At 33.8% G+C, this 117,828-nt stretch overlaps 3 protein-coding genes across 3 annotated transcripts in view; 2 read left to right on the forward strand and 1 right to left on the reverse strand.

Moving 5' to 3' along the window:
* Positions 1-162, reverse strand: part of LOC118272835 (uncharacterized) — a 5,605-nt gene extending 5,443 nt beyond the window's left edge. The window contains exon 1 of the transcript XR_007705278.1: positions 1-162. This exon is cut by the window's left edge and continues 171 nt beyond it. The gene's annotated coding sequence lies outside the window, so the exon portion shown is untranslated.
* Positions 163-19,287: 19,125 nt separating this feature from the next.
* LOC118272465 (ATP-binding cassette sub-family G member 1) lies at positions 19,288-104,580 on the forward strand. The gene is made up of 10 exons (XM_035588998.2): positions 19,288-19,587; positions 50,845-50,909; positions 87,533-87,653; positions 89,754-90,011; positions 91,972-92,158; positions 97,906-98,020; positions 99,507-99,893; positions 100,363-100,527; positions 100,880-101,136; positions 101,478-104,580. The coding sequence occupies exons 2-10, from the start codon at positions 50,855-50,857 to the stop codon at positions 101,817-101,819; spliced, it is 1,887 nt and encodes a 628-aa protein (XP_035444891.1). The 5' UTR covers positions 19,288-19,587; positions 50,845-50,854; the 3' UTR covers positions 101,820-104,580.
* A 665-nt stretch (positions 104,581-105,245) lies between these two features.
* LOC118272686 (serine/threonine-protein kinase RIO1) lies at positions 105,246-109,507 on the forward strand. Its single transcript, XM_035589324.2, has 4 exons — positions 105,246-105,433; positions 105,515-106,669; positions 107,179-107,386; positions 108,097-109,507. The coding sequence occupies exons 1-4, from the start codon at positions 105,371-105,373 to the stop codon at positions 108,258-108,260; spliced, it is 1,590 nt and encodes a 529-aa protein (XP_035445217.2). The 5' UTR covers positions 105,246-105,370; the 3' UTR covers positions 108,261-109,507.
* Positions 109,508-117,828: the final 8,321 nt, after the last annotated feature.

The raw sequence follows: 117,828 nt of genomic DNA on the forward strand, positions 1-117,828 counted from the left end.
AACTTTTATAACTAATTATATATTTTACACATAAAACAAACTCATTAAACTCCGAGCACAAGTCGTGTTTTTGTCACAGGGTGATCGCGCACAAAACTTGAATGAACACCAACACCAACTAACCAGCACCAAAATTGAACCGTAAACATGTTGTTATAAATAACCCGAACATAGTTTATCGCTAACTATAAATTTATCTTATTAAATGAATGACCTATGTACTTATGTCTCTTTAATCTGTATATAAAACTCGTGTTACTTAAGGTTGTTTATTACAGTCACGGGCGCCTGCAAATTGCCAAACTCTACCCTTCTTGGAGTAAAGAAAACTAATAATAAGTTCATAAATAAATTACGAAAGATTTGCTTTAATAGCTTTCTTCCAGTTCCTATGTAGTTCGATTCTCATTACCATCTCATTTCTGGTGTGATCTTGATTCTTTTCACGCATGCGATTTACTTTACTTTTATATATAGACGTGTCTGCTACTGATTACGTTTTTAACGAGTTACGTGAGTTGTTGACGAATTATAATAATCGTAACCTCATTATTGTAACTGTGGTATAAAAAACAAATAATTTGGAACATTCCATTATTTTGCTGGAAGAAACTTAAATATATTTGAGAAAAAAATGGGGAAACAATTATATTTCGGTCCCAAACCAGTCAGCAGACATACATAAGCCATTGATTAAGTTCCTATTTCCGTAACAAACAATATAATATGTTTGACTTGTTTTGTTCAAGAGACAATGAATTTATCTTGCTAACTGCGGAACTTTAGATACAAAACTTAATAGGTCATTTCAAACAGTATAACAATATATTTTTAGCTTTAAAATGTGGGCTAGTAATGTTTGCGGATGTACAGTCTTAGTGCAAGTCGTTGTCCTAGTTTGGAGAGTCAAAAACATTACTTTTGGTATGTTTTGCTGACCACGATAGTGTTTTTATTCCCATTTTACTACATATAGGAATTTCTCCCGTGGGTTGTGGGCGTGTTTGTAAACGTAACAGATTAGATTCGTGAAATATATAAACATTTGGTACCCTAGTATATCATAGACACATTTACTTCGTTCTGAAATAACTGTGACTCACGACAATGTGGACGGTAATGTAGTCAGTTTTATATGCTACGAGTATTTAAGGTCTACATTAACTAATTTTATTTTGTTACTTGTAATGTTTTCTATTTTTTGGTGGAGTTAATGATAACCCTCAGTAATAAATTGATAAACTTAAAAAGAAAAAGAAACTTAAGAGGTTTTCCTTGAAAGATAAATTTAATTTATTTTTTCTGTCAAATGTTAAGCACCAATGCGAGCATTAGGACTGTTTGTAGGTTCGTGATACTATTTTGTTGGTTTTTCCCTACGTCAAATTATTATTTGGAGAATCTTCTAGAAGCCAAGGATCTTTGTCTGTCTGGTGACGATAAAAATATGATTGTTTGTGAATAGCGGGCACAACAAAGTCGCTGTGAGTCTGAGATAAAGTTAGCACGCGCCTAAACTGTGTCCAAACTCAATTGGGGAACGTCAATCATTGGCTATGTGACGAAACAAGATTCATATTCACCTTATTTATTGTTTTGCAATGTATTTAATTATTTTTGTCTCCTCTGACAAAGATTAACAACCGAGGATACCCTCGGTTGATAAAGTCGGTGAAAGTAGAGCATTTAGAAAAAAAAACGCGGATGGTAGGTCCATTTATACCCAATGCTGTTTTCATGGCGCGCCAGCAGAGGTACCTAGCAGGGGACGGCTTCTTCAAACGTAACGTGGGACACCCAGCTACGCGGTGGTAGATGGTACCAACTCTTCCGATGCTACCTGAAGGTTGGTAGTTGGCAGAAGTACAGAATACTGTAGAGGGTTGAAAGGTAGGGGAGCGTGGGTTGTAGCGCCATGGAAACAGATGAATAGCCCACGCAAATTTTGACTAGGGACCTTCAGTCTATATTTGGCTATGAGATGGATATGAGATACATATCCAATGTGCCATAGCAACAACTATTGAAAAACATCAATGTTATGTATAATTAAACTGAAATCTTAATTAGGATAATAATATTTGCGATACACAGTGTCTTGTTGTCATGGACGTTTCTTGATAAAACAAACGTCTACGTATACATTTTAAGTGTTATTATGTTATTTATTGATTAGGGACACTGTTTTGCTGATTTAGGTATATAAGTTTTAAGTGATATAAGATTTATGGAGTGAAAGTGCATAGACTTTAAGTTTGGGAGAGCCATGCTTCGGCACGAAAGGGCCGGCTCGACCGAAGTGATACCACGGCCTCACAGAAAACCGACGTGAAACAACAATCAAGCAGACAGTTGCGTTGTGTTTCGTTGTGTGAGTGAGGTCCGTACCGAAGTCCCAATTACCCCTTTCCTAATCTTCTCAATCCACGATTCCCCAACAACCCTTAAATTATTCCTAACCCCCAAAAGGCCGGCAGCACACTTGTAACGTCTCTGATGTTTCGGGTGTCTATGAGCGGCGGTGATTGCTAACCATCAGGTGATCCGTCTGCTCGTTTACCGGCTTATACCATAAAAAAAAGAATTACTAAGCGATCTGATAACGATATACCGACACATATTTTCTATAACTTTCGATGCAAGCTGCATATTTGTCAATAACATGTAACTTTTATCTTTTGGACCAAAATAGCTCGGAGCATCGGTCTCCTGTCAACGATAAGGTAAATAATATTGTATATAGGTATCCCGATAGTACCTATACATTACATCGATAAGTCACCTTTAATATAAATATAAATAAGGTGTTTTCATGAGTTTGTTGCTCATTACCGTACCTGTGATGTCTATAACAATTTACAACCCATCTCATCAGCTCTTCTATATAAGCATTTAAATGTTAATCTAATGACTGACTAGAATATTGTCAATGAGAAATGCCGATTAGACAAAATAATGATATCAAAAGTAAAGCAAAACTAATTACGGCAGTTTCAGAAGCAGATCACGGGATAAACTTGAAACTTATGCAAGGATTGACTGCAAAAAGCTTTGCGCAGAGAGGAGGGGAATAGGTATGTAGGGAGGAAGGAAGGCAATTTTAATTTATTAATTGTCCTGCAAAATGCAGTGGAACGAACACGGCTAAAAGTGAAAATAAAAAATATCAAGCATTCTATGCTAGTACCTACAACGCCATCTAGCGTTCAGTACAACAACTTTTCTAATCGCTGTAACTTATGTAAATACATAATTACTTAACTGTTGTAGTTATGATGCAGATTTTATTATGACTACTCAATTAGTATACATAATTATATAGCAACTGTCTGCCACGTAGTCCTGTGGTTTATAACAGGGTCTATTTTAAATCCGGCCTGGCGTCAAGTTCATGGAACATTTAATTCTTTATCGTAACTCTTACTTGTTCTAATAGTAGGCTCGACTCTTTCTTCTTTTAGGGCTCCGGCGCGCAAAAAATAGGAGAAGGAACGGGGTGGTTTTAGTCAGTGCGAGTCTGACACTTCTTTCACTCAAGACGAGAAGACACAGGATGAATTTCGCCCCTCAAAATAAAAGTAGGCGCGACCCTTAATTAGACTATTCGACTTCCTATTAAGGCAAAATAATATGACATTGAAATAGAATTAATTTATCAGCACCACACACACGCATGGGTGCTCAATATCTGTCATATCTTGGCCTACCTGAAAGATAATCCGGACCTACGCTAATAAGGCGTGTATGACTGGAAGGTAGGCACGTCCAATAAATATAAATGCTTAAACACAAACTTTTTTTATGATATAGACCGGTAAATGAGCAGACTGGATCAGGATCACATTTTTTTTTTGAGGTGGGAAAGTCATCCAAAGACTTACTCGCCTTGGGCGAGAGAGGAGTGTCAGACTCTTACTGACTAAAAACCACCCCGTTCCTACTCCTGCTCTTCGAGCCGGGGCCCCGGTAACCCGCTAGGCAGTCCGCAGCTCCGGGTCACGGATGGTAAGCAATCGCTGCCGCCCACGGACACCCGAAGAACCAGAGGCGTTACAAGTGCGTTATGGGCCGTTAAAAAAAAAGCCGCCACAATGTATAAAATATTTCAATAATTTTTCCACCTATGGACTTTGGAGATATCCAAAGGTTTTTTGTTGCTAACGATTTTATCTATTGGTGTAGTGATATTAGAGTGTTGTTTTCCGTGCATACAAGATCGAATGTTTTCAAATAACAAGTGATATGATTATGATAATCTATTATCACAATGAAATCAAGGTAACAAACAAAGTCTAAGGACGATAATACCTACGGTATGTCCAGATAGTTTTTAAATCCAATAGTTTTACTTTTGATAAACGTATTATATGTAGATGTTGTTTAATTAGTCGGCGCTGGAAGGATTTCCTTGCTGTCATTGAACCAGGGTACTTATCGATACATTCACATCAAATATTAAAAAAGTACTAGGTATATGAACATCTTTTGCGTAGGATTAAGGAAATGCGGTAAAATCGTGCAGTTTACCTTGTTCAAGGTTAAATTTAAGTACTTTTTATTCCCAAAAAACATTATTGACAGAGAACTTCATTGGCATGCCCTTTTTTGATGAAATGTGACTTGAGGGCTCTTGAAGATCCCTATCTGGAGGTGAACAGTTTGTATTTTTTTTGCTAGACCTTACAATTTACATTTTTTGAGGATTGTCACAAAGGGTTTACCTACAGTCCTCTTGGGACCTTTAAATTTTGAAGGAACGTTCTTAAAGGTGTTCAAACTTGCTCAACGCTTACCTATACGTTCTTTTCGTACAATAAGTTTAAGTACTGTAACCTTAGTACGAGTGTGCTTTACGTGGAACGAAAACGAAACGAGAGCGCGTTCGGTGCTCCTATTCGCCGGTGCGAAAGAACCAACCAATCAGAGCGTCGAATGCGCTCTTGTTTCGATCTCGTTAAACCTAAAACAAACTCGTACTAAGCCCTCTGTTCTAAAAGCTAAGAGGCAATAGAAACTCATTTAACTTAAAGTGACACTTCTTCATATTATTATTATGAAAGTAATCTACTCGTATGTGGAGTAGAGCGATTGTTGACAGTGGTATGTTAAAAGTCATTAAGTCCAACCATCTTCCGGGTCGATGCACTGTCTTTTTGCTGCAAGCGACTTGGTGAGAGAAGACAATTTTGCAATTCTTACCTGATCGTGGTGAAGCAAAAAGGAAGGTTTTGTGTGTACTCCAAAGTTCGAATAGAAAAAAAAAAAATAATATCAAGCGTAGTATTTCTCGAACGGATAATAAGTGTAAGTTACTTTAACATACAGGCATTACTAGGTACTTATCTTCTTCGATTTTTCGAAGGTTTTCGGCATAGTCGAGCAGTGTTTACTAAGAGGTCAGTAAGATCTTTAATTTGGTGAAAGTATCGTGTTTCAGGAAAATGACCGTTATTATCCCGGAGAAGGAAGGTGTTTCATCCTCCGCGTGTCTCGGAAAGCATGTAACGCCTCGCCGTTGGTCTACCTCCGGTTGTGTCGGTCTGCCGTCCCCTCGGGAGAGGGAACAGAGAGTGAACCTGTGTTTGCACACTCACTTGTGCACTATAATATCTCCTGAGTGGGGTAGTCGAGTTAGACAGACTGGCCATGATCGAAATCGATCAGGAGATTTATTTATTATTTGTTTATAGTTTCAGACTAAGAGCATAGAAAATTGTTAGGAAACCGACGATTAGTCAACCTGTTCTCATTCTTACACGCGTGAGCAATAATTGTGCATTTTAAATATAGTCTGTAAAACCAACAATTAATAAGATTACAGCGTTTTGACCTGACAAATTACACAACAAACAATTATAAAACTTGTTAGTATGGCAATTGATCTTAAACTTGTAGTTTTAATCTTAGTTTTTCTGTAAGTATCTTTGTGTTGTATAATATTAATGAATTTGATCCTGACCTGTAATTATTTATAGCACTTGCTTAGGTAATACCTGATAATGTCTTAAGATGTGCTACTGCGCAGTATTTTCGGGTCAATCTCGTCACGTATCACCAGCCTGCACGCACTACAATGGTTGGCGTGGTGACTGGGCAACTTGCTGCCGTGCAACGTGTAGAGGTCTCGATTCCTGTACGGGGCAACTCTTTGTGTAATCCATAAATTGTAGTTTCTAGTCTGGGTGTCTTGTGCATGTGAAATTGTATGTTTGTTAACGATACAGGAGAAAATCCTTGCGTGACGTAACGCGTTTTTTTTTTAAAAAGAAGCCGCTGGTATGTGTCCTTAGGTAAGACCTCCTTTTCTAGGGGTTGGCCATAATACCCAGATTTGTTAGTCAACAATAGGATTTTTTCCTGCAAGGATATGTTTACAAACCCTTACTTACACGTCATCACATTCAGTTCTGAAACAAGAAGAAAGAGTTGTTAGAAGTTGCTCAGCCAACGCGTCAACCATGCAGTCTAGTCGTGCTATATTTATGTAAGTCACAGAGTGAGTACTAGTACTAGGAATGTCTTTATCTATAGGTACCTAAAGAAGAACTTAAAGTACATAAACAATGCGTGATAGAGGTCATACCAATATAAGATAAGGGCAACAGCCGGAGAATGCATAGTCCTGCGTAATTTCTATGGAAAATTCCCTTTTCTATCTCAAATAATCGTCTATATATTGAGATTGATGAAAGAAATAAATTGATGCATTGGTAGATTTCTGCAAGGGCAATATTTTCTTTTTTATTAACTTTCTCCACATACAATTTTCTCCAGTGTCGTGGGTGTGTTTACAGACATACAATTCCTTCCAAATACCTGGAACTCGTCTGGGCGTCATGTGTATGACAAATTAAAAATAACGCAAATAATTTAAAAGTTTCATCTCTGAAGAGGCTTTGTAAAGTGATGTAAAGATTTCAGCATTACGACTAACTGACCCTTGTACCTAAAATGTTGTAGCGATTAGATTAAAATGATGACTGACAAAATTAATACAGCTCATACGATTGCACATTGCAGTAAATATCTTTTTTGATAGAGGGGCTCTTCCACTAAAGATGTGCTATGTAGCTATGCTACAAAAATGTAATAGCTAAGCTGCGAAACTATTTGATCGTTTCCACTAGTACTAAGCTAAGTGTACCAATACATACCAAGGCAAATAGCACGTGTCTGGTGGAAAATCAGCCTAAGACTACCTTCAAAAGAGACCTAAGACTAAGTAGCTTTTGGGCAAAGGTTTCGATTACGATACATCCTAAATAACTTTCACATTTATAATATTAGTTGGAACGATTCTTCACTGGGTTCTATGAACTAATCGCTGAGAACTTGATAGGTTCCCAGTAAACCTGTTCACGCACACTTAGGTCTAAACTTGATATTCCTGTGCATCTAGACGCGGTCAAAAGCTAGATTTTCTAGAGAGTCTAGTCTTAGTAATTTCTATAACCGGTTATTGACACTGTGAGACTAACCACCTGTATTTGTTTAGCAATTTAGGTACTAACAATTGCGTTGAATTAATTATACAATGTTCAACGCTGACGTTATTCTAGTGTTATTAATTTTTATTCACATTTACATTGCTTGCTTTTCAAGGATCAAAGCTATTATTTTTAAACCTCAGGTATTTGTCGGAAGTAAATCTACATAATATATTATATTCATCGCATCGAAAACGTTTGCCGAAAACAGTATCAATAGGTTAGGGTTAGTAAACTAATAGTTTACTAGTTTCTGCCATCGCCCATCTTCCCGTGTCATAAAAAGTATCCTATCACCCGAATCAGCTCATACCCTTTCTATATACTAACTTTCATCAAAATCCGTTCAATTTAATTTCAGCGTTATTAACGTGGGTACAAAAAAAAAACCAAACGCACATTTCAAAAATGATCAAAATATAAAAAAAAATTATCGTAAATCTTCTTAATATAATTATGACTACAGAAGCAGGAAAGGAACAAATTCAAAACTAAAAAAGCGTATAATCACACTACACGCGTCGCTTCGCAACAAGCTATTAAAATTATATAAGTCTGTCTAATATTTTGTTGAAAAAATGTGATGATAGGTATACTAAAGTTAATAGCAGGCTTAATAACAGGTTACATAATATTTATTGGCTGGCAGTTAAATCAGAAAAAACCGTTTTAATAGTTTTATCCTAATTCCTTTTGAAGAATGGATACGTTAATTTATGGATATTACATAATAGATATATAATAAAAATAGAAAATAGGTCCCAGAAGTTACTGACCTTCAGTTATTATGAGATATCAATCTTTTTTTTTTTAAATCCGCAATGGTTATCGCAAAAATGAGTAGGTATGCAAAGAATTCCAATTTCGAAATTGAATTTTTCATTTAATAATAGTACTATATAGTCAAGTTAAATTTAACTTAGATTTTTAAACATGAAATAAGGATGAAATAAGGTGCTTTAAGTAAAAAACGTCTAAGTAATAAATCTCTAGTAATAAACATCTAGGTAATAAACTTCTGTGCTTGTCAGGGAAATTCCAAATCGTTTCTCTTATAGTCCGCTCTCAGAATTGAATTAATTTTAAATGATATTTATTTTTGTAAATATCAAGTTATTTAGTTTTGCGTGTTCACTAAGAGCACCTTCCAACTGGCGTTTGTGCAGCATGCGTTTGGTAACCGTATTTGTAGCGCAGATGCCACAACTACGCTGCGTAGGTGTCGCGTTGTTGCGGCATTTCCTCTGATGTCAATTTATCGCTGAGCTAATGCGACGTAGACGCCACGACAGGGTAGTTGCGTGCAAGCATTTTTCTAGAAGTTTTGATAAGCAATTACTCTGTTTCTTATGTTTGGAGAGTCCATCTCATAGTCCAGCAGTGGACTATTAATGACTATTATAAAACTCAGACTGCACCGGTGGCTGGGCAACTGGCTGCCGCGCAACGGGTAGCGGGTTCGATTCCCGCACGGAGCAACTCTCTGTGTGATCCACAAATTGTTGTTTCGGGTCTGGGTGTCATGTGTATGTGAACTTGTATGTTTGTAAACGCACCCACGACACAGGAGAAAATCCTAGTGTGGGGCAACGTTTTTATAAAAATAAAAAAATAAAACAAAACATAAGCACTAATTTGATAAATTATTAAATGTGCAATAAGACATCTAAATAAGACATTCATAGAAATATAGGCGTGATGTCACGTTGTCTAAGAATTGAGAGGAATATTTCGTGGGTTAAGAACTAGAGTAGCGTAAGGGCAAAAACTCAAAAATTTTTTTTTTCACCATTCGCTTTTTCAATCCCCATATTTGTATTGCCGAAAAACTGGAACGATGTAGTGTGTAGATTGCTTAGTACAATTAACATAAGAAAAAAAGAAGTTTGTTTATTGCCAAAAGGAAGTATTTCTACTTACAATCATCTTGACATTATTTTGTCAATAAAATTATGAGCACAACGATCGTAACTCGACTTACGAGCGGATAGGACACCGAATTATGATTTTGTAGCCTTAATTTTTTCGTGCCGAATAAACGTAAGGAGCCGTTACTGCTTATGGGTCCTTGTTTTGTACGCGTTTGTAATTTTTCTCCGTGCCAAAAAAACGTAAGGGTGGGTTACGCTACTATGGCACTAAATAATTAAAGTAATGCAGTCCGTTATTATGACGTATGTCAACCAGTTTTAGAAAAATATATATATATTTTTTAAATTTAACAATTTTTTTACCATAAATTTAAATGTGCCAATAAATAAGATTTTAAGTCCAATACCAGACATTCGTAGAAAATAATATAGGCGTGATGTCACGTTGTCTAAGAATTGAGAGGAATATTTACTTTTATAACAGTGTGTATTTAACTGATTATTGTGTTGCATTTAATAAAATTATTACCTAAATTGATGGTTCTAAGCAACTCCAATACAACGTAGCAACACGTGAGTTGGTCTTTTATTTACTTTTCAGACACAAAAGGATTTAGTAGCTAGACGTGTCAAATACCCCAAAGTTCAAGAAGAAGATGTGTTTCTATAAGATGTCTATTTAGATAAATAATTGTATTAATGTTGCCACAGAATTTCTATAATACAATTTTGGCAGCATATATACTAGCTAGATAGGTACGAGATGGTAGTAAGGAAATCCTCAAAGTGGTTGGTAGATAGTGAGTATATGAAGACTTGAAAATCGAACTCAGTTGTGTGAAATTCTCGCATATCATTCTTTAAAAAAAAATGTTGTTTCACACTAGAATGTCTTGGGTGCGTTTACAAACATACAAGTTCACAATTTCACATACACATGCCACCCATACCCGAAACAATAATTTCTGGATCACGCAGAGAGTTAATCCGTGCGATAATCCAATCCGCTGTGCAGTAGCCGGTTGGCCAGTCACCGCACCAACTGAAAAGAGTGAGGATTGGATGGGAGAGTCCTATTTTATACTAATTAAAATTAGTCACTACTGAAAATGGTATGGTAACCCATACCATACAATACGTAAGTACTTACAAAACTACCGGAGGTGACATTTGCATGCATTTTTTGTAGAGTAAGTATAAGTAGTATTCGACATTGACCCTCCAAAAAGCAATTACATCGGTGACCAACAATTAAAATGATTAAGTACCGTGACTTCTCAGGGCTTTACTCTTTACACAGGTAGGTACATACAACTGCGAATCACTGAGAACAATTGACATTTCCACTTTGAATCGAGCCCATAATCATCGCCTTGGCATTTTCTCATGATCATTGTTGTCAATTCTTTTAAAGATAGTTTCTTGAATTGTATGTAAAGTTCCACGTTCCGTCCGGATACCTTCTCACATTTACGGTGAGAGTAAAGAGTACTTCCTCAATTTTAAGTAGTACCTAGGTACTTATTATGTGGTGTATTTACCTTAAAGAGTATGGTAATAAAATGGTATAAAAATGTATTTGTGCGTGGTATTTAAAGTCAAAATTTTTTACTAACTTCTGCCAGCGGCTTCAACTGCGTTCTAGTGGGATAAAACCAGGACAAAGATTTGTTTTTAATATTTCTGTGCTGCGAACCAATATTCAGACGAACCATTTACCTCTTGTATACCTATAAGACACAATAAAAAAAACATTGTGTCTCCCGTGGATTCACGTTTCGGCACACTACGGGATAAAAAAGCAAAGGTTTTTTTATTTCATTGTCTTTCTTACACGTCGATTAATTTAATGGTATGATGGTTGTACCTACAATTGGAAGACTAAAAAGTGATGATAGGATACGTTTTTTTCTTTAACCATGGCGGGTAAAGCCGCTGGTAACACCTAGTTTCTTGTAAAGAGCAGACTTTACAAACTCACTACACAATACACATAATATTGTGTTGATTATCTTAACAATTGCCACATATACATCCATCCATCACACTCGATCTTACAACATGCCATTGTAAATGCAATCTGAGAACTATTTGTTCACATTTCTCTGTAGAAATAATGACTCGTGGCTAATGCTTACAAAGTGTTTAAAAGCAACCGCATTAAACCAGCAACCCATTTCGACTTTGCACTGGTTTGTTTTCTTGAAATCCTAAGTTTTTATTTGACTGACAAAATGGGAGATATTTTAGGGTTTATGTATGTAGTATGTGCGGTGTAGGAAGAGATGCAGGTTGCTTCCAACCGCCCGATCTAAAACTCATTGGGGGAGTCCTAAGTTCAGCAGAGGACATCTTTTGGCTGATATGATGATGACGATGTATGACCAATATGACCATGTATGAGAATTTATTTATTCACAAATATATTGTTTTCTGAATGACTATGTAGAGATTTGGATTGGATTCGGGACAGAAAAAAGATATTGAATAATTTCTGCACACTAGGTACGAGGATATTTAATCGACAGAGGAGGAATCTTCTGTCACTACCTCATATTTTATTTTTCATAACATTGGTTGTAGCCAACTTCATAGCAAATTCATAGCGACAAATGGTTAACATAGTAATTTACATAGGTTTATGTGAACAAATATGAAAGGATAAAAGCTTACTATTACAGTACCTATTTACGGTTGACAAGAGAGTTCGTTAGTGTAAATTATAGACTCCTGTTTTGCTCCAATTCTATTATTATTGGTGTCTCTTATTCATAAATAAAGAATACTGTATCTGATTTCCCATTTCTAATGAGCAGACAGCATTTCATAGTGTTACGTCCATTCTCATTTAGTAGAGTTACCACAGTCTATATCACATAGAACTAAACAGTAAATGGTCCATAGAGTTTTTAGTAGTCTATGGTGCATAGAGTTTAAAAAAATATAACTATGGTTTTGTCTATGATGCATTCGAATTCATTGGCGCGAAACAGAGAATTGTATTACATTTCATACATGTATTATACTTAAATAAACATTTTTATTCCACCGAAAATCTGTTATTTTCATTGAAAGATTTACCAAAGTCGTCATAATAGTTAGTGATTAACCCTACGCTCCATTTACTATGGGTACCTGTAACACCAAAGGAGTAACAACTGTGTCTCCGGTTTTCGGTCCTTTTTGTTTCGTATGTTATTGGTTCGGATACATGAGTATAGATTTGTTATAGGATATGAGACACTATCCGCAACAAAATTGTATCAATATTATTAAGAAATTGCTTATCAAAGTTGATTACCAACACGTGGTAATTGATTGGAAGATTGTGATTTAATCTATCTAGTCTAATTACTTAGGTATATTCGTTTGTTTTCATTCCTGGCCTTGTGAGTGTTTTTTTTTAAATATAAGCAAGGTTTTTTTTAATAATTTAAAGAAAGAATAAAAAAGTCGTAGTACATTGTAACGATTAATGGACACGTTCTTATTTCAAAAATTACATTGTCTCATTTGGCGTGGTAACGTCTGGAATTTTAAAAATAAAATTAGGTCGAATGCGGTTCTATTTTTAAAAAAATAATTGCCTCATTTGGCTTGGTAATGTTCGGAATTTTAAAAATAAAATTAGTCTGGTAGTATCTAAAGCAAACATTAATATTGCTGATAGTGACATCTTGGCAAGTTTTAAATAAACAGAAGACAACAAACAACACAACATCATTGGGAATTCTCGTATACATAATATAATGATTTGGGAAAGATTGTGATTGGTCAACAAGTAAATTAGATAGTATTTTTAGATTTCCTCTATCACTTAATAGTTCTAAATGTCTAAATAATTTTAATAGTTTTGTTCTTCAGAACTAAAAATATAACACAAAATATAGACGAGAAGATCCTAACAAAATTCTAAGTCGTCGTTGTTTTGTTTCCACGTTGCCATGGTAACGGGAACAAAATGGCGTCGTAGTCTGTTGTCAAAAGTCTACTCTATGTTTAGAGTTCAGAATGTTGTCAAAGGGGAACGCAGTACGCATGCGCCCTTTATGCATCGTCCCCACGCATGAGTCAACACCCTTGCCAAGTGCGAACTCTTTGATGTTCGTGGTTCCGTTGTATTGTTGGAAATATTATTTACTAGCTTTTGCCCGCGACTTCGTTCGCGTGGAATAGTGACTTCCGGCAAATTTTTGGTTTTAACCACATAGTTCCCGATCTCGCGGGATCTCTTCAAAAATGAGATGTGGAAGATATTCCAGGAAACTCTTCAAAAATCAACATAATGAGCTCTGCGTTTGAATTTAATAGATGTATACTCACTTAAGGCATTGAAAAAATAGTTTAAAAACGGACTTAAACTAACTTAAAACTAAAGAAAGCTACGAATTACGAATTTATAACAATTAAAAAAGAAACTATATTACAACCTATCCTCTATGCTATAATAACCAAGCTTAAACTAAATAATTTAAAAGAAACGACTTAAATCTAATCTAATTAAAAAAAAAATTAGACTTACAATTTTATTAAAAAAACTAACTACAGTAACTACTAATAATCGATATCAAACTAAACCTACGTTAAATAGTTTAACCAAAAAACCAGGAAAACCCAACAAATAAACTTATTAATTGACAAATACAACGAAACCAATTTAGAATATACGAAACAGCAGGACCACTACAGACAAATAATCATACGACTGATAATACACTTTTTCTACGATAGTACCGAAGCGCTCGGCCGATACCATCTATCGAGGATAAAGACAACTTGGATTATTTATTTATACTCCGTTCGGGCATTTTCTTTGTACTAAAAGTTTAATTATATTGATATTATTTTTTTCATACCTTTTTACTATTTATTTACTTTTTTTCGATGAATTAAAACAATAACATGAACCGAAGTCGTGTAACGATCGACATAATCTATACTCCGTTAGAGCATTTTCTTTGTACTAAATGTTTTATTATATTGATATTATTTTTTTCATACCTTTTTACTATTTATTTACTTTTTTTCGATAAATTAAAACAATAACATGAACCGAAGTCGTGTAACGATCGACATAGAATTATTTATAAATAATTTATTTCTTATTTTTATTTTTTGATTTTTGAAATAAAAATATATCTATGTCCTTTCTAAGGTTCTAAACTATATCTGTACCAAATTTCAACCAAATCCGTCAAATAGTTGCGGAGATTAATGGTATAAGCATAGAATGTTCGACGTGATTCTTTAATTTGACATAACTTTTTTATTTATGAACCGATTGACATGAAACAAACACTAAATGTAAATTTAAGCATCCCACAATATATTCGTGAAAACCGCATCCAACTCGGATCAGCCGTTTCTGAGATTAGCGCGCACAGACGAACAGACAAACAGACAAACAGACAAAAAAAAAGTTAATTACATTTTTGGGTTCGACATCGACATAACAATAACCCCTGCTATTTTTTTTATTTTTATTTTCAATAGCTTTTGCCCGCGACTTCGTTCGCGTGGAATAGTGACTTCCGGCAAATTTTTGGTTTTAACCACATAGTTCCCGATCTCGCGGGATCTCTTCAAAAATGAGATGTGGAAGATATTCCAGGAAACTCTTCAAAAATCAACATAATGAGCTCTGCGTTTGAATTTAATAGATGTATACTCACTTAAGGCATTGAAAAAATAGTTTAAAAACGGACTTAAACTAACTTAAAACTAAAGAAAGCTACGAATTACGAATTTATAACAATTAAAAAAGAAACTATATTACAACCTATCCTCTATGCTATAATAACCAAGCTTAAACTAAATAATTTAAAAGAAACGACTTAAATCTAATCTAATTAAAAAAAAATTAGACTTACAATTTTATTAAAAAAACTAACTACAGTAACTACTAATAATCGATATCAAACTAAACCTACGTTAAATAGTTTAACCAAAAAACCAGGAAAACCCAACAAATAAACTTATTAATTGACAAATACAACGAAACCAATTTAGAATATACGAAACAGCAGGACCACTACAGACAAATAATCATACGACTGATAATACACTTTTTCTACGATAGTACCGAAGCGCTCGGCCGATACCATCTATCGAGGATAAAGACAACTTGGATTATTTATTTATACTCCGTTCGGGCATTTTCTTTGTACTAAAAGTTTAATTATATTGATATTATTTTTTTCATACCTTTTTACTATTTATTTACTTTTTTCGATGAATTAAAACAATAACATGAACCGAAGTCGTGTAACGATCGACATAATCTATACTCCGTTAGAGCATTTTCTTTGTACTAAATGTTTTATTATATTGATATTATTTTTTTCATACCTTTTTACTATTTATTTACTTTTTTTCGATAAATTAAAACAATAACATGAACCGAAGTCGTGTAACGATCGACATAGAATTATTTATAAATAATTTATTTCTTATTTTTATTTTTTGATTTTTGAAATAAAAATATATCTATGTCCTTTCTAAGGTTCTAAACTATATCTGTACCAAATTTCAACCAAATCCGTCAAATAGTTGCGGAGATTAATGGTATAAGCATAGAATGTTCGACGTGATTCTTTAATTTGACATAACTTTTTTATTTATGAACCGATTGACATGAAACAAACACTAAATGTAAATTTAAGCATCCCACAATATATTCGTGAAAACCGCATCCAACTCGGATCAGCCGTTTCTGAGATTAGCGCGCACAGACGAACAGACAAACAGACAAACAGACAAAAAAAAAGTTAATTACATTTTTGGGTTCGACATCGACATAACAATAACCCCTGCTATTTTTTTTATTTTTATTTTCAATAGCTTTTGCCCGCGACTTCGTTCGCGTGGAATAGTGACTTCCGGCAAATTTTTGGTTTTAACCACATAGTTCCCGATCTCGCGGGATCTCTTCAAAAATGAGATGTGGAAGATATTCCAGGAAACTCTTCAAAAATCAACATAATGAGCTCTGCGTTTGAATTTAATAGATGTATACTCACTTAAGGCATTGAAAAAATAGTTTAAAAACGGACTTAAACTAACTTAAAACTAAAGAAAGCTACGAATTACGAATTTATAACAATTAAAAAAGAAACTATATTACAACCTATCCTCTATGCTATAATAACCAAGCTTAAACTAAATAATTTAAAAGAAACGACTTAAATCTAATCTAATTAAAAAAAAATTAGACTTACAATTTTATTAAAAAAACTAACTACAGTAACTACTAATAATCGATATCAAACTAAACCTACGTTAAATAGTTTAACCAAAAAACCAGGAAAACCCAACAAATAAACTTATTAATTGACAAATACAACGAAACCAATTTAGAATATACGAAACAGCAGGACCACTACAGACAAATAATCATACGACTGATAATACACTTTTTCTACGATAGTACCGAAGCGCTCGGCCGATACCATCTATCGAGGATAAAGACAACTTGGATTATTTATTTATACTCCGTTCGGGCATTTTCTTTGTACTAAAAGTTTAATTATATTGATATTATTATTTTTTTCATACCTTTTTACTATTTATTTACTTTTTTTCGATGAATTAAAACAATAACATGAACCGAAGTCGTGTAACGATCGACATAATCTATACTCCGTTAGAGCATTTTCTTTGTACTAAATGTTTTATTATATTGATATTATTTTTTTCATACCTTTTTACTATTTATTTACTTTTTTCGATAAATTAAAACAATAACATGAACCGAAGTCGTGTAACGATCGACATAGAATTATTTATAAATAATTTATTTCTTATTTTTATTTTTTGATTTTTGAAATAAAAATATATCTATGTCCTTTCTAAGGTTCTAAACTATATCTGTACCAAATTTCAACCAAATCCGTCAAATAGTTGCGGAGATTAATGGTATAAGCATAGAATGTTCGACGTGATTCTTTAATTTGACATAACTTTTTTATTTATGAACCGATTGACATGAAACAAACACTAAATGTAAATTTAAGCATCCCACAATATATTCGTGAAAACCGCATCCAACTCGGATCAGCCGTTTCTGAGATTAGCGCGCACAGACGAACAGACAAACAGACAAACAGACAAACAGACAAACAGACAAAAAAAAAGTTAATTACATTTTTGGGTTCGACATCGACATAACAATAACCCCTGCTATTTTTTTTATTTTTATTTTCAATGTACAGACAGCACTTTTCTACGATTTTATTATATGTATAGATAAAAAATGTTCCTTGATTGCGACATAAATCGAGTGCATAGTTTTTTTTTTATACAAAACCTAAGATAGTTATTGCTTGCTAAATAACTTTTGTAGGCGCATTTGTGCGAGCGTATCAAAAGATACGAAGAGAAAGGTCATAGCTCCGATAACAAAACATTCTACGTGAGGAGCACTAAATTACAACTATCACTTTCTGTGTTATTATAAAGTATATTATATATGTTACGGTAAATCTGATTAATTGAAAATTATTAATAATTTTTCAAAATTATTAATAATAACCACACGTTTTGGTAAAAGTGAATAATCGATCGAAATTTATTACTTTTAGTAGTGATTATTAATAATTCACGACACATATTGGTGAAAGTAATAAAATAAATATAAACCCTATGTTTTTTGACCAGCAGGTATTTATTTATAATACTAAACACCGTCTTACGATTATATTAATTAGAGATCACACAAACAAGGTTACTTGTACTTGCTTTAAACCGAATGGACAACAAATTCACATATTCTGAAGTAGACTATTAAATAGTGCCCTTCTAGGGCACATTTTTTTGGACTCGCTGTCATTACAGCGGTAAGTCCCCTGTTTGAGTAGTGGTTAGAGAGACGCCACGGCGTCCTCACCGCCTGACGCAGTTGCTTACCGGACATGGGAGTTTGGGTAGGTTCCTGTTACTGATTGGGCGGGAGGTACGCACGGGTGTCATCACTGCGAGGACCGCCCGGAGGACACGGTGGAGCATACGGTGGCGGTGTGCCGTGCATGGGCTGAAAATCGCCGTGTCCTCAGGGATGTCGGTGACGGCGACTCTCGCGCCCGGCATTGGTTCAGGCCATGGTATGAAGCGTCTCCTCCTTTTGCGAAGCAGTCATGCTAGCTAAGTAGGAGGCGGGGCGCGTGAGAGAACGAACCTCCTCACGCCCCAGCCGTCGCGAGAGACACTCCGGGCGTCGGGGATCGCGGGACGATCTCCGGCCACCGTAAGTGCGGGTCTGCGGACGGCGAGTAGGGGTAGCTCGCCGCCCGACCAGAACCAGACCCGTGCGTGCGGCGCATCGAGTTCTGCTCGCGTAAAATTCTTGTAAAAATCTAATCTACCATCAAACTTATGCAAAAAAGTCTCTCGTGGTACATGAAATTGTAACAACAATAAAATTAAACAATTATTGTATCATTAACAAAATCAACACGAATCCTAAAAGCAATCATCAATAATCATATTTGGTTTCCCTGTATATCTTCTGTAGCACCTATAAAAGCATCAAAGTTAAATTTTAAAAGTATTATCATAGAATTCAATAAATATTTTTTGTGCAAGTACAATATATTGTCTTTTAAATTGAAATAATAATAACATCTTGGCTACTTATTACATTTATCACTACTAGGGTAAAATTATTAATAATAAGCGACAAATGTGATTAATTTATCACTTTTACCTCGAGTTTCGGTAATTATTAATAATAGTAGATAATTATTAATAATTTTCAATTATTCACTCTTACCGTAACATATATACGGATTAAAATAAGAAATGATATTTTTCTCAGTGTATTGTTGACAATTGTCACCATTGGCCCTGTTTGCGAGCGGGTCCCTAAAAATGTTTCAGTGCTGACAGCTGACGGCAGGCGCTCCCGAGTTCGTTGTTATATGCGGTGTTTGTGTTGCGTTTGGCCAGTCACAGTACATCGCTGCGCGCCAACAAGCGCCGGCTGTGCGCGATACTGGCCGTCAACACAATCGAACGCGAAAGTCAATGAAAATTCAAATTTAAAAATCGAATTGCCGAACATTTATGAATGTCATTGCTCTGAGCGTTTAAATAAAATAATATTCCAAATACGTAATATTTTTATCGTAGTGGTATTTTGTGTGAGAAAATTGTTATTTGAAAAAGTGTTGATAATATTTTTGTTTATGCAACATTATTGAAGTGTTTGTTTTACTAAGATTGCATTGAGAAAGGTAAGAGTGCATTTTATTTTATTTATCGTTTAATATTGTTGTAAGTGTTTTAAAATAGTCGCTCGAAAATTTTAGCGACGCGGACGTATTACGTTTGTGCTTTGTCATGTCATTAATAATGTATTGTTTATAATAAATTAAACTAGTTCAGTTACGATGTCTTACTAAATATTTAAATTATTCATGCAAAAATCATTTCTATTATAATTTTATTTTTTAACCTTTTAACGGAGAGTATTTTTCACATAATATTGTACTCTAGGGAGCAGTTTATTAATTCACGCAAACTCATTTGTGAAATAAATGTGTTATTTATTTATTTTAATTGTAATAAACTCCAATGTATGTAACTTACGTACATTTTAATTACAATATTAAGTAGTAACATAATTAATTTATTCCATTAAGAGTCGTAAAATTGTAATAAGTTTGAGAAGGACTTACTAATACTTAAATGTATGATAATTATTAGCTAACAAGTTATTTTATCTAAAAATAAAACTTCTATTTCTCACGCAAGTATAATCTGCGAACTTCTATCTAAAAGACCAAAGTACGAATTTTACCTTAAAAGTCTTCGAACAAAACGTTTTTAAATCTTCGAAACAAAAAAAAAAAACGAAAAAAGCCGTGCTCTACTTTTCTGTAAGTAGAACTACTTACCTAAACGTTTACCTTTGAAAAAAAAAAGTAGTTCGATGGTAAACGGCGCGAACGTGAATTTGCGGTCAAGCGGAAACTGACACATTTGCGTGATTTTTGTTACTTTTTGTTTTTTTTTTGTGACGATGGTGTTAAATCGTACTGCCAGTTGAATTTCTATACTTTCATGGTAATTAGGGGTATGGCTGTCATGCTTTCTATTTTTCTAATGTACGTATACAGTTGTAAAAGTAGATTGCGAACATTGCGGAACTTAATTGTTTTGTTAGTTGTTGCCGTGTAGCGGGTTCGATTCCCGCACGGAGTGACACTTTGTGTGATCCATCAATTTTATTGTTGTTTCGGGTCTGAGTGTCATGTGTATGTGAAATTGTATGTTTGTAAACGCACCTACGACATAGGAGAAAATCCTAGTATGAGGCAACGTTTTAAAAAGAAAGAATGAAAGTTGTCATTGGTAATAATTTGTTTGTGGTCTATTTGATGTCATCTCAGATTTAAAAAGAAATTTAAATAAGTAGGGCAAGAGTTTAAATATATTTATTTAAAACATTCTTAGCTGAGTCAGCTGTTACTACAAGTTTCTATATGTGTCCTATTCACGTTTATGATACCAAGTGCATAATGCACGCTACACACCTTACGGTTTAACTGTGCAGTTTTAACTGTACAGTCGGACTGACTGACGGACATTATACGTGGGTATTATAATCGTGAATAGTTCACAAACTGAAACTTTGAGTTACAGCTGATTCAGTTAAGAATGTTTTGAATAGATACGTATCTAACTCTTCCTCTACTTATTTAAATACTTTTTTAAATCTGAGATGATATCAAATACACCACCAATAAATTATTAGTACTAACAACTTTCTGTATTTCTAAGTTCATATATCACACCTGACAATTTAACTGTATGTACAGTCCAACTTTACAGTTAAAACTCCGCAGTTAAACCGTAAGATTTGTAGCCTGCATTAAACTTATGCAAAAACTTAACTGTATTTATGACACACATTTTATTAGTTACCAATGCAGTTTTCTGTCAAAGAATTCGAAAAAATAACAAGACCGTAAAGTAAAAAATAAAACAATACCATAAATCATACGCAACGTCATGCCTTTTATCCCCGAAAGGGTAGGCAGAGGTGCACACTACTTATAATACAAATGGTGAAAATTGGGTGTACATTTTATAGCGGCATTACGTGTCGTAATGAGCACTTCTGCCTACCCCTTCGGGGATAAAAGGCGTGACGTTGCTTTTTTTTGACATATTTGCTTCGACTTTCCAAAGTGCCTTTGCGGTCTATTTAGAATAAATAATTTTGACTTTGACTTTGACTTTGTAATAAATAGATAGGTGGTGAGCCTATTGCCATATACCGGGTACAATACCCATAAATCAGTTTAGTGACAAAAGCTTGAATAAATTATAATGCAATTATCTCGGTACTTAACCTGGTTACAGATCGTGTAAGGTCAGGGACTTTGCATAAATAAATTCATAGATATCTATTGTAATTATTTATTTTATTTATGACGTCTTTGTTGCAATTGGCTGTTGATAATATCATTATATATAGGTACTTTTATAATGAGCATACTTATTGTTGTTATTGGGAAGACCCTTTCTGTATGTATAGTTTTTATTTGTTTTTTTATTATTGATGGTTAATTACGTATTTATAATGAACCGCAATGTAAAATCACTGAATCGATGTAGAATATTTAAACAATTTTAACAAAATGCCAAAAATGTACATCAGTCTAAGGAATTTAAATTGAAATTGATTTTATTATAATATTAGAACTTGAAACACACCGGAAACTCATAGACACAAATAAACATGGTAAATATCCTGTTTCAAGTTCTAATATTAGTGTTAGTGACCATGTCAGTTTAAAAACTGTTTTTATTATTGATTTCGGTCGCAAATAAGTCGAGTTGACAGTTAGATCGAAGAAAATATAATCTGTATTGCTTTTTTTTTAATCTGTGAAGGTTGTATATAATTTCAGTCAATAATATTAATGAATCTGTGTCTTATAAACTTGTCAAGGTTAGTTTCCATAATCTGCGTTAATGCCTAATGTTATAGATAAGAGCCTACTGTGTGAGCGATAAAGTGAAATTTCTGTTATCTGTCAGTTATTTATCAATTACAGATATTTTATTACCTTGGATAAAGAAAAATAATCTTCATAGAATAGTTCTTAAGTTTCATTTTACATTAAGACATTCTTATAAAAATGACAAACAAATTGTGGAGTAGAACTCAATTTTACGTCATAAATATTAATGTAATGTAATGTATAAATAACTAACCTTCCTCAAGATCGTAAAAAAAAACGTTCCAAATTCAAATCTGACAATTAAAAAAAACTTAACGTCCACATTTTTTCTCTTTCAACGATTTGAAAGATAATTTATACATACTTATACTTACTAGCAGAAGCGGCAAACGTTGTTTTGCTTTATAAATTATTTCTAGAAAAAAGATAGTAGCTCTTTCTCAGACTCACTGAATATGCATATAAAATTTGGTAAAGATCGGTAAAGCCGTTTCGGAGTAGGTAACTAACATTGACATTGAAATTTTATAGGTGTATTAGATAAAAATCAGTCCATTATTTTCAAGTTCTATTGAATGCAAACAAACAGTCAAACCTTTGATCGTTATAATACCAATCCCATAATCCCATGTATAATAATTATAATAACCTATGTCAGTTGCACATCTCAAGTAAAAGTAGAGGCTCAGCGTGCACTCTGTATATTAGGGTCATGGTTATACGATCATCATAAAGATAAAAACACGAGTACAAGTGAAATGCATAGTTTTACTACCACGAGAAATCATTAAGTCATTTTCATCATCATGCTAGCTTTAGAGTTGCAGAAAATAATACTTAGATAATTTTAATTGCAGTTTTTGTTTTAGTTGCGGTAATAGAAGTCTTGTCTTGACATTTGATTCAGTAAAAACTTACTTACCTAATTAAATTTTTAAATTAATATTCTATGTTGGTTGTATTCTATTTGGGTTGTTGTTTAATTTTCTCGGATAATACCTACCTAGGTATCGAATTAAGTGGTGATTTTGTTTTGGTTGAACTAAACACTGACCATGTAGGTCAGGTTTAGCTGCTTTTTAAAATAATTATCAAATTAATAAGCACGAAATTGTCTTAATGGATTTTATATAGAATTATATAAATGTTAAACCAGTCCCTGTTTAACTTTATAACTGATAGAGGAAACTATTTTGTATGGCTGGAGGCTACTATTTATTTCAGGGTCACTCGTAATTATTTTACTATTATCTATTACAATGTATGCTTTATTCGAACCAAATGGGAATCATCGATGGAATACTTTGATAACGTGTAATCGTATTCACGATTAAAAGATAGCTATTACATACGTAGGCAGTTAATCTGTAGAACATAATATTCAAACAGTATTATGCTACCAATATTATTTAAATACGATAAGTAGCTTGTATGTTTGGATATAAATGTATGTTTATTATTCTTTCACGCAAGAACTCCTGAACTGATTTGTATAAAATTCGGCATAGAGATATGTTAGTCTGGGATTATAGTCGGTAAGCTTATTTTTTATCCGTGAATGAAGTTGTTGGCAGAAGTTTTTAGGTGTGGCCACACATGATAAGTGACAGATGACAGAAGTTGCACTATGATTGAAGAATTGATCAACGGATGACTTCATAAATCCTAAATCGCACATATGAAGTTTACATGCGAATAAACATGTATAGAAAATTTCAACGAATAACAATTGGGTAGAAAGTCCGCCAGACACGATAGCTTAACCTGGTCGGAGAATTATCTATGTCTTTACTCATTGTTTCCTAAATAGGTATATTTTGTACGAAATGCCTACACTAAGTTAATTAAAATGTTGCTTTGAATAAACATGAAAAGTGACGTCTTTTGCGGTAATTGTCAATGTGTAATGCTTCATGTTATTTTAATTGTACAGTCAAAATTTCAATGTTATGTAGAGGTGATTGAAAATAAACATTTGGTGGAATTAGACCAGTTAATCCATTTTCGTCGATGACATCAGTTAGTCAGTCAATCATGGATATAAAGCTACAATATAAATGAATAATAAATATTAATGCATTGAAAAAATTAGGCAGACTTAGTAATATTCCTAATGGTATTGAATTATGCTGTAACCAGTAGTTTTAGTCCATGATAGTCAGTAATAAAACTATAAATATTCGTCTAAGGATGAGACGTATCTGATTCAAATTTATTATCCTTTTAATATCACAAATGCGAAACTGTGTATGTTCGTTCGTTTGTTACTCTTTCACGTCAAAACATTTAACCGTCTCTTCAACTGTCAATTAAATGTTTCATTCGTAACACATAAACATATTAAAAACACTTAATTACATACACAAAAGTATTATTAGAATAATTGTTCCGGTATACACGGAGTATGAAATTAATATTTTATTTTATTTAGTAAATAATTATTTTATTCATATGCAATTAGGATTTAAAATAGCAATTAGTAAAGTCTATGAAAGACACAAATAAAATAATTACATATTAATAGAAAAACTTAGGTATTCGGTTAGCTATAAATATGTAGATTAGGATGACTATACATACAAATATGTATAATAATATAATTATATGACATGTATACTTGCGGAAATTGGACACTAAAATACATAAAAAATATTATTCTAAGAATAATGACATGACGTTTTAGGAGTAGTTTAAAATGAGCACCACGTGAGAACCAGATGATTGTTTAATAAAAACAATAAGATAAAGCTAGTGATTGGTTGAAATCTACAGTTTTTCGGGGCTGATTAATTTTGATTGGTGTATTGCGTGACTAAACTAATTCCTTTTCCGAATTATAATTATAATAGTTAGGTATATGCTGTATAATGATACTGTTCTCTGATTCGTTGGAATTCCATACAAATATTTTTCCAGGTAGCAACAAATTGCCTGTGAAGGACAAAATTAAATATAGATATATACAAACCCAAAAAGTTTAATGTTTTATGCCCATTCATTAGCTCAACAATTTGTTTCTTTTTATTTATAATACACATTTGGTATAGTAAACAAATGAAACGGGAAATGTCAATGTGTTTTAATATTAGGATATTATTATATGTATAGATTAGGTAAAATATAAAACATAATTATGAATATATAAAGCTAATAAATACATACTATGTATATTCATAATTATTTAATAGTTACCTAATATCATGTCGAGACATTTTTGTTACTTATTTACCTAAATATGTACATATTATTATAAGTAAATAATGTAAAAGTATATATAGATGTTATACGTATATGATGAGCAAATTATATCATACGATTAAACGAGTTATATTATACTATATTATTTTACAAGTTATTATTTATTATTAAGTATCTAAAATAAAATTTTGTTAGTGCCAAAAACCCATAAATATAAATAAAACAGACGATTAAAAAATATTTAGATCACGAAGAAATAAAACAACAAAAAGAGACAAAGAAACATAATATTTCGATCCAATTAACTGTCTTTTATGCCATGGGTAAAAAAATAATGGGATACCATGAACAACAATAACAACAACACATATGGTCGTCATAAGGTGACTTTGAAACCCTTATGGGGCTGATCTATGCATTCTTTGTGGCCAAATAACATTTGAAACGAATTTATAATTCAAAATACATAAATCACTTAGTTCTAGAAAGATTATTGGGTTAAGAAATCGATATCAATTCGAAGATTTTGTATTGAAATCTGTTACTAATTTAGCCCGTTAGTGAAGTTCCTATAGTTATAGTTACTAGTCTACTTTTGAAGTAAAAAATCGAAAATATAGTAGATGACTAATTTTTATTTTAATGCCCGTCTTAAAGATTATTTTAAAACATTAGACACGTATTGTTTATTTTCTTAGGGAAACAAATACTTTAAAAAAAATATTGATTTAAAATATAGCGTGACGTCACTTCTAGGTACGTATTATACGTAGATATGATGTATGTATTTGCTCCTAAACTTTGACTTGTTTTATCTAAGTATTGTTATCTTATATGACAAAATAAAAATAAAACATGTGTCTAATATTTACTCATTACCTGACTAACTAAATGAATAGATTTTTAATTTTCATATCCCGTCATCATCCCTATTAAAATAAAATTAAACATAAGAACTCTTTTTTATTTTTGATCTGCTGTACTATGATCTGCCAGGTATGACACACATAGCGACATGCCTATATTTCATGTTTCGATTCATACTTCTGTATTTAGGAAACATCGTTGGACGTATACAGTGCAGTAGTAAATAAACTAAATTGCCTTAATGAATACGAGTAGGTCGCGATGCAAACCAGATGTTGCACCAATTATAGTCAATAGATTGTAAACTTGTGCTGTGGGTCCATTGTCCTTTCACATAGATAGGTTATTGTTCTAATATTTTTAGAGTTAAAAAAAGGAAATGAGTACTGTAGTGTGTGTTAATAGTTAGGTACTCGTACGTAAATAAAGTGTTATGCATTTCTTCTTCTTACATTTTTTTTTGATAATTAATCATTACTGGTTCTTAAATAGAAATGTGTCTTCATTCCTTTACAATACAATTATAATTTTTTGTATGGTTTTTAATATTTTATCAATCACTGATAAAATAAACACGATCTTTTTTATGTAGCTTTTTACATTCAGCTTTGAAATGAGGTAAGAACCAGGAAAATTATTAAACATTCGTAAAATTTTGCACATTTGTCATTTATTTGTACAATGCTTTTTTGTAAAATATGTGTATATTAAAAGTATACGAAATACTTATTCACTGGTTAAAGGACATTGACCTCTCACATATGTATTTATATTCAAATATCTATTAAAAGCATGCGCTGACATTGCATAACTACCAAACTCTACGAATATGATGACATGCATGCCATACTAAGAATTTGATATTGATAACTTAAATCTATATTTGGTTTGTTTGTCGTATTCTGAGAATTTGGCAACCGTGCACCCAATAACATTTTGCTTTACCTGTGTATAGAAATAAAGGTCTCGTCTTCAGCCCCTTTAGACAAAATGGTGGTTAAACGCTATTTGAGCGAGTGATCCTTAGATAAATGGCCTTACCCGCTAGTCGATTGAGTCAATAGAAAAGGCATAGCAAAAGGTTTGACATAAGTTGACATAGTTTGTCGAATGTCAGTGTCTAATCTTTTACATTGATTTTTCTAAGATCGACTGGTATTTAAGTGTCATTTGTCTAATTCTAGCGTGACAGTTTAATACACCAATAAAGATTAGGTATCATTTTTAATCGTACTAATATTATAAATGCGAAAGTTAGTATGTTTGTTTATTTGTTACTCCTTCACGTCAAAATGGTTGAAGGAATTGAGATGAAATTTGGAACAGAGGTAGATTATGGTCTGGAATAACACATAGGAATACTTATAGGGTAAAAGCTTTTTGGTTGGGATGTTTATCCGTCAATCACTTTGAAGTTCAGTAGTGAACGGATTTTGATGAAATAGGTTATACAGGCAGGGTATGAGCTGAATTGGGTGATAGGATACTTTAGGAACGCGGGCGAAGCCACTGACAGAAACTATTTACAAATAAGGAAGAAAATAATACCTAAAAAGACATCGTAAAACGATATCTATCACGTCGAAACCATGTGAATTGAACTTTGTTCGCAAATATATAATTATTTTGTATTATTTAATTAATGCGACATATATGGGCCAAGGCTTCCTGATAACGTTATCTAGTTAAAGGAAGCGAATATTGTCGTGGACATTAAGTTGTTGGAACTAGTTAGTAATCAGTGTAATCTAGGTGTCTAGGTTGATTTGATAAAGACTCGAATTTAAAGGTTACTGGATTACGACTAGTACTCGTCTATTCAGTTAGAAGTCTAATGATGTTACTTATTAAGTACTTATGAGCTTTCCGCTTGTGAATAGTGTACCGTGCCGTTTTTTTTTGAGGGTAGAAAATCATCCAATGTCTTCTCCCACCTTGGGTGAGGCGAGAGGGAGTTAGACTCTTACTGACTAAAAACCACCCCGTTCCGACGGCGGCTTTTCGAGCTAGAGCCCCGGTAAACCCGCTAAGTAATCCGCAGCTCCGGAGTGTACCCTGCCTGTGTAACAAATTTCATCAAAATCCATTCAGTAGTTTCAGCGTGATTGACGGACAAACATCCAAACAAACAAACTTTTACATTTATAATTTTAGTATGATCAAGTCAACGTCCGTAAAAGAATTAGGTACCTATATGTACAGCAATTACATGTTTTTATAATTAGAAAAAAAAATTGAATTCATAATTTATAATTCATTGAACTTTAAGCGTGAAGTGTGAATACACTGAGTTGATTTGAGAATAATTTAATATTAGTGAATAAGTATGAAATAATTGCAATTAGTAGTATTTAATTATTTATAAGTAATTCTACGTATCAGATTCAATAAAAAATATTGTAGTGTAAATGAGCATTCAATTGAGACTCTACAGAACGGACTAAAACCTCTTTGTTTAATAAGTATTTTAAATATTTAATGGGTAAGCAAACATCTGATGTCATAATTGACTCAGATTTTTGATCATCTTTCTGAAGGGTTTGATACAAAAACTATTAAATGTTTATTTCATTAGTGCTCATTAAATTCGGACTTAATTCCAATTAAGTATTACCTGGATCCTAAACTCTGTGGGTAGAGTTTAATCTGTTTAATTTACATTGTAAAATAAACCCAAAAAATGATTAATTTATAGCCTATAATTAAGTCTTAATTAGTGTTTTCGTGTTTGTTAGTAACTTTAAAATTATTAAGCTGTTTTTAATTTACAATAACACAGGTGCATGTTAACCATTGTAACACCGACTTTTCTCTATGAGTCCTAAGTAGACTGAACAGTGAGCTTAGTAATCTATACTAATATCATAAGGCTGAAGAGTTTATTTGTTTGAACGTGCTAATCTTTGGAACTACTGATCCGTATTTAATAATTCTTTTTGTGTTGGATATTGCATTTATCGAGTAAGGCTATATAGGCTATAAAACATCACGCTATGCCCAATAGGAGCCGAGCAGAGCGGGTGAAACCGCGCGGAAGTAGCTAGTTTTATTATAACTTTCGTTAGACATACTACATTTTGTGATCATTATAATTTTGTGAGCTTGGCACCGCACACTGGCCACAATCGAAGACTTATTAAGTATTAATTATAGATTTATTCTAAACTTAAAAAAAAAAATGTTATTTTAGCTTAATGCGTAGATTCACACTTGCTCTACAGGTCTATAAAAATATTAAAGGTCTCTATAATAGTCACAGTGACTCAAGAAGAATATAATATTATTTTTTAATAAATTATTTAATCTACGTAATACATAGTCTATTTAAAAAAGTAACAATTCAAGTTTGGAACGTCATCTAACGCTCAGCTGAGTCGCGTACCACGTCATAGAAAGTTCGTTGACCCGCTCCCGCGTGTGTCGGTCAAGGCAAAGATAATATACTATACAGTCTAGTTTAGCAAAACTATAAAAACACAACCTTGTTGCTAATGTTATAAGCCTATTTTTAGCTTGGTAACGGGCACCCGATTTGAATAAATCATAACAAAGCCATTATTTTTCCTTTTTCTACGGATATTTTGAACTTGGAACGTTTTCGAGGTTGATTTTAGTACCTGAAAGCTATTTTTATTCAATTGTTTATAATCAACGGTTTTAGTAGGAAACAAAATCGCTCAGGTCAATAAAAAACATTTCGAAAAATAATACTGAATGCAGAATTAGCTACAACAAAAGCTAATTATTTTGAAGGTACCTAATGTATTTTGTTTGCATCAGACTGTAAATGCATATATTTACAAATTTAAAATGCATTTTTTATTTCACTTAATGAGGTACTTTTTGAAACTATATTATTATGTAACATTCTAGAACACTAAAACTTTATCCCGCGTCGTGTGTCTTGCTCTTTTTGCTAGCAATAAAAATTAAAGGCACGTTTTAGGCTGGTACTAGTGTTAACGACGGAGAGGTTCGTTTATTGGAGAACGAATGAAACGAAGTACATATATATAAAATAATAAAAAAATAATTAATATGTTATCGGCTACAATCGCCTCGTCGTTTGTCGCGGAATACTACTCATGAATATGAGCCTCTAGCATGGCTTGAAACTAGTCGAGTTCCTCGTCAAATAGTTACGTCAGTAAGCAGTAAAACATGATAATAAATTTAGTATGTCTTACGAAAGTTATAATATGTATAACATCGACAGGTGATATCGGGAATCCCTACAAAGTATGATTTAAAATTATAGTGACGCATGATAACCAAGTTTTTGTTACATGTCACTATTAATAACAATTATAGTTTTTGTTCTGTACCTACGCTTGGAATTACCGCGTCCAACGTCATGCGCTTTAACTTAAAAATGTTCTAGAACTGTACACGGTGCACACCTATAAAATATTGTAAGTAATACATTCTAAAATAAATATTATGTATACATTATTTTTTAATTAATTTCAAAATTCAACTCGTACTTTGATGGATAATGACTACTGGTAAGCGTTCACAGGCCTGCATCGTACGCACCGCACACATCGTACGCATTTCGTATGATTTCATCGGTACGCATTGCCGATAATACGATCCGTACGATGCGGATCAGTGGACGCAGTTGTATGAGTTTTTATACAAGACAAATTAAAATCACAAGTGGACGCATACCTTAATAATTAATTTCATATCTACAGTCAACTATTGTATTCACATATTGACAATTATTTTTATCCTTGTTATTGTATGAAGGTAGTTTTTATATTTTAATTAAAATGAACTCAAAAAACACGTGATAATTCTTATCACGTGTTTTTTTCTATTTAAGATTTTCAAAAAGAAACCGGTTTTCTCACGCCTAAATATGAATTAAAGACGTAATTGTTATTATATTACCTATTTGAATTACTGGGGTGAATACCTTGTTTATGAAGAGGATACCTAATACCTACATAACTGTAATAAAATTGATTTATATGGCTTTTATACGAGGCATATTTAGAACATTGCCTTTTACAAAGTAACTAAAATTATGTCAAACTACTTTTTTCGATTATTTCCATAATTTTAATGCTTTGTACGTTAATGAGTCTATTGTAAATCATTTTAAATCATTTACGGCGCGTTCCAATAAACTACCGATCGGTAAATTTGCTTACGAGCCGTAGAATTTTGACATAAGCTCCATACAAAATGTGTCAAAATTTTACGGCTCGTAAGCAAATTTACCGATCGGTAGTTTATTGGAACGCGCCGTTAGTCCTAGTAAATCATTTTCGCAGTTAAACAAAATGTATTAGCATGATTTTATTAAGGATGCGTTGCAACAGAACTTGTTTTTTCATTAGGTATTCACTTGCTGCAGACCCCTAAAATAGAATATGTTTTTACATAACGTTATCATTATTGTTGTATTATCATAATTTACTTTCCAAAATATCTAATTAAAATTATAGTCTCTTACTTCGGATATTCTAAAAATTGGACACAAAGTCAATAATGGAAATCGGGACGAGCAGGATATTAAATGATCGACTGCCCCTCTTGCCATTTTGCATCGCATTATACTACGCATGAGTTTCTGACCGTACAACTACGCATTTCTCACGCACGATGACTCATAGTCATAACTTGTAACACTTTCTTGTTTGTCTTGAGTATAATGCTTAGAGAAATTGTATTTTTCAAATGTAATATTGTACTTAAGATCTAATATAACATTTATATTCTATTGTAGCATCTTTAAAACATTCGTTTATATCGTAAGGCTTAACTTAGAATGTATTTTCGTACATAAATCTAGAAACGCGTGTCGAAATGTCTGTTTCTCTAAAATATTTTTATGCGTTCCACTCTCCTCCCTATTTAGAATCCAGTTAAGGACATATGTCCCACTTTTTATAGTTCCGATTCAAGAATATTGCTTCACAGATTTTGCAATTTTATTCGATTTAACACGAGATTCAGATAGGCAGGTGACTCCATTCGATATTGAGCAAGAATTACCGTAGAATTACATCTACTTAGAAGAAAAATATAAAATGGTTCATATCGATATAAAACGCGTTACCTTTTTGGATGACGTCAATATTCAGCAACAGTTTGAATACTGACGAGGTTTACCCAGTAGGCTACAATATAGGGTTCTTCAAAAAGTAGGGAGTAAATAGGTGTCTTAGCACATTGAATGCCGTGGTGGTCACCGGTGAGTGACGTTAGCGGAGGATTTGCCTTCAACAGTTTTCTATTGGCAGTCAAAGACTTAAGGGTCGTCAAAGCGCATGTCACCAAGTTCATAGGCCACGGTAACCACTTACCATCAGTTGGGCCGTGTGCTTTCTTGCTACCGTCGTGGTATTTAAAAAAAGAATAGTGATGGACTAATGTTACAGCTTTTCGAAATATATTGTATTGAATAATCGACCTTATTCCTAATTATTGAGGCTTAAATTCCGGTATTTACGTTTTCAATGCTTTTCTGGTGCATTATACAGTAATTGTATTCTAATTGACAAGGGCATCTTACGGCCTAGTACCTAATGAATACTTACTTTGCCTTTTTTGTCAAAATAATGTCAGACCTTAAACTGTTGGTACTGTCAGTTTCCATTGTACAAGTATTTCAGTATTTAAATTTATCAGTGTCTATTCCAGAGGTCAGAAGGCCCACTTCCGCAGTACGTTCTAACAATTTCAATGTATTCTGTACACGTATAAATGGAAAGATACAAGCATTACGTGTTTTTGACTCCTCTTCCTTAATTTAATACAGACATTAGATAAAAAAATAACCAGTTGGAAATTACAGCTATAGCCATTATGATTTTGAAAAACTTTTAAGGATAACCGGTTTTATTTTTAAAAAACCGTTTCGCTTTTTTGTAACAGATTATGTAAGTCTACAGCTTGATCGTGTTGCATTTTGGTATGCAAAGTCGTCGTCAATATTACACGGAAACTAATTGACACACTCAGAATCATTTAAAATAATCATTACTTAAATTATGCTTTAGTGATAATTTTCTTCCTAAAACAATTGCTAAGGACTATGTTAAGTTGCCAATAAATTACTCTTAGTAGCCGTACAGACCTATTATACAGATTTTTGGTATCATTAACTGAAGAAAGATGGGCCAGTAATTTAACTGATGATTTAAGTTTATGAACAATTATAATAAAGACTATGAATAAAATAAAAAATTACGAGTGTCCATGTCCAATTGTCCACATCATGCTCGTTTGCCTACTATTCCATAAAAAAAATTAAACTCTGCTCTATTAAGTCACCGATCAAAGTCCTGTGAACCATGACCAGTACAGTAATATATAAATAAAGAAATTATTCTCTTATCAGTAATAAGTTAATAACAAAAGGAATACAGGGTCATTGTTATAATACAAGTAATGATTCAGATTTAACTGGCAGCTGCGTTAATCACGCCAGTAATTGGCTATAAGTCAATAAAATCATATTTACTTTATAAAAGAGATATGCTGAGACGCACTTATTTAATGACGTCATATTTCTTTCTTCTATAAGAAGTTATTTATCAATAAATGTTTGTGTATACGAGGAGTTTAAAGTTCTTTCTTTATATGCACTACTACGGTTGCACTACGCGTTGGAATATTGATCGAACAGGGTTCATTCACTTCTGTGGCTTTTCCATGGATGTATGTGAGTATTTATGGACAATAGACATTGGACATGCACTAGTGATTTAAAAACTACGCGCGATTTATTCATATTGTGTGTCGCGTGGTGAGATTTTCGCGCGGTAGGTTGAGCTACCGGCTAGGCCCAAGCGGGTTATTCTGTGCCCAAGCGCTCAAGTTAATCTTGTCATCTTATGGAAGCGGTCTTTTGGTACCCGTTCTAACTTCTAGAACATTCGTCGTCTTTCGTCGTCGAAGGCGGTTTTGTAAACAAAATTTCTTGCAAAACACATGTTTTACAAGTTTAGCAATATGTCTGGCTCGGTGTTACAACTGTTCGACGAATACTCGTCATTGATGTGACATAATTTCGATAACAAATGTAACGGTCAGTTTGTACGAGTAATTTATATGTATAGTTTTTAGAAACAGTTTTAGTAACATGCTAGGTAAAACTGTACTAGAGGTTTTAAGGCATTCTTGTATGTATTTATGTATTAAGTATAGTGTGTTGTGTAGGGATAGTATTTGGAATTATTTTTCGTACTTTAAACCTTGAGATTATCATTTCAAGGTTTATATTTACGTGATACAAGCCGACTTTCACATGGATGAATTTGATTCTAGAAAAATCAGTCCGGAATATACAGACAATCTTTAAATGAAAGTATCTATGCTATGTTAAGTATATATGCTATGTTTCTTGAAGTCTCAATTTCTCTATTAGATAACACAGCAAATATTTATGAAGGTAAGCTATTTTACGAATGAAAGTAAGAGTCTATATAGAACGTTCTGTAACAAATCGCAGATAATTTCACATTCTATAACAACTGTTATGTTATGTAATACTGAGTTAAATAAGTTTTCTTGCTGACCGTGCTAATGAAGTAATATCAGATATTAGTTCAAGGCGAAGTTTTTGCGTATCTCCATTCAAATGTTTCATAGTTCAATATTGTAATATGTATTGTGAAACTGATAATGTGTAATGACAAAATGTTTAATACGTGATTTATCAGAACGAACATTTGTTTTGTTTTAGTTTCGTAGGTATATTATGGGCAGTGGCGTAGCGTGCTTTAGCGGGGCCCCGTATAAAAATTTGTTTGGGGCCTCTCTTTCTTCCCTTTTTTCTTTGGTCCCCCCAAAGAAAATTGGCGTTGGATGACATTTCCCGCCCTGTCCCTCAAGCCTCAAAGAGGGGACTTACTGATGCTATAACAATGAGCTGTTATGTTTTGAACGCCTTCTTTACGCGAAATTAAAAGGAAATGATAATTTGGACTTGAGTTAATTCTGCAATAAAATAACAAAATGAAAGAAAGTAAAAAGAAAGAAAGAAAAACCGTTTAATTGCACCGATTACAAAAATAATAAACATATTAATAACTGGGAAGTTCTTATTTTTTGCTTATGCACGTTGGGCCCTATAACCCGGGGGCCCCGTATAATTGATACGGGGCCGGGGATATACTAGCTACGCCCCTGATTATGGTATATAGTATCTACTTATGTTTACTGCCTTTGTTTAGTTCCAAACTGAATGATGTCATTCGTAGCGAATTCATTGTAAGCCCTTTTATTTATTATTTTATTTATTTAATATGTATGGCACGTGTTGTTTATCTTTTGTATTTCAGAAACAAATATCCGTACTTAATTTTACGTACCTATTATTCATTTAGAACAATATTTTTATAGACTTGTTAGTGTCGTATGCAAACAATAATTATTTTATTGTTGATAAGACAAATCAGCAATCTGTTTTATTTATTTCTGATAATAAGTCACTCACGTGAAAGTAAAATTATTGATAAACTCGTAAATTATCTCATAACATGATATTCTAGTTAGTGATAAGTTTAAACAATGTACTATGTATACATATGTGATTATTTTTATTACATTTACCTTTCATTTACAAACATAATAAGTTTCGGGTACAATTATTGGGTCGGTTAAATGTGTATGTGAACTTGTATGTTTGTAAACGCTTCCACGACACAGGAGAAAATCCTAGTGCGGGGCAACGTTTTTCAAAACTAAAAAAAATATACTTCCTACATACGCCTACAGATGGACTCTAATAGTTTTTATTGGACTTCTTACATAGCATAGTGTATCTACTTATACCTATGTATATGTAAATGACATAATAAGGGCCAAAAGAGCTCATGGTTAAAGTATAGCGGAATTTTTCGACGTATATTATGAATTTTTGGCGCGCACAATAAAGCAATTGTTGAGGATAATACATTGTTATTGTGAATTGTAATAAAACACGTTTCCTGTTCCCTTTATTTTTATTTAAATAAGGCGTATTTATTTAATTGTCGTATTTTATATACAAAACTTTATGTTTTATTGATACACCTTAGTACCTGATATATTTATTTATTGCATGTTGGTATAATTTTTCGTACACTGCGAATTTTATCAAATTGCATAGAATCTTATACAAATACTTACTATTATATAAAATTTGTTTATATTAGTTTGTTTGAACGGGCAAATTTCTGTAACTCCGGGCCTGATTTTAATTCTTTTAGTGTTCGTTAGTCCATTTATCTAGGAACGTTATAGGCTAAAAAACATCACACTATGCTCAATAGGAACCGAGTAGAGTGTGTGAAACCGCGCCGGAGTCGCTAGTGTGTACATATTATGTAGGTACGTAATAGGCATGGTTATGAGAATTGAACTTTGACCAAGCAGTGAGTGGGAAGAAATTTCACCTATTACTTATTTAATATATCCAATTAAAAAATTGCGATCGTCTGACATAACGAATGAATGAACATTGCATAATTAAAAAATCAATGACCATTTGACTAAAAGACCATTCATTTTTTAAAAGTGAACCGTTTAAAAAACATTTTTAAAACTGAACCTTCAAATTAATAGCAATTTTTAACTGCAGGAATTACTTATACAGGAAAACTATAAACCTTTTTATTACACTTACTTACTTAAATAACTAAAATAATAAAACGCAGGACTGAAAACACAAAAGGTACTTAGGTAGATATTAAACGGTTCAACCTGTAAAAAAGAATATGCAAATTAATTTGATCACTTAAAACCTTTGACTATGTTGACAAACAACATTTTAAGGAAACAAATTAAGCATACCTACAATAAAAAGTCTTCAAATATGGTTTAAATTTGCAAATCCACATCGACATAAATAATTATTGATATGCGGGATCAAAATAAAGGCAAGTCTATCAACCAAGATTATGCTAATACCCAATAAACACTAATATTATAAATGTGAACGTATCTTTGGATGTTTGATCGTCAATCACGCTGAAACTACTGAACGGATTTTGATGTTTGGTGTACAGACTGGGAATGAATTTACTTGGGTAATAGGATACTTTTTATTCAACGAAAACGCGGGTGAAGCCAGTGGCTGATGCTAGTTACACAAAGTTACATTTTTTATCTTATCAAAATTGATTTTAAAAGTTTATTACTCACGGTTTTATTTGAAATTAAAATACGGACTTTTGATTCTTTTATAGCTAAGTTTAATAGCTTGAAATTATAAGCCATTAATAATTATTTGAATGTGCTAATGATTTGTTTTAGTTTACATAGCGCCGAACGCGCTCTCGTTTCGATCTCGTTAAACGTAAAGTAAACTCGTACTAACTTATTATCCGAAGGGAAAGAGTAAAAGTTGAGCAAGTTTGGACTTTATTATGTTACCTTTAAGAATTGTAACTGTTTACAGAATAGTCCAGCAGGTATCTTCTTTAAATGGTTAAAGATTACTATTTTACGGGAAAAATAATAATCGAATTTAATGGCAATGAATAGGTACCTGTGTAAATTGTAGTTTTCGTAATATTGAGTTGTAGATTGCGACGGGCGACCGTAGTCTTATTGTGCTCTCTTGGGCAATATTTGTATGGCATTACTCAAATACTTCTTACTACGCTCCGTTGCAGCTTAATGCTATTAAATCTACCTTATAAAGTAGTCGATTTAATGATAGACAATGCTCAGCTTTGATTGCTTGTGAACATCGATTATACAATATCTTTTAACTAAAATGTTTTATCTATAATATGAATGCTTACCATCATCCTCAGTAAAGTATTAGGGAACACTATATACGTAGATAGGGAACGCGATCCTCCTCTTCCTTGAGTGTCTCAGGGCGGGAGGATTGTGAAATACCGACTCTCACGAGTCGAGATGTAAGGCATTACATCAATTTGATGCTTACAGCCCAAAATAGGACCAAATGGAAAGTAATGAAGGAGGCTTACGCAAAATTGGTTGAAAAAGGATTAAAATGATAATGTTTTACCTTGAAAATCTCTATGCAATACGAAAATGTTTAAATATAGACCGTATTAGAATATAATTAAGTATTATTTAGGAATACTTATGGTAATCTAAACAAGTTCATAGCCATAATGTAATAACCAAAAGATTTATAGGTAAAACGAAACACTCGATTCAAGACCGAAATAAAAACAAAAATTACATATTATGTAATGACTACGATCAATATAATTAAATTCTATTCATTATATATTAAAATAGAATAAACACACTTTTTATACATTTAGATTTATTAAGTTTTTGTAAAGACGATGAACTTTTTATAGAAAAGTTGGTACGACATTATTTATAATTTTAATAATCATCTACTCAATGTTTTTTTTTTAACCAAAGCTCTTCAAGTTAAGGTGCAAGTCATCGATTTTTATTATGTACTAGCTTCTGCCCGCGGTTTCGCACGCGTTCTCATAGGATAAGAAATGAAAAGCCTATGTGTTAATATTCTAGACCATAATATACCCCTGTTCCAAATTTCATCCCGATCCCTTCCGCCGTTTTGACGTGATTGAGTAACAAACACATAAACTCAAAACAAAACAAAATCGTAAGACTTATTTCTTTGCCCGCGTCCCGTGTGATAAAAGGTGTCCTGTGTATAAAAAGTATTCCAGACAATAATCTAACCCTGTTTCAAATTTCATCCCGATCTCTTCAACCATTTTGACGTGATTGAGTAACAAAACAAACATACATACAAACACACAAACTCACAAACATTCGCTTTTATAATATTAGCAACATTGTATTCTTAGTATTCTGTGGTATTATGTCCGTTTTGTATAAACCACTACATTCTTATTATTATAAACCACATACATTTATTATGTTTTTAAAAATAAATTAATATTATTAACCACGCAACCTTTACTGTTCTGAGACAATAAAATAATTAACTTGATGAATAATTGAAAATATAAATAAAGTATGCGTCAATATTTACTGTGAAATTGGGTCACATCCCTCTAGTGGGAACTTATAATAATGTAGAGGAATATAAATAACTGATCAAGTACATAGGTATATACTATATTTTTATATTAACTATAGTGTGACATATTAAATATGTATACGCGACGTCGACGCGTCTGCACACGCTGCTCATGATGAAGAGACCTTCTGTATATCGAAACTAGTAGAGATTTTCTCCATTATTGTACGCGAGTAGGTAAACCGTGATTTTTTAGTAATTTACATATATACTATAAAACGATTTTACAGTAAAATAAATAAAGGTGGAATCGATACTTCGGCTCAAAAAGCCAAAGTACGAACAGGGTGGCTTTTTGTAAGAGTTCGACACTCCTCTCACCTCGTTCAAGGCGGGAGAAGAAATTGGATGATTTTTCCCTCTTAAAAAAAGACCTGTATTCGGTCTCACACATGACACCGCATATCTGCATTAAGTATATATCTTAGTTTTTATCTAAGAATTATTGAAGCATCTGCGTCACTTTATCTACGTCTGTGACCATCAATTATCTATTTTTAATACAATAATCTTCAAATTAATTAAAATTTATAACCCATAATTTATATTTTTTAGAAAATATAATTTAATTATGGCTAAATACCTGATCATGCTAATCTCGGCTTAATACTTATATCATTTATAAAAACATTAATGATTTTTCGATGGTTCTAGATGGATGTTCTATTTCACTTTCACTTCCTTGACATGAATAGGTTAGACAAGGACGCACATAATTGTATATTTCAGAATTCATATGAGACGGTTTTATAATAATATGTAAGTCGGAATTGCTAGCTAAGATAGACAAATATTTAAAATTGATTATTATCTCCATTAATCCGACAAATGAACATAAATAGCTGTATCCTAGATGCCTACCTATTATAAAGCTTAACTACGTGATCAATAAAAAATTATTCCGAAATATAATATAGTCTAGAAGCAAATCATGTACTAAGACAAAGTAAATAGTAGCCAAAATTATTACAAAAAATGGCAAAAAGCAAACAATAGAATTAGCTTCTGCCCGTGGCTTCGCCCGCGTTTCCGTAGGAGAAAAAGTCACCTATGTGTTATTTCACACTATAATCTACGCCTTTTTTAAATTTCGTCAAGACCCCTTCATTCGCTTTACCACAATTGAGTGTTTACTCAATTGTGGTAAAGCGAATGAATGTGTTTACACAAGCACACAAACATACAAACATTCGCATTTATAATATTAGTAAGATTTAGTGCACACAAAATTATTGCTTCTTTTATAATATAATATATTTTGCATATAACATTCATATTGAATACCTACTTAAATCCTGTCTATGTCGTCTGTCAGCTTTCAGCCTTCAACTTAGGCTTTCTAACACAAAAACACCTCATAAACAGTTACTCACACATTAAAGAAATCGTCGCACACAAACATGAAATTAAAACTGCGATTTTTTGCAACGATATCAGTGTTTTCGAAAAAAAGATACCGTAACCATTTCGTAATTTGACCATACTCGTATGTACCTGTTACATATTACTAAAGAAGTTTAATTCACTTGTTAGCAACACATATTTCATGTTACAAGGTGTAATTAGAATTGCTATGCCCTTGTAGATGTGGCTCCCCAATTTATGGCCACCGTTGCCATGGTTACCACACAATGTTTAGGTATGTGTAAGCCAGTTTACTAGCTTGTGAAAGCGTGTAATGTTCGAGAGAGATCTACCGAGAAGCGGTATTGGAACGGCTTTTACTTAGGTAAGATACTGGTCTAACTTACAAAGAATATAAGCTTGTAAAAAACTATTAAATTGCAAGTCATATAAATTTGCTACGCTACAACTAAAATAGATACATATTCATACGTAGGAGGTACATACATGTCTATCAGTTCTTTATATCTAGTTTTGAACTAGGTTTATTCATATTTCAACTTAAAAAAACAAAAAAAAGGAAGAGTTTCTCGGTAACTTATGAGTACTACATAACTACAACTACTAAAAAATTGGTAATATTATTAATAGCAGATCAAATTAACAAAAAAGTTTTTTCGTAAGGAAATACATAGGTACAGTGTAACTAGTGTTAATAAAAAAATAATAAAACAACAGTAATATAAGGTTATTGTTCCAATTCTTTATAATAATATACTGACGATGATGTACTGACTTCTTCAAGCATCTAAGTCAAGGCTATGTGTAGGAACAGTTAGAATTTCAGCGTAATTAAGCCTACGGTAGATCAGTAATGAGATTTTTTACAGCTTCGTCGGCGCCTTTACGGTACTTTCACAGAGTATTCTACTAAAAAAATTGTAAAAGCCTAAACCTATGTTCACAATGTAAGCGTTAAGCGCGCGTTTACAACTATCTATAATATTTTATTTATGTAGTTGTAGTTATGTCCTTCACGCTTTGTTATTTTTAGAATGGGGGAAAATCATCCAATGATTTCTCTCACCTTGGGCGAGGCGAGAGGGAGTGCCAGACTCTTACTGACTAAAAACCACCCCGTTCCTAGTCCTGCTTTTCGAGCCGGAGCCCCGGTAAACCCGCTAGGTAGTCCGCAGCTCCGCGCGCTTCACGCTTGCCATGTGAACCTAGGCTAACACATACCTTTTGACTAGAAACGGTTACTATATGTAGATATTTATTTAACTTGTTATTGACTACAAATAATTGTTAAGTTTTCGAACAATTCGGTCAAAGTTATCCTTGGGTATTTTTTACATAGAAATTCCCAGTAAAAGCAAATAGATTCTCTATTTACACTGTATTTAGAATCGTACTTGGTTTATCCCTTTGTAGAGGGACTAGTAACAAAATTAGCAGTGTGTATAAAAGTACATAGAAACTCGACTAGAACCAACCTCTTCGGTGAACAGATGTACTTAAGTAAATACTAATTGATTAATGCAATCAACGGACGTTTATGTAAATGTCTAGCTAAAAAAACTAATTACTTGTATAACAATAAAATGATATGTTGATATCTACCGGCGATTAATACCATGATGATTGTCAATTCTATTCGATGACTATAATGGTTTAAAAAAATAAGTAGACAGACGTGCATTTGTTTTTTGTATTATGCAAATTAATTTGTTTGTTTCCATTACTGTCCGCATAGTGATTCATAGAATTAATGTACAGAGAAATAATATACAACGCGACGCCTTTTATCCCCGAAGAAATGTACACTCACTTTTCACCATTATTTTGTGTCGATATGGTAATAGGGGTGACCTTATTGCCATATACTGGGCACAATTCCAGACTACTGATTTTTTTTCGAAAAACCGAATAAAGTTTAGTAATACTTTGCCCGACTTGGGAATCGAACCCGAGAACCCTTGTCGGGCAGTCGCACTTACGATCACTCGTCCAACGAGGCAGAGAAATAATATCACGTGGATAAAAAACCCTATCAGTTTAAGTAAATAGGTATTGGTACGCGGGCAAGTGGGTAAGTAGTAACTACCAAATTAGCATGTAGTTCACAAAAGTATTGTCGAACATACACGAAAATAGAATAAGCAAATACATGATTAAATATTCTCCAATTCATAACCAATGAATGAAGTTATTTGACACTAGTACTTACATATTTTTTCTAAGTATGTGCGAATGTTACGAAACATTTGCACAAGCGTAACTTTCTTTTCTATCCTACTAAAGGTTATGCTTTGTCTTGCTTACAGAATGCTTAAATATATATCCTCTAAGTAGTTTCATCATGATAAAATTGTTTGCTCAAAGAATATCCACTTAAGGTAAACGAAAGTTGAAGTACTTAGAACCTACTGTAAAACTATAAGGCTACTTACACACTGCGCTTAAGGCGATTAAGAACATGCGGATCCAGTTTTTCGTTATATAATTTTGAATAGGCCTTTAACCTACTTACAATAGTAATTTTGCAGGTGGATCTTTAAATATCGATCGACTGCACGGTTGGCGCGGTGGCTAGGCAACTGGCTGCCGTGCAACGTGTAGCGAGTTCGATTCCCGCACGAAACGATTCTTTTTGGGATCCACAAATTGGTGTTTCGGGTCTGAGTGTCATGTATAATTATGTGGATTTGTATGTTTGTAAATGCACTTACTACACAGGAGATAGTCCTAGAGCAGGGCAACGTTTAAAAAAATGTGTGTTTATGTAAGATAATATGTCAAATATACTTAAATTCTAATCAGAGGTTTGTCAAAGTCATAAGTCTAGTGTCCCAATCGGTATTTCGTTAGTATTAGTATGCGTAGGCGTAGTTAGTTTAGGCTAGGTGACCCTTGGCACAGAATTTTGGTTGAATGCGTTAAGCTGAAGGTCTAGCTCAGTGGCGCGCCATTGGCCTTATAGCAAAGGCCTATGTCCAGCACTGGAAGGAAACGCTGCTGATGAGGATAATAATTTTAAAAGTAAAACATCTGATTGATAATGAGTAACGTATAACAACTGACTGACAACAGCCAATGACGAGCGATAATGCGATTGAGCTCATAAACGAAAATTAGAATTGAAATTTACAGAATAGCTTTTTTTTGAGGCGAAAAGTCATCCAATGACTTCTTCTGCCTTGGGTGAGATGGGAGGAGAGTCAGACTCTTAAAACGGGCAACTTAGCAACGGGGTGGTTTTTAGTAAGAGTCTGACACTCCCTCTCGCCCCGCTCTGGCGAGAGAAGTCATTGGATGATTTTTCCCCCTTAAAAAGAAGCAGATACAATGCGCTCTTACCCTTAATCTGTAGTAGTACTTGTTGTACCAGTTTGTTGTCACGGTATGCGCGACCACAAACAACAATTGTGGTCCGTTGATGACTTAGCGTTACGTAGTTATTTGACCTCGGCAAATAAAACGCGAAACCAATGCAGTCACCCGCTCGTTTCTTGTACTATTAGGAAATACTGTTAAAGATATTATAGTTTTAGTGTTATGGAAACCGTTTCAATTCCAATGTTTAATAATAATGTGGTCGTGTTATACTATGTGATATCAGTACCTATGCTTGAAGTTATATGTATTTGAATATTTGAAAAAAAAAATGTTTTTCGGCTTACTCACATAACTATTTGACGAGGAACTCGACTAGTTTCAAGCCATGCTGGAGGCTCATATTCAGCAGCAGTGCGACAGTCGTGTGACCCGGAATGCTGCTCATGCGTGTAAATGGGCTGAAAAACATATACAATGAAGTAATTTTGTCTTGATTAGGTACCATAATTATGTTTTTAAGAAAAATCTTAAAGGGTATTTGACATTACAATACGAAATTCATGAACGGAACTCATGGAGTGTTGATTGAAGAATAAACTGTACTTAATTTTTTATTACTTAAGTTATAATCATTATGGCAAACACTTTAAAGTTTAATCATCTGAGTGTTCTTCAATTTCTTAAGGACTTCAACTCTTCAGAGTTAATATCATTAATACCAAGTTAGCTTCTTTATCTTACTTATATTATAAATGTCAATGTTTGTGAAGTTGTGTGTATTTTTGTTACTGTTTAATCACGTAAAAAACTGCTCGGCTTCACGGCTGAAGGGATCGGAATGAAATTTGGAATAGGGGTAGATTATGCACATAATACATAACATACGAGTATAGGCATTTTTAACCCCACTTTTAATCATAAAAACAAGACGAAGTTCGCCTTCTCAATTGTAATATTTATCTTTATTCTCGGTAAATCAGTCAATTTTTATCTTAGTACAGAGTATTTAACATATCATTAATTAGCAATTTAATGTTTACAATATGTAATTATATTCTTAATAATGTATTTGTACGGTTCATTAGTTATTGATAAGCTGCGTGAAGTCTTTGAAACAATAAAATTGTGAAGCTACTTTCTTAGAAAGTGTTGAAAACAATACCTATTGTGACTTAGTATATAGGAATATCGCAAGATTAAGTTTAAAGAAAAATAATATATAAGAAGAAGTTAAATTCCCTTTTTTATAATATCTGTATCTGTAAGAGCTTTATTATTATTTCACTTCACACATTAATTATATTACTCGTTACAGCTTAAAAGACCTAGTCCTACTGCTGTATACAAGTCCTACTTCAAAAAGAAAAGCTATTATTATTAAAAAATATATATTATCCAAACACAACAAACACACACACACACACACGACAATATTGTCTACTCTACTTAATTACTTAAATAAAGGAACCATAAGACCAGTTGCATTTAGCGATGACAAAATCAATAAAACCATCGTAAAATCATCACAGTTGCAATGTAGGCCTCATGTCGCCTTGAACCGGTCACAGCATCAAGTGAAAGTAGCACTCCACTGTCAATGGCTTGCACTTCAAGATCACTATCATAAGAAAGTACTCTTGTACTTACAAGATAGGCAAAAATAACTCTTATGTCTTCGTAATAAAAGTGATGATTGTATCTGTTATTGTTTGCAATAAGTCGCAAAAAGGATGTTGATTGAAATCTATGTAACTGTTTAAATATGAATGAGTGTTTATTCAAATTTTCTCTTAGCTGTTTCTTAGATTTACATATTATGTGATATCATTTTGAGAATATAATTTTGAAAATTATAGCAAGCACCAAGCGACAAAGCAAAAAGAGCTTTCTTTCTATCTGAATAATAAGTATCTACTTTAGAAATTTGTAGATATCATGAGCATTATTAAAGATTAAATAGTGCGATCATACTTAACCAATAAATAAATAATTGCATAAATATCCGCTAAACGTCCTTAAACTTTATAACAAAGTATACTTAACTATTCCTAAGTTTAACATGAAGTTAAGCAATGCACTTAATCCTAAAAGTAATAAATGTCACGCTGTAATGGAAGCCATTAAATTAAAATGTCGAAATATGCACAGGAATTGGGAAGTAAAAGTTTTTGGTGTGAGAGTTAAAACTAAATGTCAGTTCAACGGTCGTTCTTGACCCGACACAGCCTTACACTTGGTTTATTCAAGTTTCAAGACAATTAGCAGCTGTATACTTATTTATGGCTAGTTTCTGCCAGTGACTTTGTCCGTGTTCTGGGGATAAAAAATACTACATTTGTTATCCCAGACTATACTCTTTATCAGACCACCACAGATGGGGCCCAGTAGGGCTGATGTCTGATCCGGAGCTGCGGACTACCTAGCCGGTTTACCGGGGCTCCGGCTCGAAAAGCAGGAGAAGGAACGGGGTGGTTTTTAGTCAGTAAGAGTCTGACATTCCCTCTCGCCTCGCTCAAGGCGGGAGAAGTCACTGGATGACTTTCCCCCTCAAAAAAAAGACTATACTCTCTATCTGTTATCTTTCTCTATACCACATTTCATCCAAATCTGTCCAAAGAAAGAGAAATAAACATACGTCTATACATCCTCTCAAACTTTCGCGTTTATAATATGAGTAATATTTTATTACTAAGTTTATAATGCTGTTATAAATGTCGCTACTTCTATAAATAAAAAGATTTATATATGAAAGTGTATATAGAAAGATTTTTTGGTAACAATTTTTTATTGAAAGTTATTAGTTCTTCCAATTTTGGCCATCCGAACAGATAAATTGGTGGAAATGTATTGTCGTATAGGTGTCAAAATGATACGTCAAATCCATTCATCTGTTTCGAGGTCATAACTATACAATATGTACCTAAAATGTAATATTACTTTCACTTGTTTCGTTGACTGTTTGCTTCTTTTTGTTTTCGTAATAGTATACATGTAGATTTTAGCAAATGTTTTGCCTTCAGTAATATCCCGATATCCCTGGGTATAATCATAACAGGGATGATGACGGGGTATGACAATTATATTAAGTCCATCAGTTAGGCAATGAAAAAATACTTAGAAAAAACTAATCAAAGTTTAGAAGTGTGAGCAAATACGTATAAAACGTACCTAGAGGTGACGTTACACGGTATTTCAAATCAATATAATTACCTTTGAAAGTATTTGTTTCCGTAAGAAAATAAAAATAAATGTTTAAAGTTTTGAAATAATCTACAATACGGACATTTAAAATTAAATAAAAATTAGTCATCTATCCTATTTAAGTCGTATACATAGTACCTACCGAATGGTGCAACATTGTCAACTAAGTACTACCTTGATCCATTATGTAGGAGCAATTATATTGCTTTTAGCTTGTATATTGAATTAGTATCTAATTGAAACGTCTTAAAACTATTAAAGATGATGTGTACTGCTAGTAAAGTCAATTTAATTTCCTGTTCATACATATATATTTACCATATTATTATTCACCGTAATTTATGGTCTGCTATTACTATTTATTATAAGACAATTTTGTTGCAGCAACGCAGTAATCAATCAATTGTGTTTCACAGATTATTATGAGCTTCAGTCCGAGATCAGTCCTTCTAGGTTTAAACTATAAAATAAGAAAGACCAGAATTTAGAAAATAATTTCATTGCTAATTTTAACAATGTGAGTGAGATCGTATGATTAATTTTCGTATTCCAGGATTTGTGTAGTTTTTAAATATAGTTATCATGTTCATCATTAGCTTCGCGCATAACGCGTATAGTATGTGTTATTCCAGACAGACTATAATCTACCCCAGTTCCAAATTTCATTCCGACTCCTTCAGCTGTTTTGACGTGATTGAGTAACAAACATACACAAACACAAACTTTCGCATTTATTGTATTAGTAAGATTGATTGATTATTATCATATTAGAGTTAAATAATTTTCAATGGATGGTCAGGGAGTTCCACCTTTATATTAAATAAATAAATTGGTGTCTATAGTGGGTGTTATGATTTCTGAGAACAGCAGACATAACTTTATATTATGGTATTTTCCTGTAAAACCAAACCAAAGGGTTTTATTACTGTAAAGTACAATCAATGTGTCAATTAATTTGGGAATAATCCTAACAGTGACTTATGGGACCCAACACCCAACCGTTATAAAACGGTTACTCAAAATGTATCTTTTCCGTATCTAAAGTTTTTATAACTCAAGTCTTTGTCAAGTAACACTCGACACATTCGTCGTATTATATATGTTTTTATGTCCGTGTGGGCTATAAAAACATACTGGAGAGTGCCAAGTGGGCCAACCTTAAGTACTTATTGCACTATATTGGTCCATTCTGCGGTTTATTTTATTTACTTGCAACATTTTCATGAGTACCATTCCGTTATTTTAATACATAGTACGAACACTTATAGGCCGGACATTAGCATTTAAGTACCGTGTCTATTTATTTTTTAATTCAGTTTCGAAATTCAATGTACTATGTAGTGTCACATCTTACTGACACTATGGAAATGTTGATTTACTGTTAAGCTCTTAACGGTTAGTCTATTGTTTTCAAATTTCGAAATGCATGTCAATTTCCAACGGTATTCGATTTTTCTATTTTCAAAATTAAAATGGAAAATTACATTTCGGTTTAAAAAAATTTTTTAGTAGGTTAGGTACTTATGAATATGTATTGTATTGCATGAATGATGTTTTTTTTTCATCTGAATGTGTGAAGATCAAATGACAATAGATGGTATTATGTTGTATGTTTTAATTCATTGAGGTCATTACAAGAAGTCAAGGTTAATTTATTCACAAAGTTACATGACTTAATAATTGGTTGAAAAAGTGTTAGTCTACAAAAAGTTAAAGTACCTATGAACAAACATGTTCTATTTTGGTACAGTGATATTATGGTGTTTGAATTAATGATTAGGAATCGTGTCATACTTTTGTACTTGATACTTGAATCAAGTGTTAAATATTGGCATTTCTAAAGAAAGATTGATAAAGGACCGTAAAATATTCGAGAAAGTGTTAAAAGCATTTTATAGCAAATACTGCGAACTTTCAATTTTTTTATTCTTTTGTTTATAGAAAAGAAGAGACATGCAATGTTTTACCTAGATACCTATTTTACTTATAACACAACTTTCACTGATATCTAGAAATATCTTCGTCAATCATATTTAACTTTTTAACTGACTTCAAAAAATGAGGTTCTCTGTTTGACCTGTATGTATGTTTGTGCGCGATTATATCGCGTTTGACTGAACCGATTTTGATGCGGTTTTCAGCATAGTGTTTTTTAGACTTACGAAAAGGTTTTTGGGATATTAGCTGACTTAAAAATGGAGGCAGCAAAGTGAAAATATTTATTTCAACTAGACCACAAGATAAAACTACTTTTGAAATGTCAAAAATAGTTACTTAGTGCTTTCGTATAGATGTAATATTATATTCTAGTATCTATTGTTGCTAAGTTAGTTTTATTACTTAGCTGCATTGGATTTTTTCGGCTCCTAACGTCAGACTAGAGTGTCATTATAAATATTATTATAATATTATCTATAAAATAGACGGTTCTTTCTCACAAGCAACTATTCAAGTCTAATTTAATCTATTTGTAGCTTTTATCAATAACTGATCTTGGGAAAGGCCAACATGTAAATACGTCATACGAAATGAGTAATGGTTGTGGTCTCTACATAATAATTTGTTGCGTATACATAAGTTTTTTTTTTATATGAAATGTTGCCCCACACTATGATTTTCTCCTAAGTGTGGGCGTTTATAAACATACAGTTTCATATACACATGACACTCATACCCGAAACAACAATTTGTGGATTACACAAAGTGTGCGGGAATCGAAACCGCTACACGTTGCACGGCAGCCAGTTGCCTAGCCACGGCGCCAACCGCGCAGCACAGTCATCTGTACATTGAAAACATTTAATTTATTATTTACCTTTAAGATTTTAAATATAATCCTGCAACAAAGGCTTCCCAATTAAGTCATACTTGTAGATTCAGGAAAGATCTTTCTTTCATGCCATTTTCGAATGTAAATTAATGTTTTTTAAAAACCCTTTTCCTTTAATTGCATATTGATATGCAATGACGATAATGGATTCGTGACGCGGATGTTAAACTGATGTTTATAAATAAATAATGATTTATTATTTACTAAATGGAATTTATTTTTAAAAACTAGTATTTAAAGTTAAAATTGGATTTATATTTATAAACAGAGTTGCTCTTTAAAATATCTTATTAAAAAACCTAGGAAAATAAAAACCTGGGTAAACTTGTTCCTTTTGGACCGGGCACATTTTTACCTTTTGTGCCGCGCGGTTTGGTTGATCGTAGCGTGATGTTTTATAGCCCATTTAGGCCCAGCCTTGCTCGATAAAATTCAACACAAACATATTTATCCAAATCACAAATACACTAATCTACGGAACTACTTTAAAGATGCGTAGTTTTAAAGATTTAAGCATACGGACAAACAGACAAAAATAGCGACTTTGTTTTATACTATGTAGTGATTAAACTATTGTACTACTAAGTATAGATTTTTACCCTTATTTAAACAGATAAAATAAAAAATATATGGTTCGTCACTACAAGTTGTACTTTGTTTAATAAAGTCAATACTTAAAACTTTGGGAGATTTTAGAGAATTAAATATAATAACACAAATTTCTTTGTTTCAGCTAATCCAAAATGGATTTGGAGTTTCGAAATTTGACATATACGGTGCAAAGTCGCCTACCAAAAGGTAAGTCATACTTTTAAACCATAAACATAAAATTATAGAACACCATTGTGCTACATTTAAAACAATTCGAATTTGTAACTAGAAAAACATAAATTACTGACGAAATGTTTTGAGTAAAGTCCGAAAAAATTAAATTCTTATCTATTACTAGTACTTTTTGTAAACTTTTAGTCGTCAAAGTTGCTGGTTATGCATAAGTAGATTAGTTTATTTTTGTTGGCATAATTATGTGCAAATAGGCAAATGGTTTGTCTGGTCACACACACCACTGTGCTTTGTTTACATTTACTCGAAACACCAGTGGTTAGAGCACGTGCGTTACCATCTTACATTATAAAGTTGAATTAAGTACAAGTTGCTGGTCAAATATTTGTTTTATTTTTTTGTCAAAACTACTCAAACACGTTTAAGTTTTCATTCTTTATTAATATTGTCAATAGAAGTAATAATTTAGTAGGTAGCCTTAGTACGAGTTTGCTTTACGTTTATCGAAATCGAAACGAGACCGCGTTCGGCGCTCTGACTGGCCAGCGTGAATGAACCGACCAATCAGAGCACCGAACGCGGTTTCGTAAGCGTAAAGAAAACTCGTACTAAGGCTCCAGTAAGTGGGATTCTCTGAACCATTCTTAAGTATAAAATAAAAGTTAATAAAACCCAGACGGGCTGGCATTTAGCAGAGTGATACTAACTCATAATAAATTTATCAATCATACAAATAAATGTATAAGAACAAAGAAATATTGCATTTATATCTTTTTAAATGTATAGGTAACCTACTCGTACATGTTAAAATGAAAGACTTAATCTATGTCACCTTTTCTTAACAGCTATTGTTATTTAACAATAGATAAAATGTAGGCAAGAGTTCACAATAAGTAACGGTAAATCTTAGGGACTAAACAGATATATTTTCTTGTCAAAGTAATTTGGGGTCAACATCAATTACTTACGGTATGTTATTCAATGAAACTTTAAATATTCAATTTGTTTAAGTATGTAGGATGTAGGTACATGGTAAAAAAATAAAAACAACTTCAACTTAACTGTGTTATGTAGGTACAGTGTAGAGAACATATATTTTTTGCATGTAACCCATTAATCGTCTGTGATATATTATATGCCAGACATATTTCCGTGTCCCTGCAACTCATGTTGTATTGCTGTGACAGAGAGAATGCATGATTTTTTCGTTGTATTCACACGAGTGCTCCTCTTTATTTAGTGTAGATATAATTTTTCGATTTGAAGCCCTGTGTTAGGTAATTGATATTTACCTGGACGCTTTTTTTAAGGGGGAAAATCATCCAATGATTTCTCCCGCCTTGGGCGAGGCGAGAGGGAATGTTAGACTCTTACTGACTAAAAACCACCCCGTTCCTACTCCTGCTTTTCGAGCTGGAACCCCAGTAAACCCGCTAGGTAGTCCGCAGCTCCGGATTTACCTGGACGCTTCGAAGGTCAATAAATACCTTCAGTATCTTAAACTAATGGTGGGTATCTATATGGCATTCAGACTGCCTTCATCTTTATGTGATTGAGATCGCCTCTTAACATGATACAAAACCTGAATTAAAGCTTCCGAAAATCCAAAAACAAATAAATCACTGGCCGCTGACACTTAAAGAATTTTGGATGCCGTTTTAATATAAAAAAATAGGTTAGGTTTTTAAATAGACATACAAAAGTCATTGACATCGTTTTTTATCGACGTTGTTTATTTCCATGTAAACGGTTTACTGAAAAAAGTCTAACTGCGGTTATTTTAAGTAGCTATTAAGTTGAATTTAGTACGAATGTTGGGTTTTGTTTCACAACAAAAATTATGGTGGGATAGGTCAGTAAACTGTACGACAAGTAACTATAATTTTGACTATACATTTACTCAAAAAGGTCACCTTGATTTTTGAATGCCCTTTGAAATATATATATATTTTATTTTGTGGTCTTAATTCTTCTTACTTTGTTTTTTAGTTTAGTATCTATTAAGGCTTGAAGGCAAGACATAAAGTGTTTTAATTTATTTTAGTTCTTTTGGTTTCTTGGAATGTAAAGTAACTTTTAGGAAACAACAATATAATTAAGCCTTCATATTGTTCCATTTGGTAGTGAAAACAAATACATTAACAGTTTTTTATACAGACAAGCTAGTACTTGATTAACAAAGTCGATTAACAGTAACAATAAAATGATAATTAAATAATGATTACACTTTTATAGGTACATATTTCTGAACCTAACCCAACTAACAATTTTGCCCTATAACCAAACCTTATATCTCAAAAATGCTGGGTAAATGATGTATAAAGGTTTTAGTGGTGACTGATTGTTGTGTAAAAGCGTTTGACAACACAGTTTGGCTCTATAAGTTTATATAGCAAAAACGACCTATTAATAGTTGATGTAAAGGTTTACTTCACGACTTTATATAGCTGTTATAGTCAGGCGTTATAGCAACCTCCATTGTTACTAGTATACAACAATTGAACTTCATAACAGTTTTGACTGTCACCCTAATGCGCCTAATTTGCGCAATAAAGGTTCGAAACGAACTCCTATGTGTCGTTTGTTAAAGTAGAGATGACAACTCAGGAATAGGACGATATTACGATATTGAGGGTTTTAATATCATCGTTACAGTACACAGTAATATAGTGGGCACAAAAAGTCTACATCGGAGTGATTTGGTGATACAGCTGAGTTTCAAATTATATTTATATAGCTTAATTGTCTTATAAAGGGTTGTTAATGCCCATTATAGCTGTAGTGATAAACTTATATCACAAATACACTTTTTAGAAGCAGATTGTTTTTTTATAACTATTATAGTTCCTCTATTACACAACAGTACTATAACGGAGATCTTATGTGTTTTAAAACATTATTATTGTGTATAAAGGTAGGCTAGCAATGCTTTTAAATGATAATTCCGTTTTGTAAAAGCACTTCTATCGCTCTTCTACAACATTGACATTTTGATTCAGTGTAATTAATGCGACAATATTTTTATCTATACTAATATTATAAAGCTGAAGAGTTTGTTTGTTTGTTTGTTTGAACGCGCTAATCTCCGGAACTACTGGTCCGATTTGAATAATTCTTTTTGAAGACCCAATTATAAAAAATGGTTCCGTACAAAATACAGTTCACGTCAGTGATGAAATGGAGAATAATTCATTTGTGGACAGCGATTCCAGGTGTGACAGTTTTTCAGATTGTTTGATTGATTCAACTGAAAAAAAAAAACCAGCAACTACGAGATGGTTTGAAGCATTGGGCTATTAATTATAATATTTCACACGAAGCAATAAAAAGTCTGCCTCGTTGGTCGAGTGGTTGCAAGTGCGACTGCCGGGCAAGGGGTCTCTGGTTCGATTCCCGGGTCGGGCGAAGTATTGCTGAGCCTTTTTCGGTTTTTCGAAAATTTCTCAGTAGTAGCACGGAGTCTGGAAATGTGCCCGGTATATGGCAATAGGCTTTCCACCTATTACATGGGACTTACAATATAAATAATTGTGAAATGTGGGTGTACACAGTGGCATTACGTGCCATAATGTGCACCTCTGCCTACCCCTTCGGGGATTAAAGGTGTGACGATATGTATGTATGTAGTTATACTTCTCTGACGTCATACGTAGTACCTACACAGATTTATAAACCATAACATTTATTCATTAACAAAAGTATTCATCATATTTATGGAATAAGGACAAAAAATAAAACAAAAATAACAAACAAGCTCAAAAGGAACCCTAATTTCATGTAATGGTGGATGTAATCTATCATAATGAGTACTATAGTAGAGTTAAGGAAGCTGGAACTATGTTTATAACTTAAAATAAGAAATTATTTTAGTAAAAGCTCATTAATTCGAAGGGGGCATTCAAATATGTCGTAAATCCATACATAGTTTATCAGTAAAATTACAGTCGCACAACATTTTCCTCGTAAGAGACGAATAATTCGATTAAGTACAAAATAATATCTTAGTCACCACGATACCCTGTCACTTTTCTTATTTTTTTATTTCTCTTCTAAAACACTGAGACACTGCAGCGACGTGAACGAATGTAAAATGAATGAATGATGAATTTTAGTGATGTAATGGAATCATGAACTCTTTGACAGTACCCAAAAACACTTTAGTAGTGCTGCGGTGGCTTATATATCACAAAATTGTCATGCCTGATACCCTTATAGTTCTACTTTAACACTGAATGGAGATATAATTGCGCCACTTTCTTTGTAGATGCACCTTCTTTGGCCTTTTATTTGACCACCGTTTAGTTTTTACAAAACGTTCTATGGCCTTCTATAAAACTAACTTTTGTTGGTTGGGAAGTAACCTATCATAATATGTGCTGTAGTTTCTAATCGTACAATTTTAGTGCTTTTGTTTGCCTTAAATGGTACTTTTCACACTAATATTATAAATGTGAAAGTTTGTTTGGATGTTTGTTCGTCAATCATGCTGAAACTACTGAATGGATTTTGATGACATTTGGTATACAGACAGGGTATGAGCTGACTTGAGTGATAGGATACTTTTTATCCCACGAGAACGGGGGTGAAGTCGCTGGCAGAAGTGAGTATGTAATAATTATAATTTGAATTTCATAATTAGTATTCCAGAAGCGACCGGCCAAGAAGTGGACATGGATAAGCCCTGATGGTTCTACCAAAAATGAGATCGACTTCATCATGGCGACCGAAAGACGTATATTCAGTGATGTCTCTGTGATAGCGAAGGTGAAAACCGGTAGCGATCACCGTATTGTCAGGGGCACACTGAACATCAATGTAAAACTAGAGCGGTCACGCCTGGTGAAGTCCACGCTCCGCCCTGGACGTGCCCAGATCCAAAACCCCGAGCAGTTCCAACTCCAACTGCAAAATCGCTTCCAGTGTCTAGCTGATTGTGGAAACGTGGACGAGATAAATAATGGGTTGGTGGAAACTGTCCGAGCAGTGGGGTCAGACTTCTTCAAGACCCCCCGCCGAAACAGGCCCCAAAAGCTCTCCGACGGAACCTTAAAACTTCTTAAGGATCGTAGCGAGATGAGGCTGCAGTCTTCAGACGATATGTCTGAATACGGCAAGCTCAATAGACGAATCTCGAAATACATGCGACGTGACCTGCGGGCCTATAACGCCGCAAGAGTCAGAGACTTAATTGAGCGAAACAAGGGCTCAAAAGTCTTCGCAAAGAATTCGTCTGTTGGGCAAAGCCAAATGACGAGGCTGAAGACCGAGGATGGCAGCGTCATCTCGTCGAAGTCCGAGATCCTCGGAGAGCTCGAGAGGTTTTACGGACAGTTATACACCTCAACACGGCAACCCATCGTCGGTACAGCTCGGGACCCAAGAGCTAAACTGACGCGGCACTACACTGAGGATATCCCAGACATCAGCCTGTACGAGATTAGGATGGCTCTCAAACAGCTTAAAAACAACAAGGCGCCGGGCGATGACGGAATCACGTCGGAACTTCTGCGAGCGGGTGGAAAACCGATACTTTTAGTCCTCCAGAAGCTATTCAATTCCGTCATACTCGAGGGAACCACGCCGGTAGCATGGCAACGGAGTGTGGTGGTTCTGTTCTTTAAAAAAGGCGACAACTGTCTGCTAAAGAACTACAGACCTATCTCACTTCTGAGCCATGTGTATAAGCTGTTTTCGAGGGTCATCACGAACCGTCTCGAACGCAGGCTTGATGACTTCCAGCCTCCCGAACAAGCCGGATTCCGAAAAGGTTTCAGTACCATAGACCACATTCATACGCTGCGGCAGATTATACAGAAGACCGAGGAGTATAACTTGCCACTATGCTTGGCGTTTGTGGACTATGAGAAAGCCTTCGATTCAATCGAAACCTGGGCGGTGCTGCAGTCTCTCCAGCGGTGCCACATCGACTATAGATACATCGAGGTTTTGAAGTGTTTGTATAACAACGCCACCATGCGCATCCGACTCCAGGAAGAGACTACGAGGCCAATCCAGTTGCGGAAGGGCGTGAGACAGGGAGACGTTATATCTCCGAAACTGTTCACAAACGCACTGGAGGACGTTTTTAAGCTCTTGGACTGGAGCGGACGCGGCATCAATATTAATGGCGAATACATCACTCATCTCCGTTTCGCCGATGACATAGTCGTAATGGCAGAGTCGCTGGAAGAGCTGAACACCATGCTCAGCGACCTCAATACCGTTTCCCAACAGGTGGGCCTTAAAATGAACATGGACAAGACGAAAATCATGTCAAATGTCCATGTTGCACCTATACCGGTTGTCGTTGGGAACGATATACTCGAAGTTGTAGACCACTACACATACCTGGGTCAGATCATCCAGTTAGGTAGGTCCAACTTCGAGAAAGAGGTCGCTCGAAGAATCCAACTCGGATGGGCAGCATTTGGGAAGTTGCATGAAGTCTTCTCGTCAAAAATCCCGCAGTGTCTGAAGACCAGGATGTACAACCAGTGTGTGTTGCCAGTGATGACGTACGGTACCGAGACATGGTCCCTAACTGCTGGCCTTTTAGAAAGGCTCAGAGTCGCCCAGCGCGCGATGGAGAGAGCTATGCTCGGAGTATCTTTGCGCGACAAAATCCGAAATATGGAAATTCGCCAAAGAACAAGAGTTACAGACATGGCTCTCAAAATATGCAGGCTGAAGTGGCAATGGGCAGGCCACGTCGCTCGGAGGACTGATGGCCGCTGGGCCAGGAAGGTGACTGAGTGGCGACCGCGGACCGGAAGACGCAGCGTGGGCAGACCTCCCACTAGGTGGACCGACGACATCGTCAGAGTGGCGGGGAGCCAGTGGATGCAGGTGGCGGCTTGTCGTTCTACGTGGAGGACCAAGGGGGAGGCCTTTGTTCAGCAGTGGACGTCTCTCGGCTGATGATGATGATGATGATGAATTAATATTCCGTAGCTCAAGGCTTTCCTAGTGAACTCAAAACTGCGATCTGTTTTCAAACCAATTTAAATATTTGATTATAAAATATTTTATTTGTAATAGGAATTACACATAAAACCATTTTAGACTCATTAATTTAGCATATTTGTTCGATAAACATTTCGGTTGGTGCGGTGGCTGGGCAACTGGCTGCCGCGCAACGGGTAGCGGGTTCGATTCCCGCACGGAGCAACTCTTTGTGTGATCCACAAATTGTTGTTTCGGGTCTGGGTGTCATGTGTATGTGAACTTGAATGTTTGTAAACGCACCCACGACACAGGAGAAAATCCTAGTGTGGGGCAACGTTTTTTTAAAAAAAAAAAAAAAAAAAAAAAAACATAGTCTAGACTTGACTCAAGGTTTAACTCATAAACTTTTGATAAATAAAACCTAGATCTAGGTATACAACCTACATAGCTTTTTAACTTCTTATCTTCTAAGTCATGGATACGATTCAACTGAAAACCTCCTAATCGTTCCGAAATAATCTGACAGGCATCTCTTTTCATACGGACTTACTTTTATACAGACCTATTCACACTCTTCAAGCAAACGCAATTCGTGCTCACACTCATATACGCATTCATCCACCCAAGCAACCCACCCACCCTCTATCACACACACTCACACACACACACACACACACACACACACACACACATACACACTCATACACACACACACACACACACACTCACACTCACACACACACACACACACACACACACACACACCTACACACGCACACACACACATACACACACAACTCATTTCTATTCCTTTTATATGTGTTGTATTTTTTGTTATTGTAAGTGCTACTTCTGTAAGCTATTCTCTCTTATCAAAGGCTAGACCTATTCCTACTGATATGTTACTTATAATTTTATAGGGGGGGCCTGGTAATCTGTGTGACAGGGTTTCCTAGTGCAGATACCAGTCTCCCACAAAGGTTTAAATTTATTATATTTTGTAAACATAGTTTTAAGTCACCTTTGTGGAAGAGAAATAAATGATTATTATTATTATATATTATTTTATTATAGCTCCATCCCTCTTGCACTGCTCAATGATCGACCATTCTGACACAATTGTAATAGTAGACTAAGGCCCCTGTTCCTACCTCTATTATGTTTTTGGAAAAACAGCCGTACTAATGCGTTATCACCAAAGTACAGTCGCGTGTTTGTACGCATAACCTAGTTTTACACCGATACTGTTGATACTGTAGACCCAACAACCAAACTCACGTGTCCGTGAACGCATCAGCCAGCTGATATTTGTCACAGTAACCTTATGAATTGATAACCCTACTAATGAACAGAATTCCCAATTAGTACTTAAGAATTTTGCGATAACACAAGGACATTTGATTATAAGGAGATTTGGGGGCCAATTAATGGCCCCGACTCACTCTGCGTGATTTCTTTCATCATTATATTGGAAAACAATGATAATAACAAGGACATGTTGTTATGATGAGAGTGAGTTTAATTTTGGCTGCACGGTTCAATTCCTGTATGAAGCAACTCGTTGTCTTTTCATAGTCGTTAAAAATATACCGATATTTTTGTTTTTCTTTATACTCATTGTGCATGGATACTACAGAGTTACTTATAACTAGCTTATGCTTGTGACCTTTTTTCGCGTGGAATAATGACTTCTAGTAGCATGAAACCCACACCCACAGGCACATTAAATTTTCGGGATAAAAAGTAGCCAGTGTTGTGCCTAGAATATTAAAATAAAGTTATACCAAGTTTCATCGTAATCGGACTAGTAGTTTTTGCGTGCTACGAGAACAGACAGACAGACAAAGATTTTTTGAACCACATTTGATTGACATTGAGTTCGGTATCAACCTAGTAACACCGCCTACTTTTTTTATATATTTTAATGTATATAATTAACACTTCTACAGGTTTATTATATATATAGAGAAGATAATTTTAAACACTAGTGTTGTTTTATTTTATGCAGGAAATCGCGAATTCTTTGCCCTTATGCAGGTAAACAATCTTTAGCAGAGTTATTTTCGTCATGAACTTTATTAATCTGGTTTATAAAATAGTACGTTATTAAAACTGTAGTCTATAAATAGTTTAACTATCCGTCTTGCATATATTATAGTTGTCTATACTTAGTTGTAGGCCATTGGACTCTTAAGGCAACTAAATGTTATGATATAAAAAAAAATGATACGAAAAATGTAAAAGCATTACCTTCAAGGCTCTATTAACGCGTTGTATGTTGGTACGCAGATCTACGTGAGACATAATGTGTTTTCTATTATATCTCGTACATGGACAGACAAGAGGTTAAGAGTTTTCCACATTGGATCTTGTAAAAATCAATTTAGACATTTTAAAAGTAACGGTCGATGTTAATAAACAAGCAATCTCAATACAAGATATTGAAATTCCGATCGAGATTGATTTTTGACATTAAAATTCTATTGAATTTCGATTGATTCAGTTGGGTTAGCGGTAGATTTCAGTATCCTTAGTACGAGTTTGCTTTATATTTAACGAGATAGAACAAACCACGAGTTTGTCTTCTGTCTTTGTCTATCTGATTACCTATAGGGAAAATTTCTTAATTTCGGTGATAATTCTATAAACATAGTTACTGTGACTTAAGATTTTAATTTTCTTATTTCAATTCAAAAAGAGGATTATTTAATTCTTGTTACGAATTTTAATAATCTGTTTATGCAAATAACTGCAACTAAGATATTGTTTTATTTTGCGATATCAATAACTTTGTTTTTAATATTATTAAATATCTATTTTTATCTATGCATAAAAATCTAGAATGCTAGAATGTCAGACATTTAATGGGTTAGAACTTTTCTATATTAGTGCGTCCGGGTTATGTTTAGTTCAGTTTATTTCAAAGATAGGTTTATTTGTGAAATAGATCTATTTGTGAACTACCTAATTTTTCGCGGTTTCAACCGCTATGCTCAGCTCCTATTAGTGGTAGTGTAATGTTTTATATAGCCTTCCTCGACAAATGCTCTATCCAACACAAAAATAATAATTCAATTTGGATCAGCAGCTCCGGAGATTAGCGGGTTCAAACAAACAAACTCTTCAGCTTTATACAGAATTTTTTTATGCAAAAAATCTGCACCTACATAAAGCACATTAAGTTTATATTTATCGCACAGGCTTGAATGTCAGACATTTATATAATCGTTAAGAACTTTTTCTATATTAGTGGGTATTACCTATTTAAATTGTAGAATATTCTGGAATATGTTAGATGCTATGTTGTCAGTTGGATTAAGAAGTTGACTACATTCGCGTCCGGGTCGTGATTCGTTCAGTTTATTTTGAGACATCTTTTTTTAGTTTATTTAGTGAAATAGTTTTATTTATAACACTATTTAAAGACAAGAAAGTCATTAATAACCAGGCTTGCTCGGGATTGGCGATTTAAAGTTGTAAAGATTTTTTTTCAAAATACCTCCGGGACTCCACCTCGTCTTCTTAGTGTAATTTCAAGATTATCCGACACTAAAATCCAACTAAGTACGGCTCTCATAATGTCATCGGCCCACCTCTTAGAAAGCCATGCTGAACTTATGAAAAACTAAGATAGAACTGTTTGTAGCTCAAAGGAAGTTCTTCGACTTACAAAATACACAGTCAAGGATTTTAAAGCTATAAATAAAGTTAATCCGTTTTACTGCTTAACATCCTGTTCTATTAATATCGAAAGACTATTTTACTCTTTAGATATATCTAAGATTCACCAAAAAACGGCAATGAATAGATCTTATACTTAATTGATAGGAAAAATACTAGCTGAAGTTATGCGGAGAAAAAATGTATCGTCGGTCGGTAACTTTTAATTCTATGAAGTAATTTGTTTTGAATTATTTATTATGATGATTGCTGAAATGTGAATAACACGTAGTAGTAAAGGAGATAAGAAACAGCTGTTTGTCCCTTGTAATTGGTGTAAACAATTAGTTATGATTAAATGCTTCATTAAAATATTAATTTAAGTAAATCATTAAAATAATGTCTGATGGTTTTCGATACGAACTTGGACCATACTCTTCTTCATTACTCCTTTTAGTATTACATTGTGTACACAGATTTAAAGAAATATATGTATAAAGATTAATTAGTAAGTTTATACCTTTACCGCCGTACTCAGTTTTAACCTCTGCTCTGCTGGTATATGAGACGGGGGATAGAAAACACATTGTGTAAAACTTAAGATCTACTTTTTGGCATACAACTGGTTAATGGTTAACCCAATCCTCAGCCATTGTTTTCGCAACAAAATGTAAACGTAAACATTAAAATTTAAATGTTTCTGAGTACGGCAGTTAGAGAGACTGTAAGAATTATCACAGAACACCTTCACGCATTGCTTACGATGTAACACAGTTACTTTGTAGCACATTAATAATTATTTCGTAAAAACAACGATAAAGTAAATAGATAAAACATATTTTTAACTAGATCATTGTCAGTGCAATGAATGCAATAATAATGAAATCAGAAGAACTGGGTCACCGTCCGTCTGTTTGTGATAACGCTGATTGTTCAATTACATAGGAATCGAATACCTATTCCATAATTTTGTGTAATATAGTATCACGTTTTTAGTTCACAATGAGGTGAATAGGTTATAAATAAGACCGTACTCAGGGTCATTCAATGGCCACTTAACCCAGTACTTTTTTTTGAGGGGGGAAAAACACCCCTTTCCTACTCAAATGCTTGTCGAAGAGACCCGGTAAACCCGCTGTAGTCCGCAGCTCCGGAACATTAACCCAGTACTTAGAAATGGAATGATGGTAGCAGGTATGAAAATTTGATCGTATTTAGTCCTCAGTTAGGTAATGAAAATACAACATGATTTTTTTTTATTTTGTCATATCTGATAACAGTACTGTCAAAACGAATCCAAGTTTAGGAGTGGGAGCAAATACGTTTTGGATTTTAAAGATCTTTTATTGAAATTTGTACTAACATATTAAAATGAATCTCAGTATATTTGCTGAAGGAATAATGACCTTTGAAGAAGAAATACAGTTCAATTTGTATTGACATGACTAACATTTTTTTACATAAACAAGTTTACCAGGTCATGTAATTAGGCCAAGTGCGTTGTAAATGGAACATTGACCTAATCAATGCGTTGTAGTGTTTTCCATTAAATGATATAACTTTATTTGATAAGCTCTTCCCTTTGTGGTAGTAAAGGGAATAATAATAATTAATTTAAATCGATAAATTGTCTTTCTTTACTGAATATAATATATAACATAGAGCACAAATTCCCATGTTTTATACACCTACATTAACAGGCAAAAAACATAATATAGGTGTAAAATAAATCTATATAACCTCACAACTCCGATGAGGACTATTTCTTCGACACTGTAAGTTAGTTTTTATTTATTTTCCGTTTTGTATGTTTCTATATATTTTAGTCTTAGTTTTAATTTTTATTTAGTCTATGTATTTAAGTTCATGTTATGTTTTAACTATATAATCATTTATTGTACAAAGGTATGTTCAATATTGTTAGTAAATAACGTTTAAGTTAATGATGCAATCATCAGTATTATAAGATATTTTGTTTGTTAGTTTTTTTTCCCCATCTTATTGTTATTTTTTGTTTAGATAACAGTCTTCAGAGTTCAGATAAACAATTGCTTGTTTGACTTTCAATAAATAAATATGTAAATAAACAATACAAATAATCCTTTTATAATTGACATTGCCCTTACAAGTTCATCAGCATGAAGTTCGTTTCACTTCAATATGAATACTTACCTGCAATTTGTTTCTCATTATTTCAAGTAATTAGTATAAAATTAAATAAGTTTTACTTGATCTTGCATCAGCAGCACCTGAAGGTCAGACTGATAGTGAATGGCCCATGACATTGATTGCGTCTTCTGACTGAAGCATTTTACAGTAAATACCTACTACGAGTATACTCGTATTTCTGCCATAAAACTATATCGGTGTGATGTCGAACTGAACCGGAGGGTTTAAGATGCTTGGTTCTTTTGAGGGTTCGAAACTACCAACGGCAATCACCAATCTGACTTTTACTGAATTATACTTCCTAAGAAGAGAGACACTACTGAAAAACGGCAAAGAAAAACATCGTGAGGAAACCTGGGCTTATAATCATATTATAAGTGTAAAACGCATTAAGCATTTCTCATGTGAATGAAGAGGCCTTTGGTCAACAGCTAGTTATAGGCTCTTAATGTGGGTGACATTATGTGATGTGTGTTAAAATAAATATCAGTGTAACTTTAGTTATTAGTGTTGCATTTACCAAACAATGCATTATTTTCCCAGTCAATTTAAGCTTGATTATTTAGGTAATAAAACTTAACAGGTATGCTAACCATTAACACTTAATAGTTTTTTACTTAACCTTAATTTATAAGCAAACAAATTAAAACAGTAATGTTGTAAAGAGTTTATGCTGTCGAGACATTCACTAGATTGCATCATTTAAATATTATAACACTTTTTGACTATTTTTTTTTATAATTAGCAAACAATATTATGTAGTACAGAATAAGTCCTTGAAAAAAGTTTATACAATAGCTACGTATAAACTTTTACCTTAATTCAAGCTTGAATTACAAGAAAATTTATTAGGTCATGTCTACTCTTAGAAAGATTAACAATTACATTGAATCTACTTTACACATTCATATCATTATTCACTTTGATCACTACAAAGCTCAATATCCGTGATTCGTGTAGCTATTTCCATATACCACTTTATTCCATTAAGTGGTTCCAGTCATCAATGACTCATATCATATGAGGCACCTGCCTAAGGTGCAAATTATCCAGTCCATCATCAGAATCCTTTTATTATTCATTTAGAATTTCCCCGCATGCATAAATAGTACGTGGTTTGAATTGTAACCTATTTATTATTGTTTGTAGTATAGTTATAGTATAACTGGACTCTTTTCAAGTACCGTCGCACTTGGTATGCATCCTTTTTGGTTCTTTTTTTATTGTAGACATAACATCGTGTGCTTTTTGGGTATTGTGAAGGACTAGGGCATTTTGACAGAGACCAAGCAGCAGAGGCGTTGATTTCTATTGCGATCTTCAACCATCTGCCAAGCATGGATATTTTGACACGCCCAAGTTTATAACTCCAGCACTCCAATGTCCAATTGAAATTTTCAAACTCAATAAGTGATGAAATTGACAATGCTAAATCTCTATAGAGCTTTTTATAACCAAAAAATCTATTGTACAGTAATGTTGTAGCATTCTATGCTGCTCTATTAGTGATAACTAAAAACATGATTAAAAGCCCTTAGAGGTTGCGGTTTTTATATAAATCTAAGAACAAAATATTACAGTAGGTAGGTAAGTTTAAATTAATTGCAGTTATAATGGTAGAAATAATTAAATAAAGAAACTTATATTATTACAATGCTATCATAGGGTGTTTAAATTATGAAAGGAAGGAACTGCTTCACTCACCATTTTCTTACCTTTAGTAATCCAACTTTCGAACTTATATAGATCATTACGAAACTACAAGTCAAACAGATTCAGACAGTAGTGAATTTCATATAATGACTTTTTCCATTAAGTGGACACACGCACGCCAATGACGTTTCGTTACATCTAATCAGTAACGTTCAAACACGAAATAATAATTAGAATATGCATTCATTATAATATATATGTATTATAAATTTATAAAGTAACTAACAGTATAGTATATACCAAATTCATATTAAAATCAAGTACCGTTACATTGGTAATAATCCCTTTTGTTTTTTTATTGAATGACTCTTTGTGTTCCTTTGCAAGCGTACTAAGAAATAACTATCGCGATAAGATACAGAAATAGGCCTTAGGTTTTTTAAATTCTTTCAGTTATTTCCTAATTTTTATCCGCAACTATCAGAATAATTATTAAGTAACCAACTATTTTCAATTGATAATATTGATTAACTAATAAGTGATGACATTGAAGTGAAATTAGAGTGGGGCACCATCTGATTTATTAATATAGTGATTTGTATACAAGCGCACAAAAATGCGCTAATTTGAGATAGGTACTGCGAATACAGTTTTTAAATAAATTAATACGCAAATACCTAACATACTAATGTATTTGGTTCAGAAAAATAAATGGTGCACGTAGATGCTAGTTGACTTTACTTTTTTCTAGTGCTTATAAAAAAGCTTTCATAGAATCCACAAATATTTGATTACGTTAATTAGCCAAATAATTGTCTAGTCTAGCCGTTTTCGAGTTTAAACGCTTTTATTTCCATTATTTATGTGGTTAAAAAACCCGCTATAAAATATTTTTTATAGCTATTATAGTTTTATTGCGAATGAAAAAGAAAAAGATACTTAATAATATAACGCTGTATTATGAAAAATAAAAATGTGACACTATAGTATTAAAATCATAATTATAATTTTATAGTTAATTGTTAATGTTTTTATAGCGTAATAGAAGTGCCATTAATATAATAAGTTGCTAACTTAATATCACAAAGGTTCAGAATTTAATTAGAGTTTGACTTTAAACTGGTTTGGTTTTTCTAAGATCTACAGACATACCTACAGATGTAAACTTATTATTATAAACTAAATAATAATATATGATGTAAGTAATAAATAATAAAGAATTTGGTCTATAAGTAGGTAATTAGATTATAGTAAAATTAACCAAAGCCAAAGTTTAGTTACATTATTTTTCCTCAGGGCTGGATGAAAAAAGGTTTAAGTGCAGGAATATGAAGGTACTATGAAATAATCTAGTTAATGTAGCTCTACTATCAGTACCTATATGGACTCCTCTACCTACCCCTTTGGTAAATAACATACACGTTATTATGAATGAACGTAAGACGTGCCACGCAGTAATAAATAATTTAAATAAATTGGCAAATATTTACCTAACCTAAGTAGATAATAATAATATTTATCCACTTACAATAAGACTCATGTTCAATCTAGATTTCCATACAATAATATGATTTATTCATGAAACAAATATTCGTGATATGCCAACTGTAGATCAAGTGTACTTATGTACAAAGCAAATAGACGTACCTACTGAGCCATGATGTAAAAATGTTATATGCAAATATGCGACAACTAAGTAGTGAAGAATGCATCATTTCTGAATCACCCTGGCATCATTAGAACGCTATTCTATATACATAATCAATCGATATACAAGAGCCTTTTTGATAAAATTGTATACGTACCATTTGAAAATTTTGCTAAGTAGTTCAATTTATTGTTAGAGTCAGTGTCAGTTATAAATTTTCAATCCAGTGTCTTCTCCTGCCTCCTGCCTGCGAGGCGAGAGGGGGTGCCAGACTCTTACTGACTAAAAACCACCCGGAAACATGGTTGTCGATTAATACAGTTAAAGATATTTTTTCTAGAATTAATGCTCTTCGTAGAGATAGTAGTAAAACCTACTCATAAAAATTACTATCACAGGATACGCAAATGTATAGAAATATAGTATATTTTTATATCTGTTCGATATCACTAACTTTTATCTTAAAATGAAAGTCATTCACAGATAACATTTAATGTAGGTTTACCGGATACATTTCCTTTACATGGTCTGATACACTGCTCATGAAGGCCAGGCTCCGGAGTACATCCTTCTTTTAAAAATATCTGTAATATAACTTATTTCTTTGATAGGCACGGCATCCTTCATATATGCATAGATGTTCTATGTACATAGATGTTTCAATCGTTCTAACAACTTTAAGTAGAAACCATTTCCATAATATCAAATCTTAACCATTTAGCGTCAACTTCCATTATTAATTCAATCCTCTTAAAGTCAAAGTCAAAGTCTAAATTAAATATTTATTTCAAATAGACCAGAAAGGCACTTTTGAACATCAAAGCAAATAATAAAAGCAATATTAAAATTGACTGCCTGTCGGTCAGCCCTCTATTCAAGCTATTTGCTCTTTCGAAAGTGTCCTATGGAGAAGAACGAGCAAGAAACTCCACAGGTTACTCTTTTTCAATCAGATTCAATACAATTCTTGCATTAATAAACATTATTGCATATCCTTTAACGAGAAAATTAACTAGCAAATCAAATGATCTTAACTGTTCAATACATCTTGTACAATGAGCTACCATTTATTAGCTGTCGTGTTGTTTACTGCAGTGTCGTTGATAAATATCGCTATATATTGTGATTTATGTATCAGCTACTGGTAATGCTGTGTACATAGTAACGCAATGTAACTTGGGATTTACCTTGTATATATTTAATAATACGTAATATTATCTTTATTAACCAAAAGTCCGACTGTTAAATAAATATCTCCCCTTAAAAAGTAATAATGCTATTATTCAGTCATTGGTAGCTGGACATGAGTTTTAGGACATACCTACCTAAATCTCAGACTGCGCCAGACAGTCCACAAATAGGGAGAGATGGCGGGAGATCGTGAGGAAAGCAGCATCCACCTCCAATACAAATACGACCGCCTCAACGTGACCACGACCGCTTTGCCAAGAGCGAAACGACAGAGAACACCTGAATTTAGAAGAAATGGAAGAATAAGAACAAAATATTTTATTAAAAAGGATTACTCCATGAAACTAAAACAAAGTTGTCCTAATGCTACGACATCTATGAACATTCACGTTACAATTTGCTACGTTCGCTACGAAACCTGCTTTCAGGTTTGTAAAAAACTCGCTACGAACGACCGTTGTAGCATGTTATATGAGATTATTACTAGAATTAATAAAAAATGGCGTACGTTAAAAACAATAAATGTGTAACAGGTATATGACCTAGCTATAAAACAAAGTCGCTTTCCGGTGTCTGTCTGTATGCTTAGATCTTTAAAACTACGCAACCGAATTTGATGCAGTTTTTGTTATGAGTGAATAATGCATAATCGACGCTGACGTAGTGTGTGAACAAAAGCTAGTTTTATCATAAACCGATTTCTCCGTAGATTAACATAACATGTTATCCAATAGGTTATCGATTAATACTAGGCTATCCTTAGCCTTGTTCGTGGGTGATCGATTATAGCTGTATTTATGACATTAATTGCTAACATAAAATGCTAATGAGAGGTGATGTAATTCTGCTCTTTGACAAATAGAAATGAAAATAATCTTAGATTGTATTTATAGTCTAGAAAGAAGCCGCTGATAGAAGTTAGTTAATTATAATTATATGCAAACTTTTACATATTTGGAGTTGGGAGACATGTTGATTTAAATCGAAAGAGTTGCAACATAAAATGCGTATGTATGTATAAGTACTATCTATATCTACTAAGTTTGACTTGTTATGTAGTCCAAATTCAACTATACACATATATAAAGTAAAATAATTGACGAAACAAACGAATAAAATTAATTAACATAATTAAATTATATTTGTAATTTGTGCAATGTACTGATAATTAAATTCTATGTATGCATTGACCTCGGCCATGAACTTAAATGCACGAGAAAGAGCTACAATATTAATATCTTAACTACTTAATTGTATTTTTAAATAGCTCATAAAATAATTTATGTTATAAGCATCGTTGCACACTACACTACATTAGCTAGCTAGCTACACTTTCGAACGAGCACCTAGCTTCACTGACAGACTGACTGGCAATAATTAAAGACAGAAAAGCATAAGCTATTTAGTTTTCAATCAATTTATAAAATGTTTATAATAACTATCGTGAGACATATTAAATTAACTAAAACTCACGGTTTACTCACGTAAATTAATGGAGAAAAGATCTACTAATTTCGAATTTCGAGTCACAGAGGGACTCTTCATTATGAGCAGCGTGCGCAGACGCGGCTGAGCTCAGAGGCTACGCGACGTCGCTGCGTCTGCGATTTTTTGTTAACTCAATTTATAAAAGAAAATGAACGCATATAATTTCCACGTGTGCAAACATAATCAGTAAATATTCAATACAATATCAAAACAAACACACACACGTGGCTTGCCTACTACTACACGTATTTCGTTATTACGAGTAGCCTTAGATGACACCGACTTTATAGTATAACAGTCAACAATAAACGATTTAATATTCAACACAGCAAAACAACGTCATAACTATTCATATAGTTTATATCAATCACTTCCCATATACATCGAAAGTCTCAGAAATAACTAAAAGCAGTTGTTTAAAATTCCACACACAACTTATTGGAAGGTTGGAATACATTACGATAGGTATCAATGAATGTAAGACACAATATGGGTTTTTGTAGTTAGTCATTGTTTCTTGAAAGTGTTTTTTTAAAGTCTTGTTTGTAGGAAGAAGGTGGTTTCACGTAAAATAGTAGGATTACGAATTATGGAAAAAAATCGGTTTGATTCTAAAAGTAGTACTAAATGTTAGGAGGTTTAGAAAAATGTGTATGTACGTATGTAAGTGATTATCTCGCGTTTGGCTGAATCGATTTTCATGCGGTTTTCAGCGTAGTATTTTTTAGACTTAGGAGAAGGTTTTAGGGATATTACCTGTTTAAAAAAATGGAGGTGGTAAAGAAAATTGAAAGTAAGTTAAATAATAAGCTTTATTTGTAATGGTGTGATTCTTGAAATAACTCTTTATGCTCTTCTTGGGTTAGGTGAGGAGGAGTGTGACTCTTATCTACTGACCAAATAGGGTAAACTTGCCCAATTCGTACCACTTAAGGAGAACCTCAAAAATTTTGGAAATGAACAATGATACACAGTTATTTATATTAAGTAATTATAATTTCACTAATGTTCTATTAGTATTTCAACAAAAAATAACATAAATCTTATAAACTTCTGAGAAATAAACAATTTTCAAAAACTTAAAAAAAGTACGATTTAAGACCATTCATCTTAAATCGTACTAGTATATTCTTAAATCGTACTTTGAGATCCTATCATTGGTTTACAGTCTTAAAAATCACAATCTTAAAAATCTTCTCCTCTTTTTCTTTATCTTAATGTACCTAGATTAATTCTTATTAATACAGCGGATGGTCTTTTTTAAATCCTGACAGTTATCGCAATAATAACATTTTGTTTTTTTAGTTGTTCCTGCACATAGCTCATGTACCCATACTTCACAATTACTGCATTTAATCATGTTTTCTTTTACGTCTTCTTGACATATTTTGCAATACCAACTGTCATTTTCATCTTGTTCTTGTTTCTTTTTCTTGTTTCCTTTTTGAGGTGCTTTCGTTTTCTTTAAATTTAGCTTCTTTGATATGGTCTTCTTCTTGGTTTCTTCTATTTTTATTTCGAGCTAAAATGTTGATGATGTTCATGTTGCCCTAAAATAGTAACAAAAATAATTAGAAACAATTAAATTAAAAAAAAAACTATAAAATAATCAAGTAGTTAATATTCACTGTGAAATTAAAAATTGTTTTCCTAAATCGTACCGGTACGTTTTAAGAAGTTGCTGCGAGTACGAAATAGGCACAAGTATCAAATTAATTTCAAATTTGCCGCAAAAAGAACTATCAACGAACAAGCCGGCTTTACTATGTGAAATATATTCACAAATATACGCATAAATATATAATAAACAGTTAAACAACTTATGAACGGTATACTTGGAAGACAGTTCTTGTGAAGTATGCGAAAAAATTACTCGAAAAGTAAGAAAAAACTTACCTGTTTAATATTTTAGTCCGGAGCAACATAACAGGTGTTTATTTGTCACATGGCAATATGGCCGAGTATTATTGACATTTTATGCCACCAGAGGCGCTGGTAACTATTACCCAATCCGAGATATAGACGAGGTACGATTTAGGCGCAGGTACGAATTAAGCAAGTTTACCTACCCATTTCCAACTTCTGTTTTATGCCTCCTATACATACCTATATATGGCTTTACCGAGGTCCTACCAAATAAATTCCAGTTTCCAATTTACGTCTCGTGATAGTCGGTATCGAATAAAATGTGATATCATGATGAATTTGCATGAGATAAGTTTTTCTTGTATTAATAAGTACGTATCAGAATGGCAATTAGCGAACAATAAAATATGTTTAATTCTTCTCGCGGTGTTAATTTATCTGAACACCTTTTGAATAACTATTGAATTCCTCTTCCTTTAAAAGTATGTTAATGTGATAATTTTGTTTATGATACAAAACTTTTATTATGTAAAACTAAATGAATGTTATACAATATAATAGGTAGTAGTAATAATATAAAACAGTCATCAATTTGAAAGTTACTACTACACTCCCTGTTTTTCAAATATTGTCAGGACTTGAAAATAAAATATAGATTTTTTATAGACGTGTAAATGTGCTTTTTTGTAGCCTATTTACAAAATTAATTCATTTCATTTGCAAAATAAATTCAATTTATTTAACCAAAAATACGATACTAGACCACTGCAAAATTAAAATAAAAAATGCAAAACGATTCGCATTTCATTTGCAAAGCTCATTCTGTGATAAATGATAAATGATATTTATTTCTGTAAATAGGTCATAAAATAACACTTTTACACGTCAATATTTCAAATAGCTAGATGAGGTGTGTTACTATTAATCACGTTTTACTTCAAAATTATACAGAATAGAGGCACAAATTTGTTTAATTAAGCTTTAAACATTACGTAAGGTGCGAAAGAGCGTGTAATGAGGAAAAATACCTCATAATTTTGAATGCAAACAACCGGATGATATAAACGGAACCCTAATAGCGTCCGTAAAATTAACCGGTTATGGGAATTTATCATGCACAGCATTACAAAACTATATGCAAATTATGATGAATATGGTAATTAAGTTACACTTTTAACACTGTTTTATTAGGCCGGGGTTTTAGTGTGTACGTGTTAATATTTAAAAATAAATATTTAACATGGTATGGTACTAATTTTTGATGAAACATTCCAATTTTTACATCGCTTTTGTATTACTATTTTGATTAATAACTAGCAATTAAACTGTGTTTAGTGAATACCAAATTATTTTTATAATAGTTGAAATAAGTTAATTACACATCGTCTAAAAATTGACATATACTGCATTAGCAGCCAAACACAAAAAAAAAATACGTCGAATTCGCTTGCCGTATTTAGATATTTTCGATATAATATCGCGATTGACGTGTATGCTGCGTAAAAAGTAAAGTATGTATAAAACAAATTTTAAATCGTCATTGCAAATTGATTATTATCATATGAACTTATGCAATCAGTCAGTTGTACGAGTATATGAATACAACTGCGTCTTACAATCGAATTGTAAACAATGCATCGATTGTATCCGGACAAATGTCACATAAATCCAAGCTATAAAAACATTACGCTTCATGTGAATTACATTTGAGTAACCTTAATAATTGTGCAATAAGAGTTAAATTGAAATGTCTGACTAAATTACCTAGGCACCTATTAGTTTAATCCGGAGCTACGGACTACCTAGCGGGTTACCGGGGCTCCGGCTCGAAAACCAGGAATAGGAACGGGGTGGTTTTTAGTCAGTAAAAGTGTGACATTCCCTCTCGCCTCGCCAAAAGCGGGAGAAAGTCATTGAATGAATTCCCCCCTCAAAAAAAGGTACCTATTGGTTCGTGCTAACAGCTAGAAAGTCATTATTCACACACTAAAGTCTTAGTTATAAATATAAAAAAAACAAGATAAGAAAGAAGAAAGTTGCAATTTAATGAGGAGTTATCAACGAGTTAAAAAAACAAATATTTAATTGGATTAAAACTAGTGTTTCTCTACTAATGAGGTACAAGATAAATGTATCATTACAATAGTAATTAAGATTTCTATGTACTTGTTATTTCGAAATAGAATCTGTTGTTTAACTTGCATTTATTGAGCTAGGTTTTCGTAAACGATGGTTCGACCAAGTGGAATTCAGGAGGAGGTACCATAGGGCTTAGTACGATTTTGTTTTACGTTGAATGACATCGCAACGAGACGGCGTTCGGCGCTCTGATTGGTTGGTTCAAGAGCTGCTCAATCAGTGCCCTTAGTTCGAGTTTTCTTTCCGTATAAAGTAATCGAGACAAGAGCGCGTTCGGCGCTCTGATTGGTTGGTTCATTGGGGCCAGTCAATCAGATCGTCGAACGCTTTCCCGTTCAACGTAAAGTAAATTCGTACTACGTGCACAGAGCGCTGAATCAGTCAGAGTTAGTGCAAAGAATCAAATAATCAAATCTTTCCTCTCTATAATATTACTGCAGAAAAGGTTTGTTTGTTTTATTGCTCGTGAATATAGAACGAATACTTTCTGTTCCGTATGATCCCGTTATTCGGTCAATGCTTTACGAAACGATACACTTCGCTCTTGTACTTAACCGGTGCATTTGATATGAAACTTGTTTAAATGTACAACGAGTTATTTTAACTTGTGTAATATTGTCACATTATATTATACTTTAGTATAATCGCATTGCAGTAGATACAACTACAAGTTTTGTTATCTTTAGTTTAAACATTTTAAGTAATTTATCAAAATTATTAACTCTCATATATTATATTTTGGTAATTACTTTTTATTCCTGTACGGTGGGCGTAGTGAAGAGGCAGTGCGACGTATAGCGGGTTCAATTCCCGCAAGGAGCGACTCTTGATGTTATCCACGAATTATTGTTTCGGGTCTGAGTGTCATGTGTATGTGAACTTGTATGTATGTAAACGCATCCACGATACAGAAGAAAATTCTAGTGTTGGTGCGTTTTTTTTTAAATATAAATAATATATACATATAAATAAATTACAGAGTAAATCGCTATAACATCAACACAGTGTCCGCTACCTCATAAAGGGACCGTGACCGCAAACGGTATGAATCATGCGCCTGCACACGCGTCGCTGGGTACATACATACATCAGATTTACGCGCCAAAACACTTGCACACTACTAGACTGCAGATTTACCGTTTATAGATTTAAATCTTCATCGTGTAACTGTTATTACTGTAGCAGACAATAATGGAGGTGTTTCGTCACAGTTATGGTAAATTGAGACCAGCATAAAGTATTTCTACATAATATTGAAGACTAGACACTAGGCGACTATATTATTCCTAGAGATGGTCCGTAATAGGTATTGTCTAGTAAGGGCTCCAGAGCTAATCTAATAAGAGACACATACATACATACATAATCTCACGCCTGTCTCCCATGAGGGTAGACAGACACAATGGAACGCCAATTGCTATGAATCTTACATACCTCTTTCGCTTCATCAACATTCATCAGTCTTTTCATGTATGCTTGTCGTTTAAGGGTATTTTTAATTTAGCCCTACTAAAATATATCGCCAATCTGGTCGCTATATTAAAGATCCCTGTATGTTTTATATCAGGGTGGTTTTCGTGAGAGTCAGAGAGATCTCACGCTCCTTAGTCTTGCTCCTAAAAGGCTAGAAGCAGCTGTTTTGAAGATTTTCCACCGTCAGTGTTATAAAAAGGTGCCTAAATTATAAAAGCAAAATACTGAAGTCCAAACAAATAGTGACATTGACATTATTAAAATAACAGGACATATTGTACAAAATTAAATTAAAATAACTCTAATGCCTATTGTAATAAAGACTTATTTAACTAAATCTCCTTTCACCAAATGTCACAAATTTTGGCACCGAAGTACTAATTACATTGTAAAGAGAAATTAAGAGTCTATTTTTGGAATGTATGCACGTTTGGCACACGAGATTCATGAAGCGATAATTTTAGTCAATACTTATACACGTGTCGAGTCACAGGTCGACATTTGACACACAATATGAATACATGTCGACAAATCTCTTAATTTTTTGTTCAAAAATTTTATTGGTGATATTTATTATACTCTATGAATAATTTTATACCTCATTGTGTTGTTGTTTTTTCTGTAAAGCACGTGTATGACGCTTGATTTGTTTCGCGTTTGGTGAAGTATTGTTAATTGGTTTTTCTTGTTAATCACGGAAGTCGGATAAAGATGTGGGTTCTGTATGCTTTAGCTATTTGTAATCACTACATAGTATAAAACAAAGTTGCTTTCGATGTCCCTATGTCCTTTGTATGCTTAAATCTTTAAAACTACGCAATGGTTTTTGATGCGGTTTTTTTTAAATAGATAGCGTGATTTAAGAGGAAGGTTTATATGTACAATACATGCATAATATATTACCATTGCACCTATGCGAAGCTGGGATGGGTCGCTAGTTACTTATAATTAAAAAGAAAATACTGTTTGAGATTAAGATCCGAATTCAATTTGGAAATGTATTCCGTTATTTGTGAATTTAGTAGAGGAACGATTTCATCACTTACTAATAATTGCCGTACATAGAGTAAGTAGGTAGTATTTAACACTCGCACATACCATGTAATTTTCACGGAAACCGTCAAATTGATTTCTTCAATTCAACGGATACGTGTACGAAGTCATTAGGGAGACCGTTCAACCATGCACTATTAGGTTTTATAGGTAATTTAAAAAGGGATATTGTAAATCAAAACTTTTATATGAATCGACCCTATTAGGCTGCTTTTTCACCAGAAATATGCTACGAAGATGTAATAGTAAAGCTGTGAAACTATGTGACCGTTGCCACTGATACTAAGCTATGTAGCTGTGCGAGTAAGATGTGCTTTGAAACTGTGCCGCCGCAGATTAGATGTTCGAGGAAGATGCGCAATTCGAGTATGCGATGTATCAATAGTAGGGAAGCCATACATAGCACGTATCTCTCCATCTAAAAACATATCTTATTTAAGTCTGTTTCCTCCAGTGCTAAGCTATGTGTACCAATAAATATGATTGGTGGAAGCCAAACGCATTTACAGCAACGTAGCATACTAAGCACATCTCTGGTGGCAAAGCAGCCTTAGGATTACGCTAGGATAGAATCGGTGTTGAAATATGCAAGTATCAAGTTTGCCTGAAGCTTTAAAAACATAAAAAAAAACAAACAGAAAGAAATAGTTTCTACAGTCAATCCTTTCACTTCTTTTGCAAACTAGATATGTTTATTTTTTTTTCTTTCATTTTGAGTTAGTTCTTTTACATTACAGATTATATCTTTAAACCGTTCCTTAGTACAGTTTGAGTAACTTACCCATAGGTAGTCATCTTCACATCGTTAAGGTAAATTATAAAGTCGTTAACGTCGACAACATGTCATAAATAAAGCGGTTTCTTATGCAAAGAGAATGCGAAATTATAATGCAGATGCTTATTATTTCGGCATCAAGCAAAGAAATGTTCAATTTGTTGATGTTATTAGATTTTGAAGGCCTTGACGCGTTGACAGTTTGGGTTTGAAAGGGAAGGGTCATGAAGCAAGTACAAAGAGGAGATGACATAATGTGACTTTGGACTGTGACAAATGAGTCCTTTTTTTAAGGGGGAAAATCATCCTATGACTTCTCCCGCCTTGGGCGAGGCGAGAGGGAGTGTCAGATTCTTACTCACTAAAAACCATCCTGTTCCTAATCCTGCCCAATTGTATTATAAGTAAAAAGGTGCGGATAGGTTATAAGCGATAAGAATTGACCACATTAGTGTTTGTAGTATTGGACTGTTTGTTGGAAAATAGAGATGGTTTTTAGTCAGTAAGAGTCTGATATTCCCTCTCGCCTCACCCAAGGCGGGAGAAGTCATCGGATGATTATAAATTCTTAAAGAAAAATGATGTCATTGTTTTTTTACCATCTCATCGATTTGTACCTTAAGCACAATTAACTTTGGTACCTACTGAATATAATAATTGATAGTTATTAAATCAATTATAGCTCTATTGAACAAATTGTTTTGTTGTTTTTTATATACATTACTTTGGTATTTATGCAAATTGTTTGTTACAACTTCGTTTCGCCGTCCTGGCAGTAAGCGGGTTGGTGGCCAAACGCAGACTTATCAACTCTAAAAAAGATATCATCAGACTTCGGTGTGACTGAATTAACTTATTCATTTCTCGTTTAAATCCGATGCTGTTTCGTTTATCAGTCTCATTATTTTGAATCCATAAAAAGAACTCAAGTATCTTAGTTTAATGAACTTTAATTAGGTTAATTTAAAATGTAATGCAGTGGTACTGTTATATTCTCAAAACATATCTCTACATTCTGATCAATTAAAACATTACATTAAATGTATATTTTTGTATAATGACCTGACGTGTTAGTTTGGGACGATCACATGTTGGACTATCCGACAAAATATCTTGGGGAATAAAATGGTATTGAACGTGCCATGTATACGGTGTACGTTTACCCCTTTTTCCTATACAGAACAAAGCTGACTAATAATATAAAATTGCCGAAGAAGTAATGTTCCATTTAAAAAATACACAACTACTTACTACCTGAGACTTTCACCATTGAGATCATTATACAAATCCCTCTTTGAAGCTACACTTTGGAAAGAGCACTTAGCATCACTGACGGACAATTTAATTTGGCGTTCCAAAAGTGCCTAATTAAGGGTTAATTGAAATAAATGCTTTGACTTTGCCTTTGCCCTTGTCAAATGAGACGAATACAACTCTCGTTTACCAAGAACTATAATCTCAAACCTGATGAATCATAACAACCTCTGGAATTCGATACTTTGTGTGAATTCATCATATAGATAAGGAAGCCGGATCATCGCTATCATATCAGGCGCCACGTGTACTTGTGCACTTTCTCACCGAGGGAAGAGTCAATAAACTGTACCTACTGCGACATATGCACGTGGTCGTTGGCTCGACACCAACTATTTCTGTAACGTTAGAAGAAACTAATAATTGCATACAATAGCGTCATTGTCTCAGTATCAGTACTGATATGAATGCAAATTGTACATTTATTTATTTATTTAAAGTAAAATAGTATAACATTACAGTCTTTACACCAAAGCGTTATACATTTCATATTATTATACTAAATTAAGTAACATGTAAATTAATTAATTAAGTAATTATTAATTAATTTACATCTGTCTAGTCTCTATACAAGTAGTGATTTAGTTCAGCTCAGTTTTGATTGAGAAAATATTGTTGCTTCTCTAATGATGAGTCGAGTAGCACTTTCAAATTCTAAGGCTCAAGAAATAAAGACAGGCTCTGATTCTTATTCTCAATTCGAATAAAGTTTGTCACTGCGATTCTTTAATCTATTATATAAAAATACTAGCGACCCGCCCCGGCTTCGCACGGGTGCAATGCTGATATACTAAATACGCTACAGAAAAACTGTGAACGTTGTTTATAAAAAAACATAGCGGCCCGCTCCGGCTTTGCACGGGTTTAAAATATGTAACTCACTGAAAAAATGATAAAATCAATCCAGTAGATTTGATTTATTCATTTACTGCCCGTAGCCCGCACGCGTTTTTGGAGTACTTAAAACAATTCCCCTTTCCTTATCTTTGGAATATCTTTTAAACGGAACGAAACGAAACGGAACGCCGTAAACGCTACGTTCCGCAATTTTTAAATCTGTACATCTTCAAAAATATTGATTTAAATCAGATGCTGTAAAAGGCCAAATAGATCTATATTAAATCAACAATGTATTTAAGGTATTTAATTGGATAAGGATTAATGCTGTATTGGTTAAAATCGCTTCGAATATTAGTCATTATTTGTCGTAAAAAGGAAATGACAAAAAAATGTTATTGTGGGATATCCATAAGAGATAGACATATACCATCGCGGAGTTTTCTGTAGACCTTTTCATTGTGTACAATACTTAGTACATTATTTTGATAAATCTCATTCAGCCTGCGTTTGCAATGTAAGCGGAAAAAAATTAATTATTTGCGACATCACATTAGAAACCTCAAAAATAACAGTATTTGTCCACTATTTAATGGATGATATTATACATAAAAACCTTCCTCATGAGTTACTCTATCTATCAAAAAAAAACCGCATCAACATCCGTTGCGTAGTTTTAAAGATTTAAGCGTTCATAGGAACATACAACATGACACATGACAGAAAAAGCGACTTTGTTTTATACTATGTAGTGAAGTAGGGTTTTCGTTCCTGACGCAATAACTCCAGAACGCAAGAACCGATTTCCACGGTTTTGCTTTCATTGTAAAGGTCTCGGGCTCCATGAGGTTTATAGCAAAGAAAATTAGCATAGGATCTTTTTTTTTAGTAAAGTATTAAAACATGGGAAAGTATTGATGGCGAAACAAAGTTCGCCGGGTTTGCTAGTTTCTTATAATAATATGTAGTTTAAGGAACATTGAGTAAGTTTCTGCCCAACAATTGTTCGTTGGGATTTTCTAAACATGTCTATTCGCATGTAAACTTCCATATGCGTCGCTACAGTAAGTACTATAAAGTATGTAACAGTGCAAACTCTAAGTATAGCGAATATGACAATAGACTCGTTTCCTGTGCCTTAGAACTAACTAGCATGGCTGCAGTTCTTCTTCGGGATATAAAAAGACGTGATTCAATTTTATATTCACACAAAACGTAATTTGTTATTATTGTTTTATTTTGAAGAATCCGGAATTCTCGTTATCTTATACCTAAAGTTTAGTGACCGACTATCAATTAAATACCAGAAATCTTACATAGTCGTAGATACCTACCCGTCTCGTGCATAGGTATGCATAATTATATTCAAGTTTCATTTTGTATTTATTTAATTTTATATGTTGCATCAAGATTGATACGTATTACGATAAGACGTATGTTCCGTTATAAGCAATACTAAGGCACAAATGAATCAATACTTTAAACATTGATTGATTGACTGACTGATTGTTCCCATTGAGTTGCATATTTTTTCCCTATAGTTATAACATTAAATGGTTGATTAACGTATTCAAAATCAGAGTGCATTACTCTTTAGGTATTTTAAGATGTTAATGAACTCAAAAGGTTAAAATTATTTGTCAAAACATCATTATATTGTTTGATAACAAACAAAACAAATATAAATGTATGTAAGTATTATCGATGTATGTTAACTTTGAGGTAGTCCTCTCAAGTTGATGTTTGTTGACAAATTGTAATTTTTAAAACCCGAGCGATTATAAAGCGATCCGGTAAAATTAATTATTCCTAATCCTCACCTAGGTGATACCACGGTTGCATAGTGTGAGTGAGGTAACCGAGGCCCAATTACCCCTCTTCCCAATCTCAAAATCCCCAACAAATCTCATATTCGTAACCCCTAAAAAGGCCGGCAACGCAGTTGTAAAACCACTGGTGTTTCTGGTGTCTAGGGACGGCGCCGATAGCTTACCATCAGGTGATGTGGCTGCTCGTTTACCAACTTATCTCAAAAAAAAAACCCGGATCCGGAATGTGAAGTGTCCATGTTAACAATTTCTCTAAATTAATCACATCAATTCTCAATCAAAGAACCTAATAATAAGAGTTCATTATACGATACTTATCCGTGATTATACAAAACCCAACTCAACATACAAGTGCAAGGTGCGAATGCACTGTCAGGTCACATAACTGTTTCTTCGCCGGAGCCGAAGTAGCTGTGGCCGAAGCCCGTCAAGGGCCGTGGTGGGGCTTTTCCATGCCATACTCATTAAGATACGAGAAACCTTCCACACTATCGATTCGAATTAATGTTGCTTTTACTTCAATCCAATTTATTCCGTGCATTAATTTACAGTTACGGATTTAATCCTTTATTTATTACGCCGATGAACTTGATTGAACTGTAAAATCAAGGAAGAAAACTGTAAAAGTAAGAAATAAATAATTTAAACCTTCAGGAGTATTTTTGTTTGTATAAATGATGAGTATATACATACATATAAACGTATTTCCTTGATAATAGAAAGGTACAGTACCTATTTAATGGAACATAAAAGTCACAGTAATTAATATTTCTAATTTATACCTGTGTATAACTATTTAACCAAGGCAACGATTATATTGTTTTTAATTATCATGTTGACATAAATACTTTTAATGTTATTGCTAATTATTGCCATTTGTCATAACATTATTATTTTATGACATGTCTTATGAACAGTGATTGTGTTAGATACTTTGTCATAGATTTAAACTAAAAATCATACAATGCGACATAAAATAGTTCCTACTCCATAATACTTCATACCCCATGCCACAAATGACAAATTCTTAATTGTAAACCTCGGAAAATATTTTGTAGTAACTTGTACTTACAATTTCTAATTATAACCTTAAATGAACATGGGGATTGATGCTTATTCCTTCTCTGTGGGAGCAGAGGAGTTAACGCATACCTATTTGACTACACGGTTGGTGCAGTGGGTGGACAACTGGCTGCCGCGTAACGTGTAGCAGTTTAGATGGCACGGAGCAACTCTTTGTGTGATCCACAAATTTGGGTCTGGGTGTCTTGTGTATGTGAACTTCTAGGATTGGAAATGCACCGACGCCACAGGAGAAAATCCTAGAGCTGGGCAACGCAAAAAACAATATTAGGACAGTTACAGGCTCATTATGATAATCTTACTTTTAAAAATTAATGATGGTGATGAAACCTCGACTAAACTTTTATAATACCTACCACATTACCGGTATTCGAATAGCCTATTAGTAAGTATAAAACCTGACATATATTGAATACTAAGTTACATATATGGCGCAATGCCAAAAGAAGGGCAATGGGAACAATTGGCACACACCTACGATTTCCAGGCAATATTTGAATAATTTATGTAAACAGGAAACTATATTACTTTTTCCTTCTAGGTATACCGAAATTCAAATTAGATAGTTTAGTCATTTTGTAAACATCTATGTCGATTCTGTTCTGCGGTCTATCCAGACTGCCTATCGGGTTACTGGGACTCTGGCTCGTAAAGCAGGAGTAGGAACGGTGTAGTTTATAGTTAGTAAGAGTCTGACATTCCCTCTCGCCTCGCCCAAGGCAGTAGTAGTTATTGGATGATTGTCCATCACATCATATCAAAAATCACATCATAAAAACGTTCTAGAATCGTGTCATGATAGAAACTAACCAACAAACAAGCATACTTTGTACTTTCGCACTTAAAATAAAACATATTTTTATACATATAGTACCTACCTAAAGATTTCCTTAAGGACCAAGATCCCTTTACCTACATTTATTAAACAGATACGATCAAAACTCTAACTTCCTTCAACAGATAAGTCATCTTACACTTTATTTTGTAATAAATTATTATAAAGAGCCAAGAAATGTCATCAAGTCTGTTTGCTTAGTAAAATTACTGTTTCTACTATTTCCTAGGTTATAAATTCTAATAAATTACTTCCTGCAATATTCTTAATGAAATAATGTTTAAGTATTAGCTTTCGAAATGCATTTATGAGATGGCTCTTATTTTTTATTGATGGTCAGTCTCAGTACCTATGGGTACAGTCACCACTACTTCCTACTTCCTAGTCACCTTCTTTATATTGAACTAGTGGTCCAAGTCAGCTCATACCCTGTCTGTATACCAAATTTTATCAAAATTCGTTCAGTAGTTTCAGCATGGTTGACGGACAAACATTCAAACAAACAAACTTTCACATCTATCTATACATATAATAAAATCGTAGAAAAGTGCTGTCTGTACATTGAAAATAAAAATAAAAAAAATAGCAGGGGTTATTGTTATGTCGATGTCGAACCCAAAAATGTAATTAACATTTGTTTTTTTTGTCTGTTTGTCTGTTTGTCTGTTTGTCTGTTTGTCTGTTTGTCTGTTTGTCTGTTTGTCTGTTTGTCTGTTCGTCTGTGCGCGCTAATCTCAGAAACGGCTGATCCGAGTTGGATGCGGTTTTCACGAATATATTGTGGGATGCTTAAATTTACATTTAGTGTTTGTTTCATGTCAATCGGTTCATAAATAAAAAAGTTATGTCAAATTAAAGAATCACGTCGAACATTCTATGCTTATACCATTAATCTCCGCAACTATTTGACGGATTTGGTTGAAATTTGGTACAGATATAGTTTAGAACCTTAGAAAGGACATAGATATATTTTTATTTCAAAAATCAAAAAATAAAAATAAGAAATAAATTATTTATAAATAATTCTATGTCGATCGTTACACGACTTCGGTTCATGTTATTGTTTTAATTTATCGAAAAAAAGTAAATAAATAGTAAAAAGGTATGAAAAAAATAATATCAATATAATAAAACATTTAGTACAAAGAAAATGCTCTAACGGAGTATAGATAATTCTATGTCGATCGTTACACGACTTCGGTTCATGTTATTGTTTTAATTCATCGAAAAAAAGTAAATAAATAGTAAAAAGGTATGAAAAAAATAATATCAATATAATTAAACTTTTAGTACAAAGAAAATGCCCGAACGGAGTATAAATAAATAATCCAAGTTGTCTTTATCCTCGATAGATGGCGTTGGGATCGAAATAGATCGCGCTATGGTTTCGTTACATTCATTTGGTTGGGTATCGGCCGAGCGCTTCGGTACTATCGTAGAAAAAGTGTATTATCAGTCGTATGATTATTTGTCTGTAGTGGTCCTGCTGTTTCGTATATTCTAAATTGGTTTCGTTGTATTTGTCAATTAATAAGTTTATTTGTTGGGTTTTCCTGGTTTTTTGGTTAAACTATTTAACGTAGGTTTTAGTTTGATATCGATTATTAGTAGTTACTGTAGTTAGTTTTTTTAATAAAATTGTAAGTCTAATTTATAAATTAATTAGATTAGATTTAAGTCGTTTCTTTTAAATTATTTAGTTTAAGCTTGGTTATTATAGCATAGAGGATAGGTTGTAATATAGTTTCTTTTTTAATTGTTATAAATTCGTAATTCGTAGCTTTCTTTAGTTTTAAGTTAGTTTAAGTCCGTTTTTAAACTATTTTTTCAATGCCCTAAGTGAGTATACATCTATTAAATTCAAACGCAGAGCTCATTATGTTGATTTTTGAAGAGTTCCCTGGAATATCTTCCACATCTCATTTTTGAAGAGATCCCGCGAGATCGGGAGCTATGTGGTTAAAACCAAAAATTTGCCGGAAGTCACTATTCCACGCGAACGAAGTCGCGGGCAAAAGCTAGTTTATAATATGAATGTTATACAATTATTATGTTTCTCGTTTTAAAAACATTTTTATGACTCATAGGTACATGTGTATTAGGAAGAAAAAATTGAGTATGGTTCATATTTTATTGAATCACGTTGTAAAACCAATTTGTAATATTTATGCAAATTAAAATCTATCGTTATGCAAATAAATTGCATATTATCTTGTTCTAATCCGTCATTATCTGTACCTATCAGCGAAGTTCAAATTATTTTATTAATAAATTGCATTATAATCTTAATATTATACTTTTTATCAATTCTTATTACTACCCGTAAGTTGTGCTGTAGTTAGAGATGGACGATTTTTTTTAATATTTATTCAAAGTGTGGAAGAGTCATGCTTTGGCACGAATGGGCCTGCTCGACCGGAGTGATACCACGGCGTCACAAATAAATTTTAATATAAAGATACTATCTGAATTACCATGCTCGAAAATGCTGAATAGAATTTATTTTCCACATGCTTTTAACCTAGTTGATGATATCGATACGTATCGATAAAAGATAAAATCTATTTTTAAACTAGTACTAGAAATAACTAATCCATATTTTATTATGCAAATGTCCAGAATTTTACCTTGTTAAGTATCTGGTGAAACCACTTTATATTATCAACAAGATGAAACTTAATAATTAGGTAGCTAATATGTAGGTATCTCATGTAAATGAAACCTTTGGAACGATCGAATCTAAATATTACTTTACTACCTAATAGATAAAAAATACTGTTGTCTTAGAACAAAACTGGATCACTGCTAATTTGCTTAACAAATCAATAAATTGATAATTAGACATTTAAATATATTTAATAGGCAATTGATTGGACGAATATCTTTTGTAGAAAACGTGAACGATTACATTTTGTATGAGTGTCGAGTCTCAGCGTTATCAGGTTTAAGAAGATTTTAACTATCGAGTCACGTTGCAAAATAACCTTTTTCAACTTAAATTCGACATTTCGAAATGTCAAACACAATATAGTTTTCTAATACGTTTAGAAATTCAATTTCTATGTAATGCTCAAATAAAAGTCGAATATCAATAAAAAAATAAGTTTTCTAGAAAATTTTGTACTTACGATAATCTTGCTTAGGTATATATAAATGAGAATGTTTGTGTGTTTGTTTGTTACTCAATCACGTGGTCACGTCGAAATAGCTGAAGGGATCGCGATAAAATTTAGAACAGGGATAGATTATGGTCTGAAATAGATTATGGTCTGTAATACATGGGATTATTTCCACGGAATTGCGGGCGAAGCCGCTGGCAGAATCTAGTCGAAAATATGACTACCATCCACCTCAAAAAACACGAAGATTTATCAATTAAAGATTTTTTGTATATTAGGTATATTGTAGATATTGGTCGAAACAATTTAAGTTTAACAGGAAAATAATCAATTTCCTCTACACCTACTAAATAATTGAGATCCAAGCAGCACGTGAGATATCACGTGTATCAATCACGTCATTAAACTCATTCGAATAAAAAAATAAATAAACAAAATACATTTTTCAATCAACAACACATTTGCATACAATGAAATGGCAAGTCAAAATTGCATTAGCTTGCAGTCACATTATAAATCAGGAGATTAATATCGACATTATGGATTACAATGAGATAGGAAATATTAAACATGTGACCATTTGTGGTTCGACCATAAGCTTCAATACATAGCATCACATGAAGCTGTACAAAACCAGGTTATCATGGTCTTGCAAAGTATAATATTTTTTTTATGGTATAAGCGGGAAACGAGCAGACGGATCACCTGATGTTAAGCAATCACCACCGACAATAGATACCCGAAACACCAGAGGCGTTACAAGCGCGTTGCCGGCTTTTTGGGGTTTAGGAATTTAAGGGTTGTTGGGGAGTCAGGGATTAGGAAGATTGGGAAGGGGGTAATTGGGCCTCCAGTAACCTCAATCACACAACGAAACACAAAGCAAGTGGTATCACTCAGGTCGAGCCGGTCCATTCGTGCCGAAGCATGGCTCTCCCACACTTTCGCACATTCGACGGTCATTTTATACTGGTTTTCAAAGGCTTGGTGTACTTGTATTGTACTCAAATGATGTTGTTTTTGTTATTCATGTTTACTTTGTAGAGTCATAGGTATAATTGTTTTGTTTTTGTTTGAAACGCGAATCCCTTTTTTACTCGATTGTTAATAATTAAGAAGAATAATGACACATAACACTATGGTAATAGGTATCATTTCTAAGATAATGATTGTGGGCTTGCGGTTGGTTTCTTAATCGATTTCAAGTATTAGGTATAAGCATTATCTTTATTAGATACATATACCTAAATAAAATTAGTAAATTATCATATTTTTTATTTAATTTTATTGTTACCTGTATATAAGTCATACTATTTTTTTTAAATAAAAGTTTTGCCCCACACTAGGATTTTCTCCTGTGTCGTGGGTGCGTTTACAAATATACAAGTTCACATACACATGGCACCCAGACCCGAAACAACAATTTGTGGATCACACAAAGAGTTGCAACCGTGCAGTCATGTCAGTAATTAAAAACAAATGCGGATAAAATATACATTAATAGAAATAAAATATGTGATTTCAGAAATTGTTATTTATTTGCTTTTTTCTTTGGTTTCAGGACCACGGAAGGTGGTGGTCAAAGGCGTAGATGGAAGGTTCACGTCAGGCCAGTTGGTGGCCATCATGGGGCCTTCGGGTGCCGGCAAGAGCTCACTCCTCAACGCTCTATCTGGATACAGGTATTTTATGAACACTCCTTATAATCAGGTAGTGTTAGATTCTGTTTTATATTTATAGAGATATGTATTTTATGGATATCCCTTATAATCAGGTAGATTTTGTTTAGATATATTTTGATCGAGATGCAAAATGAACTATGTTTTTTAGTGTATTTTTCGGCATAAAAGTAACCAGTGGTGTACCCAAGGTATTAAAAGTATAATTATACCAAGTTTTATCGTAATCGAAACGGTAGTTTTTTGGTGATGCGTGAACATACAGATAGACGACAAGCATTTTTTGGGATCGTTGCCTATTTAGGAACACCTCCTATATATTTTTTTATATAATCAATGTACAGAATTAACACTTCTACAGTTTTATTATATGCAGGTATAGATAGAAGATAGTTATTTTTATATTTATTTTATTTCTATCATTAACACACGAAATGGGATAGTGGGTAATAACAATCAACACTCAAGATACAGAATTTTTACGATCCATTAGAAGCACATTAGAAGCAATTTGATTTGATCAATTCAATTTACTATCATAGAAGTAAAATATACCTAATAATACATGACTTTTATGTCTATTATTCTTTGAAGGGGTAGACAGAGGGTAGGAGCACACCCTCATTTGCCAGTTACTTTATAACGTCCATGCAATAACTTATCTATTGCTATTTACCGGTACTTAAAAAAAAAATTTATAATTTATGAAGTAGGTATGTGTGAGTGCCATGCTTCGGTCCGAATGGGCCGGCTCGACCGGAACGATACCACGGCCACACAGAAAACCGACGTGAAACAACGCTTGCGTTGTGTGTGTCAGGTTACCGAAAGGCGGAACAACCCCCCTGCACAATCTTCCCAATCCCCGATTCCCCAACAACCCTTAAATTCCTAACCCCCAAAAGGCTTGTAACGCTTTTGGTGTTTCGGGTGCCCATGGGCGGCGGCGATTACTTACCATCAGGTGACCCGTCTGCTCGTTTACCGGTTTATACCATAAAACAAGTATTGAATAAAAAGAATCAATATTGCGCAATAAGATAAAATATTGCCCGTGACCCTTACAAGAATATACTCTAATTCCAAATCATCTTATATTATAACGTGATATTTCTTTTGTACGTAATAAATATTTACTTAAATTATATTTAAAAAAAGTGTCCTTTTCATAAATCTACATACAAATAAATGTAATAATAAATGTACCTTTGCATTTAAGTAGTTTAACTTATCCTGTTAATGGATTATCACTGTAACTAAAGATAATTCTTTAATATTTCGTTTTACTTGGAAATAAAATTGGTCAATTTATTGTCTAAAAAGGTTTTTTGGGTTGGCCAAACAATAAAAAAATCTTTTATTTTTGTAACTACAGCTAGGTACCTGCCTTATTGGAGTTAACATCGATTTTTTTTTGTATTAGACTTATTTGTTTTAAATTAAATCACCGTTTTCCTCAAAATTGCAGTAAGCTTATATTGATCACAAACGCGTCGGCGTAAAAATCAGAAAATAAATCTCCAGGTACGATTCCAACTCAGATGAAGAATCACTGGATTTTCCAGCTTGCAAATGTCAGAAGATTTAAAGTTTAGATTTAACTAAAACCTACCTAACAAACGTTGACATTCTAATGCCTACTACATTTATGGGTTCGGAGAATAAGAGGACAACAAAGAATTATAGGTACCTAAGTATTTATAAGTAGATAAAGTAGATATACATTGAACAGCCCGTGACAATCCATAGATGGATTATCGCCTATAAATAAGAGGAGTTGAGCTACGGACTACCTAGCGAGTTTACCGGGACACCAGTTCGACAAGCAGGAGTAGGAAGGGGGTGATTTTTAGTCAGTAAGTCTCAAAAATAAAAAAATAAGAGGATTTTGCCATTATTTCCTCGCAGAGTATGGATCATTGGGGTTGGGCATCACAGTTTAAAACGTTCAGACTTATCAATGAACGCTGATGTCCAAAAAAATAATTGCGACTCTAAGGACATCTTCGTGAAGACTAGGGACACGGTAGCTGTAGACATATACATGTAAATATTCTTTTTGGCTTCGCTTCGTATTCTTATTCCTATGTTTCTACCACACAGGTCCGCAGGCGTAACAGGTGAACTTCTGGTAAATGGGCAGCCACGAGACGAGCAGCATTTCCAGAGGTCATCGTGCTACATCACCCAGGAGGACCTGCTTCAGCCGCTGCTGACAGTTCGCGAAGCCATGGACGTTGCAGCGAGGCTGAAGGCACCTAGAGGAGCCAAGTCACCTTCGGAAGAGATCCTACAAGAAATGGGTCTGCTGGAACACCAGCATACGAGAACAGATCTGTTATCTGGAGGACAGAAGAAGAGGTTTGTTTAGTTTTATATAATGGCGTTACAAATAAAAGAACTGTGCTTCTCACTAGTGAATTATACGCTGATTTTTTCTGGACACGGGCTGATAGAGGATTTTCATCTGTAAAGTCATGGACACAACAGCTAGTTGACTATAAAACTCTTATCGCCGTACTCAGAGTCATTTAATGGTTACTTAAGTCCCAGTCCTTAGCAATTGTTTTCAATACAAAATCGTTATTAAGGAATAGTTTAAGTAATTATTTAATGTCTCTGAGTGCGGCAGTTAAACCATTAGTTATCTTCTCACAAAATTCATTATTCCTTTACTTTGCTGTATAAACCAACTTACACAACATTACCTTTTCGTATTAGGTAAACGTTCGCAAGAAATCGATTAGTTGTAGCCTTGACAATATCACATCGCAACTGTTGGGAGTAACATTTCTTAATATTGTGATAAGAAATACCCAATGTTCCCACAATACGACACGGTGGCCACAGAGTTATATAGAAACTATAAAATAATATGCTTTGTTTAACTTATTCACACATGCATTCTAAGGATATACGACGACGAATTACTGTTTCTAGAAGTGTATTGTACCTACGAGTATGTGTTGATACGTCGATAATGAAATTTAGTTTCTTGAAATGTGATGATTTAGTTACAACTATTTAACTGTTAAATGATTTAATCAGGCTATCTTTGATTTTTCGAATATAAGTAGCCAGAGGCGGAATATAGTGACTACATAGGCAGGCACCTCATAAGCGCTCCTAAATTTGGCGCCGTCGCGTCGCTAAACATTCTATTGGCAGTTGAGTACGCGCATCTTGCGGCGTCCCTGTGTAACTTGGAGCACTTGGTTGAGGTACTTGGTTAGTTTACCTTAGGGATAAAACGGCTCTGGAAATACCAAGACTTCATTCAGAACCAAGTCGAACAAAAACTGCCTTTAGTTAATGCTTATTCATTGACAGATACTTTTATAAAGTAACAATACATTTTCCTCGCTTTACTTCCTATTCTTTTTATTGAGCATCGCGTGACCAGTGACCAAAAGGTCATCAACCCAAACTGTGAGTAAAAGTGACAATTTATCAACAATGACATTTTGTACCCTTTCCTTATCTTTATCCTTAGGTAATTCTTTTGAAACAGAACTTTATTGTTTCCCTCAAGAGGTTTCCTTTTTCCTTAAAGTTTCCTTAAAGTAATAAATTGTATGTAGGTAGGTACTTGTACTTACAACAGACAGGTCATTTGTTAGTAGGTACGCTCTCAGTGTAATAATTATAGCCTCAACACCTACTAAGCTCAGTACTCTACAATTATAGATACATCGCCACGTAATATTTTAGACTTACGATTACCATGAATCATTGTGGTTTCTTTAGCACTGTTGTATTAAATAGGTACATATGATAATGTGGATTGCATAGAAACAGAGGTAATGATGAAACATACCTAGGTTCTTCATATTGTCCTGGAACTTAAGGAATACAAAACTAAATTTCAAAATTCTAAGAAAGGTTCAACTTACCTTTTACCTTTAAAAAAAACGTGTCGTAGTTGCGTTGACAAACATAGAAGTTCACATACACGACACTAGACCCGAAACAAAAATTAGCGGATCACACAAAGAATTGCTCCGTGCGCGAATCTCGCACACGCTGCATGTTGCCCAGTTACCGCGTCAATCATACAGGCACTTGGTAGCAATATCTACCAGTGCAAACCAAATTATACTGATTAGATTCCAGGATACTTCCAATCCGGAGCTGCGGACTACCTAGCGGGTTTACCGGGGCTCCGGCTCGAAAAGCAGGAGTAGGAACGGGGTGGTTTTTAGTCAGTAAGAGTCTGACACTCCTTCCTGCCTCACCCAAGGCGGGAGAAGTCATTGGATGATTTTCCCTCCTCAAAAAAAGGATACTTCCAATATCTCATTCTATTCTTCTTCTTCTTCAGGTTATCAATAGCGCTGGAGTTAGTGAACAATCCACCAATATTCTTCCTGGACGAGCCTACCAGTGGACTGGATACAGTCACAACCACCCAGTGCGTAAAGGTTCTGAAGTTATTGGCGAGACAAGGCAGGACCGTGGTGTGCACCATACACCAGCCTGCTGCATCACTCTTGGAGATGTTTGACCAGGTGAGCAAACATGATATAAGTTCCGTGATAAGCCTACTGATAATATATCATCTACTGTAGGCAAAACACATTTAAATGCTAGTGAAACAAATTAATAGGAAAAATTGTATTAGAGTTTGACACTGACGTTCGATAAATTCTGTCAAAATTTACGTATTTCAAAGTCAACGTATGGGACGTTGACTTTAGTGTTTGAATTTAATTAGTGTAGGGGACCCGAAAAGATCTTTGTAGGTATACTTTGTGCTAAGCTACGTGGATGTATAGAACAGAAGAAACTTTGTTTAATTTGGGATATAAGTGTAAACATAATATGTATACAGAACCATTAACGGTTTTGAAAATTTTCACTCACTATTCAAATCATTCATATAGAAGTCACATGTTGATTTAATTAAATACCGTAGGTAAATTAAATGTCATAGTCTTTTTGTTTTAAAGTCCATTATTATACAACTAGGTATAATTAAAACCGGCTTTTATATTCTAGCTCAACCTGTTTTGAATAAAGTCAAACTTGAAAAATAAGAAGAAATTGCGTTACGTTTTTCTATAGGTCTCCATTGTATATTATGTTATTGATTATTTTAGTTTATTTGCTACTTATATAATGTATAAATTATTAAATTCAATATGACCTTTTCGCCAGTCATGTTTTGAATCACATGCCAAGGAAGGTGAGCTTAGTGTTACTCATTTTAAAGAATGTTTAAAAAAAAACTATAATAATAACCTTCCTACATTTGGGACATGAGATCCCAAGCTTGGTAGAACATACAACAAGAGTCTACCTACTTATGAGACAGGCTAACAAGTTATACTTATTTTTCTGCTTTGAATTGAATTTGTTATACAAAGGAGTGGCATTTTGTCAACTGTCAGTCTATAATAGCGTGATCTTAGGCTAAATAAATCAACGGATCTACTATTCATCAGTTTTTGTTGCTTCTTTTATTTTTATTGTTGCATGGGTATCTCAATTCATTTGACAACCAGATATTAAACGTGAGTTACTGTGCTGTGTGAGTCACAGATTCAAATCGTGTTTGAATTAGTATTTGTATTAAAACCACGGAAATATTAAAAGCAGTTAAAATTCATGAATTCAATATATAAGTAGTTTAATGCTTATTAAAATAGAAAATGTTATTTGATTAATTATAAAAAGATGTGTAATAGGGTAGGTTCACCTGTTCACGTCTACCCACCCATCAGTTCGCGACCATTTTACGGAACACCCTTTAAAAATTTCCGATAGTAAAAAAACTACCATAATTATTAGCAGTAGTTAGTACACATCAATATAATTAATATAGGTAATAATAAGATAGATAGATAATATAATAGCGTAAAATGGAGTGACAAGAATAGCCGAAATTACCCTATAGACCACACAGCGAGTTTGAGTCGCTCAAACTCTCAGGCATGATAAATACCAGAAGAATTATTTATTTGACAATTTAATACCCACATTTCAATTAATGTTACTTACTTCCTATTACATTATTTATATGGTAATAAAAAATACTCATTAGTTAAGATAGGAATGTTCAGACATGGAATACCTAAACAAGAATTAAGATTAGATACGACTTTAGAAGAAGGTCTATTTTTTTCTAACACTAATTAATAATTCTGCGTATTTATTAAAAAATAATAGCTAACCGGTAGGTATAATCGGTGGTCAATTTTTAAATAAATAACAAATAATTTTAAAATGAAACTGAAACCGTTTTTATATAGTTTTTTTTTTGTTTTTATCGCTAGGAGAGATCTAGATAGATTATTTTAATTATTAGTTAATAACTGGTATTAAAATATAGTACTTTTTAAAAGTAATTTATGAAGCAATACTTAATACTGGTAATTATGTAACTGGTTTAAACTAATACTTACACCACAGGGAGTGCAGAGTTCCGATTACAAGCAGGTAGTATTACCTATTAAAAAATAATATTCCACATATTTTTTTGGCGTTTTTTATCTATAAACATGAATAATGGGTTTGAAAAATATACTGCCTAATATGTGTTTAGCAATAATAGCCACCGGCAACTGATGTTTTAAAATCATGTTATTTATGGATTATGCTGTTTTACACGTTTTTTGAACCTCGATGTTATTGTGTCTGTGTGTCAAGGACCTTTGTTATACTCAACCTTGAATTTGGCATAGTTGTAGTGCCTAATTTTGGTTGCAAATTTATATCTTGTGTAAAAATATAAACAGAATGAAATACAGTATAAAAATACAGAATGAAATGTAGTTTGAAATTGTATACTTTGGTACCTATCTATTAACTTAGGTAAAAGCTCTTAAGTTGGATACTTAGCCACTAATTAGCTAGGCTTTAAATAAATTTGAAACCGACCTACATAAGTACATACATATAAGGACTTGAGCGTTATCGTGATGTCCTGTAGTAAAGTTACCGATTAGAAAAGTGATGAATGCCTGATTTTTTGATATACAGCCGCTGTCTTTTCTACTTTAACGTGATTTTTTAGTTGCCACATTATGATAAATTACACAATATTTAACTGTTCCCATACACACACATAAATCTTAAACATAATATTCAATCAGCAACAACATATAAAATTATTAGTTCCGTAGATTATTAATACCTAACAAATCTTATTAATACTAATAAATAGCTTGACACGGTCGTTAAGTACAAGAAGAACATTAATAAAATGATGCAAGTTCTCTGATAGAGTCGGTGTAAAATTTACGATAAGTGGTATACCTGTATCTAATGTACATATAGTTGCCCGAGTGGCGTTGTAAGTGAGAAATGGTCGAGCTTTGTGTGTTATAGGTTTGATTCATCTATAATGGTCTAGGTAACAATGCTCATATAATTAAGGCTTATGGAATATTTAAGAATTTTCTGAATCAAATAAGCAAATATTGTTAAGAATTACAAAAAAACCTAACTAAAAAGTACAATTTTCTCATGTATAGGTATATTAATGGAGAAAACCTTTCCTTAAGTTCGAATCACAGAGGGATTTTTCTTCATGAGCAGCGTGCGCAGACGTGGGGATTGCAGTAGGCTGCGCGACGTCGCCACATGCTGCTTGCTCATGACGAGTCCCACTGTGACTCGAAATGAGTAGATAGATCTTTTCTCCATTAATGTACGTGAGAAAACCACTGATTTAGCAAGCTAACATTTTCGACAAAAAATTGCCCATAGCTAAAAAGTTGCATACAATTTTGAGTTAAAAGATCGTAATCAAGACGTCGCTTGCAGTTCTTGAAAAACAAAGCAGTCAATCATTAGAACGATGAAATATAAAATAACAAAGTACTTAGTTTTAACTTATAATCACAATAACTCATAATTATTATTAAAGTTATGGATGCGTCCACACCTCTAATCGTGACTTTGTACATAATGTAATATAGTTTCTATGTAAGTAATGTTATTGTTACTAGGAATCATACTTATTCATACTTACTGAGTGTTATTAATGAATGCGAGAGGAATATTTTAATAAGAGCGTTGCGACTATGTACCTATTGATCTTCTCGGAAAGGGCTATTATGAATAAATTTCGGTTCTGTAGTTGAGACAGTGTTCCGATCCGACCCTGCACTCGGACCAAATAATATTGGTAATAGATATAGTGTTAGCTGTGGTGTTGGTCTAATTTGATATTAAGAACCTCTGTAATAAGAGCGATTAAGCAGCTTTACTGCAGTTTATGTTTGGAAGTTTGTTATGAACATAGTACCAGCAATACCTAGTGCCTATAGATAGGCTCCAGTAGGGCTGATGCCTGCTGATGATTTGGAGCTGCGGACTACCTAGCAGGTTTACTGGGACTCCGGCTCGAAAAGTAGGAGTAGGAACAGGGTGGTTTTTAGTCATTAAGAGTCTGACACTCCCTCTCGCCTCGCCCAAGGCGGGAGAAGACATTGGATGATTTACCCCCTTTACAAAAAAATGCCTTTTACATTATCACACAATCAGGCACGAATTAAGGCAATACGTACCCAATTTAAATAAACATAGAGGTTTCATTTGGATGGAAACCACAGAGCCTCGTGACAATGGTGAACGATTACGTGCAGTTTCTTAATATTCCATTAACATTACATTGTTATTATTTACATAATTATTTTAATTATTGTTATTACAATGGCTGCCATGCTCTCCGTTCGTGGTTTATGCAACCATTTTGGTTCAAGTAGAGCCACTGTGAAGTCAGTGAATGCTATACAGCCTGATTTTTTATCACCAACCAAATTTTTTCTGAGAGTTAGGTATCATTCAAACTCATAGTTCATCATCATTCAACTCAAAATATCAGGCTGTATAGGTACCATATCTCTAGGATACCTATACTTTACTATACATTTATAGTTATCATTCTTTTTAGTAATAAAAATGTAGGTAATGTGGTGATTGAAGAAAGTAATAAATACTAATTGGACACTGATAAATTAATCGCTTCACACTTTAATAAAAATTGCCACCTTTCACCTTACATGTGTGTAGGTCGCCGTGTCTACTCAATCATTTGCAGATTTCTCCAAATTATTTTAACCATAAATAAATAGTTAACTTTTACAAATGTTTTCCCAATTACTATTTAGGTATAAAATACGAATTTAAATAATAAGCAATGAAAAAAACAACTTAAAATAAACTAAAAATTTTAGATAAAGATCGATTAGATTCGATTTTAAGGCAATTGTTTACGTTAATTAAAATTTCATTAATATTTTTTGGAGCATAGCAACAATCAAGGCCATTAACTTAGAGATTGTAATCTAGCCTAAATAACCTATGAAACAGACTCAAGTACCTATCTACTAGACTGGGATTCAAAGAACTGAAAAAACTATATATACCTAGTAACTAAACAAAAATAAATAAAAGGTGCAAGTCCGACACTTACTATCAGTATCACGCGACATGCCGAAAATTGACGTCAATTTCTATTTGGAAGAAAAACAAAGTAATACAATGTTGTGGTCTATTTTTGTTTTCGTTCCACGTGTATACACACCTGTGAAGTAACGATCAAAATGAGATTGGTTTTATCTGTCTAGATTTTTTTCTGAATCTGTTGGTAAAAAAGGCTAATTTAGTTAGTAGGTATTTTGTAGTTTAGTTTTCAATAATATACCTAGCTGATCCGGCAAACTTTGTGCTAACTGTTTTCCGCACCTTTTAAACCTTACCGTACACAAATAATCTAAGACCAAAATAAACCGAATCGGTCCAGTCGTTCTTGAGTTTTAACGAGACTCACGAACAGCAATTGATTTTTATATACTTAATATAGAAGGTACAACTACGAAAGTATTTGTGTGCGGAAGAGGAGACGAGGGACACAATTTTAGTTTTGTTAACACTAACATTAAGTATTTTATACCTATTCTACTAAGGCTTTAGTGTGATTCGGGGCCTTTAAAAAAAGCCTAATAAGGAAGCCTAAAAAGTTCTTAATCCAGTTACACATCAAACAGTTTCACAACTTGCAGTCAATAATCAAGACGAGCTGTAAAAATAAACATTAATTTTCACGCAGCTAAAGGTTTAACCTACATTATTCGAAGTCAAATCTATTTTTAGTTATTTTGGCTGTGACATTATTATTTATTTTCATACCTATACATAATTATATTATGCATTTTCCTCCACTCTGACGTCAATCCTTACGCTAGTGACTTGTACACTTTGTTTGTTTTTTAACTTTCCAAGCTGACGTCAATGTTTATGTTTCCAGGTATATGTGTTGGCTGACGGGTACTGCATATACCAGGGCGACACAGCTGCTATGGTGCCTTTTCTACAAACCTGTGGATTGCCGTGTCCGAAGCATCATAACCCTGCTGATTTTAGTAAGTGTTTTTTTTTATGTGTATATGTAGTATTGGCGCCCTAGACGGACGGGCTCCATTAAAAGTACCCTTAACCGACCAACACCAGCTTCAAATTGAACCAATAGTTCCGGAGATAGCATATCTACCAAATAACTTGGCTGACTGCCTGACTCCAACCTTTACACTACTTACAAGCAATCACAGTATACTTAGTTACTCATTGGACGACGTTGACGCAATTTAACTCCATTAATCATCGTGCCTATTCTAGGTTGCAATTAACAATGCAATAAGTTACTGTCCTATGACTGGAAAACAATAGGAATGTACTTTACTGGGATAAACAGAAGGCCAGATGTAGATACATTGACTGTAAAATGTTTTAAGATTGAGACTCATTGTTAATTAAAGTAATGTAATACTATAATAAGATGGGGCCAATCAAATATTAGCTTTCTAGTCTCCCTCGCGTGGTCAAAAGAAAAGGGTAATAGTACTCTCTACACATAAAAATTGCACCACAAAACGACTGTAAACTCCGTAACGTGACGTTTTAAAGACAAACAAATAACATGGGGCCAATCAGTATTAGCTTTCGTAGTCTCAGTCAAAAGAAAAGGGCAGCATATAGTCCAACCACTACACATAAAAATTGTACCACAAAATGACTACTGACATTTTAATAAAGACAAACAAATAACGCAATCATAATTTTATTATAATGATTGTAGCTCTTTGACGAAGACCTCGACTAATTTCAAGCCATGAATATGAGCCTCTAGCATGGCTCGAAATTAGTCAAGTTCCTCGTCAAACAGTTACAATCATTATAATAAATGTTGCATCAGCGTCCAACAGTTCAATAGTCTACCTAGTAAAAGCAGCTGTGAACTAGGCAACTACTTAAGTAATCTGCAAGGGAAAAGAGCGAGTACTGCAAGCAAAACAAAGCCCAACACATTTGTAATTCAAATAACTGCTTAATTACGTAAAGTGTTACAGGAATTTTAAACAAGCCATTGTAGTATTGTACTTCTTACCTCACGTGGTCAGTTAGGTACTATTTGAAATCAACTGTTACCATCTAGACTCGATTATTTTTCTATTCAATTCCATTTATTTGGTTAATTAACTTTTTCTACCGAATTGTAGTTAAAATTTTCCAGACAAATAGGCATGTTATTGTCTTTATTATAATTTTCGTGAGACATAGTTACTAAACTAATTATTATGTTTTGATGATGACTAAAATTGTCGAGTTCCTCGTCAAATAGTTACGTGATCAAGCCGAAAAACATATTAATTATTTTTTGTTATTGTCTGTAATGATTAAATTAATACATTATTGAATGTCCTGTTGATTGATGCAAGTGCAACTGCTTAATTAAGACAGACTTCGATTCCAGTAGCCATGTTATTTTGTTGTTTGGTTTCTTACTTTTCTCAAAACAGATAATGCCTTTTATAGACACCTTTAACTAATTTGTCCAATTTAATGTTTCAGTTATAGAAATAACAGAAACACCAGAATACATAACTATACTATCCAAAGAGATAATGAACGGGAAACTGTACAAATCAGCAAAATTGGACCAACCAGCGATCGAGCCAAACGCGAACCAAATGCAGCTAAAAATCAGCTACCAGACTGACGATGCGAACGAAACCGAGATAATCCTATCAAATGAAAAATGCACATATAAAGTAACGAAATACGATGGTTCAAGTGCCTCTGTAAGTTCGTCGTCTAGCCAGCTTTCGAATGGAAACTCTTCGATGGCGTGGATGAAGATGCAAAAGTCAGACACAATGGAATTCTCCACGACGTACTGCGAACAGTTCTGCATATTGCTGAAGAGGATGTTGACGCAAATATTCAGGAATAAACAAGGTATGGTTGAACATTTTTTCTTTTGGAACTTTTTTAGCACTGAGTGGAGCCCACTCAACGTCAACAGACGTCGCGGCAGGCCCAGAAGGAGATGGTGGGATAATTTTGACACCTACGATAGGATTGACCACAGAAAGATCTGTATTAATAGGGGTAGAAGGAGAGTAGGAAGGAAGATCACAGATAAAAACAAAACAAACCTTCTTAAAAACAGCGTTATATGCTCAGTTTACTGGAAGAATGTCTATCTTGCTAAACGATGCAGGTAAAACAGAAATAAAAACGTTATAAATAAACTCTTTAGTCCTTGCGAAAGAAAAATAATTGGCTCAGCATCCTTGTTGACCACTTCCATCAGCAGTTTCCTCACCATTATCGATACATTATCAGTTCTTTGAGGTCGTCCTTTATACCGTTCTAATTTAAAAATTCTATAGAAACTTCATTACTTTTTTATTTCTCATTCCAGGTCTCAGTATCCAGTTCATTCACCATGTGATGTGTGGCTTATTAGTAGGCACTTGTTTCTTCAACATGGCCAACGATGGCACGCAGATGTTCAACCACCTCAAGCTGTGTGTTGGGCTCGTAATATTCTTTGCGTATACACAGATCATGGTTCCAGTACTTGTATGTAAGTATTTCTTTAATGCTTACTGAAAACGAATTATCCACCAGTTGCCTCATTTAACACTTGTGTTCCACACTTTTAGTCTTCAGGTTTAATTGATCAAAGAACATATAACCATACCAGCTATCTATGCATACGGATGTACTGCAGTACATAGAAGCTGTATGTCATTGTTAAGCACTGGGTACAATTCTAGAGTTCGTGCTCTTTTATTTCAGACACATTCTATATCGAGAAACCGGATAAAACTTTGTCGGATTCAATAAGTGAATCCCATATTAAGAGCATGGAGACCAATGCCTCACTAAGTAAAGATTTTCTGAATAAAAAATTAACACTTTTTTATCCATTCCAGATCCTCAAGAAGTGAAACTGGTGAAAAAAGAACATTTCAACTGCTGGTATAGCCTGAACCCTTACTACGCTGCCCTCACAGTGTCGAAGCTCCCAGTCCAAATAACGTTCAACATAATATTCTGCACGATCGTGTACTTCATGGCCGGGGTTCCGTTCACTGTGATGCGGTTTGTGGCGTTCTGTCTCGTTGGGAACGTTGTGTCCTTGGCTGCTGAAGGCTTCGGCATGGCTATTGGATCCGTCTTCAATGTTACGGTGAGTTTTGTGACTTATTTTATCAAAGATATCAGTTCCTCAGATATTTAAATCAGGGATCTAGAGGGACATTAGTGTTCTTTTTATAAGGGGTCTACCCCTGGGGGTTGTATCTACTGTAGATCCTGGCTTACTGGAGTTGTAGCGGTATGGGAGGTTGTGGCGGGCTTGTCCCAGCAATTGTATTTGTTGTATTTATTGGTCTAAAGCACTGATGATCAAAAGAAGAACTTATATGACGGGTATTCTCTTTATTAGCCTTTTCATATAACGTTCTTCAAATTACATGAGGCAAGAATCATATTCAGAGTTCAACTAACAAACTTTTTTGTATTTTCCAGAATGGCTGTGCTATCGGGCCTTCAGCGATCGCTCCATTCCTCGGTCTCGCTATCTACGGCTTCGACTTCGCCCACGAGATCCCTCTCCTAATGAACATCCTCATGAAGACTTCCTTCATCAGATGCGGTATTGTGGCCATGGTCCTTACCATCTTCGGTTTCGATCGTCAGCCCTTAGATTGCGAAGACATGTACTGCCACTTCGCTAAACCTGAGGTTCTCATCAAGTATTTGGATATTGAGAACAGTTCTGTCTGGTATGAGATCCTTACTATGTTCGGAATCATGTTTGTCTTCAGATCCCTATGTTATATTGGCCTCAGGTGGCGATTCGCTACATGAGACTTCTGTCCACATAGTCTTTGTATGAGCTCGACCGTAAATTGTGATATAAGCATTACACATTTCTGTTAGTACAAAAATTACTTTTCGATTTCTTGTGATAATTTAAGATTTAAATTATTAAGTTGTAGGTATTTGAATACCATTTTATTTTGTATGTAGTTACTGATGCTTTATTCATCATGTCCAGCTATTTGAATGGGATATTGTAATTTATTTTAATTGCTAGGTAAATTTGTTTATATTGGGTATTTGTCTCGAATTGATGTATAAATCGCTTTCATTACACTTTCGACTGTAAATAATGATTATTCTATTAATGATACAAAACTGTGAGGGCGTTTTGAAGAGAAATACCAGTTTTTCGAACTTTTTTATCATCATAGTTCTCTAATTACGTATCATAATTAGTAAAAATCAAGTAATTCATTGATAAACATGTCATATACTTACCGACTTGAGAACATTTTCATTCCATTATATTTTTTTGTCACAAAACACTATAGATATATACGTAGTTATGTATCCAGCCAAAGATACTGTTTACAGATACATTTTTGACTGATATTTCTTTAACACTTAGGTATAACAAGGCAGTGTAGTACTCATTTCTCTTGCCCTTTAATTTAATGTAAGTTATAGTTTAAATTATGTTTGTAATGTATGAATAGTACTAAAACCTCCAAAAGGGTTGTTCGGTTGTAATCAAATGATGCATATTTAATACAAATGGAAGAAAAGTAGATTTATACACCACTTTAATAGAAGTACAACATTTTGATTAAATTCACAGATCATCAAAAATATCTTTACAAACAAGGATTTGTAGGTAAATTCATTTTTATCTTACTTTATCAAAGTCTGTACTCTTGTACAAGTTTACCTTAGGTTTAAAATAATCGAAACGAGAGTGAGCTCTGATTGGTTGGTTTATTCGATCTGGCCAATCAGCGCACAGCGCAAGCGCTGGGCAAACGCGCTCTCGTTTCGATTAATTTTGGACTTAGATAAAGTAAGACAAACATGAATTTATCTACTAATCTTTATATAAAGCAAACTATACGAACAGAATAAAGTTCTACAGAAATTGTACTAAAACAATTCTTTTGGACTCAAAGCAGATGTTTGTAAATATTATTAATATTTTTTTATGTTCATTATAAACGGGACCACAATCAGTGTGATACTTAGCTAACCATGCAACCCAGTACTACAGGTAAATACTTATGTATTTGTAGATAATAATAGAATGTGGTGTTGGCATTTGAAAAAAGATTGTATACTTATACTTACCTACTTTTATTTATTTAATTTTAGTAATATTTGGGGAGTATGCCCAAAACATTGTTTGATAGACCTCAAAAAGAAAGATAGAAACTATGATAGCTATACATATATTAAATGTAATTAATTATGTTTTTATCGTATATATTAAGTCTCTTTTCGTGATACCTGTAAGTAATTTTTTTGCTGATGACTGTAATGAGTAAAAATTTTAAGAGCTAAAAGAAATGATGGTTTTCTCCAGTATCCTTAGTATGAGTTGGCTTTACGTTTAAAGCCGGGTCCAGACGAGTGTAACGTGTAATGTAATCCACCATGTAATGTAACACGAATTCTACGTGTGGACGGCAGTACGAGCATTACATGTAACGCTCGCGCGGCGCTCGGGGTTGATCCATCGGCTGTCGGTTTTTCGCGCGAACACAAAGACGCAACTGAGTGGCACACAGCTTTTGAAATATTTTCGCGTTCACAATTCGCTTTGAGTTCGTGTGCCGTCCACACTGTTGATGCTAAATTACACGTAATGTTACATTACACGTTACACTCGTCTGGACCCGGCTTAAAGTAATTTCAAAACGAAAACGCGTTCGGTGCTCTGATTGGCTGGCTCGAATAAACCAACCAATCAAAGCGCTGAACGTGCTAAGCAAACTCGTACTAAGAGTACAATTTTTTTTAACTATTTTAGAGAAAAAAATCCTATACCTAAAACAATCAATATTTTTTGGGCCTTAGTTTAATTAACAGTTTATGTCTTTATAACGAAAATAAAACTTAATCTATTTGTAATTAGAGACGACTTTTCGTCGTCTGACGTCTGAAAATATTTCGTTTCTATAGCTCATTCCTTTAAATTATGACTTTAGTGGTGGTAAACATTAATTTAGTTAGTAAAAGCTGTCACACAGCGTAAAATAAAGTGATATAAATATGTTATTTTTAAGATGTTGGGCCAACATTATTGGTCCAATATTGGCATCGTGAAAGTCTTGTGATCAAGTATGACTTAAATGTTGGCGGCAAACTATTTGGCCAATCAGAGCAAAACTATTGCACTATTTAAAAGTTTTTAGGAAAGACCCAGTTACTACATGTTTGCCTGAAAGCAAGTTAATAGTTAATTATAGATGGCTCAGAGACCATAGTTGTGTCCACGTTATACTTGATCACAAGGTTCTTGCGAAGCATAATCTTATTTTTGGCTAAGCGAAAATAAACTTTATTAGCCGACTTAGAAGCTCTCTTCATTTGGCCCAGTGCAAATATGAAATCTAAACCCATGTTATACGGTTTATTTTCGTTTAGTACTCTACTGAACACAAGTGACAAATGAAAATCTACTAAGAGATATTGTAACAGTGATATTATTTATTTTGAAAAGTAACAATTAAAGGATTTCATTCGTCAAATGTGAGAAAACAATGCTTTTTATACTTTTATATGAATCAGAATAAAATATAAATTGACAAGTGAATTACCTTATTATTTTATTTACCTACCCCAACCTTACACTGGAAGAGGGTGATGATGATGATGATAATATGTTTTTATTGTTAAATAAAAGGACAAACTTTCCTTCATGGACCGTCATTTATTTAGATAGTAAATACTCGTGAAAGAATGATACACTAAAGACGGAAGTCCTACTTCGCTTCGCTTCCATCCTAGGCTTCGTTGTATAATATGAAATGTAAATACAGAACAAATTATTCGTGTAACAGAGTATAAAAATGTTTCACTTCTATGATCTGTCACGAATGTCTATGGTATCGAGGAATAGACACTTTTTATTTATTTGACACTTGCAGTGTTGCCAACTGTATGATTTAAATTGTATTTATACCTACATTTTTGTAAGACGTAGGATCAAATAATCGAATTCGTACGTAAAATATACCACAAAAAATCAATATTAATTATAAGAACATAGTGTACTGACGGAAACAATAATTCAGTTTCCAGCTGACTTAAACTATAATATTGTCTATATAAAAAGAAAAACGCCACGTGATTTACTTGAAGATGATTAAAATATTAATTAAATTAAATGATTTACTTATACTCTATATTCCTACTAAATAAAATATTGTTTCAGTCGGCAACACCAGTCCCTTGTCATTGTCAGTGTCAATGTTACTTGTGGTCATTTCATTTCCTTCCACTGTCTGTCCATTGACTGTGTTGTTCAATAACAAAATCCACGTGGTTGGAAGTTACTATATTGAAGAGTTATTTAATTGTAAACTAGTGTTCAAGTTTCCAAGATGCAGGAAGCAAAGTCTACTGATTACGAAGAAGAAATAAGTACTAAGGTTAAAGCAGTACGAGTAAGTATTTTGTCGTTGTAATACAAGAATGTTGTTCTACCCTTTCTAGGCGGCTTTATACATAATGTGATTTCTTCATAGTTTTCAGATGTTCTACAAGTAAAGGATCTTAGTAGCGATAGCGATGAAGAAGAGGAGGATCTCGATTCAGATGAATACTTTCACGATTCAGATGATGACGGTTACAATAAAAAGAAAAGCAGCGTCAACTCTCAAGCGCCGTCGAGTAAAATGTCCACGTTCCAGCCTAACGAAAAACTATTCAAAAAGTTTGTCAACAAAATAAATGTAGATCAGTATGAACCTATTTCAAGAAGTACTGAAAAATTCATGAACATGAATGATAGAAAACAGGACAATGAAAGAATAAGAATCAAAGATAAAAATGACAGAGCCACAGCGGAGCAAGTCATGGACCCTCGCACCAGGATGATCCTGTTCAAACTCCTTAACCGAGGCTTCATAGATGAAATTAATGGTTGCATATCCACAGGTAAAGAGGCCAATGTTTACCATGCAACCTCTATGGATAAAAAGAACTATGCTGTTAAGATCTTCAAAACCTCCATTCTAGTGTTTAAAGACAGAGATAAGTATGTATCAGGAGAATACAGATTCAGAAATGGTTATTGCCGTTCTAATCCTCGAAAGATGGTCCGCACATGGGCTGAAAAGGAAATGAGAAATCTTGTGAGGATGCACAATGCAAAGTTAAATGTTCCAGAGCCAATACTTCTGAGAGACCATGTGTTAGTAATGTCATTTATAGGAAGAAATGGTTGGCCTTCACCAAAACTGAAAGATGTTGATCTAACTGAGCTTGAAGCCAAGACTATGTACAGAGACCTTGTAATAATGATGTGGAAAATGTTCAATATCTGTAAGTTAGTGCATGCTGACCTGTCAGAATTCAACTTGTTGGTACACAACGAGAATGTGGTCATTATCGATGTGTCCCAGTCCGTGGAACATGATCATCCGCATGCATTCGAGTTTTTGAGGAAAGATTGCACAAATGTATCAGATTTCTTCAGGAAAAAAGGTGTTGCAACATTAACGGTGAAGGAATTGTTTGATTTTATCACGGATTCTACTATAAATGAGGGTAACTTGGAGGCATGTCTTAATGTATTGTTTGAGAGGGCAGCTCAAAGGGACCTTAGCAATATGAGTGCTCAGGAACAGATTGAGGAAGAGGCTTTCAAGAATATCTACATTCCCAAAAGACTGACAGAGGTGAGTTCCTGATAATTTCTAAGTCTTTAAATGCCAAAAGAAAATTGGACAAGCCCAAATCCCACGCAAATGTTGGTCACTGGTGACCCACATGGTATTTATCATGTTAATAAATTAGTGACATTTACGTCATGAATTAATTTCATAGGATGCTGTTTAGGATGGGAGTGTTAGTGGAAGATTTATTTCTATTCTATTTAATTAACATTAGTATTGTGTTATTTTTTCACAAACAAAACTAAGTTATTTCTATGATAATGTATTGGTCCTTAAGCTAACATTATTATTATCCTTAAACTATATTAATAAAATACATACTAATACTCGAGAATGGTCAGACCGATTTGGTCTTAAATTATTTGTGGAAGTTTAGAGGTTTGAAAGTTGAGAAAAAAATGTTTAACATGGTACAAAGTTTGCCAGGCCAGCTAACTAGTTATTTTTTAATTCATTGACCAGTAACAAACTGCTACAAAACAACCATTTCATTTGTCCTATTCTGATTCCAGGTGATAAACTATGAAAGAGATATCAACAAAGCAAAGAAGGGTGATGCAGACGACTTAGCATACAAGAAGATAGCTGGCTTCAAAGAGGATTTGTCAGCAGCAGACAAGCCTGACATATTGCCAGAGGAAACTACAATACTGCAAGAAGAAGAAATAAATGAGGAAGAAGATTCTGACTCTGAAAGTGAATCGGAGGGAGAAGGAGAAGGTAATTAACTGTTTAATATACTAATTTTAATAAGTATTGTATTGGAACATCAGTTAATTCCGGACAGTTTCACCCACTGCTCAATTCCTATTGATTGTATTGGTGTAAATTGACGAACTAACACAAAAATAACTAATTATTCAATAGGCTACTTTCCTACTAGTCAAATTCAATACTTTTTTCGAAACGTCAAAAACGATATTTTCTATGTACTTTGTATGAAATAGTGCGTTATGACGTCATAAATTATTGACGTCAAATAGCAAACTTATTTCTAGAAATTTAGCTAGAAAAAATAGAAAATTAAATAGTTCATCAAATTTATGAATGAGAGTGTGATTATTTTTTAATATTTTATTGTATTGAAAAGTTGTAATAATTTATTTTTGACCGAGGATAGTACCCAATTGAAACCAGTAGTTCCGAGAATTAGTTAGTACATAAATCTCTTAAGGTTTATAATATTAGTAGATAAGTAACTATACTTATAAAGTTGATATTGTGCTTAACAATAAAAAAATATATGAAAAATATCTTCATTTCAATATGTTTAGTGACAAGAGACATTACTCATAGTTACAATGAAAGTTAATTTTGATACGCAATTCGAAAATGTGTTAGATCCAACCTAATTGTATTAGATCTAGATTATAAAAATTAGGCAGTACAAGTAATCTTACAATTAATTCTCCAATTATTTTAACTTTCAGATGGAAAAAAACAATTCAAGAACTGCGCTCGGCCCCGAGACGAATCACCAAACAGCAAGAAGTTAAGAAAGAAGGCAGTCAAAGAGGAGAAAGCTGAAAAAAGAAAAACCAAAACAAAGAAACATATTAAGAAACGACGTGACAAAGGAGCAGGAAAGAGATAGATATATTTTTTGTTTCATCTTTTAATATAAGATCACTATTTTAACTGTTCAGATTTAGGTGGATGCCTTTAAACTAATGATAATGGTTGAATAACTATCTATAGCACTACATATGAACTTACAACAAAATTGTAGAATTTAATACTTAGATGTGTACAGGTTTGTATTGTCTTTTATGTAATTAATATGTGATTTTCATCATTATTATATACTAGCGACCCGCCCCAGCGTCGCATGGGTGCATTGGTGATATATTATGTCTGTATAATACATATAAACCTTCCTCTTGAATCACTCTACCTATTACAAAAAACCGCATCAAAATCCGTTGCGTAATTTTAAAGATTTAAGCATACAGACAAACAGATAAAAATAGCGACTTTGTTTTATACTATGTAGTGATCATAGCCTTTAGTAGGCTTTAGGGCTAGTTTTAGTTAGACTTGCCACCGTGATCTAAATTGATCGTGGGATTTATTATATGAAAATCACACTATTAGTTACTATAAAGTCATGTAATAACATCACAACTTTTATTTCGCAAAGGTACTTCTCATGATAATATAGTAAAAATTCTTTTTATTTGACTATAATCAGTAATTCTACAATCTTGTTGTAGGTTTGTAATGATTCTTATATTTATCTATCTGAACAGGTGAATTGGTGATTTCTAGTTCATAAAATAGTATTAAAAAATATAAAAACTATCCTTTATAAAACTTATCTATGTACCCTTTATACTTTGCTTTAAGTTTAACGAAAACGAAACGAGAACGCGTTCGGTGCTCTGATTGGTTGGTTCACACGTGCCGCCGTGGCGGCCAATTAGAGCGCCGAACGCGCTCTTGTTTCGTTTTCGTTAAACGTAAAGTAAACTCGTACTAAGGGTACGGGTGTCACATAGAAAATGATTTTCATATAAAATTGCAGCTTTTCTATATAAAATATGTTTCTTTTATATTTTATGACGTTTAGTTTTAATAATTTGATTCAATATCATAAATAAAATGTCTACTGTTATGACCCTGATATTATTATATTACAATACGACAGATACTTATTATATCGACGTGAAATTGTTATTTTTCTCAAGAGAAGTTATTAATAGATTCTAGTAGGTTGTAATGTAAATAAAAGTCATTTTAGTGCCTTTTACTTAGTACAGTCTTAGTTTAAACAAAACATTGTATATTTGACTAAGAAAGGTAATGTGATAAATAAAATAAAATATATAATTTATTTGTCAATTTATATTTTATTTTCATTCCATAATATAGAAGTACCTATAAAACACATTGTTTCCTCACATTTGACGAAATAAATCCTTTAATTGTTACATTTCTAAGAGTCAAAAAAGCGGCGGAGATGGTCATAGAATAAAAAGGACCCGGTGTGACTCAGAAGGATAATTAGTGAGAATAGAACAATAAGAAGAATAGATAGATCTAAGAGCGTAAGAATTCTACACGTTTTAGTCTTTCTCCCCAAAAGCTTAGCACCTTTAAACTGTTTCCAAACATTTTGGATGTCGTAGGATGATTTTTCCTCCTTTTATTGTCTCCCTTAATGTAATACAGTTCTACAGATACTTGCTTGATCGTCGATTGATTCCTAAACTGTAGGTAGCTAGATACTTTCTTCTTTATATCAACTTTCCTCCCTATTAAGCCCATCAAACAGTCTCATTCATCAATATTATCATATCTTAATACGCATCATTGCCATAATTACATTACCATATCGTTTAATCACATAATCATGGTGTAATCCTTGGGTTATTTCTAGTCATTCAATCATTTTATCATCATCCTATTGATTTCCGATATAGGTACATATCTTTTGGATAACTTGATCTGTCTACTGATACGGATGCATGTAAAAAATACGTATGACTTGTAGTTTCAGTTTATTGTACTATATGAAAAATGATGTAATATGTCGTAATTTATTGAGTAATGACAGCTTTTTATCTTTTACCTAATATTAGGTAATTTCATAATTAATTGTGTAATTAATAAATTATGCGGTAATTTTGCTATAATTACATCCTTTAATACCTACTTTTATTGAGAAGAATCTTATCGAAATTATCTCGCACACCTTCGACATGGCGTGCCATCAAATTACTGACCCGAAACCCCAATCAGAATGTTATTGTCTAATTTTTGTTTAACTTTTAACACGTGGGGGCAACTCATAACAATGTTGAAGATTTGTAATTTACCTATTTTATCTCTTATTTTGATGATCTATTGGCATTTTTCCTACTGGGCTCTCCTGCTCGGCAGCGTGAAATAGGACCTATTTTCAACACGTATGTGAAGCAAAGATCTTTGTCTTTTAAAAGGACTAGTGGTAGGTATAAAAATCCTACATCCAAGTCAGCTCTATCCTGCCTTGTCTTTATACCAAAGTTCATCAAAATCCGTTCAGTAGTTTTAGCGCGGTTGACAGACAAACATCCAAATAAGGAACAAGTATGATTAATTTGAAATAACAGATATTAAGTACCCACTCAACCAGTCACCAGTTCAACTTACAACTCAACCGCCCTAAGTCCAGCAGCGGACTCTTACAGGCTTTGATGATGATGATTATGATAACCAATAGTTACCTAATAACTTTGCAAATCCCAATACACAGGAGGATTCACTTATGACGTCCGTATTCCGCGATTTGATTGGTCAATTAGCCAATTTTATGTCAGTCAATTGGAAAAGTGGCGAGTGCGACGTTACGTTTTATAAATATTTATTCTACCTGTCTAATTGACCAGTCCCCCTCTACGTAGGTAGGGACATTGTTGACAATGCACTTGACTTTGTCCCGTTTAATTTAAACATGCTTAGGTCTTTTGTGTCCCCCAGACAAATTAGTATAGACGCTTTTGAACCGATTCTAAAATTCCCAAGGGGTTACGTACAAATAGGGTTCGTTTTATTTTTTGTATTACAGTAAAAAGGTTTAATTAAGTAGTAGGTATGTAGGTACTATGTTTATGAATAATTATTAGGTACCTATAAGCTATTTATTGACACGATTGTTTCGTTGGTTTTAGTGAATGGAAGTGCTCTTGTCGAAGCACCAGATCGCAGATTTCTGAATTAATTATTATGTTTTTCGGCTATTGTAATTATTTGACGAGGAACTCGACTAGTTTCAAATCATGCTAGAGGCTCATATTCATACTTAATTCACGCGGCGACTGTTGCGCTGCTACTGGCCAGTAGTAGGTACTCAAACTCAGATTTCTGGTTTGAAATTTACAGTTTGTAGAAGTGATTTTACCAAATGGAACTTATTCTATAAATGCCAAAACATGGATGCAGGTATACCGTAGGTTTGTCTCTATGTCCATTATTTGAAGTAGTATTATAGGTTACCTACTTAAGTACTAAGTATGAATGAAGTCAATAATTGTTAGGATATCAGTGATGCAAGGTTAAGCTACCGTCATCTTGTCATTGATCTGATAATTGGCCATTTTTTATCAACTAGGTAACCTACTAACGTGGTACTTGTAGATTACTTGCTGAGCAGTTTTATTTAACTGTCTATCTTGTATTAACAATTGTTTAAAACATACCTACACACATCTGTTTAAAGGCTGATATTGATATTGTTACATACTATCGGCATAAGTATTGGTAGTAGGTGCATGCCACGAACTGTTTTCTGTTTTACATGGAGTCCTTCAAAAATGGTCGTATTTCCTTTGTGTACCGCAATGTGTTCGTGATGTTTCTGAAATTGTAGATGTTCTTAGGCACTTCTTAGTGTCCTTACTACAGTAAATAGTCTAAAAAATCCAAGCCAGACTGTACTACAGTACTGTGAGGACCGCCCGGAGGACACGGTAGAACATACGGTGGCGGTGTGCCCTGCATGGGCTGAGCACCGCCAAGTCCTCAGGGATGTGGTCGGCGACGGCGACCTCTCGCGCCCGGCACTGGTTCAGGCCATGGTGCGGAGCGAGAGGGACTGGGATGCCGTCTCCTCCTTCTGCGAAGCAGTCATGCTAGCTAAGGAGGAGGCGGGGCGCGTGAGAGAACAAACCTCCTCACGCCCCAGCCGTCGCGAGAGACACTACCGGGCGTCGGGGATCGCGGGACGATCTCCGGCCAGCGTAATTGGGCCTGCGGACGGCGAGCAAGGGTAGCTCACCGCCCGAACAGAACCAGACCCGTGCGTGCTGCGCGTCGCGTTCCGCGCGCGCCTCAAAGAGCCATCAGACCACCACAGATGGGGCCCAGCAGGGCTGATGCCTGATCCGGAGCTGTGGACTACCTAGCGGGTTTACCGGGGCTCCGGCTCGAAAAGCAGGAGAAGGAACGGGGTGGTTTTTAGTCAGTAAGAGTCTGACACTCCTCTCGCTCGCCCAAGGCGAGAAAAGTCATTGAGAGGTGATTTTACCCCCTCAAAAAAAAAAAAAAAGACTGTACTACAGTATAGACTATACTACTACAGTCTGTCTAGTAGGTACATTTGTATGTAAGTCTAAATGTTGAACCTAATTAATGCAGATAAAGACTTATATAACTCTTAATTGTGATTCTAAAACAGCAGATATCTGATGTCTAGTTTTATTTCGGCGACCAAAGGTTTTGTAGGCAAAAAGAAATTAAAGGACTTAATTAGGTTTGGGAGCAATTAAGTAAATTGGATCACTAATCTCTTGTCGATTGCCGTCTGGTGACTGCAGAGTGGAATTCATTTGTCATTAATGCCACCATCCTTATTCTTTTCGTGGGTATCGTCGTGAGGGTCGATTAAAAGAATACAATATAACAGGGACAGAGGCCATGCACTCTGATAATACTAAACTTATAAATTGCGATCTCCTATCCGGCTGCCAAGCATGTAACTTATCTGCGGACTACCTAGCGAATTACCGGGGCTCCGACTCGAAAAGCAGTTGTAGGAACAGGGTGGTTTTTAGTCAGTAAGAGTCTAACACTCTCTCTCGCCACACCTAAGGCGGGAAAAGTCCTTCGATTATTTTGCCCTGTCAAAAAAGCATGGAACTTATGGCCTCTCGTTAGCAAAAGAGGTCAATAGTCTAGGAGTGAACTACGTGCTGTAGATGTCAAGTCTCTTCTCACATGGAGAAGGTTTGAACATTTGTAACAGCACGTGGCGTGAAAATTCACAAGCGCCTATGTAAATTGACGAAAGCATGTAAATTGCGGACCTAGACATTAAAGCTCAAATTGGCTAAGATAATTCTTATCGTGAGGTCTTAAAAATGTAGGTCTGCTCATGCAATGTTCGTCAAAACAAGATGATAAGAGGAAACACAATAAATTAAGTCTCTACTTTAGTGTTCGTAAGTCCTGATTACATAGAGAATTAACTACATTTAGGTATTTAAGATAAAAAATCTGCAACTTTTTGAGTACCTATGTAATCTTTTTTATTTCCTACCTATTAACGTGAATGTGCACAAAAGTGATTGATCACAGAAGTGATCATGTCGTAGGCATATGCTAGTATCCGGAGCTGCGGACTACCTAGCGGGCTTACCGGGGCTCCGGCTAGAAAAGCAGGAGTAGGAACGGTGTGGTTTTTAACCAGTAAGAGTTGGGCCAGACGAGAGGATCTCGTCTCGCCCAAGGCGAGGAAGTCAATGGAAGATTTTCCCCCCTTAATAAAGGCATATGCCAATACTTAAACCTAAATTATACCGGTTCCTATAACTCTATAGTTCAGTACTTTCAACGTGATTTACGGACAAAAATCCAAACTTCAAAATAAATAAACTTTCACATTTATAATAAGTAGTACCTATTATTATTCTATTTTGGGACTCTACCTAGGTGTAAAATTAGATAATAAGTAATACAACACGACACGTAACTGATACGAGCGTCCTCGACTATTTTCAAGCCGCGACAGTGGCTCACGACGTGACGTCGCGTTGTATCGGCGCCGTTTAGTCTACTTTAGTCCAATGAAGAAAACTCAAATCAGTTACGCGTGCAAACTGTTACCTGATTTATTTGTAAAAAACTATGCGAACAAATATTTTTTCTGTACAATAATTATGGAATATTTTAATTAAAAAAAAAATCAGAAAGGAATGAGTGACGTCAATCGTATCTGGAATCGGTTTTGTTCCATTGCCCTGGTGAATCATAAGAATTAATGTTTAAGGGCCAGTCAACTGCACAGGGAAGTTACCTGCGTGCAATCTGTCTCAGACAATTCCATGCATCATGGGAAAACCAGAGATATGCAGTGCAGTAGCTAATTTACTGAGAAAATGATTGGAGGGAATTATTTGATGGAATTCTTTGTGTATGAGGAAGAGTGACGATGCATTTTATGGATTTAAGATTTCATTATTTCCTATTTCTATATTATTTGACTGTCCCTCCTATTACAGTCCCCTGACATATTTGGTGATCGTTTAGGTACACCGTATATACCGGGCACAGTACGAGCCTGCAGTCCTGGAGCTGCGGACTACCTAGCGTGATACCGGGGCTCCGGCTCGAAGAGCAGGAGCAGTAACGGGTGGGTTTTAGTCAGTAAGAATCTGACACTGCTTCTGGCCTCACTCAGTACGAGAGAAGCCATTGGATGATTTTGTCCTCTCAAAATAACCCTGATGATACTTTGGCCGACTGGGTAATAGAATCAGAGCCCCCTTACTCTGCAGTCACACTTACGATCAGCCTGAAATCAACGAGGCAATCTCCTGTTATTTACAGATTACTCAAAATATAAAGTCTAGGTGAGATGGATGAAAAGTTTTGTTCGAAGATAGGAGGTATTTACATTCAATAATAATGTGTACATACCTAATAAAAATAATAGCAATTGTTTACTCATATTTGTTTATTTTGCTTTCAACGTCATTATAATTGCTTTTCACTCATAAGATAAAGTAATGTCTGCTTAACCTAGATTTTAGATGATTCTATTATAAAAGTGTTTGAAAATTTGTTTTGTGATTAATTCTTTTTTTTTTCTGCTTGACTTTTCGTAATTTAACCTTATTTTTTTTAATAAAGCCTATATTTTTTTTTGACCAACCAGTACAAAATATCAGTACTTTATACCTAAATGTTTTAAAGCCCAAAACGACTTGCATTTTTTTTTGAGGAAAATTGCTTTTACGTTTTGTAGAAAGATACCGTTTACCTCATACGTAGCTATGAGTACGTCGTACGTACCTAAACACTCATGAACGATTAAATATGTGCTGTTTTCCACATTTCCTTCCTCTTGACGCAAGAAATGTGTCCAATAAAAAGACCATTATCAATATTAAAGGAGGTTTCCTGGTACCTGTGAGATAACTCATAAAACAGTCAAGTTAAAATTTGTTATTACCTATTGCACACTTTAAGCAATCAATCTTTAATCTGTCATCAACTGGTCTACAACAATGATCAACTATCGCGAGACCTACAAAATTAACTAAAAATTACGGTTTACTCACGCATATTTATTGAGAAAAGTTCTACTAGTTTCGAGTCACAAAGGGAGCCCTTATTGTTTATGTAACGAACGGAATATATTTTTCGTAATTTTAATGGTTCCTTTTTCCTGCCTATCACATACAAAAACAAAAAGGCATCTAATCGCTAATACATAAAAAGTATTGTCACACTCATTGATACATAACAAATCATGTTTATCAATGGCTACCCGTGTACCATACCATATTCTGCAAGTAACGTAAAATAAGCACCATTAATATTATAAGGCGCTTATCAGGTGATAACGGTATCAGGCAGACGTCCTTCGGGTGGACATAATAATTAAGTATAATCGTAATATTCGCAAATTATCTTAATAGTGGGGTAGTCCGTTGTGAAATAAGTGATACATAGATAACATAATACAATAACATCAACTTTTTTGTAACTACTAAGGGTGCTTTTCGATACTGCGAGGATGTAATAGACTATTGTTGACCATTGTTTCTGATACTAAGCTATGTAGCTGTGCGAGTAAGATGTGTTATGAAGATGCGCAGCTCGAGTATGCGATAGTCGGGAAACCATTCATGGCATATATATACATAGCACGCACCCATAGTACGCATCCATAGCACATAGCACGCTACCATAGCACGCATCTCCTCATATAAAAAACATAATATCTTAGTTGAACCCGTTTGCACCAGAGCTAAACTGTGCTATGTGTGCCAATAAATATGGTTAGTGGAAGACAAACGCATCCACAGCAACGTAGCTTTGCACATCACTGGTAGAAAAACACCCTTATAGTGGGGTAGTTCGTGATGAAATAAGTAAATAGATAACATAACATCACCTTTTTATAATTTAAAGGGCAGAGAGCAAATAAAATCTCTTTTCACCAGTTAGATTATTTTGTTATTAATCTCATGTGATAAGGAGTAAGACTTGCTGTACGTTGAATGTTTTAAGCGTTGTGCCGTGAACTGATGTTTGAAAAAATACTTAATGTAGGTACTTAATACTTTCCTTGCTTTGGGAATTATAAGCGAAACTGATAGTGTAGTGGTGTTGGCAACTATTCATCTTATTTAAGGTAAGCGTCCACGCAACGGATTTTAGTTTGTTTTGTAAAGAAACTTATACAACTGCGTCCATTGATCCGCAACGTACGAACCTCATCATCGGCAATGCCTACATGCGATGCGTACCGATGACGTCATACGGAATGCGTACGATGCGGACCTGTGGACGCTTATCTTAAAGGGATTAATAGAAACACGAAATTTAAAAAATAACAATACCTGTCATTCGAAAAAAGGAACCCCATGTTTTTTAAAAAGTCTTATTAATTTATTTTTTTTGTATGCAACCAGTTTTTAGATTTTGAATTTAGATGAAAACCAGTAAGGTCTCTATTTCTATCTACCCACGTCACAATTTGGAATGAATTTCCTAGAAAATGGAGAATGTATTGAAAATTAATAATTATCCGAATTTACGCGTTTTTATTACATTAATAAAATTGGCATTTAAGATGCAAGTAATAATTTAAGTAAAGATTCATGTTATGATAATATTTTGATTATTATTGTCCCACACACAGATACATTTTTTTTCGAATCAATGCGCATGCGACTATTTCGTGGTCTATATTTTTAGATGGAATGGCAATATAAACATCTCACGTGTGCTTCTCACATGTTAGTATTATTTACAATTTAAAAAAATGTGTACAATTCAATAAATATAATATATAAATTGTAAGTGTAATATTTAATATCAAGCTTTTTCCTGTATAAGTCATGTGATGGTGCTAGAGTTGAATGCATTTCTCATCACCACTTCTCATTGTAAGCCCTGTCTTACAATACTATGCAGTATAGCTAGGGCTGGGCAAAATCATTTATTGACTTCTCCCGTCTTGGGAGAGGCGAGAGGGAGTTACAGACTCACAGTTCTTCACAGACGGTTCACACACACATTACCCTTGCACTTCGAGGTTTCGCACCTTCAATCTCATGTATGAGAAGCCCGCTTCGTCTTAAACCTCCGGGCCACCATAGTAGGTCTTCTAATCTAAAATAATGTACGGGAGTCTCATATCCCAGAAGTGGACTATCAGGCAGTTGATTACG

Source organism: Spodoptera frugiperda, chromosome 4 (genome assembly GCF_023101765.2).
Source record: "Spodoptera frugiperda isolate SF20-4 chromosome 4, AGI-APGP_CSIRO_Sfru_2.0, whole genome shotgun sequence".
Classification (NCBI taxonomy): domain Eukaryota; kingdom Metazoa; phylum Arthropoda; class Insecta; order Lepidoptera; family Noctuidae; genus Spodoptera; species Spodoptera frugiperda.

What these genes read in the sequence shown, in the direction of transcription:
- LOC118272465 (XM_035588998.2), top strand. Translation starts at nt 50,855, where the DNA reads ATGGATTTGGAGTTTCGAAATTTGACATATACGGTGCAAAGTCGCCTA. An exon ending in AACGCTCTATCTGGATACAG is followed by an intron (nt 87,654 to 89,753) that starts GTATTTTATGAA and finishes TCTACCACACAG; the next exon opens with GTCCGCAGGCGTAACAGGTG. An exon ending in TCTGGAGGACAGAAGAAGAG is followed by an intron (nt 90,012 to 91,971) that starts GTTTGTTTAGTT and finishes CTTCTTCTTCAG; the next exon opens with GTTATCAATAGCGCTGGAGT.
- LOC118272686 (XM_035589324.2), top strand. Translation starts at nt 105,371, where the DNA reads ATGCAGGAAGCAAAGTCTACTGATTACGAAGAAGAAATAAGTACTAAG. An exon ending in CTAAGGTTAAAGCAGTACGA is followed by an intron (nt 105,434 to 105,514) that starts GTAAGTATTTTG and finishes ATTTCTTCATAG; the next exon opens with TTTTCAGATGTTCTACAAGT. An exon ending in ATCGGAGGGAGAAGGAGAAG is followed by an intron (nt 107,387 to 108,096) that starts GTAATTAACTGT and finishes TTTAACTTTCAG; the next exon opens with ATGGAAAAAAACAATTCAAG.